We start from the raw sequence: 134,537 nt of genomic DNA, 5'->3' as shown, positions 1-134,537 counted from the left end.
CACCAGAACTGCCTTCCCGAGGCTGCTCTTAGCAGCTCCTGTTAAGAGCAAAACTCGGCCACAGGGACTCGGGACTTCTCTGCCCCCTCCACCCAGGTCCTGCTCAGGCGGCCCCCCTCACGAACACTGAAAAGACGCCCATCACCTGACTTGGTGACTCTAGACCGATTTGTCGGTGCTGGTTTCAGCTCATCTTGGTCTTTTTCTTCCTTTTTAATGTCTTCAGGCTTCTTTTCCTCCTTTTTCTCAACCTTCTCTTCCTTCTTGATTACGGTTCTATTTAAAAACACGGTTATCAACCTTGAGCACCCAGGACTCCAACAGGAGCAGCCCCCCACCCCAGCTTCATCCCCGAGAGCTCGCGCACAGCGGGGAAAGGACTGGAAAACCAGTGCTACCGCTCTTCGGACCCAGCCCCGGGTCCCACGTCCATTACCCGCTGCCTCTAGAGTCGCAAAACAAAAACGGAGACTGTGCTGGTGTCGACGGACGTGCAAGTGCACCTGCGGAACTCTCCAGCTTCCTGAGAACCCTTCGCCCCGACACGAGGCTTTCTTTGCACGTGACGGGACACACGAGGACCCACTGCCTAGGGCCAGAGCCGCTCCCCCACACCAAGACCCAGACGTGTACTTCTGGAGAGTTAAAATGGCACAGCAGGTGTCAATCAATGTGACTGCGCCACATCAGAAGCACCTCGTGCTGTGAAGGAGCCACCTAGCCACCAACCGGTCTCTAGGTTCTCCAGCAGGGGGAGATCTAGCTTGGGGGTTGAAAAGCCCAATACCCAGTGCCAACCACAGGCGGGTCCAGGCAGGAAAGCCAACGGACCCCGCTCCTGCGCCACTGTCTCCTAACTCCTGGAGCACAGAGCGACCTTCTTATAATATTCATTTTGAATCACACTGACACGATGAAAACTGGTGTGTACCAGGACTACTGTAAACGGCCTGCTGACACACTGCTCCTGTTTGGAAAGAATCTCACACAGATTCAGCTGAAGTGACGTGAACTGCTTCATCGTCTCCCTGCCTCCATCCGACTCTACCGTCACCCACCTCGTGTGGGTGTGGGCACAGACGTCCATTAGGTTCTGGGGCCTGGCATAAAGGAGGCTGTGTCCAGCAACCTGGCCCCGGCCTGCTCTGAGGACGGCCTGTGGATGCACAGATCTGTCCAACTGCTGTCAGCACTCCACAGCGGTTTCCTGGGGCCTTCTGACGGACAGAGGTCACTCTACACAATTGCCTGGAAGCCACGGGGAATCCCGAGGGGCCTCCTCTGCTCCCACATTCTTTGCACCTCCAGGGTACTGCCTAGACACCAAGAGACAGGCCGGCCACACCAAGCCAGTCAAGGGACATGCAGCGAACCCGGGTGGAAGGACCCCTCTGAGGTACCCAGGCTCTCAAAACCAACCACACAACACCACGTCCAAGACTGGATGCGTCTTTGCAGAGCCTATTTCCCTGGGTCGACTACTCAACCTCCAGAATCTTAAAGACAAAATGCAAGGTCAACAATGAATCCCTGCTGGCTGTGTGACCCCCTCTCCCAGCCTGCTTCCTCTTCTCTCCAGGGCACCTGCCTCACACAGCTCCTGCACTCCAGCCCAGCACGGGGCCCAAACCTGCGAGCCAGCAGTTTTCACCTTCCTTTCCCCACCAACACGACACCGTGGGACGCAGGTCATGAATGACATGAGCCCGGACACCAAGAACTCTCAACAGTCCCGTCCCACCTCAACCCGTCTCAAGCATTCGATGGAGAACAGGGACACGGTACCTCCACGCATCCTGCCGCTTGAAAAGTGAGATGGGTGGATCTGTAGTAGAGAGCTCCTCGTGAAAAGCAGAGTGGACCTGGCCACAGAAGCAAGTCACCACAAGACAGATGGACACACACTGGGCTTTGGGACGGTGCCACTACCAGACGAGTCACCAAGGCTAACCGACTCCAAAGACAAGCCCTGACCCTGATAGCATAGGAACGGGCCGTGCTTGCTTTCAAAGATTGGGGTCTATTTCCATCTTTATTAAAAATATAAATCACTTCTTTTTATGAAAAGTGCCACAGACCCTTGGCTTCTCCACTGCTGTGCCAAGGTGCTCCAGGGTACCACAGTGCGCTCACAGCACGCTCTGGTATATTTTTGATTCTGACATGAACAGCAATCCCTGGCTTCTGCCAGGCCCAGCACAAACTTCCAGCTCAAGGCCGCTCCCTGCAACGCAGGAGCACGCTGAATTCCTTTGGATGGTGTTTTATCTTGGAAAAACTGGGTTTTAGATAGTTTCCCTGCTTAAAAAAAAAAAGGCTGCATGGAAAATCTACGTTGATGAAAAATGCCTCTAAGCCTGGAGAACCTTAGGAAGGAACAGAGACCAGAGCGCTTCAGTCTATGTGCAAGACTGCTTTCAAAGTCCACAGAGTCGTCGGCACACAGGTGAGGACCACCTGACCCGCGTCTGTAGGCAGCCGGCTCAGGGAGTGCAGCAAGGGCGAGTGCGGGCTGCACTGGGGGCACAAAGGAGACGCTGCTCGCCTCGTGAGGCCCACCCAGGGCCACCCGGCCTCCTCCCAGGAATCCCAAGGGAAAGATGTGTAAAATCACTTCACTTTTCCATCTTGATCTCCACAGAATGGTGCCTGTCGACGCCGGGAGGCTTCTCCTTCTTCACCTCACACTCTCTCCGCTCTGACGGCTTCTTCCCGGCAGGCTCGTTTTTGGCCTAAAACAGAACATGGGCAGAAATGACCCCTAGCAGGTCTCGGCGCCTGTGAGCCTCAGTCAACGCTGAAAAGAAGCCTCACCCTCTCCACGGAGATCATTCTCCCATGCAGTTCGGTTCTGTGCAGATGGCTGATACACTTGGTCGCCTCGTCGGACGTCGACATGGTGACAAATCCATAGCATCGAGCCCCAGGACTGCGGGCATTGGTCACCACTTTGGCCCCCACAACCTTTAAGACAAAGAGCACTCTTGCTCTCAGATCACTGTGCAACTCGCGACATTACCAGCACTTAATAGACAACCAGATCATGGCCCACAAATTATGAGTTCTGCAAAACCGTTACTGGTTCTAATGAATCCTGGTCGACCAAAATACGGCTGTTTTAACAGGAATCAGCTCTCTGAAAGACACAGGCATGCAACACCGTCCACCTTTAGCACTCACTACCTGGTAAGTAATCAGAAACGGGGTCGTTTCATCCACTGCCAAGGAAGGCTGGGGGCAGTGCTGGGCCAGCATGGCTTCACTGCTTGCAGCAAAGTGCTGTGCTGCTGTCTGAAAGGACTGAACACTGGCGGGAAGGTGGACACATTAGTTTTCAGACCCTGGACCCCAGGCTGCCCAGGACAGTGATCCTGAGGATTGTCCTACTATTGCCCTGGTTACTGCCGAGTCTCCAGGTCACAGACAGGGAGGAGAAACTAAGGCAGATGTCAAATGAGTTGAGACCGACCTGAGATGCTGAGATCAAGGCAGAGAGAAATCATTACACAGAGATTACTGGACGGCAGGAGAGCGCAGCACATGAGACCTCCAGAGACCTGCAGAGGCCTTCTTCTGACCAGGGCACACGTGTGAGGACACCAAAGGCTGCGAGAAAACCAGCCACGAGGAGCAGAGGGAATAATTTGTGGGTCACTCAGATCCAAAATGGTTCAGCTCTGCCCAGGAACCCGAGAGGAAAAGCTGCCCACTCGTGGGGCACCAGGTAGAGGCCTCAAGGGACGCTGTGCCAGCAGTGGGACAAATCAGCCCCATGAAAGACCACCCTAGCCCTGGCCAGGTCACCTGCTGTGGCAGACAGGAATAAGCCCACAGGTAAAATGCACACCCATCAGAGACCACGAGGTAGCCAACCGGAAACACAGGTGACCCACCCTGAAGACACGGGTGGCCCACCAGGCCAAGGCCAGACCTGAGAGGCGAGGATCGGTGGACAGGATTAACACAGTTACTTTAGCTCCACCCTAACCTTCAAGAAGGTGGAGGAGGCCAAGCACGTCAGGCACCCACCCACAGAGACCCCAACCAAACTTCTGGAGATGAAAAGCACACGAGAGGGGACCCCAGACAGACACCATGTAAGAAAAAAATCAGGGAACCTGAAGAGACAGAAGAGAAACCACTAAAGATGAAAAAAAAAAAAGATTAGGAGAAAAAACCCAAACTCAAATATCAATGAGCTGACAGCTCAGGAGTCCCCAAAGAAAGGGAGCAGGATGACCAACAACTGAAGCACAACACACCGTCACCAAACTGTCCCAACCAGGCTTAGGTTTAGGTGTCTTTAAAGCTGCGAGCAGGAAAAGACAGACTGTACTTAAGATCACCCCAGACACTGTGGCCTGTCATCCCAGCAGCTCAAAGGTCAGGAGGCTGAAGCAGGAGGATCCCAAGTTCAAGGCAAACCTCAGCAACTTAGCAAGGCCCTAAGCAACTCAGTGAGACCCTGTCTCTAATAAAATATGTTTTTAAAAGGGTTGGGAATGTCGCTCAGTGGTTAAGAGCCCCTTGATTCAATCCCTGGTACAAAAAAAAAGAAAGAAAGAAAAAAGAAAAGAAAGATTAAGAATTCTTACCCAGGAAAATATAATTCAAAATGGAGGTGAACGAAGACTTCACATGTACAAACACTACAGGCGTCCACACCAGAGCCCCACACTGAAAGTGATCTCAACAGGGACCGGACCCAGCAAACAGGAACAAAGGCTTGGCTCAGTAATCATATTCTCTTCTTACTTACAAACCTCTTTAAAATTATGTGTTTAACCCGGGGGAAGCCACAGATCAAAGGAACTTTCCTCAACATCATAAAGGCCATCTATGGGGCCGGGGTCTTAGCTCAGTGGCAGAGCGCTTGTCTAGCACATGAGGCACTGGGTTCCATCCTCAGCACCACAAAAAAGCTTAAAAATTCAAAAATAGGTTGGGGATGTGGCTAAGTGGTGGCGTGCTTGCCTGGCATGCGTGAGGCATTGGGTTTGATCCACATAAAAATACTGTATCCACTTTAAAAAAACTAAAAAATAAATATTTAAAAAATAATCAAAAAACTCAAATAAATACATAAACAATCAAAAAAAATCAAAAATAAATAAATACATAAATAAAGGTATTGTATTCTCCTACTACAACTCCAAAAAATTTCATCTAAAACCAGGACCAAGACGGGGCTGTCCACTCTCATAACTCCTATTCAATGCAGTCCTCAAAACAACAGCCAGAGTGATCAGACAATAAAAGGGTACAAACAGGAAGTCAAACTATCTCTGTTTTCCAACAATAAGATCCTATACCTAGAAGACCCAAGAAACTGCCCCAGAAGACTTCTAGAGCTTATAAAGTAGTTCAGCAAAGTAGAAGACCAATACCCATAAATCAATGGCTTTCCTACACGCCGAAGAAGAAATCAGGAAAACCACAACGTTACAATGGCCATATTACCAAAAGCGCCATACAGATAAAATGCTATCCCCATCAAACCACCAATGACATTCTTCAGAGATTTAGGGAAAACAATTCATTTGTAAGAATTACGGGAGACCCAGAGTAGCCAGCGCAATACTAAGCAAGAAAAGTGAAGCAGGAGACTTACAATACCTGACCTAAAATTATACTGCAGAGCGGTGTCACGGAGACCAACGGCACAGAAGACACAAGAATAAATCCACGAACCTAGAGGCATCTGAGAGGTAACAAACGTTCCAAAAAGATATCTTTAAGATAGTAGCCCTTTTAATAAATGGTGCTATGAAACTGGTTAGCTTTGTGTACAAAAATGAAATTAGATTCCTCTTTTTCACCCTGCACAATGGATAAAAGACAAGAATTAGACCACAAATTTTACAGGTGCTACTCCACCACACAGGTGCGGGAACCAACTTCCTGAACGAGACCCCAAAGCGCATTTAATAAATCACGAATTAATAAGTGGGGCGCCAAACAACTAAAAAGCTTCTGCATAGGGGCTGGGGCTGTAGCTCAGCTGGTAGAGTGCTTGCCTTGCATGCACAAGGCCCTGGGTCTGACCCCCAGCACCAACATAAGACGAAACAAAACAAACACTTCTGCATAGCAAAGGAAAGGGTTAGGACGTGGAGAGAGCTTCAGAATGGGAGAAAAATCTTGGCCAGCTACTCCTCCAATAGGGAATTAGTATCCAGAATATAGAAAGAACTCAAAAAACTTAGCACAAAGTCAAAACCAAAAGCCCCACAAAACACCAACCCAATAAATAAATGGACAAAAGAAACAAACAGAAACTTCTCAAAAGGAGGAAACACAAATGGTTGACAAATTGTCAGCTATCCCGCTCACTCCTTGGAATTTTTCCAAAGATCCCAAAGCAGCATGCTACAGTGATCCAGCCACGTCAAGGTTTATAGAGCACAATTCACGATAGCTAGATTATGGAATCAACCCAGATGCCCATCAGCAGATGAATGGATTAAGAAATTGTGGTGTATATCTACAATGGAGTTCTACTAAGCCATTAAAAAAAAAAATCACAAAATTATGGCATTTGCTGGTAAACGGGTTGAAAATGAAGAATGTCGTGTTAAATGAAATAAGCCAAACTCAAAAACTCAAAGATTTGATGTTAGTTTGTGTGTTTTTTTGTGGTGCTGGGGATTGAAACCAGGGCCTTGTGCATGTGAGGCAAGCCCTCTACCAACAGATCTGCATCCCCAGCCCTCAAAGGTCTAATGTTTCCTCTCATTATATGTAAGCTAGAGTAAGATAAAGAGGGAGGAAGGATAGGACCCAGATTAAAAAATACATTAACAGGAGCGAAAGGAAGTCAGGTGGAGCCCAGAAGGAAGAATGGGAGCGGGGAGAGAGGACAGGAGGGTAAAGGGGGAAGATCTTGATCTGAAATGGATTTCTATGCAGATGAGTTTGTTGGCATGAATACAGCTACTTTGCAAAAAAAAAAAAAAAAAAGGTAACTACAGAAAAAAAGGCAAGGAAAAAAAAAAAACCCAGTAGCGTAGTGCATGGGTTCTTCTTTTTAAAAATATCTTTATTTATTTATTTTTATGTGGTGCTGGGGATCAAACCCAGGGCTTGGCCCGTGCTAGACGGGCGCTCTACCACTGAGCCACAACCCCAGCCCAGTGCGTGATTTCTTAAAGATGTGTGCTATAATCCCTAAACAACAACACAACAGTTGGGAATGGTGGCATACGCCTGTAATCCCAGCAGTTCAGGAGGCTGAGGAAGGAGGATTGCAAATTCAAGGCCAGCCTCAGCAATTTAACGAGACCCTGTCTCAAAATGCAATATAAGGGCTGGGATGTGGCTCAGTGGGAGCGCACCCTTGGGTTCAGCCCCCACAGAGGAATAGCAAACACAGCAAAAGTTATAGACAACAAACCGAAAGTCGCACAAAGACACGGTCCACAAGAAGGCAGACCAACAGGAGAAAGGGATTGGCGCAAAGGGAAACAGCGCAGCAGTGACTGGTGACGCCACGGACTCAGGACGTGGAAAGAGCCCTGGACACGGCAGTCCTGGCCTCAGGCCCACCACTGATCCAGAGGGTCAGCCTGGGTGAGGCATTTTTCCTCCTGACCTCTGGGGTCCCCAAGGAGACACACCGCAGGGCCCTTGTGCCCGGGCTCTGCCGTTAGCCCTCCAGTCAGAGACGGGGCCTCATAGCTTCCCAGCCCCCAGCACCAGGGAGCTGAGCCAAGACGGTCCTTTACTATGTCACTCTGAACGTCCTCACAAGGGCACCACTTCCGATGACAGATGAGACCCAGATGGGAGGAGACACCACGATAAGCTCTGGTGTCCTCATTCCTCGCCACATGCCCCGGTCTCCAGCTCCTCAGAGCCTCCTCTGACCACTTCACCTTGTCCACCACCTTGAGCTTCTGGCCAGAGCCAAGTTCCTGGGGCAGGGCCATCAGCCACTCCAACCCCAGCTGAAGAGTCACCTCCCAGGTGGACACAAGGCCTCGCTGGGGTGCGAGGAGCCTCCCTGAGCCACGTGCACCTGGGCTTTCCAGCAGCACCTGCTGCGATGCCAGCGGCCGCGAGAGCTACCCAAGCCGGCTGTTCAGAAAAGCTCGACATGATGGACGCTTTCTCGGGTGCTGACTGCCTACTGCTCCCTGGATGGCTAATCAGTGACAAGATCAGCGACAGACTCGTGGACGCAGGATGAGGCCATGCTAGAAACCCATAAAATGTTTCTGCCTGAAATCCTGCACCTTTCACACCATGAGGTCCTGAGCCTCCCCTCTCCCTCGGGGGCCAGGGTGGTCCTGAGGGCTTGGCATCAGGCTGTTTCAGGCATTAACTCCAGGACAGTGCAGTCATTTCTAATTGCCCTTCAGGGCCTGTGGGGGGCTTCTGAACTGTGTACTTTCTCTCCTGTGTATTCCAACAGCACTTTAGTGATTTGTTTTTTGGTACCAGGGATTGAACGCAGGGAGCCTAACCACTGAGCCACACCCCCCCACCTTTTATTTCTTGAGACAGGGTCTTGCTAAGTTGCTGAGGGTGAGCCTTGAACTTGGGATCCTGCTCTCTTGGCCTCCCATGCTGCTGGACTACAGGACTGTAGTGTACAGCACTGTGCCCTGCTAGCGACTGATCTTTAAACCATCATCACATTCCACTTTATCAAAGTACACATAAAATGCCAGAAGATAGAAAGGCCGAACCCACACTTACCATTAAGGAAAACACCAGCACGCGGCTGTAAGTTTGCACAGACCAGAAGAGTCTGTGTGTTTATGACAAATCACAAAGACAGAGAGGGTCTTAGGTAATGGCTACCTACACATGGTCCCAAGCAGGGGTAAGAAGGAGCCTTCTGCCTTGCTTCCCAAGGGATCCTGATAGCCCTGAACCAGAAAATAGGGCACACTACTGGGAGCTTGGTGGGTCTCCCCTTTCGGACATTTAAGACCAGAAATGAGAATCAATGAAACCAACAGCAAGCAACAAGCTCTCTAGCTCCTTTTTTAACCCCCAATTTTTTAGGCTGCACATACCTTCCCGTATTTGCTGAAGAGGTTCTTCAGGTCAGTGGCACGGGTGGTGGAGGACAGCCCGCTGACCCACAGATTCCTTCCCGAACTGCTGCCCACACGGCCTGCGGGAGAGGGAGATCATGGCACTCACCTCCAGGCACACTGGGAAGTGTCGCCGCCCTGAGAACTGCAGCCCCTTCTAGCACCCTCACTGTGCCCAGCGTCAATGCCTCTACCTTATGGCACTGCAGTGCCACCAACCCACAAGGCAGACAGGGAAATTCTGCCAGCAGAAGGTGAGACTCTCTGTTTGAGGACTAACAGCAGAGCCATCTCTCATGGTGGAATCCTCTTTGGACGACTGGTTCTCAATCAAGACTGCAGTGTCTGAAAGGGTCACCTCACTATTACTCAACGGGTTGAAGTGTACCCATCTCGGAATGCGAATCGCACTATCCATAAATAAAAACCACGACTGACACAGAGAGCACAGTGCTCCCAACCACCCAACTCATCCCTAGAAACCATCAGCGGCTAACTGTGGCAGCCCAACATGATGGCCCGGACACGGGGACCAGACGCGAGGGCTGCGCGGCCCCTCCCCCAACACCAGCTAGTCCTCGCCCCCGCGACTGGGAACTCCTACCTTTTTCATCTTTAATGACTGGCTTTATATCTTTTTCTTCCTTAAAAGAGCTAGAGACAAAAGTTAATGTTACTCATACAGGAAAAAAACTAAAGAGAACTAAATTAAAGGTATGATATGTGCTAAAACTGAATACCTACCAGAAAATTAGTCTGAAATAAAATTTTAAGACACCTTTGTAAGCTTATTTTGGAAAATCTGACCCCCAAAATACAATGTCAGATTTGTAAAAGTCAATGTCAATTCAATTAAGCTGAAGATAACAATTAACAATTTAAAAACACAACCATGGTAGGTTGATAAGAAATAAAGGAATGGAATCACCCATTAAAAAGACACAGAGAAATAAACACTGTTGGGAGGTAAACTACAATTTCAGCAGTCTGGCTGGCCAATTGCAGAAAAAACAGCTTATGTGTGTCATTAAATGACCAATGAAAAGGAGATAGCGTCTGGTCTAAAACTGAGAAACAACAAACCTCATTTTCTGATCAGCGCCCTCACTGGTTGAGGACTCTTTAGGAGCCGGAGGGACTTCATTACAAGCTTCAAAATCAAACTTCTTCACGTCTTCTTTGCTATCTCTGGGCTCTGGGCTTGGAGCTTCCGTGGGCGCTTCCGCGGCCTCCTGGCTAGAGGCCTCCGTGAGCTCGGAGCCCGCGCTACTCTGCTCAACTGGCTTCTCTAGCCCTACAGGCTCACAGTCCGTCCTCGCGCCTTCGCCTGTCTGCTCCACGGGCTCCCTTTTCACTACCGCTAACAGGGTGTCTGCCTCGCTCCACTGAGCGCGTGTTGACTCGCTGGCCAAATCTAAATCTCCCTCCTCCTCCTCCTCCTCCTGCTCTTCCTCTTCCTCCTCTTCCGGGTGGGCGCTGCCAAAAAGGTCCTCTTCCTCCGCAAGCTTTCTGTCTGGCCCCACGCTACTTGTATCCTGTGCAAATGGCTGCTCCAGCTCGGAACCTTCTTCTTTTACTGGCTCAGATTTACAAGTTTCCCCCAAAATGTCGAGTATTTTCTCATTTTCTACGGATTTAACAGGAATAGAATGGCACAAGGTTTAATTACCAGGGAAATAAAGCAATCACAATGTGGAACTGGCACGGCTGCCACACTAACACGAAGAGAACTGCTAGCTACACAGAGATTGGAAAACCCGCGGGTACACACAGTTACACTGGTTACACTACCTGCGCGCCGCCTACTAGGTAAGCCTCTACGCTACAGGGGAGAGAAAAGCCCCAGATTTAAACACCTACAACCACTGGGCTGTTTCAAGACAGACTTCCAAGTTTTGTAAGATCTGGGTCTTCCAACTTATCTTCCAATGTCCCGGTGCCGAATCAAATGCAATCACCGTGCACTGAACAGTTTAATTTCCAAACTTCTTTGATTTTCAGTTAACAAAACAGTTCAATGTGAAAACCAGAATCTCTTCCGTCAGCAGGAGATAAACACAGTCCAGAAGGGGAATGCGATGTTGGAATTTTCTTGAAGAAACTCTGCCTCCTCTTCTGGAGTCCAGACACTTCTCGGGTTACCGAGCCCTGACACCAGCGTTAGCCTGCCTTACTGCGTTCACCAAATCGACTGCAGCAAAATATCACAAGATCTGTTTCATGTGTAGAAACACATGGAAGAAACCCAGGGGGAATTACTTAAATGCCACTCCATGTGGATAGAGATGAAAATCATCACTACATCTCAACCAAAATGTCTGACCTCAAGAAGCCAGAACAGCACTCTACAGATCTGGTGATACGTACGGGTTTCCAATCTCTGATCCTCGTACGATCTGGATTGTCCACCACTAGGGTAATTTACAAGACCATAACACAGCTTAAGATATACACCGCTTTAAATAAGAGTAGCGCGAAAAATTCCAAACCATACTGTCGTGTTTCTCTTATCAGTACCTGGCTCCAAGAGAGGTTCTTCAATATCCTATTTAAGAAAGACAAGAAAAAGCAGATCCACAGTCACTCTAAAAGCTGCATGGGCACGTTACCCGCAGACTCGGCTTCAGTCTCCAGTAAGGAAAGGCCTGTTTCCAGACTCTCCAAACACCCCATCCTACAGCACCACAGCCACCACACTCTCACACGGCCACTTCCTCTGGGACCAGTGGGATGGCAGTGGCAACTCCAGCCTGCCCTGTTCACCCCCAAATGTGGCCACCATACTCTGTCCCCAAAATGATCAAGGCCACCATAGTTGGCAGGGACTTCTGGGTCAAAGCGGAGGTTCTACAGCCTATCGCTGCACCTCACAACGGATTGAGGTAGAAAAACCATCTCCCCACGGCCAGCTGGTATTTGTAACCAGAACTTTTTATCTTTAACAGACCAGACCTCTCTCTTCCCTGCTGCAAACCTCCCAACTACCCCTCCAGGAAGCAATCATACCCTCCCTGGCTAGGGCAGCTGAGCCCTGCTTCTGTACTCCCACCCTGCCCTCTTAGCCACTGCCCACACCATGGCTCCCATTTCCTATTCCCTGTGCTAACTCCAGGCCTGGATTCAGACAGGACTCCTGAGAAACTTGGAGGCACGTTCATGCCGACCAACTGCTTCCTCGCAGCACTTGCTCCTGGTCACATCCCTGTGGGTTCTGTAAGAGCCCCTCATTCCAAACTCTGAGACTGCATCCATTCTACCAAGTACCCCCAGCCCCGGCTCAGCGTCAACACTTAGTCCACGCCCTTCTCCCACACACACTTTCTCTCACTGAGGAAAACTGTTGTTCGTTTCCAAAATCGCAGACTCAGATGATATCTTACCGGAATCACTTTGAAGTCCAATGATGAAGCTTCCAAAGTGCTCTCGAAGCCTTCCCCATCCACCTGAAAAAGGAGATAGAGCGTTACTTTATGGGCACCAGAGCTGTGAATGCTAAGGCCTGCAATTTGCCACTTGTGTCCCTGTCCTTCAAGTGCCTGTGGCCACATGCAGACCCACTGTGAGATCACTCAGTTTCCCCCTCCCCCTGTCCCTGCACTGCACCACACCTGTGTCCCACAGTGGCTCACAGGTGGTGGGCGCGCTGTCTGCTGGCTGAAGAACAGGAAACCGACTTCCAGGGCAGGTTCTAAGCACCGGTGGTTTACTTCCACTACCCAAGCCCAACTTTTCCAAAGTAGAAATCAAAAGGTGAGCCAAAATTTAAAATCGGAAACTCCTCCAATTTCACTTGATAGCAATACTTTACTAGGCACTTTTTTGTAGGATTTTTTTTTAAGCAGTGCCAGAGATGGAACCCAGGACCTTGTGCATGCTAGGCAAGCAGTCTGCCACTGAGCTACACGCGGGCCTTCAAGCTTTTATGTATAGTGATCCCTCCTTTTTCTAAATCAGAACCTAGGACCTAGATGCCTTCAAGAAGCAGGAAGTAAGAAAGCAAGCACACCCTGGAAATGGCAGAAATGGCACCACAGCAGGGTGCGAAGAAAAGAGGGCAAGCCAGCTGCTCCACGCCACTCGCCAGACGAGTGGATCGCGAGTCTGGAGCTCACAACTTCCGACGTCAGGGTTAAGATTCAGTCCTATAAGGGCCTTTTTCCCCAAAGGTGAAAGCTAAAATGCCTTAAAATAAAATAACCAACTACAATGGCTGGGCACGTGTCACAGTCAGGTTAAGATGACACTCAGTGCTAGGGTGGCGTGAGCCATAAGTGTCTGGTCTGTCATTCTGAGCACCTCCCCAACAGTAGGAGGGCCTGGATGGCGGGTGAGTGACCATTTGTTACCTCTGTATTCACGCTCCATGTTAAACACACACATATAACCTTCTTAAAAGGAGAAGACTCTCACTAACCGTGTCAGCCGTCTGTTTGATGGCTCACAACACCACAACACGCTGAGAAATGGTCTGCCTGCCAAATACTCTCCAATACTCACCATGCTCTACTTCAAAGCCATCTACTGTTTAATTCCTGACCCGCGTGGTGCTTAAATGGAGGTAACTGCTACCAGGGCTGGGCCCCCGCCAGGAGCCCAAGGGATGAGCCCAGGCTCCCCCACACCAACAGCCCGACCGCTGGGTGCCTCGGGCTGCTCGCACGCACCCGCGTCTCCAAGTTACCTACAGCGTGTTCCGTGAGCTGAGCTGGAAGCTGTCCCAGCCGCGCAGCCACGTACTCTTTACTGCGGCAGAAGGAGGCGAGAATGCCGTCGGGGGCGCTGTCCTCCCCAAAGTCTGCAGCGCCACTGCTCTCAGCCTCAGCGCCGTCCAGAAGGCGCATGTCCACCACGCCCATGTCCTGCAAACTCTCCAAACCTGCTTCCACGTCCTCCTGAGAGGAGAGGACGGGCATGAGCAAGGCTGAGCAGAGCGCGCAGGGCTGCTGCGGCCACCTCCCCTTCATCGCCATGTACCTGCCCGTCCCTGGAGTCTTCTTCCAGGCCGTTGTCCTCTGTGCCCTCCTCCTCCACCTTTTGTCCTGAACACAGAATAACAGCCCATCAGCTAGCGCGCAGGCGCTGGACTCAGGAACTCACACAGGACAGACTGCAGTCTTTGGCTAGACTGGGTTACAAAGGAAACTAAAAGTGTCTTTTTCTATCACTGTAATTTTGTCTCCACTGATGTTCTAAGCAAGCCACCAGCTCTCACGGGAACAGCCAAGGTGTCAGTAACCTCTCTAGATATTGACGTTTTTCACAAAGTAACTATAAGGTTCAAAGCATTTCAAAAGCACTCTAATCACCTTCCTTCCCTAAAATAAGAAACCGCAGAAGACAAGGGTCAAAAAGAAAACAAAAACAAAAACAAAAAACATAAAAGAAACTATGATGCCCTCTAGTCATCAAAGAACTGCATCCTAAACCAGGGTAAGGGGTGGGGCAGCCCTACCCCGTAAAGGAACAGGAAACCAACTTACAGGGTCCCATTCTGAGCACACAGGGGCCAAACCAACCACACAGCAACAAACCACCATGCTGGACTGTCAACTTGCTGGACCTCCCTACCCGCCACCCACTGCAAGCAGGTCACCTGTTTTGTCATTTTTTTCAGCTCAGCAACAATTATTTTCTGTAAGGCAAAAAGGCAAAGGTTGCCCTAAAGTCAAGAGCACCCTGGGTCTTCTGAAGGCTGAAGAATTTCACAGTCACTGAGGCACTGCGGGGGGGGGTGGGTGGGGGGGGGTGGTCTGGTCTGGCGGGAGGGGAGGAAACTTCAAGACTTGACAGGAGGACAAGCTCCCTGGGCTGCACACAGCTCCAGTTCTGAAAACTGTGCACGGTCTCCATGTGCAGCACGCAAACACACCTGATGAAAATGCACACGCACTTGTGCACTCCGTCTCAAAAGTGGGTGTGGCCCAGGTACCCAGGGAAAGCAAGTTAGGGTGCATTTTCACTCATAAATGACAGCCAGAGGTTCTAGTGTTTGGGGCGATCTGGCATGCCAGAGATATTTCTGGTTGTCACAACTGGGGGATGCTACCAGCACCTAGTGGGTAGTGCCAATGCTGTTCAACACCATGCCGTGCTCAGGACACAGCCCTGTCACAGAGTCATCTCACCTGTCAACAGTGCTGAGGTAGAAAAGCCTGACAGGGCCTCATGACTTTAAAAACAGACTCTCAAAGAATACTTGACAGCCTCTGCATCTTTATCTTACAGAAAATAATTGCTGCTGAGCTGAAAAGTGACAAAACAGGTGACCTCCTGTAGGTGGCGGGTAGGGAGGACCAGTAAAGTAACAGTCCAGCATGGTGGTTTGTTGGTCTGTAGAGATCCTCAGCCCCCAGCCCCAGCCCCAGCCCCTACACTGGTTTAGGCTGCAGTTTTCTGATTACTGATCACAACTTTTTATGTTCCTTTTTTTTTTTTTGGAAACCCCCCTGTCCTCTGTACTTTCTTCAAAACAAAGACATCAACTTTTATTAAAATGTCTGTACACATGCAGGCTGGATATGTGGCTGCACCTGTAAAACACAGGGGTACCAAACACAAAGCCCCACCACCTGGGAAGGTGAAGCGCTGTTACATGTTAGAGACCTCGTGCCACAGAGTGGAGGTGAGTATACTTCCTCTAAGTATATAAGTATATTTACATGTTCCAGGTTATCTACAAGTACTTTCTCTAGTTCTGAAAATAAACAAACAAGGAAACCTACCTCTGACTGAAGTTCCACCCTGCAGGATCTGCACGCTGCACACTCGCAGCAGCCCATGCCCTGCTCTCATGGCTGGGCACTGGGAGCTTCTTAACACTCGCAGCAGGCTCCCTGGCTTCAATATCCACAAGTGACATGGGAGAGAATCTGGCTCAGCTCCAAAGCTCAGAACCCAAACTCAGCTGTCCTGCCTCCCATCATAAGTGAGCACAGTCTCTCCTTCTGAAATACATGCTTTAATTATGTTTGGTAATCGTTCCTAATTTCTAAGCCCTTAAACATCCACAAAGGATGTAAAGAGGAGGCACACAAACCAGAAGCTTCCCAAACAGGAGGGGGCAAGAGACCAGTGCCGCAGATGGGCAGCTCCCCAACTCCCAGTGGCTGACCTGCACTAACTGAAAGGCAAGAAGTGGGGACATGGGCGGGAAACTAAAGCTTGCTCTGGCCCATTCCAATTTGGAACCCCCCCCAATATTTGCCTTTTAGCTGTAGTTGGACGCAATGTCCTTATTTACTTTCATGTGGTGTTGGGGATCGAACCCAGGGCCTTGCCTGTGTTAGGCATGTGCTCGGCTGCTGAGCCACAACCCCAGCCCTCACTTTGCATCTTAACCTTTCAAAATCCACTGTCAAGTCTTCAACAGTTTTTCCTGTTTAGATGAATGACGGGAGAGGACTCATGTTTAATCCGCACTAAGGACGTGAAGTTCTGGAATCAGTGCAACTCGGCTGCACAATGATCAGAAACGATTGGCTAATTCCTCCCAATCAGACCCTTTCGTGGAAACACAAGGATCTTCTTTTAACCTTCAAGCCATCAGGGTCCAGCACGTCACGTAGGGAACCTCATGCCCAGACCCTCCAGAGGGAGGTAGCTGACTGAGTCTAACTCTGCCCGGGGACCCGGGCCACCGGTTTCTTCTCTCTGGAACTGGCAATTTCCATTTAGAAAGAAGGGGAAGGGACCAGAAGCGCTCTAATCCCTCAAGAGCCAAGGCTATGAAAGTTTTCTCTACACTTATGGAAGTAACCACTGTCTAAGCTTTGTTGACAAAATGCTAATTCCAAGTAGTTTTGAGTTGACCTGCTTTAAACCAGTCTTTCAGACAAGCGTGTGAATGACTAACAGCTAAACTTCTACTAAGGTTGAGTTGGTTTAATGATACAAAGATGCTGATAGAAGCCAAGGACATTTGAATTAATACGCCCTGAATCTGTTTTAAATGAAACACCTACATTAAAAAGTTTTAAACTATTATTTTCACAAATATTCAGAAACATACTTTCAGATCACAAATAACATCTCATCAGAAGCCACCTATATGTTACAGAGAGTCTCAGAGTCTAGTCCATTCAGTGTCCCTAGCTCAAAGACAATCCAGTGTTGAAGTCAGGATCTGAAAGGTTCAAACGTGTTGAAGACCTGGTCCCCAATGAGGTAACGACCAGAGATGAGGCTTTTGGGAACCAACTACACCATGTTGCTCTAACCTCCAGGGTGGACGACAAGTCTGCGGGCTGAGTGATGTATAGGAACCTTAAGAGGTGGGAACTGCAGGCAGGTAGGCATGGCTGGAGGAAGCAAGTCACTGGGGGATTGCCCTGGGAGACCGTGTCCTGTCCCTGGCCCCTTCCCTCCCTCTCTCTGCTTCCTGGACTCATGAGTTGAGGTTTGCTCTGCCATGATGCTCTGCCTGACCTCTGGCCCAAGGCAATGGAGTCAGCGGACAGTGGACTAAAACCTTAAACCAAAATAAACCTTTTCTCCTCTAAGTTGTTTGTGTCCAGTATTTTGGTCACAGCAAAGAAAAGCTAACACAAGAACAAAAAGATACATCAATGTTTCAAAGTTAATTTTAACACCTTAACTAAAACTTTAACCTTTTAAAACATATGGGTTAGTATGTATTAGGAAGAAGTTGTCCTTCTTTGAAAAAGTGCTAAAGAAATACAATGAGGGCTGGGGCTGGGGCTCAGTGGTAGAGCACTCGCCTAGCACATGTGAGGTACTGGGCTCGATCCTCAGGACCACATCAAGATAAATAGATAAATAAACTCATTGTGTCCATCTACAAACTAAAGAAAAACACACACAAAAAAACAAATTGTTAGAAAACATAACGTATACTATATATCATGTAAAAACATGATGCTAACTATGTTCTTACTTTCTAAGCAACCATCCTCCATTGCCTGAATTTAGTACCATCTGGATGAAGCATGTACAGCTGGGAGATTTTTTAGTTATAGGTGGACACAACATCTTTATTTTATTTTTACGTGGTGCTGAGGATAGAACCCAGTGCCTCACGCCTGGTAGGCGAGCGCTTTACCTCTGAGCCACAGCCTAAGCCCAACTGTGAGAATTTTCACATGGCACCTTTCCAGAAACAATTCTAGGAGTTGGGGATGTAGCTCAGTGGGGGAGCACTTGTCTAATATGCACAGGCCCTAAGTTCCATCCCCAGCACCACAAATAAACAATCTGGTCATGATAGCCCATGCCTAAGTGGCTTGGGAGGCTAAGGCAGGAGGAGGGCAGTTCAAAGCCAGCCTCAGCAACTTAGTAAGGCCCTGTCTCAAAATAAAAAAAAGGGTGGGGATGTGTCTCAGTGGTTAAGCGCCCCTGGGATCGATCTCTGGTACCCCACCCCATGATTTTAAAAAACATTTTTAATTGTAGATGGACACAATAAATTTATTTATTCTCTTTTTTTAATGTGGTGCCAAGGATCAAATGCAGTGCCTCACACGTGCTAGGCAAGCGCTCTACCACTGAGCCACAACCCCAGCCCCTTCCCCAAATTTTTATTAAAAAATAAATTAGAAAACATCAAGTGTGGTTGCACACACCTATAATTCCAGCCACTCAGAAGGCTGAGGCGAGACGATCACAAGTTCAAGGCAACTTAGCAAGACTGTCTCTCAAAATAAGATGTAAAAAGAGCTGGAGATGTAGCTCAGTGCCATGAAAAGAAATACACGTCATCACACAGAAGTCTCAGATCATATTGTCCCCATCGCTGTAAAATCTAATGTGAACAATAATTAGAACAACCAAAGTTCTGGAGTTTCAATATTTAAAACTAAGTGCTTTTGAAAATAACCAGTAGCAGCCACAAAATAGAATGAAGTCCTGATGTGTCACATGGCTGGGCCTTAAAAGAAAAAAAGCAGCTAAATGAAGGGGGCTGGCAGGAAAGGCCATTGGAGCCCACTCACATGGAACACCTGCAACAGGTGACTCCAGAGTCAACGGGGCTCCTGGGGGCTGGACACACAGGGACAGGAGAGTGATGGCTAATGGGCTGGGGTCTCCTTTTGGGGGAAGGAAATGTTCTGGAATGAAGACAGTGGTGGTCAGTGCATGTTCTCGTGAACACAATAAAAGCCCCTGAACTGGACACCCTAGGAATTAAGATTTGTGAATTCTATCTCAATTGTTGGAAAAAACATACTGGTAAGACATAAGCTGGGTACAAATACCCTAACAATCTATTTTGGATCCTAGACAGCAGGACGGGCTCTATTTGGTCTCGGGCTGGTTTCATTTTCCTTGGTTTGTTATTTTTTGAACAAGGAAGGGAGCCAAGCAAGTGCCACACTGAGTTGCTCAGAGCAGGAGGGCAGCCCAGGCCGTGCTGCACTGGGCTCTTTTCAAGCCCTGTGTGCCCTGTACTGGGGACTGCAGGGGGGTCGTGGGGGGCTTTACCACCGAGCTACACACAGCCCTTTTCATTGTTTGAGACAGGGTCTCACTCAGTTGACTGGAGCCTCTGAGTGGCTGAGCTTAACCTTGAACTAGTGCTCCTCCTGCCATGGCCTCCCTAGACGCTGGGTTTAATGTGTATTTTAACTTTACCTGGCACTGTGCACCTGGCGCACCTACTTAGCAGGTAGTGAAGAGCAAGCCTGGTTCTTAGAGGGGACGCTGATGGCCAGCAAAGTCCTCCTCCCAGCCTGAGGGGCAGGAAGTGTACAAGAGCGACTCCTGGGCTCCAAGCAGCCAAGGGTCAAGTGGTTACCTTTAACACATCTCTTGGTCGTCCTCCTGCTTGTGGTTTCCAACTCGATGCCAACTTCGTCAGGATCTTGCCCTTCTTCCTTAACCGCCTATTAGGAAGAGATGATGATTTTTTACAAGGTCATTAAGAGCTGGGCAGCAGCACACACTGTTCTTTGTAAGTAGCAACTCCCCAGTAAACAACAGCGAACCCCCTCTTGCAAAGAGCAACTCCACTTCTGTTGTGCGGGTTGCAAGCCTAACACAGGACGATCCCAGAACAAGTGGGTTCTCCTTGGGCCCAAGGCCCAGAAGACAAAGGGGAGGCAGGCTGTGACCCTGGGCTCCAGAACTCATCTCAGAGCCCAACCTTGCACTTTTAAGTTATACCCCGGGACAACAATGAGAGAGACGCGCCGGCCAGGCCAGGGGCTGGGTGGGTGGCCTCACTCAACAGGGCCTTCCCCTCCTGGTCCAGGACCCACAGGCCTCTGTGCCCAAGGAGCTTGTTCCAGTTGGGACCCTCCCCCTACGACTGGGGGATGTGCCTCTAGGGAGGGACACAGGACGCGTGACCCTGGCAGGGAGCTGGAGCAGCAGCACCTCAGTGGAGGTGGCCACGCAGGTGACATCTCAGACAGACCCCAGATGACCCCAGGCTCCAGCCAACCTGGGGGCTGGAGTGGAGGACGGACTAGTGCAAAGGCCTTGGGGCAGGGGCGGGCAGCGCCTCCCCGTGCGTCCAGCTCTTCAGTCCCCCATTCTCCAGAGCAGGAGACCGAGGTGCAGCAGGACAGGCGGGCGCCGCCAAGGTCACAGCGCCCAGCCCCGACCCAGCCCCGCGAGAGGTTCGGGGCCGCACCGGGGCGCAGGCGGGAGGGGGCCGGGAGGCGAGGCACAGAGAGGGACGGAAGCGGGCCAAGGTCACACAGCCGGCCGCGGTGACAGCCCGAGCGGGGCCGTGCCGGGGCCGTGCCCGAGCCGCCCGCGCCACCCCCGGGGCCCGGCCGCCTCACCTTCTTGAGCCGCTCCATCAGGACGCTCTTGTTGCCGCCGGTGTCCAGGTTCCGCTTCTTGAGCTCCGCCCGCAGGTCGATCACCCGCAGCTCGCTGAGTCGCCGCGTCCCAGCCTCCGAGGGGCCCGGGCCGAGAGCCGCAGCGCCAGAGCCCATGTCTCCCGACCCCGCCAGGGCCTCCGCCATCCCCGCTTTGCGGTCGCCGCCACTGACTCTGCCCACACCGCCGGCGGCTGTAGCGGCTCTGAACACAAAATGGCGCCGCCAGAGAGGAAAACGCACTCGCTTCCTCCCGCCCCGCTTTGCGGCCGCGCACGCGCGCCGCTTCCACTAGCGGTCTCCGCGGCACCCGCGCGAGCGCGTCTAGCTGCTTGACTTCCCCCCGCCACATCGCGCCTGCGTTAGTCCTGCAGCACGCATGCGTCGCGGCGGCCGGTCGGCCAGGCGCAACGCGCCTGTGCAGATCTCTCCGAAGTTCTCTGCACGCATGTGCAGATGCGACCCGGAGCGTCGGCCTCGCGCCGGATACGCCTGCGCAGAAGCGAGGCGCGCCGGGGCGGCTGGAGCGGTCCCCTTGCAGGCGGCGCCATTTTGTGCTAGAAGCCGAAATAAAACCGGCCTGGTTCTGTGTGAGGTGGGTGTCGGAGCCAGGGTCCCTGGAATGGCGGAGACTCTGTCTGGGTTAGGGGATTCGGGTGCGGCGGGTGCGGCTGCTCTGAGCTCCGCCTCGTCGGAGACCGGGACGCGGCGCCTCAGCGACCTGCGGGTGATCGACCTGCGGGCGGAGCTGAGGAAACGGAATCTGGACTCGAGCGGCAACAAGAGCGTTTTGATGGAGCGGCTGAGAAAGGTGAGGCGCGGGCGGGCCGCGGGCGGGCGGCCGCCAAGGTCACGGCGCGGGGCTCCGCGCTCCGGCGGGAGGCGCGGGCGGGGGCGGCGCGGGTCGCGGCGCCGGGGCGGGAGAGACCGGCCGCGCCCCCGGGGGCTCTCGGCTTCCTCACGCCGGGCCGGGGGCCGGGAGGGGGCCGCGTCGGCCTTCCCGGCGTGGACAGGCCCGCGAGGCTGCTGCGGTCCTCGAGGCGCGACCCCGGCGCGCACCGCCCGTTACTGCCTCGGCCGTCCCCCGGTGTCCTTGCCTCGGTCGTTTCTGCGGGAAGGGCACTGACCGCGCGCCGGCGGGACTGGCCGAGCCCTGCAGCCTGCCTAGAGCTCGGTTCCCCCGCCGTCACCGGGGTGCGACCTGGGACCCCGCCTGCGGGGGCAGGCCCCGTCTCCGCCGTGAGCCGTGCCCAGTAGGTTTCAGCGGTGGCTGTCCCCGAGGGCAGGGCAGGGGCCGGGGCAGTCGGGGCGGAGTGCCGGAGGCGGCGTGCACCTGCTGCGGTGCAGACCAGGGTGGGCCCCAGCCCCCAGCTCCCAGCTCCCAGCCAGGGAGCTCCTGGGCCTCGCCGAGGCTTCTGGAACCGTCTACAGACAGAACCCAGCAGTTGAAGTGGCTTTGAGCAGAACCCGGTTGGTGCCAGGAGCCGAGGCCCCGGGTGCTCGCCAAGACAAAGCGGCAGCGGCACAGAGAGGGGTCGTCAGGGAGACCCGACTGCAAGCCCAGCTTCTACGGAGGTCACCACTGACATGAACGGTGCCGGTTTGCAGAGTGTCTCATCGGTGCCAGCCACTGTGCTGAGCTGGGGTCTTTCAAGTGAATGGCAAATTCTTGGGGAGAAAGATGGGACCTGCCAAGAAATTCTTATGATTCGTGGTTCTAGGAAGCAGGGCCACCTAGTGATGGAGAGGGAGATCTCTGGGCAGTGTGTTTGAGATGGCCTTGGGGTGCAGCAGGCTCCCTGTCGTTCCTGGTCCCATGCCTAACCCGACTGGAACTCAGGCAATGAGTGGTCGTGCTTACCCACAGGACCAAGGCGGGCATGGCCAGGAAAGGGGTGGCTGGTCACTGCAGGACAAGTAGCGCTGTGCTGGGTCAAGTCAAAGGAAATGAGAATGTACCTTTTCTTTTCTGAGTTTTTTTTGGCCGGGAACAAGATGAACCAGAAGAGCTGGAGATGAGTTTGTTTTTAAGAGTCCTTGCAGCAGCCTGAGGAAAAGACCAGACTCAGTGTTAGATTTAGTGTAAGGTAAATCTGCCTCAAACCACAGTTCAGACCTCCAGCGCCCTGCTCCCACGGAGAGCAAGAGAACAAGTGACCAGCTGTGGTAGATAGGTGTGCACTGGGGAAGAGCATTTTCAGATCTGTGTTAGCTCTGTTCTCAGGATGGGATTCCCATTTCACTTGAATGTTCTGTGAAAGTCTGTGTGTGCTGTGGGTTTGTTTGTTTGTTTTGAGACACTCACTTTTTCGCCCTGCCCAGCCCTGAACTCCTAGGCTCCAATGATCTTCCTTCCTTAGTTTCCTGAGCGGCTGGAATGGTAGGTACATATTGTGGCCAACATTTTTTGGTCAGCTTGTCTTTACTTCCCTTTAGGCAATTGAAGATGAAGGTGGTAATCCTGATGAAATTGAAATTACCTCTGAAGGAAGCAAGAAAACACCAAAAAGATCCAGCAAAGGTACCAAGGACTTATACACGTGTGCTGTTTCTTGCTTATTTGGTTGTGATTTTGGACCTGTGACAATCAAGAATCCTTTGGGGGACCTTTGCCTTGTCATTCAAGTTCTGCTTCCCACAGTACCTGGGAATTCTAGCAGAGGGTTTACCTTGTTTTTGGATTTGTGAGTAGCCCTTGTTTAACCAAACCCTTTTTGTGGGGTGGTGGATACCTTCATGTTGAACCCAGGGAGCTTTACTATTGAAACATATCCTCAACCTTTTTTGTGTTTTAATTTCGAGACAGGGTGTTGCTAGATTGCTTAGGTCCTCGTTAAATTGCTGAGGCTGCTCTCAAACTTGAGATCTTCCTGCCTCAGCCTCCTGAGGTGCTGGGATTATAGGTGTGCCCTATTGTACCTGGCCAAATAGAGTATTTAGGTTGCTTGGTTCTCCTGTTGCTCTAACTTGCTAGAATGTAACGTTTCTTTGAATACCACTTGACCCATAAAGAACGGTCACATTTCTTTCAAAAACTGCCTGTAGGATGAAAGCCAGGTTCACATAACATTAACCTTCATCATCTGGTCCGTTCCCTCCCACTTCCTCTCTCCCTTCTATTCACTCTTGGCCCTCTGGACCGTGGTTTTCATGTCTCACCCGCTCTCTCTGTGTTTAGGGCCTTGTTCATCCAGAGACAGCTTCTGATCTCATTGGTAGCAGCTCACCTCAGGTCCTCTGCACTCCCTTAGCCTAATTCCCTTGAACCTTGTTCAGTGTTTAGCTATCCTGCTTTGTGTCCTGACTAGATTTTTTAGGATGGGAAGATTTTTGCCTTGTCTTCTTTTTTCCCTTGGTAGTTTGTCTTCGTATTTTGAAAGAATCATCTAAAGCTATGCATTTGGGCCTCTTGATAATTGAAGGCCGTGGTGTTCAGACCTCAAACCTAAATACTGCTGTGTACTTGCCAGTCACAAGGAATGGGGTTTGAAGTGTCCCAGAGACAGGCCCAGTGTCCACCATATTTTGGGAGATAGGTCCTGGGAGAGCAGCCCCAGTGACCTCACTTGAAATGAAGTCATTTGAGTACGTTTTGCATTTTTGGCTTTGCTCAGATAAATGTCTGTGTAGAGGAAAAGATTGCTAGAGGGTCGACATGCCTGTGGGCCTCCTTTTTTATTTCTTTTCCATTTAGTTAAAAAAAAAAAAAAATTGGGGGGGGGCTGGGCTGGGGCTCAGTGGTAGAGCACTTGCCTAGCATGTGTAAGACACTGGGTTTGATTTTCAGCACCACATATAAATAAATGAGTAAAATCAAGATCCATCAACATCTAAAAAGATTTAAAAAAAAAGAAATGGTTTTGCTAAAGTTTTATAAAATACATGTATTTATGTCTGGTGCAGTGGCCCACTCCTTTAATCCCAGCAGCTGGGAGGTTGAGGGAGGAGGATCCCGAGTTCAAAGCCAGTCTCTCAAAAGTGAGGCATTAAGCAACTCAGTGAGACTTTATTGCTAAATAAATACAAAAAAGGACTGGGGATGTGGCTCAGTGGTAAGTGCTCCTGAGTTCTGTTTCCTGTGCCCTCCAGCCCCCATTCCCCCCAAAAAACCAAAATATGCATTTAAGTAAAAATGAGAACTTCTTCCCAGTCAGGTAGCCACTCACTGGTAAAAGATGGGGCATGATGTCCAGATATTCTGTGTGTATTCTGTCATTTAAAAGTAGACATACGAATAGACATATACATGTATGAATTATTTCTCTTTAAAAAATTTTAGTCGTGGGGCTGGGGTTGTGGCTCAGCTGTAGAGTGCTCGCCTAGCACTTGCGAGGCACTGAGTTCAATCCTCAGTACCACATAAAAATGAATAAAATAAAGGTATTTAAAACATTTTTTTAGTCTTTTTATTCAAAATTCTCTATAATTTGCTTTTTTCACTCAATATGGTAAGGACAAAAGAAAAATGATTAGGCCTTGTCCTTTTATAACACCCTAACAGTAATTTTCCACATCAATGTATTATGATTTGCCTTATTAACTCTCCTTACTTTTAGTCTGTTGAGGGCTTTCTTTGTTTTCAGTTTTCATTGTTGTCACAAACCAGAAATACCTCTTTGAAGTTAAGATAATTTTTTGTTTTGTTTGTTGAGCTGAGGTCCTGCTGTGTTGCCTAGACTAGTCTTGAACCCCTGGGCTAAAGTGATCCTCTGGACTCAGCCTCCCAAATAGCTGGAACTTCAGGCACGTACCACTGTGCCTGGAAAAGGAAGATATTTTTTGATAAGTAAAAGAAGAAGTTTGAGGTTAAAGGGTATGATGTTTTAGTTTGAAATAGCTATTGGAAAAATAGTTTTCCAGCAGGCTGTACTATTAATGTCCCTACAAATAGTAGATGAGAGTACCTGTTTCTTTCTTTCTTTCTTTTTTCTTAATATGTATTTTATTTCTTAGTTTTAGGTGGACACAATATCTTTATTTTACATGTGTGTGGTTCTGAGGATCGAACCCAGTGCCTCATGCATGCTAGTTGAGCACTCTACCACCGAGCCACAACCCCAGTCCCTCTTTTTTTTTTTTTTAATTTATTTTTTAGGTGTAGATGGACACAACACAATGCCTTTATTTTTATGTGGTGCTGAGGATCAAACCCAGGTCCCACCCGTGCGAGGCGAGCGCTCTACCACTGAGTCACAATCCCAGCCCCAAGAGTACCCCCCCCCTTTTTTTTTTTTTAAGAGAGAGAACTTTTTAATATTTACTTTTTAATTTTCGGTGGACACCACATTTTATTTTTTATGTGGTGCTGAGGATCAAACCCAACGCCCCGCGCATGCTAGGCGGCCGCGCTACTGCTTGAGCCACATCCCTAGCCCGAGTATCTATTTCTTTAAACTACAACCCAATACTGAATATTTGTGCTTTTTTTTTTTTTAAATTGTTGATGGACCTTTATTTTATTCATTTATTGATATGTAGTGCTGAGAATGTAACCTGTATGTGCTAAGCAAGCACTGTACCACTGAGCCACAACCCCAGCCTCTATTTGTTTGTATTTTTAAAAGTTACCTTTTATGCCAGGCACAGTGGTGCATGCCTGTAATCCTAGCAGCTTGGGAGGCTAAGGCTAAAGGATCACAAATTCAGGGCCAGCCTCAGTAACTTAGCAAGGCCCTGTTTATAAATAAAATATAAAAAAGGGCTGAGGATGTGGCTCAGTAGTTGAGCGCCCCGGGTTCTGTCCTTTCCAAAAAAACAAAAAGTTACCTGTTATTAGGATAAATGTATTTTTTATATTCATCTCCTCCTCTCTGCAGATAAAATTTTAATTTGCATTTCTTCTCAGATCAGACAACTTCTGATGATTGGCTATTTGTATTTTTTCAATTGCCTTTCCATGTTCTTTGCCAATTTTTGTACTGGAATGTTTGTCTTTTGAGTACTGAGGACTCTAGGAAACGTCATTTTTTCTATTTGACTTAACTTGTTTGTGGTGTTTTGGTCATTAAAGAGTTAATCTTTCACGTGGACAATGTTGTCAACCTGTGCATATATGGCAGATTTCATTGTGGTTTAAAAGGTTCTACCTGGCTTTAAAGTTATATTTTTAAAAAGTTACCTTATAGAGTAACGTTTATGGTTTCTTTGGGGTATTTAATTCATTTAGAATTTGTTTTTGCATGTGGTGTGAGGTGGTAAGTAGGAATCAAAACATGAAGCATTTCTGGCATCAGAAAGATAGCTCCTTCCCAGTCTCCCACTCCAGCAATAACAGAACATCAATAACAGAATAACCCACCACCCCAGCAATAACAGAACATCATTTTCACCAGATTAGTTTTGCCTATTTTATTTCATGTAAAATGGAACCATGCAGTACTGTTCTCAACCCTGCATCCCCTGGGTGGGGTTTATTCTGGAACTTGACATTTGACAGGGCAGGTCTGAAAGTTTTCATAAAGATTTGAATGGAATATACAGTAATCTGTTTAATGAATTAACTCAAAAAAGTTTGAAATTCTGGGAAGTATATTTCAAGTAATCTCAGCAGTTCTCCAAAATAGTTTTATACCCGTAATATATTTAGCAGAATATTAATTTATTAGTAAATTTCTTTCAGCAGCATTATCACAAAGTTCAAATTAATAATGTCGTGGTGGTTGAGAATATAGCTGGACATGTAAGCTAGATTGTTTGCTTTTTAAGTGTTTCCTAATCCTGTGCTTTGCTGGATTGTTTTTTGTTTGGGTTTGTTTTGACATTTTCATACTCATAGAAAAGTTACAAAAATAGAGGAATTCCCAGTTATCATTCACCCAGGTTCCCTCAAGAGGATGTGTGCATTTAGTACGGTTGCTTTACAGCACCCCTCTTAGGTGTGTGATAACAAGTGGCCCCTTTAACCTGCGTACTACAGTATTTCCTTAAAAAAAGAATGTTGCATAACCATAGTCTTCAGAATGAAGATATTACCATTGGGCTGGGGTGTAGCTCTGTAGTAGTGCACTTGCCTAGGCAGCCAGAATCCCCATATATGTGAATACATATACACACAGCATTTTAAAATAATTAGCAAAAGCACACACCTGTAATCCCAGTGGCTCCGAAGGCTGAGACAGGAGGATCGCAAGTTCAAAGCCAGCTTCACATAAATGAGGCGCTAAGCAATTCAGTGTGACCCTGTCTCTAAATAAAATAAAATATAGGGCTAGGGTGTGGCTAGTTGAGTGCCCCCAAGTTCAATCTTGGGCAACCAAAAAAATAAATAAAAAGAAGCAATCGAGAGATGTGACCTAAATAACTTGAGAAAGATTTCATAGATTAGATGATTTCATATCAAAAAATTGTCATTTTCCCCCAGAGTAACCTTAAAAGGTACAGATTTGTCCTAAAATTAATGTAAAAAGAAAATAGACCAGAATAACTAAAACTCTGGTGGGGGGAACAGTGAAGAGAGCTTGCTTTAACTTTAATGATAGGATTTTGTAAACAGTGGACAGAAAGTTTGAAGATTTGCAGTTTAAAAGCGTTTTTATAGTAAATGATGCTGAAACAATTAGCTGACTGATAGTGGGGAAAATTGCTTTTCTCATATCTTTTCATGCAAAATATGAATTCTAGTTAAGTATGGAAGTCCCAAAATGAGACTAAAACTGGGGAAAATTTGGTTATGTAAAAGTTTTGAATCTTGGGCTGGAGTTGTGGCTCAGTGGCAGAGCACTTACCTAGCATGTGAAAGGCACTGGGTTCCATCCTTAGAACCACATAAAGCTAAACAAATAAAATAAAGGTATTAAAAAAAGTTTTAAGTCTCTGTTAACAGAAAAAAACAACGAATGATATATGAGAGACTGACAAAATATAGTGAGGAATTGTGTTCCTCGAAACTAAAACACTCAGGGTCACTGCAGGTGAACTGGGCAGCACAAAATAACCACACAAGAGACAGAGACCTTTTTCTTTGGGTCCTGTGACGGCTCCTCTGACCTTAAGGGTCCACAGAAAGAGAGCGAGCCAGTGCTTTCTGAACCCTTTTATTGAGAAGCCATTCAAATGAGGCTGGGGTCAGGATTCAGGGGGCTGAGTCTAGCTTCGTGATGTCTGCTGTCAGCAGATTGACTGACATCTAGGAAGGCCACACCCAAGGACAGAGCAAGAGAAGGGGACACACAAAGGGCGTTTCTGTGGAACATTCTATCCCAAACAGGGCAAGGGGGTAACATCACAAAGGAACAGGTGAGCATAGCTCAATCCATGGGGCTGAAGACGGGTCCTCAACCTCTAGGACCTGGGCAGTGTCCAGGTAACTGAGATGTAGCGACGGTCAGAGCCTCTCCGCTCAGGAAGGAGAATGCAAATCATTCAGACTGCTCCCCACAAGGAATACACAAAAGTATGCTGTCCAGAGAACATTAAATATTCTTACAAATCAGTAAGAAAGACAAAACCCAGTTAACAAAGAGCTAAGACTGTATAGGCAGTTCACAGAAAACAAATTGGTGGCACATGCCTTTCATTCCAGCTACTTGAGAGGCTGAGGCAGGAGGATCATAAGTTTGAGGCCAGCCTCGGGAACCCTTCATTTCAAAATAAGATTTAAAAAATATATATATAAAGAATAAGGAGTGGTAGTGTGGCTTAGTGGTAGAATGCTCTTGAGTTTAATCCCCAGTACCACACATGCAAAAAAGAGGAAAGAAAGGAAAAGAAAACATGACTCATGTACAAAGATGAGTGCATCTTTAATAACATTGGAATAGGGATATGGCTTAGTGGTAGAGCACTTGCCTAGCATGTATAAGGACCTGGGTATCATCCTCTGTAAGAGGGGAAGAGGGAAACAGAATCTTTTGTTATTGAAGTGAGTTATGATAATATTCATATAATTGCAAAATGTTTTTGTAATCGGAAACATTTTGTGGGCTAAAGTTCTGGCTCAATGGTTAATGCTCAAGACCCTGTATTGATCAACAGAAAGAGCGAGCGTGTGCTGCACCCTTTTATATAGCTGGACATATAAATACAGCTGGACGTGTAAAGCTAGATTGTTTGCTTTTTAAGTATTTCTTATCCTGTGCTTTGCTGGATTGGTTTTTTTTGGGGGGGGGGGTGGTGGTTTTGACATTTTCATACAGAAAAGTTACAAAAATAGAGGGATCAGCTCGGGGCTGATTCTTTTTGATGAAAATACTGTCTTGTGAAAGAGAAATTCAGCAGGAATGATACCAAGTTTGGAATAATGTATTCACCTATAAGACAGTTCAAAGCACATTTTGCCAAAAAAAAAAAAAAAAAAAAGATCTTAAGATGTGGTTTTTAGTCAGTATCTATTGAATTCCAGTATGTATTTGTACTATGACCCCTGTGTTTCTAAATAAGAGAATCCTGAAATGTGAGTAGAATCAAAATAAAAAATAAAAATCAGGCAATATATACTTATGTTGTAAGTAACAATTTTTTTTTTTTTTTTTTTTTAATAATAGGTCTGGGGCTGGAACCCAGGGCTTTGCATTTGCCAGACAGGCCCCTTACCACTGAGCTACTTCCCCAGCACCAAAGTTTTTTAAAAATAAACTTTTTTAGAAAGGCGGGGAAAAGGGAAAGGGATTTCATCAAATAGAGGAAAGAGGCCTGGGGTTGTGGCTCAGTGGTGGAGCGCTTGCCTAGCACATGTGAGGCTCTGGGTTAGATCCTTAGCACCACATAAAAATAAATAAAGGTATTGTGTCCATCTACAACTAAAAAGAGAAAAGGTAATAGAGTAGATGAAGGAGATCCAGGGCGAGGAAGGAGGGGTGGGATAAGGGAGAACAGTGGAATGAAGCCGACTGAACTTTTGTATATATACACGAGTATACCATAGTGAATGTCAACACCAAGTACATCCGTAAGAAGCTAATTTTTTTTTTTTTTTATAAATTTTTTTTTTTAATATTTATTTTTCAGTTTTCAGCGGACACAACATCTTTGTTTATATGTGGTGCTGAGGATCGAACCTGGGCCGCACGCATGCCAGGCGAGCACGCTACCGCTTGAGCCACATCCCCAGCCCCAGAAGCTAATTTTTAAATAAATTTTAGGAAGGTCAGGTAGAAGGGTAAAGTGCTGGGGTCTGAATCAGAGCAAATTATATTCTGTGTTTTTGTGATTTTGGTCAAAATGTATCCTGGTGTTATTAACTATTAATTTTTTTTTTTTAATAAATCTTGTTTCTTTGAGGTAAGAATTTCCTTACAGCCAGGTGCAGTGGCAGCTGGGGAGGCTGAGGCAGGAGGATTGTGAGTTCAGCAACTTAGCGAGGCTCTAAGCAACTTAGTGAGACCCCATTTCTAAATGAAATATAAAAAAGGCTGGGATGTGGCTCAGTGGTTGAGTACCCTTGGGTTTGGTCTGGTCCCCAGTACTCCCCCCTACCAAAAAAAAAAAAAAAGTTACAGGCATTCTTTTTTAGCCTAGCATAAAAGATTTGCCCTTTAACTTTTTACCCAGCTGTGGGAAGCTGTATGTCAATAGGTCATAACATCAGAGCTAACTGTAGGTGCTGGAGTTGCTAATATTCATCATTTTGTTTATTTGTGTTTTGCTCTGTATCATTGTTTCTCTGAGGAATATGCTGTGTGTTGCTTGACTAAAAAGCAGCACATTTTTACCAGATGCTCTTCCCACAAACAGCCACTTAGGACAGGTCTAATCTGCCTTGGCCTTAGTGAGAACCTATTTCCACACCTCCTGCTCACAGCCAACTAAGAGCAGAGCCTCTGCTCTTACCCTGAAGGTGGCGTGCGGCCCGCCTTTCTCAGAGTGCCCTTCCAGGCCTGCATGTTGCAGTGTTTCTAAACCAGGAAGGGCCGTAGGCGTTGGAGATGGCTACTTCAATGGTGTTCAGGGGCTTATACACATAAAAGTCATGCTTCTGGAAAATGCAGCTCATTGATCTTTTGTAAATGGTTCTCTCATTAGGGCGTAAACCAGAAGAAGAGGGTGTGGAAGATAACGGGCTCGAGGAGAATTCTGGGGACGGACAGGTATGTGCAGCCTTAGGAGCAGATACACTTAGTAGATGAGCTGGGGGGCAGTCACGTAATGGTTTTTATTTTGTTTTGTTACAGGAAGATGTGGAAACCAGTTTGGAGAACTTGCAGGACATAGACATGATGGATATCAGTGTGTTAGATGAAGCAGAAATTGATAATGGAAGTGTTGCAGATTGTGTGGAGGAGGAAGATGCTGACAACCTCCCAGAGTCCCTTTCTGACAGCAGAGAGCTGGTTGAGGGAGAAATGAAAGGGCTTCCGGAGCAGCTTCAAGAACATGCTGTAGGTAACTCGGCAGTGTCCCTGGAATGTACCCTGAATGCCATCCATAGGTACATGGTAGATGATAAACGTTATAATTGGAATGAAGTTCTTATAATACCAGTACTGTAGGATAATGGTTCCGGTAATTCTGAATACACTTTGTTGGAAAGTGGAATCTCATAAAGTACCTAAGTACGTGCTGTCCACTCATGTGGTGCAGCATGAAGCATTGAGGAAGGCTATGCAGGTCTTTCCTATTATAGGAAGTTGCTCTGTGGTGTTAGTATTTTCAAAGCATCCAAGTACTGAAATGAAATATTGGAAGTCCAACAGTTGATCTTTAATACTAACCTCGACATTATGTTTGAAGCCTTAGCTTTTTTCATGTTAGAAACAGTCAACTGTGGTAAGACGTTACTGGTGGTGTTCCTTGAACTCCACCTGCCAGGCAGTAGACATTGTGTCCTGTGAGCCTTCCACAATGTGCTGTGTAGACACTGTTGTCCCTGCTTCTCAGTTGAGGGAATCGGGGCATAAGGAAGTAAGGAATATCACCAGATAGCCCACAGCTCATACTAGAGTAAGAACCGGACCAGGCCAGTCCCAGTGTCCATATAGTTAAGTCAGACACCACCTTGTCTTAGTGTCATCACTTTTTTGTTAATTGGGGGGTGGCTTGGGGCCTTTGGATGTGTGGTTTGTGGGAGGCCTCATCCCTTCAGTGGCCTGCTGACTGTGGCACATGCACCCTATTCTGTGCTGGTCAGTGGGCACGTCCTCCTGGAACCAGTTATCCGTATCTTGAGAGGTAGCATATTATTGTTGAATAGGGGGTTTGATAACAGGGTATAAAATTGTTTTTCTCTGTTTTTTTTTTTTTTTTTTGTGTGTGTGTGTGTGTGTGTGTGTGAGAGAGAGAGAGAGATTCTTCAGCTTCCTAAAAAGGAATAGCAGAAACATTTGCATAGTGGTGAGCAGTAGATACCATTTCTAATTGACTGTATATTCTTAAAGCTCTTTTCTTCCCCTACTAAGTAGAAAATAACACATTGTGTAACAGTCAGTTGGAAACATCCTAAATTTCTGTCAGTAATGGCTAAATAATTTTGATTTAATGGAAACAATATAATTTGAGTTAAGAGCATTTACTTTGAATGTCTTATTGCTGTGTGACCTTGGACAAATTACTTAAAGTCCCTAGGTCTCAACTGCAAAAATAATAAGTTTTGGGAGGATTAAATGGATGAATGTTTACCACAACAGTAGAACAGAAATCATGAGCCTGTCCATCCATGAGTTTTTATAAAGTTTGCTTAGAACACAGTCATATCTGTTATTGCTGTTGTCATAACTGCACACAGTAGGAAAGGTCGGTAGTCACAACAGAGCCCATCAGCCCTGCAAAGCCCTACAAAGCCCTACTTGCTGCGTGGTCCTAACAGAGGTTTGCCTGATCTAGACCAGTGCTTAGTACATAGCAAGCACCATAGGATTATGAAAGTTTTTACAACCAGTAATGTGGTAATTGCTGTTGTGTAACCATTGAAGTGAACTAAAACAACCTCCAGGAGGGAAGGGAGAATTGGTACAGAACACTATACTGCCTTTCTTGCAAACAGAGGAAGGGGTGATCTCTGGTGCACAGGCACTGCGCTCAGTGTGTGTGTCTTGCATTTGGGGCAACAGTGCACCAAGGGAAGGAAGAAATGGACCCTGGGTGGTTTTTGATGTATAGCTTTTGTAGACCATTTGAGGTTTTTGATCATGGGAGAGTGTCTTTCCTAGTCAAACCAAGGTGATGATAACATATGCTCATATTTCAAAAATATCCACCTTAAAAATGAACCAACGTTCAGAGCTTTGGCAGATAGCCAAAATTATCTTCCTTCAAGCTGATCCCCCTTTCTGGGTGTGAGGAGTCCCCTGCCTTGCTGGGCAGAGCCCTCATCTAGAATAGAAACTGTGCTTCCAGTTATTCCCTTGCAGGTGGGCCATAGATCTGGGTCTTGTCTGCCCTGTGCTCCTGTCCCCAGTGCAGCTTGGAAAACCACTGCCTGGAGGTGGAGTAGTCAGAGGTGCTGTTCTATTCTGGGCCGGGGCTTTGACCACTTTTGGATTCTAGACACTCAAAACTTGCTAGTGTGTGTTTTGCCCAGTTTTTTTTTTTTTTTTTTAAGAGAGAGAATTTTTTAATATTTATTTTTTAGTTCTTGGTGGACACAACATCTTTATCTTTTATTTTTATGTGGTGCTGAGGATTGAACCCAGCGCCCCGCGCATGCCAAGCGAGCGTGCTACCACTTGAGCCACATCCCCATCCCCTGTTTTGCCCAGTTTTGATATCTCCTGTGTAGCCCAGGATATTTTCTTAGAGGCTTGCATCTCAAAATCCACGCTCATACTGTTTTAGTGGGTTTCCAGGTCTGTCTGGAGATGGACGTTTATGTCCAGCATTTTTTCTTTCTAGCCAGAATGCTATTATGCTTTTTTAATCCCCTCACAGTTTTTACCATTTTGTAATAAATGATCTTCATGGCTGTTGCTTTTCATTGAACAGATACACTGTTACATCACCTTATTGATGTAATAAATTATGTTCTTCATTTGTTTCACAGGTAGATGACAAAGAAACCATAAACAATTTAGATTCATCATCATCTGACTTCACTATATTACAGGTAAATTGTTACATGTCTCCACTTTAGAATCAAAGATTAGGACACAGTTTCTGGAAACCATCTGAGACATTGCATGGCAGTCCCAGCTAACAGTCATGACAAGGTTTGTTCCCTTTGTCAGGGTCTTCAGCAGGGGTTTTGCTTTCTGTTATCCCCGACATAACAGTGTGCCTGGTGCCAAGGATTTCCCAAGTTTGACTGGTCTCCTTGAAGCAGTAGCTTATCAGCAGATAATTAAATGGCAGATTTTTTGGCATTCTTGTTACAGGTTGAACGTCCCTCGTCTAAAATGTTTGGGACCAGAAGTATTTTGGACCTCAGGCTTTGGAATATTTACAGATGCACAATGAGTTGTCTTGGGAATGGAATCTTAATTCTAAACACAAAATTTGTTGCTGTTGTTGCATCATATATACATGGCCTGAAGGGCACTTATGTACTCTTTGCAGCATGTCTGTATTTAAATTGCAACCTGCCACAAGTCAGGTGTGGTGTGTTCCTCCTGAAGTGTCAGTGTTCGCTGCCCCGAGTTTCAGATTTAGAGCAGTTTGGATTAGAGATGCTCAGCCTGTAATTTCATTGCTCAGGGAAGGGCAGTCTGGCTGAGCCCATCAGGATGCATCCCCTGCAGAAAGATGAGTATTAGGTGAGATAGCAGAGGGTGGAGCTCCTGAGAAATACAAGCAGGGCACTGGTGAGGGTGTGAGGTGTGAGCAGAACTCTATTGCCACAGCTGGGCCTGTCCTTCAGGCATTTTCTTGTAGAAACTGCCCACGTTTCTTTTGACTACTGTGTCAGCATCTGTGTGAGTACTGAATGTTGAACAAATCAGAAGAGAATTAATGGGTGTGACTTTTGTAAATGTGAGTCTTGTTTCCTTGAATGTCTTTGCCAGCCTACCTAGGTGCCTGTCTAGTCTTAATAAAAGTTAGTGTCAGCTTTTGCTGATCCTCCTTTTCCTTAATGTCACCTATGTGTTTAATTAGAAATCACCTTTCAGATGAGATCTCCATGTGCTTCTGCCAGGCAGGGGCGAGGGAAGTGTTGGAAAGCCAGAACTCCAGCCTCAAGGAGGGTGCAGTCCTCAAGGAAATTGGGTGCAGCCCAGCTCATCTTTAGAGCTGATGTCGCTCCAGCTGCGAACTGACACAACCATTCCTGACTCAGGAAGGAGAGGAGGAACCGGATCTTGCCATTTTCTCTAGTGTTTTAGGTCAAAGGTTCCCTTGTTAAAGATGGAAAATATACAGTGTCTCCTAGAGATGAATGCTTATCTCTAAACAATGTTAAGAGGGGAATCATTCGGAGAGTGGTCATTCACTTCTGCTGTAGATAAAGTCTTAATTCTCAATACTGGGTAGGTTACAGAGGCAGGTGAAAGCAAATCAAAAATAAATGAAGCCAGGCTGGGCACAGTGGTGCACGCCTGTAATCCCAGTGGCTCAGGAGGCTGAGGCAAGAAGATCGCAAGTTCAAAGACAGCTTCAGCAACAGAGAGGCCCTAAGCAATTCAGACCTGTCCCTAAATAAAATACAAAATAGGGCTGGGGATGTGGCTCAGTGGTCGAGTGCCCCAAAGTTCAATTCCTGGTATCATCCCTCTGCCAAATGAAACCTGGAAGAAAGTGGACAGTTTCCTAGGCGTCACAGAATGGCGGGGCAGTTCTCAGGGGAAGGTGCAGACCACTCCAGCCACCACTGAGTGCTTGTGAAGCTCCTATGATGTGTCACATGTGGTGTTGGCCACCAGGGATAGGTGTGAATGAGCATAAGGACCATCCTCTGTGTACAGGGCCCAGTCTCCCAGTGTGAAGTCCCCATGGCACCAAGGTTGGGAAGAGGCCTGGACTGAGGGTTGGGAGCACAAATTCATGTTCACATAGGCCTCATTCAGAGTCTGCTCTGTGTCCTTGGACAAATTACTCAGTCCCTCTGGGCTACTGTCTCCTAACCTTTGAAAGGAATGTTAGTGCAAATAGTTCCAACCTCCTAGGGCTGGCTGATGGCCAGCATTTGTGTCTAAGGTGTTCACGATTGTGCCTGGAACCTTGTCAGCGCTCAGTGTGGTCTGGAGCTCCCAAGCAGAGTGTCCTGGGGACATGGGCCCTCAGTGGGCAGCAGCCAGACTCTGAGGTAGTGAGCCCTAAGGGAAACCTTTCTAGAGGAGGTGCCCCTGAGCCAAGCACAAAGGTGGGAGGTTGTGTGGGGAGCCTAAGGTTGGAGTTCACAGAGGGTTGAGAGCATGCCCCTGCTAAGCAGGGTACAGATGGGCAGGGCTTCCCGAAAACAGGAACCATAGACAAGGAGCAGAGCAGCCTGAACAAGCAAGGCTCCCTGGGGAGGGTTGGGATTTTACTGATAGGATAGATGCCCTGGTGGGGAATTGAGGGAAGGAGGAGATAGAGGAGGGGTGAATGCTGGAGGGTGCTTCTGTGCCCCGCCCGGAGGGCAGGGTGGCACCACTACATGATATAACTGATGTCACTAAGGCTTGAGTTTTCTGAAAGCTAGATCTGGGTTAAATGGATGAAGTGGTTACCAGGCTCTCTGTTAGACATGGAAGGAAAATGAAAGCCCTGTTGTCCTTGAACTTAAGAGTTCTCTTCTGAGGGACAGATGGGTGTGTGACTAGTGAGACGGTCCCAGAGGCTGGGGAAACCTTATGAAGAAAATTGGGTCCCCTGAAAAGGAGGCTGGCATGTGGGGCTGGGGACGAGCTGGCGAATGCCAGCTGTGTGGGGTCTTTCCTTAAACAAGCAGATGCTCCACCTGTCTTGTATAAAGTTCCCCTTGGATTTCACATTCCCTTCTTAGGCATTAGAGTCTTGATTTTAATGAAGTTTAGGTGTTGTCTATGGCAGAGTCTTACTTGCTTTTTTTTGTTGCAGGAAATTGAAGAGCCATCTCTGGAGCCAGGTACTGTTCAATGAAAAACTTAGCAGCTGGGGTTTGGAACCATTCTAGTCTTCCACCTTCTTTAATTTGAATACTTTAATTTTTAAAAGTTGCAGTACTATAGTGTACATTGTTCTAAAGGTTTACAATCCAGAACATACCAGGATCATAGAGATTGGAAACCCAGCCGTATCACCAGATCTGTGAAAGTGGCTAATTTCTCATTTTGCAAAATGTTATTGGTAAGATGAAATGCTCTTATGCCTTTTTAAACAAATGGCATTTAAACATTATGGAACAAGTTTGCACGCTCTAAGGAGCTGATGCCTCTGTACCCCACGAAACAGATCTTGTGATATCGGGCAGTACCTTAACTTTGTGGTGTTTGGTTCAGGCAGTGTAGGTAGTGCTAGGGAGACCCATATGAACCATTGGGATGTGCCTGGACTCCAGAAGAGGAAAGAGCTCCTCCATGAGAATTCCAAACAAACACTGTCCCCCTTCTGGACTGCAAATATCTCAGCACCAACGGAAGAGATTCTGATTTTCATGTTGGACTGTTCTATTAAACGAAATTCAAAGAAATTTGGAAATTGAGCTGTTCGGTGAACGGTGATACATTCAGTTAAGCACCTTGGACTTCGGAAGCTAAATTTGGAAGAGTCATATATACACGGCGACAGAATGAAGACTGTCAAGAATTCAGCCAGAAGGTTTTGGGGGTTAAATCTCTGGGATGCTTTTCTCTCCCCTGTAGCGTAGAGGCTTACCTAGTAGGCGGCGCGCAGGTAGTGTAACCAGTGTAACTGTGTGTACCCGCGGGTTTTCCAATCTCTGTGTAGCTAGCAGTTCTCTTCGTGTTAGTGTGGCAGCCGTGCCAGTTCCACATTGTGATTGCTTTATTTCCCTGGTAATTAAACCTTGTGCCATTCTATTCCTGTTAAATCCGTAGAAAATGAGAAAATACTCGACATTTTGGGGGAAACTTGTAAATCTGAGCCAGTAAAAGAAGAAGGTTCCGAGCTGGAGCAGCCATTTGCACAGGATACAAGTAGCGTGGGGCCAGACAGAAAGCTTGCGGAGGAAGAGGACCTTTTTGGCAGCGCCCACCCGGAAGAGGAGGAAGAGGAAGAGCAGGAGGAGGAGGAGGAGGAGGAGGGAGATTTAGATTTGGCCAGCGAGTCAACACGCGCTCAGTGGAGCGAGGCAGACACCCTGTTAGCGGTAGTGAAAAGGGAGCCCGTGGAGCAGACAGGCGAAGGCGCGAGGACGGACTGTGAGCCTGTAGGGCTAGAGAAGCCAGTTGAGCAGAGTAGCGCGGGCTCCGAGCTCGCGGAGGCCTCTAGCCAGGAGGCCGCGGAAGCGCCCACGGAAGCTCCAAGCCCAGAGCCCAGAGATAGCAAAGAAGACGTGAAGAAGTTTGATTTTGAAGCTTGTAATGAAGTCCCTCCGGCTCCTAAAGAGTCCTCAACCAGTGAGGGCGCTGATCAGAAAATGAGGTTTGTTGTTTCTCAGTTTTAGACCAGACGCTATCTCCTTTTCATTGGTCATTTAATGACACACATAAGCTGTTTTTTCTGCAATTGGCCAGCCAGACTGCTGAAATTGTAGTGTACGTCCAAACAGTGTTTTATTTCTCTTTGTTTATTTTACACTGATTACATAATCTTTTTTTCTTTTCTCAACCTATCATGGTTGTTTTCTTTAATTCTTCCTAATTACCTTTAGCCCAGCAGAATTAATTAACTCCTGTGGGTCTGAAATCTTACGGTTAGGTCAGATTTGCAATACAAGTTTGTCGGGGTATCATTTTTTCAGAACTAAATTTCGGGTAGGTATGCAACCTCAGCACGTATTTTATAATTTTGAGTTTTGTCTCCTCAATGCTGCTTCCTCCTGGAGTGACACTGTCTTTTGTCTCTAGTTCTGTTGAAGATGACTCGGACACAAAAAGACTTTCCCGGGAGGAGAAGGGTAGGTCCCCGTGGCAGTGCCATTTTCTTGGAGCATGTTGGACCCCAGGATCAGCAGGCAGGGCATTTAATTCTAATCCCTGGTGTCCTGTGTGCCCACCCAGACGTGCCTAAGTCTTTCAGGAGGTCTTTTCCGCTCCCTCCTGGCTCATAGAGTGCGAACCAGTTCCTAAGAGTGAATGCAGTGTCTTGATGTGGACACGTGATTTTGGGAGTGTTTTGAATTCCTTGATCCTATAACCCTGCCTTAAACCACTCATTGAGGAAACAGCTTCACTGGCCTCTAGTTCCTTCCCCAGTGCTCCGCAGAGAGTGAAAGGGTGGGGTGGGTACACAGTATGTGCCTCGAGATGGAGGCGGTCAGAGTATCTTTGTTGATATGGCTGCTGCTTGTATAAAAGCCATCTCAGGATCCCTGTTTAGCTCAGAGGCAGGCGCTTACTCGAGTGCCTAACGCCCTGGGCTATATCCACCTTACCCTGTGGTTTAGCTACTTGCCATTGTCTAAGGAAACCTGAGCCCTCCCAGCAGCCCTGGTTCCTGTTGTAATCAGCATTCCTGGCAGTGCTGTTGGGTTTGATGGACAGCTGCCGAGTCCTCACCCCAACTGGCGTTACATTGTGTCATGATCCGAGAGCAAATGGGAGTTGTCTCAGCTTTAAACTGACTTTCTTGAAGACTCGGGGTCTTGTGGGTTTTGTGTTCTTGACCAGAACTTTCTTTTGAAATAGGTCGTAGCAGTTGTGGTAGAAATTTCTGGGTTAGTGGACTTTCTTCTACGACCAGAGCTACAGATTTGAAGAACCTTTTCAGCAAATATGGGAAGGTAAGAGCGAGGGGCGTTCTGCCAGTGCAGGTCTCTGTGTGCTGAGTGCTCCAAGGTGTCCTGGGGCTCATGTGCTGATGCTCTGCAGAACCTGGCCCTCCCTAGTCAGGAATGTGGGCGCTCCCAGAGCCCACATCTGGCTTGGGTCCCTCCATCACTGTAAGTTTGCCATCTTCCTATTGATGGCTTTGTGACCCTCAGGTCTTAAAACCCAGAGAGGGCTGCTGTAAGGTTGAATTAAGGTGTGGACAAGAGCTGTGGTCACTGTTTGAGAAATAACAATGACTGGACAAGAACAGGAGTGACACTGTGGCATAGTGCTTCGGAGGAGGGCCTGTGCCATCCTGTTGAGATGGGTGACCCTGACCGCAGCTGTATCACTGCCTGGCCTTGAGGTTGCTACCTTAGCCCACCGGAGGGCAGTTCTGGCTCCTGCTTGTCTGAAACATCTGCCTCTCTTGCACCTATGTAGGCTGGTGGGTGATGGCCATTGCAGGTACGTCGTGCAGTCCCTGTATGGTGACACCGGGGTTGGCTTTCTCACCTGCTCTCCTTGCTCCCTGTCTCCCTGTGCATTCTGGACTTGCCTCCCAAATAAACTTTTAGGGATAATCACAGGTTAACACCAGCCTTGTTCACGGGAAGAGCTAGGTGTATCATGACAGAGAAACTAAGAACGTTCATCCTGATTCTTGATGTCCAAATGCTGAGAGGAGGGGGAGCTGAAGACACCGCGGTCATACAAGTAGCTAATGAAGCCGACAGGGCCTATGGTTCCCCATAACTCAGGAGGCTGAGGCAGGGGGATGGCAGTCCATAGCCAGCCTCAGCTACTGAGTGAAGCCCTAAGCAGTTTATGACCCTGTCTCATCATTTAAAGGGGCAGGAGGTGTGACTGTGGTTAAGAACCCACAAGTTCAATCCCTGGTACCAAAAGAAGAACAAAGCAACCAACCTGGTTTTGTGTGGGTCACATCTGTGACTTTTTGCCCTATTGCCCATGTCCCTCTCCTAATTTGGCTGTACATTTAGGCTCATTTCCTCCCATATTTAAGCCACGTTAAAAGAGCACAGGCAGAATTTTGCTTTTTTTTTCCCCTGGTGGTGCTGGGGGTTGGACCCAGGGCCTCGGGCAAACGGGGCAGGCCCTCCACCAGCTGTGTTCTCAGCCCTCAAGTTGGCACTTTTGTCTCCCCCTCCCTGTCCTCACCCTGCCTTCCTGGCCCTCCCAGGGAGCCCAGAGAACTGTGTGAGGAGGACCAAAGGCCTTTGAGGAACTGCAGGGAGATGGAGCTGCCCCCTCTCCGTGTGCCCGGTTGCTTGTGCTTTTGCTGCTGTGGTGTGGGGCCTGCCCTGCTGCGGTGTGTGCGAGCCATGTTTGCTGCTTTCCTTCAGGTGGTGGGCGCCAAGGTCGTGACGAACGCCCGGAGTCCTGGCGCTCGCTGTTACGGTTTTGTCACCATGTCCACAGCAGAAGAGGCAACAAAGTGCATCAGCCACCTGCACAAGACTGAGCTCCACGGGAAGATGATCTCCGTGGAGAAAGTGAGTGGCCGTTTTCTCCTGGGGTACAGCAGTGTGAGGAGAGGAGGGGGCACTTGCACTTGATTTCTTTTCTTCAGGCAAAAAATGAACCTGCTGGCAAGAAAGCCTCAGAGAAGAGAGACAGCGAAGGGCGGAAGGAGAAGGCGGGCACCAGTGACAGGTGTGCTCTTCCCTGGTAAACCAGCGGGCAGGGGCTGGCGAGGGCACCGCAGCTTGGCAGGTTGAGTATGTGTGGCTCGACCACTGGGACCCGTGCCCCTGCATTTATTTGTTTGGGGCCGGAAAGCTGGTGACACTGTCTACGTTCTAGTCACTTGGTGCTCTTGCGAGGGTGCAGTCACAGCTGCTGTGTTTCCCTAAACACCTGCTTTAACGGTGGCGTGTCTGGGGCTGTCACTTGCAGATCTGCAAACATTAAGAGGGAGGATAAGGCCGACAGAAAAGATGACACCAAAAAGGGTGATGACGGAAGTGGAGAAAAGACTAAAGAGCCCGATGATCAGAAGCCTGGCCCCTCGGAACGCTCTCGAGCCACGAAATCAGGTAGCCAGCCTCCCAGCCATGTAGGAGCTTCCGTCTTTTCTCTGTCACTAGCTGGTATGACTTGTTGATTTGCTGTGATCGAGTGACACCACACACCAAGAGTCCTCCTGCATAGTGTGCAGCGTGGAGCTTCCTTCCTGAGCTGCTGCTTTTCTTTTGTTCTTTCTGTTGTTGTTTTTTTCTTTTTTGTAGTTGTTGATGGACTGCATGCTTTTATTTTATGTATTTTTATGTGGTGCTAAGGATCAAACCCAGGGCGGCACACATGCTGGCAGCCAGCGCTCTGCCCCTGAGCCGCAGCCCAGCCCCTAGGTGTGTTTCTCACCTCAGATGTCCTCCTCTGTTTCTTTAGGAAGCCGAGGCACCGAGCGAACTGTGGTGATGGACAAATCCAAAGGTGTGCCTGTGATTAGTGTGAAGACATCTGGGTCCAAGGAGAGAGTGAGTCGGAATTTCCTCCTACCTGTAGTTGTTCGTGGCGTTTTGTTTTGTTTTACAGTTAACATTATTTCTGGGCGTATTTTAGCAGATTCTTGAACCGTTCAGTTGGAAAATAAGCTTTCTACCTTTACAAAAATATAGAATTTAAAAAAAAATTTTTTTTGTAGTTGTAGATGGACAGATGCCTTTATTTTATTTATTTTTATATGGTCCTGAGGATGGAACCCACTGCCTCATGCATGCTAGGCAAGCGCTCTACCACTGAGCTACAGCCCCAGCCCCCCAAAAATGTAGAATTCATAAAGGAAAAAGGTGGAAAGGTTTTCTTCGTACTCATTCCTGCTCTGACGTCAGTTGTTGGTTTTTATTTACCTCCTAAAGCTGTCTTCAAAAGTGGAATCTGGGAGCGGTGGGCGTGTTTTGCATCGCAGCGGCTCTCCTCTGTGAGCCTGAGCCCTCACACAGACGCCTCTAGGCACAGGCTTATTCTTGGCCTGTCTTTTGGCAGCATGTTCCACAGGAGACAGAAACCAGGGTGTCTGTGTGGGTTCTCGGCCCAGGTACACTCGGGCTGTGTGAGCTGTGAGACCACAGTGGTAAAGGCAGGACCCAGGTCATGAGGGGATGATGGCAACAGAGGCGGGTCCCTGTGCAGGTTGCTTCGGCAATCACGCCTGCCCCTGGGTCTCATGTGGTACAGTGAGTGCAGTGGTGTGTGTGTGGTTCCTACCCAGAGAAGCCCCCTGGAGCAGTGCTGTGCAGGATGTTAGGAGGCTGGTCACGAGGGCCACCCTCTGCCTGGCATGAACCAAAATGACTACATCCCGAAGGGAAAGTAGATCTTTTAACTTAAGCTTTTGTCTGTAGACTTGGAACACTGAGTGACCAGAGACCCTTCTAAAGAGAGCAGCCATGGGCCTGCTCTGTCAGTCTGAGACACACACAGGACGAGCTGGCTACAGTTTTGAGTGGTGCAGATGAGTTTTAAGCTGGCCTTTCAATTATGGAAGCCCATGTTTCTTTTTGTAAATATTGTATATCTTTTTACTTTTGTGTTATGATAATGATTGAAAGATGCAAAAGTAAAACTAATTCCTGCCAGGTACAGCGGCACACACCTGGGGGGGCTGAGACAAGGGGATCACAAATTTGTGATCGGGAAAAATTACTACTCGGGGAAAATTAGATGTAATCTCAAAATAAAATCATTGTTTTAAAAGGCAGGGGATGGCTGGGTGCAGTGGCACACGCCTATAATCCAGGTGGCTTTGGAGGCTGCGGCAGGAGGGTTTCATGTTCAAAGTTCAAAGTCAATTTCAGCAACTTTGCAAGACCCTGTCTCAAAAGATGAAGAAGACTGGGGACGTTGCTTAGTGATGATCGAGTGCCTCTGGGTTCCGGCCTCAGAACCACACACGTACACATTCCAGGGCTCAGATGGGTAGCTCTCATTAAAATGTTACACAGATAAGGAAGTTGTTAGGCATATTAGAATTGGCTGCATTTTTTAATTCACTGAATATTATGAATCTAGTGCAAAATTAAGAGATTTATTTTGGATGCATCAATTCATGTATAAAAATTCATTTTGATCTTAAATTTCTTCTTGAGAAATACTCGTTTTCATTCGGGCTCTGTCGGCTGGAGTCAGTAGATCGTTGTTTGAAGAGTTTATGTCACAGTAGACATAGAGGAAAGCCTGTGACCTTCGAGGCACGAGATTTCTTTAGAGAGAATACTTCCTTCTTACTGCTCATTCCACATGAATTCTTCCCTAGAGTCTGCATTTATTTTTGGACACAGATGCTCCTCCTTTTTTCTATTGTCTTTTCTACCTTAATTTTTGTCCTTTGATAAACTAGGTCTCCAAAAGCCAGGATCGCAAGTCGGCCAGCAGAGAGAAACGGTCCGTTGTGTCCTTTGATAAGGTCAAAGAGCCTCGGAAGTCAAGAGATTCAGAGTCCCGGAGGTGAGTCATGGTCCAGGAACACTCACTGATGTGGCTGTTCCCAGACTGTGGTCATGCCCCTGTCCTGAGCGGACATCCTCAAAGTTCCCAGTGGGTGGAATGTTGTTTTAAGCCTTTTTGTTCTGTGGCTTTCTGTTTGTGGATTTGCCGTGTGCTGGCTTTCAACTTCTGGGATTCCATTCAAATCACCCATTTCTTCCCCAGAATTGTGGAAGGTAACGAGGTGGTTAGGTGGCCTGCCTTCCTGTTGCAGTGAAGCTGTTTTGCCGATAGGGTCACATTTGCCTCAGCAGCTGGGAAGGGAGGATCGACAGTGAGCACATTCTTAACTGCGCCAAGGAAAACTGTGGGATAATGTGAAAAAGTAAACACAGAACTGTTGGCCCCCCAGGGTTGTCGTTCTGTGTTCTATTGAGCAGTTAAAAAATAAATAAAAGGCCGGCAGGGAAAGGAGTGGGCACGAGAGCAGGGAGTTTCTGCCCTGTCCCTGGCAGGACTTCTGGCCTAGAAAGCAAAACGGTGGGCAGTGAAGCAGGTGCCTTTACCTGTTTAACTGGCAAACTAATCAACAGAAGAGACCTTTGTGACCGGAAAGTCACGTGAAAAGAGCAGCATTTCCCACCAGTGAAGGGGAACTCGGTGTTGGGGCCCTTCACCAGCGGGAAGGAGGACTTGCCCCTGTCAGAGTTGTGCATCTGCACCGTGGAGGTCGAGAGCCAGGACGTGCGCGGAGGAGGGACGGCCATGTGAGGAGAATAAGAAGTCAGAACAACGGGGCCACCAGAGAAACGGACAGTCCTCGCAGGGCGGCACGGGTTTCCTGCCTTGAAACGCAGGGAGTGCTGCTCAGCCTCATCAGGGGTCAGAGACGTGGATGGTGGCAGCGCCGGAGACCTTTTGTTGTTTTTTGTCATGTCCTTGGTGTCAGTGTAGGGCTGAGGTGTGAAGAGGCGGTATTTCTGCCAGGGCGAGGATGGGCAGAAACGGGCCACAGAGCCCTCCAGGTCCCCGCAATCCACTGCTCCTTGTCACCTCTAGGGGACCCACGCACAGGGAAGGGTGAACGAGGGGTCAGGGTTGTGCTGTTTGGACCTTGCTTGGGCAGACCACACCTTATTGCACACATGGTGGCCTCCTTCCCCTGAGAGTGTCGTCCATCCATAGAGGCGACCCATGGTGGGGTGAGATGTGTTCAAAGTACACAAAACGAAGTCTGGTGGTATTTTTCCGCCGGTGTAGGTGTGGGTCACCTTTATTGCAGAGACTAGAACCGGAAGGAAGTGCACTAAGGCATCACCATGTCCCTGCCAGAAGCAGACAGTGGGCTGTCCTCCTGGGCAGGCCCCATCCTCGGTTTTGGGTTGCTGCAGAAATAGGAGGTGTGACATGAGAGTCCATTCTGCCTTTAGCCCCATTTCACACGGACTAATCAGGCTGGTGGCAAATGGTGTCACCTGTTGAACTTCAGGAAACATTTAAGAAATGAGGCCGGTTCATAGGAGAGCTGGCCTCTGCTGTCCTACACCTGTGCTCCCTCTTCCCTGGCTGGGGTGGACAGGGCTGGGAGGGGAATCCTTGGGCTCTTGCTGCGCTTCACCAGCCCCCTGTGGCCAGCACCTCTCCCGCTGCTTCTCATGCATCCTGGAGTGGGAGTGGGAGCCATGGCCCTGGGTGAGCCCGGGACCCCTGGGGTGCCGTACACTGCAGCCCTGCTGTCCTGCCGCAGGGAGCGGGAGCGCAGCGAGCGGGAGCAGCGCCTGCAGGCTCAGTGGGAGCGGGAGGAGCGGGAGCGGCTGGAGATTGCCCGCGAGCGGCTGGCCTTCCATCGGCACCGCCTGGAACGGGAGCGCATGGAGCGGGAGCGGCTGGAGCGCGAGCGCATGCACGTGGAGCAGGAGCGCCGCAGGGAGCAGGAGCGCATCCACCGAGAGCGCGAGGAGCTGCGGCGCCAGCAGGAGTTGCGCTATGAGCAGGAGCGGCGGCCGGCCGTGCGGAGGCCCTACGACCTGGACGGCCGGTGAGCTTGGCCACCCCGGAGTCATGGAGGCCCGCAATCTTGCTCCAAAAGGAAGCCCGGGTCTGGGCTTCAACTCAGCTTGCCTCCTGGCTTCAGCAGGGTGCCCTGGTGGTTTGGCTCAGCAGAGATGGCGCTGGGTCCAGGCATCAGGTCCAAGCCCAGGTGCAGGAGGAGGAGCACCGGGAGGCGGCCAGAGACCCAGAAACGCCTCCCTTGGGGTCCACACAGGCCTCTGTCTTCCACTGGATAGGTTAAAGGGAACCCATGTGCCATCCAGTGCCACTCTCATCAAGGGCCTTCTCAGCTGCCATCGGTCTCTGGGCCTTTGTCTGAGAGGGGAGTCTGCTTTAGCCACCGCTGTGTGACTAGGTCGTCAGTGGGGTTTTTGGTGCCTCTTTGAGAGGCAGCAAGTCAGCTTCAGGCTAGAAGCAACGGCAGAGTCTCCTGAAAGGGCTCTGGAGAACAGAGCTCTTCCTGGTTTCCCCACAGTGGCATTGGGTTGGGTTCCCAGGGTCACCTGTGACAGTCCTCCTGATGGCTGCCCTGCTGAGAAAGCGAGCACCCTCTGTATGCAGGCAGCACAGCCCTTCACTCCCAGCCCAGGCAGCCCAGAGTACTGTGTGGGAGACGCTCACGATGTGACGGGGACGGGACCGTGGGGGTTGATCCCAGCTCCACCGGGCTGTCATTGGGAAGGCCTCTTTCCATCCTGTCCTGCACCCCTCACAGGCGGGACGATGCCTATTGGCCAGAAGCCAAGCGGGCCGCTCTGGATGAGCGCTACCACTCTGATTTCAACCGCCAGGACCGTTTCCACGACTTCGACCACAGGGACCGGGGCCGCTACCCCAACCACTCCGTGGACAGGTCAGTGTGGCCCTGTTGCCCCTCCTTGGTGGGTGTGGGTGTTGTCTCCTCTGGTCATTCACTGGCCTTCCTTGACCCAGGTGCCCACATGACCCATCACTCTGCACCCAGAGCAGCTCATGCTCCAGTCACTACACCCGGCCTGGGCACTGCCACTCCACCTGGGCTCTGGGTGGCCCCTTCTGGTTAGCAAGCTTCTTTTCCTCATGGATGGGTCTCTTTCAGGAGAGAAGGTTCCAGGTCGATGATGGGAGAAAGAGAAGGACAGGTAAGTCAGAGTGACAGTGTACCCACATTTCCCATGGAGTCCAGTCCCTTCCCCGCTGCAGAACCCCCCTCCCACTTGAGACCTGGTGTTTGTGGGACAGAGATGTGGACCTGCTGGGCTTAGTCGGGTCGTCTCCAAACCATCACCTCAAGGCCTTTTGCGGCTGTTGTGAGGCTCCCTAGGCTGGAGGCCTGGCAGCCGACCTGAGCTGCTGAAAAGTGCTGAGCCGCGCAGTAGCACTTCCTGTCCTCTGCCCCATGGGCCTGGGGAGGCAGCAGACACTGCATCTCCTCCCAGGGTACACTCGGACAGCTCGGGCTGCCACTAAGCCTTGGAAACAGCCAAGTCTTTGGTCCGTACTTGTTCTTGATGCAGGTTTATCCCATTAGAAAAATAAACTCGGGGCGGGGGTGGGGGCGCTGACTCTAACCCCAGCAACTAGGAGGCTGAGGTAGGAGGACCACAATTTCAAGGCCAGCCTCAGCAACTCAGTAAGGTCCCAAGACCTCAAAAAACATAGGGGTCTGGGGATGTGGCTCTGGGTGAAATCCCCTGGGTTCAATCCCTGGTACAAATACAAAAGGAAAAGAAAAAAATTAATGTGGGATCCTTAAGAGAAGACAAGCTGTGAACCGAAAGAAGTGTTGGCAAAAGACACATCTGGTAAAGGGCTGTTACCAAAACACACAAAGGACTCTTAAAATGCCCAGTCCCAAGAGGAGAGAGCGCAGTCATCTCAGTTCTGTGGGCTTCTAGATGGAGAATTCCCACCAGGGCCCTGCACCCTGGGGCGCTTTACTGGAAGAAATGGGGGGAAGGGGGAGTTCCGGAGGTGCTTGTGGCAGAGGAGATGCCCTGCGAGTTGTGTCTCTTCCCAGAGCATGTTCTTTTTTTTTTTTTTTAAGAGAGAGGAGAGAATTTTAATATTTATTTTTTAGTTTTCGTGGACACAACATCTTTGTTTTGTATGTGGTGCTGAGGATTGAACCCGGGCCACACGCATGCCAGGCGAGCGCGCTACCGCTTGAGCCACATCCCCAGCCCCAGCCCCCAGAGCATGTTCTTGACAGATCTGTGCCTCGCTGTCCCATCTTGTCCCCTCTTTGGTGTCTCGGCGTGACTGGGGACAGCTAGCCTCCTGGCTTAGACTGGGGCGTCCTCACAGGATTACTTCCTCTTGGTTCCTGGGGGTAAACCTTCCGTGCAACAGCACCACGAGCTGGTCTTCTGATTTCCTTGGGACAGCTAGAACACAGTGGCCACACATCCACACTCTGGAATCTAGACAGAACCGGGTCACATTCTGGTGACACCCTATCTGCTGAGTCTGTTCCTCTGGCTACAAAATGGGGGTGATTGTTCCTCCCACATAAGGCAGAGGATTTAGATGAGGTGTTGCGCACACCTTCGTAACGTGTGCACAGTTCCCATTGGTCATGACCAGCTGCCTTCCGTGGGGTTAGTAGACGACGTCCTCCCGAAACTGACAGTGTTTCTCACGTGCCCAGGCCTGCAGAAGGGAGCAGTGCTGCCCCAGCAGCATGTGGTGGCGTTTGGCTCCCAAGAAAAAGTCACAGAAAGAGAAAACTAGTTCAGAACTTGGGCTGTTGTTGAGCTCTTCTTAGTGGGTTTGATTGGACAAAAAAAAATTCTGGTTTGATTTTAAAATTGCAGGAGAAGTGGAAATGGCTAAATAGTAGAGAAGTAGGTCTCAATAGTAAGTCTTTTACTTTGTAGTAAATGGTTTGTCCACTTTCGTGCCTTAAAACTTAAGGTTATTGAGTCAGGTGCAGTGGCCCACATCCGTAATCTCAGCAGCTTGGGAGGCTGAGGCAGGAGGATCCCACATTCAAGACCAGCCTCAGCAACTTTGTGAGACCCTATTTCAAAATGAAAATAAGTGGGGGGTGTGGCTCAGCAGGTACGTGCCCCTGATGTAGGTAGGTGGATAAAGTTGAGAAAACGCCATTCAAATGTTTTCTCAAAAATTCAGTGAAGCTGTCTAAAGCTGTGGGCTGGTGCGTGTGTTGTGATCAGTGTGTCCTGGGGGTCACGTAGGGAGGGAGCAGTGTTTTCTGGAACCCATGGGAGCTGTCCTTGGCTGTGGCAGGACGCACCGTGGGTGTGCCCTGGCCTGTCCACAGTGAAGCCCCTGGTTTTGGCTTGTTGAGGCTCTGGGAGATGAGGCCAGGAGAGTGGCAGGGACTGCCCCTGTGCCTTTGCACACACAGGTTAGGGCCCTCTGGTGCCGCTGTGCGGGTAACATTTTCATGGGTAGCCACCACGATCGTGAAATAAGGAAAGGGGACAGTGCGCTGGGACCGGCACCACATGTAACTCTGTTACTTCCTCCGCTGCAAGGAGGACACTTAGAGAAAGGAAGGTACAGCCACCGTGCCCGGGTGATGAAGGGGGGGGCCTTGGAGAGCTTGTGAGTGTCCTCTTCAACGAGTGGCCCCACCGCCCTCCCACCTTCACGACTGCTCTGGGTGCGGGGCGGTCACCAGGCATCTGCTCAGAGTCCTTGGGAGAACTCTGGCGTCCTGCTTGGGGGACCTCTGCCTGCCTTCACCAGGCGCTGTTTCCTTCAGCCCCAACCCGGGCCACGGCTTTTCTGGCCTGTGGAGATGAGGGGGTGCAGCTGTGTGGAGTGAGTGAGGTGGCCCTGCGCACCTCGAGCCCCCGGCAGGGGTCTGGATACTGCCCTTGTCATCCCCAGCTTTGTCGCCCACAAGGCCTTGGGCGGAGTTGATGACTAAAGCTTTCCTTTCGTCCTCTCTCTCTCATGTCCAGCATTACCCTGAGCGCCACGGAGGTCCGGAGCGCCATGGCCGCGACTCCCGCGATGGGTGGGGCTATGGCTCTGACAAGAGAATGAGCGAAGGCCGAGGGCTGCCCCCTCCCCCCAGGTTTGTGTCCCCTGCTTGCCTGTCCCGGGCCTCTCAGTTGGCAAGACAGACCTGTCTCACCAGGGCCACTCAGTCACTGGGGTGAGCCACCAGGTGGAGAGGGCCAGGCCCAGGCACCTGGCCATAGTTCAGGAGCCCCAGAGCCCACTGAGCCGCTGCCGGCTGAGACCCATGTCCTTCCTGCGGCTCCCGGGGCACAGGGATGGGAACGCCACCGAGCTGAGAAGACAACACTGAACCCACTCTCAGCGTCCACCTCCGCCATCAGGGTGGAAGCCAGAGGAGGGGACACTCCAGATCAGAGATCTCTTTTTCCAAGGGGCAGACGTGACTGGGGGGATCATGGCCGAAGACTAGAGGATGACCGGGCCTGGCAGGGAGCTGCTGACGGGGGCATGATAGACCGGGACCACAAGCGGTGGCAAGGTAAGGAGTGACTTGGTGGGTGGAGACCCCGAGACGGGGAAGAGAGCCCTTTGGCTCCGGCCCCTCAGGCCACCGGGAGCTGGCGGTGGGAGGTACTCTGGGGGTCTGGATAGGCACTGTGCAGAGGGTGTCCGAGGTCCTCCCCACCTGACCCAGTGAGGGCGCGGGGACTGCCAGCTCCTGGCTACACAGGTGCCTCAGTGGTGAGGCCTGGAGGGCGGGGGAAGCGGGAGCGGAGGCCCCGAGTGCTGTGAGCAGCACCGATGTCCGTGTGAGCCTCGCTCGGCCTTTCTTCCAGGTGGTGAGAGGAGCATGTCTGGTCACTCGGGGCCTGGCCACATGATGAACCGGGGCGGCATGTCAGGGTAAGGTGGTGGTCGGTGACACTTGAGACTCTTGCTGGGGTGCTCCACCTGTTCCTTCTCTGCATGGTGGCTTGCCAGGGTGACAATTTAAAATCCCCCGCTAGCCCCCTTGCCTTCCCAGTGGGACTCCAGGTCAGAGGGCTGCGGCTCGGGAGGGGTTGGGCAGTCGCAGGGGGCCTACCCTTCCTGGGCCTGCCAGTCCCAGGACAGAGTGGGGCTTGGGAACGGCCACAGCCTGTGCGAGGGCTTGAGGGCTCCAGACCCGAGAACCTGACTTCTTCCTAGGCGCGGCAGCTTCGCCCCAGGCGGGGCCTCCCGGGGCCACGTGATCCCGCGTGGAGGGATGCAGGGCGGGTTCGGAGGACAGAGCCGGGGCAGCAGGCCCAGCGATGCCCGCTTCACTCGCCGCTACTAAGTAATTTGAATCCTGTGTTCCTGTCACGTGGCCAGAGTATGTTCTGTTAGGAGTTCTCTTAAACCGTGTACAAACCATTTTTTTTTATCTGCTGCCATATTGTAGCTCAATACAATGTGAATTGTTTTTTGTTTTGTTTTTGTAATAAAGGTGTTTCTGTTCACATGCCCTTTACTCATTTATAAAGTGTGGCTTCTGTTTCTGCCAGTGGAGGGAGGTCGTGCTCAGCTGGCTTCAGGGCAGGGGGTGGGGCTGTGGGGCCAAGGGACTTGCCAAAGCCCAGGCAGAGGTGCAGGGCTTACAGGGTGGGCAGGGCCATCCTGTCCCTCCCTCGCCCAGGCTCAGCGGTTTCCGTGACCAAGCTCCATCTCTGGCAGCCATGCCAGGGAGCCTGCCCAGGCTGGTACCTTTGAGTCCCACTGTGTGCATTGCTGGGTTGCGGTGTCCCTGCTGTGTCTACTGACCTTGTTGGCTACTCCGTGGTGCCATGAAGCCCCATCCTGTGGACACGGTACACAGCCACCTCTCTGGTGAGGGAAGGCCTCCTCCTGTGGCTGTGGACACTGGCCCATGAGTTCCCTGCAGGCCACGCCCACGGGGTTTGCAAGCCGCTCTCCAAGCTTGCTGGCCAAAGCCCACGACTAAAACACTCAGGGTCACTCCAGGGGAACTGGGCAGCACGAAACAACCACAGAGACCTTTTCCTTTGGGTCCTGTGAAGGCTCCTCTGACCTTAAAGGTCCGCAGATAGAGCGGGCGAGCCTGCGCTGACCCTTTTATTGAGGAGAAGCCATGCAAATGAGGCCGGGGTCAGGATTCAGGGGGCTGAGTCTGGCTTCCTGATGTCTGCTGTCAGCAGGTTGACTGACATCTAGGAAGGCCACCCCCAAGGGCAGAGCAAGACAAGGGGACACCCAGAGTGTTTCCATGGAACATTCTATCCCAAACAGGGCAAGGGGTAACGTCACCGAGGAACAGGTGGGCGTAGCTCAGTCCATGGGCACACACCTACGTCTGAAGACATGCCCTCAGCTTCCTGAACCGGGGCAACGTCCAGGTCCCTATGTAGCGACTGGTGAAAGCCTCTTGCTCCAGGATGGAAGGCGCGAGTCACCAGAGTGGCCCCACAGCCACCTGGGCATTTCTAGAGGCCAATACGATGTGTCCCGCTGCAGAATGGGGAAGGGGTCAGTGCACGTGAAGGCAGGGGACCCTCTGGACCTGCCTGCTTTGGAAGAGCTCAGACCAGCAGAGGGCCAGCCTGAGTGCACGGGCTGTGGAGAAGGCTACGCCAGCAGCAGGCGGCGACCGTGCGGGACCCACCTGGAACTGCAAGGTGGCGAGCCATTTGGCCCAGCCTGGGCCTGACAGGAAGCAGCAGAGGCAAGGAGGACAGTGGGGCTCGCCTCACTCTGAGTCCCCTCATCTCCAAAGCACTGGTGGCTCTGCCAACAGCCACTGGCTCCAGTGAAGAAGGTGGCCGTGTGGACGTCAACAGGAAGTCGAGGCAGGCAGCTCCGTGAAGACTGTCCCACTTTCTATTTATTTTGGTGCCAAAGATCAAACACAGGGGCACTCGACCACTGAGCACGCATCCCCAGCCCTGTTTGTCCTTTACTTAGAGACAGATCTCACTGAGTTGCTTAGCGCCTCACTTTTTGCTGAGGCTGGCTTTGATCCTCCTGCCTCAGCCTCCCAAGCCGCAGGGATGACAGGCATGCGCCACCCTCTCCCTTGCACCAGGTCCTATCCATTTTTTTATCTTGAGACAGGGTCTTGCTAAATTGCTTAGGGCTTCACTAAATTGCTGAAACTAGCCTCAAATCTGCAATCCTCCTGTCTCACCTTCCAGGTCACTGAGACTACAGGCGTGCGCCATTCCCAGACCCACTTCTGAGATTGCTTCAGCTCCTGGGTGCCCTTCTATTCAGGCTCCAAAACTCCTGTCCACCCACAGGGGATGACACAGAGCCTGCCCACCCAGAAAGGCCAGGCCAGAATGGGAGTCAGACCACAGCTGCCAGCACCTGGCCTGAAACCTCAGCGGTAATTCAGCCCACGCCCACCTGCTTGGGCACCAGCGGCTAGTTCTGAACTGGCCTTTCTAGTCTAGGAAGGGTGCGGTTACCAAGGAGAGCGCCCGCCACCTGGCTCTGCCGTCCCCTCACGCCCTTCCTTTGAATACCCAGGCAGTGTGCATTTGCTGGAAGCAGAACTCAGCTATGATTTTTTGGTGGGCGGGAACACAAGGACAACGGGCCCACCTGCGGGGCGAGGACCCAGCACACCCTCAGCCTCCAGTTTAAACGTGTGCTGCTTAAGTGCCTGTACCTGGCTCTGTGCCAGGAGCCACCCCACCCCTCCCAGGATGGCGCCTCCCTTTATGGGGGGGAGCAGAATGCACCTGGAGTCTGAACTGCCAGGGGGCCACTGCAGACCAGCTGAAACCCGGCGCCCTTGATTACAGGCGGCCCCTCCTGGTGCCTGTGCTGGCGGTCCCCCACCCCGCTGCCTCTCACCTTCTCAGGATAAGGGGAGCCCCGAGGACCCCAGCGTACAGCCTTCGGCAAGGGCTCCAGCCCTGCCTAGCTGGCGGGCCTCCACGCCTGCCCTCTGGAACCCCAGCCTGCACGCGCGGCCCAGGGCACACTCTACCACCAGAGTGCCCCAGCTGCTGGACTCAGCAGCTTAGATGGGGGTGAAGGGCCCACAGGGGCCATCAGCGGCCTCCAAAGGCTGGTCAGCTTTCCCATCAGCTCTGCTGGGGACTCGCATCACGGGCGGGGGCGGGGGTGGGCGGGAAGGGAAAAAACAGAGGAATGACATTGGCCAGATTACTGTTCTATTGCGTGCAGGCACAAATACGTAACAAATGCCACCAGTATGTCCAACTATGGCGCACCAATAAAAAAATACGGGGTGGGGGGTCAGCACTGGACCCTTAACAGCTGTGACGCAGAGTAGGAGCTTGGCAAGTCCCCTCCTGGCCAGGCTTCCTCCCCCTTTGTGATAGTCACTGAACTCTGGGGCCACCTGAAGCAATGGCTGCCACCTGGCACAACCCAGGCATCTTGAGCACCAAGCCAAGCCCCAGCAGATCCTGGTCAAACACCAGGGCACCTTGGGTGTGAGGTATCCGATGCGGCTCACCGCCTGGGCTGCAAGTGACAGGTTTTGCATTTGGCCAAGCAGGTCCCGTCATTGGTAGAACAGGCCTGGGAGCCTGTGCTTCCCAGGGCTGCTGGAAGGGCTTGGTAGACAGGCCCGGCAGGGCATGGGTTTCTTCCTCCACAGCACCAGGGGACAGGGATCCTCGCCAGTCCCCCTCATTCCACCCTCACCAAGGGCTATCAAGGGCAAGAGGGGCACAAGGAGCCATGTGGCTTCCCAATGATGAAGTGAGGGAGTCCCCATTTCTGGGTCTCAGTGGCACAGGACCTATGGGCTGCGCGTCCCCTGCCCAGGCATTCCCAGCCACACCCTGCCCTGTTCCCCACTCAGGCCAATGGATGCCTGCTGGCTCCTCTCGGGGACAGACAAGTTCAAGTCAGACAGCCTGGATAGCCGCCCAGTCCTCTGCTCCCTTCACCTCTAATATCTGTCCCCTGCTGAGCTCTCTCGCCTGATCCCCAAAACTCCTAGGAATGGGGATCCTGCTCCCTGATCCCTGGCCTGGCACAGCATCCTGGGAAGGCACCCGACTCCCACCCAGGCTGATCTCCTTCCCGGGAGACTGCCCTCTGGTTTCCTGACACTGATTTCTTGCTATCACCAGCCATGGGGACACACTCTGTGGCTGGGTACCAGGGGCTTCCCAGGAACCTTAGACAGACCCACCGTGCTGGAGCTTCCGTCCAGTGGGGACACACAGTGTCCCTGGGAACAAGGGAGACTTGGGAGATGAGGCAGGGCCTGGGTTCTGGTGGACGTCCCTCAGGCCCAGGGCCCCCAGGCCTGGGCGCTCCAGGGATCACCAGGTTGTCAGAGAGAGAGTGGCTGAAGGTGGTGGCCAGGAGACCAGGACTGGCCTAAGACCCAAGGGGCTCAGCAAGCGAATCAGTGGCCTTGGGGCTCCTGTGGGTGCTCACTGCACTGAGCCCCTCAGACTGACTCCCCTAGGCTCGGTCAGCCGGGGATCATGAAGCCCCTGCACAGGCTCCACTTTCCTGGGAGCCTGAGCACTCTGGGGACCAGGACCAGCTGTCCACCATGACGCCCCGCATCAGGCTGACAGTCCGTGACAGCAAAGGAGCAAACCAGCTGGAGAACCGGTCCAGCCTCAAGGAACCGCTAGGAGGAGCCAGAAGCTCAGGCCCAACTGTGACCCCCGGCAGCACACAGGTGGCAGAACAGTTCTGAAGTCCTTTATTGGGCCAGCAAGGCTGGGAGCTGCCCTTGGCGTGGGGTCCCAGTCTGGAGTCGGGAGCCCGCGGCACCCTGCCCAGGTCCGCAGGTGGACAGCCTCTGCAACTCCTACTTGGTGTGCTCCTTCACGTACTGCCAGCCCTCCCTGGAGTACTCCTGGGCCTTGGAGGGAACCGCAGACAGGGCGGACATCACCTTGATGATGCCTGCGGGGCGGGCGGGGAGGGAGGCCCCTGTGAGGCTCCAGCCGGCTACAGGCCCCCCTGGCCTCAGCCAAGCCCCAGGGAAGCCCCGGGGGCAAGTCTGTTTTAGAGACCAAACTTCCAACCGGCAACTGAAGCGGACGCAGGGCAGGGTCTTGCTCATAGGCCCAAGCACCCGGGCCAAGCTCCAGGGTGGCCCTGGCCACCTGCCCCCATTCTACCAGGCAACAACAGCCCCGCCCTCCCGGGAAGCTCTACCCCCCTCCATTTCCCCCGAATCTCCACCCCTTTGCCTCTTTTAGATCCATGGGAGACAGGAGGAGGGATGACAGGAAAGAAGGGCCAGGAAGCCAGGAGGGGAGCCATGTTGGGGTGCCTTGGGCCACCACTCTGCAGAGGCACAGGGCCTACCTGAATTCCAGGACTCGCGGATGGGAAAGTTGATCTTTGGAGGGGCTGGGAGCTGGGGGAAAAAGGAGCAGAGGCTGGGGAACAGGGAAGGGCTCTGCCTCCCAGCAGCCCCAGGCATGCAGAGGACACCAAGCCAGGCTGGAGGACTGAGGCCACCCCAGAGCCACACGCACTCCCAGCCGTACCTGTGGTATCTGCAGGCCTGTCTGCTGGGACACGTACTGGCTGAACTGGTGCACGGCAGGGGGCACCACCTCCTGGGCCTTCCGCAGGGCGGCCTCACTCTTGTCACTGGGCCCCAGCAGGTCCTGGTCATACACCAGGTAGGTGGCACCACCAGCCACACTGCCTTTGAGGAGGAACCTGCCGCAGGGAAAGGAGCTCACTGTGTACTGCTGGCCACCCACGAGGAATGTGACCCTCCTTGGGGGTTCCCAGTCCAGATGACACGCATGTGGCCTGACAGCTAGCTGGGGAAACGAAGGGCACCCTGAGAGCCAAAGGTGCTACAGCACTCAGCTCTCACTGCACAAAGCAGAGCCACTCAGGGCCACTGCAACTGCAAAATGGACACTGGGGTTATTCAAGGTCCCTCAGAGTGCAAGGGACAATGAAGACTTGAGACACCTAACCTGTCGGGAGCCTTCCTGCCCAGGGTGGGCTCTCGGCGGGCAAGCCGCTGGTTTTTTCTAAGTGTCGCAGGGCGCTTCCCGTATGTCACTCGCTGCTTTGGGAGCATTAACCTCGGGACAAACGCGAACGGTAGGATTCCCTGGGCACTCCCGTTTCACAGACGCGGCAGCTGAAGCTCGGAGGGCTTTCGGGCAAGTGAGCCGAGCGACCAGGGAGGAAGCGGGAGGCGACCGCGACCCGGCGAGGCCCGTCCCAAAGAGTCCGATTCCCTACGTCGGCCAGGGAGAGGGGACTGACACCTCGGGGAACCGGCCGAGTAGGTACCCGCAGGAAGGGGCCCGCCCGAAGCCCCACGCACCTCATCACCGACCACACTCGCGACACCATGGTCGCTCCGTTCCGCGCGCAAGGACACGGCACTCACCCGCCGCTTCCGGTCTCGGCGACGCACAGTCCTCTGGGAAGTGTAGTCCTCCTCGTCTGCCGCAAAAGCTTCTGGAAGTGGTGTCTTGTTTCGCCTCCGGCTCCTCCGCAGGGGCCTCTGGGAAATGTAGTCCGGCCCGGCCCAGGCGGCCGAGGGGTAAGAGGCCTCAGGGGTCTGGAGTGAAGCCTGAGGTGACCCAGAAAGATGCCGAATCACGAGGGATCCCGAGCCGGCGCAAGTGACTGGAAGAGCACGTCTAGAAAGCGGTCGTCACGGCAACGCGAGGCTAGTTCGAGAGAGGCGGGCCCGTAGCACGTGACCGGGCTCGGGGCGTCAGACCTGGGGGCGTGGCGGGGCGGCGGCGAGCGGGAGAGCCCGGCGGAGGCCGTTGCCTGGCAACGCCGCACCGCGGAGTCCCGCTTACGTCCGCTCCCCATAGGAGGTGGGCTCCAAGTCACGTGACCCCGCCCTACGGGAGGGGGCGCGGTCGGGGTCCGGCCGAGCGCCGCCGGGAAGGTGGGCCCGAGCGTCGTTCACGCCCGGACCCCGGCCCCGCTGGACGGCGGGGAAACTGAGGCCCGAGTGGGTGAGTGCGCGGCTGGGGACACGCAGGGGTCTCACGCCCCCCTGTCCCGGCGGGAAGCCACCCGCCCGTCCCTCTGCACCCGCCTCCTTTGCTGGACCAGGGGTGGGAGGAGCCCCCCGGGGCGCTTCGTGCCCCGTCCCTGGGAGTGAGGAGAGGTGGGAGCGCGTGTCGGCCTTGGTGGCCCTGGCTGGGACGGCTCGGGGATCCGCTCTCTGAGCACCCAAAGGTGCAGAGATAGGCGGTGGGGTGATGGGTGGGCAGCGCCAGACCCGCGTGGCCGGTGGTGAGGGCTTCCGGCCCTCCGGGGCAGGGAGGAGCCGTGGACAGGCTTGCAGGTGCAAGGGGCTCGGCCAGGGTGCCTTCCAGAGACCCCTCTGGCTGGCTCCAGGGGGCGGGAAAGTCAGGGAGAGAGGAGCGGAGATCCGGTTCCCCCAGCCCATCATCCCGCGGCTCCCGGCCCTGGCAGCTTCTGGATTTGTGAAGACCCCCATCCTTGTCCCGTGGACTTCAGAGGATAGCAACCCCAAGGTTGGATGGGCTTGTGGGAGACCCGTGGTCCCCAGAACTTGAGGAATCTGGCTTGTTGCCCTCCTCCTCCTTCTCCCCCACACTGAAGGCATGTCTTCACCCCATGACAGGGCACTTCTGTGTCCAGCCCTCTGGTGTCTCCAGACAGACCTGTCTCTCTGGTCTCCTCCGGCTCTTGCCTATCCATTCCCCATAGCACTCCGTGTCAACCTAGGGTCTACTGAGCACCTGTTGAATACCTGGCATGGCTTTGGGTTCTGAAGACCAACAGCCAGGTGCAGTGGACCACACCTCTAATCCAGTGGCTCAGGACCCCGAGGCAGGAGGCTGGCGAGCTCAAAGCCAGCCCAGGAATTATCGAGGCCCTGAGCAATGCAGTGAGCCCCTGGCTCAAAGAAGAGAACATCAAAGGGCTGGGGCTGGGGCTGGGGCTCAGGGGCTGTGCCCCTGGGTTTAACTTCCTGGTACCAAAAACCAAACAGCCCTACAGTGAGGAAAACAGAAGCAGTTTTCTGTCTTCTTCCTGCCCTCAAGGTGCTGACCGTCTGGGGGAGAGAGGGGGCAGTGAACACTAAGGAATTAATGGTGCTTCCAGGCCAGGACAAGTGCGGAGATGGGGAGGAAGACGGGTCAGGGAGAGGGCCGCGGTGCAGCAGCTCTAGGGAGGCGGCTCAGGGTATGGCATCTCTACAGGAGGTCACTCTTGTGCTGAGACTTGAAAGAAGCAAGAGGCCGATGGCAGTGCCAGCGCAGGGGTCCTGAGGCAGGGTGACGGCTGGCTGTGGCCGGTTTGGGGAACAGAGAAGAGGCTAGTGGAGTGGAGCAGAGGGGAGAACGGTCCTGTCCACACAGCTTTTTGGTCATCAAGATTCTGGCTTCTGTCCTAAATGAGTTCATCAAAGGGGAGGGAAGCTGCGATTTGCCTGTTGGGTGGAGGGAGAAGGCTTTGAGAAGTGGGGTCACTGAAAAGTGGTCCCTAGTTCAGGTGGAGGATAGTGGGGGGCTGGACCAAGTGGTCGCCATGGAGGGGGAGAGGAGGGGCAGGGCCAGGGCCACACTGTTACCAGATGCTCATCAAATGGAGGCCCACCAAACAGGTGTGGCTGCGGCCTGCCCCTCCCCGCTGAGGCCCCCAGGCCATGAAGGTGCTGCTCCTCACGGGGCTGGGGGCCCTGTTCTCCGCCTACTACTGGGCCGACAACTTTGAGCCAGGTGAGCACCCAGGGTGTGGGGCGGGAGGAATCCCGCCGGCTCTGCCTGACCCCCCTGCTCACTGCAGCCCGTCTCCAGGGAGCCCGCGTGCTGCTGACCGGGGCTGCGGGCGGCGAGGGTGTTGGTGAGGAGCTGGCCTATCACTACGCCCGCCTGGGCTCCCACCTGGTGCTCACTGCTCAGGCCGAGGCCCTCCTGCAGAAGGTGAGCCACCCCATTTCCAGATGGATGGCTGGGGGCTTGTGAGTAGAAAGAAGACCTAAGTTTGAACTTCTGTAATGGGATTCCTATGTGACCTTGGGAAAGTCGCCTAACCTCTCTGAGCCAGTTTCCTTATTTGCAAAATGGAGACACAGACCTTCCCTTGGGTTCTGGTTGCGCTGAGCACAGTGAAGGAGTGGAAAGCAGGAAGTGCCCTTCAGGAAGGGGAGTACTGAGTGTTCCCCCCGTGCTGATGGCCTGGGGCCCTCCTTAGCAACAGCTGTTAGTGCTTGGGGGAATGCCCGAGAGAAGCCAGAAATCAGAACACTTGTGTGGAGTCCCGGGGACCTGGGTGTTGGTGAGTGGCTCTTTTTGGCCCGCGGCAGGTTTCGAACCTGTGTGAAGCATTGAGAAGGATGCCCTTGGGACCTGAGCTCAGAATAGAGGCGGGGCTTCAGGTGGGATCCTCTGTGTGGCCGGCAGGGGGCGCGGCTGGGGAGGAGAGGCCCACCGGCAGCTCTGGCCTCCTAGGTGGTGGGGAACTGCAGGAAGCTGGGCGCCCCCAACGTCTTCTACATCGCCGCGGACATGGCCTCCCCCGAGGCGCCCGAGCGCGTGGTGCAGTTTGCGCTGGACAAGCTGGGTGAGGGCGGGGCCTGGAGTCTGGAGCAGAGTACCCTGGCCTGAGCCTTAGGGTCGGCGGAACTGGGGTGGGGTGCATTGGGGCGGGTGTCTGGGGGCGGAGACTCACGGGGCCTGGGGCGCGGCCAGGGATGGAGGCTTACCACTAGGGGGCGAGGCTCACTACCAGGGGTGGAGGCTTACCACCAGGGGCGAAAACTTGCAGGACGCCAGGAGAGAAACGCTTTGATCTCCCGGGTGGGGGGGTGCTACCTGCCGCGAGGACCTCGGCGCTCCGGACCGAACCCCACCCGTGGCGGGGCAGGGCCTCGGGCCAGCCCTGCGCTGACCGGCATTTCTGGGCCAGGGGGTCTGGACTACCTCGTGCTGAACCACCTCGGCGGCGTTCCGACCGGCATGCGGGCCCGCAGCGCCCAGGCCACGCGCTGGCTCATGCAGGTGCTCCCCGAAGCCTGCGGCCCTGGCCCTTCTCCCCCTGCCCTCCGCCCGAGCGCGCCTATCCCAGCCCAGGGCTCTGCCCCGCGTGCAAAGGCGCTCCTCCCTCCTCGGCTCCTCCCGGGGGACGTCCGGGCCCCGCCCCTTTGGGTCATAGGCTCCGCCCCTCCCGGCCTTGGCTCCGCCCTAGTATGGAGCCCGTACCCCTCCACCTGTATCCTCGGGCCCCGCCCGTCTGGCCGGGCCCCGCCTCTGCCCTGTGACTCGCCGTCGCCCCCTGCAGGTGAACTTCCTGAGTTATGTGCAACTGACTAAGTTGGCGCTGCCCAGCCTGACTGACAGCAAGGGCTCCCTGGTGGTGGTGTCCACGTTGCTCGGTGCGTGCATGTGGCTCTAGCTCTTGGGGGAGGGGTTTGGAGAGGACGGGCTTCGTGCGGGATAAGCGGAGGGGTGGGAAGGCTCCCTGGAAGAAAAGGAGCATCTTGTGGCCCCTCAGCAGCTGCCCTCCTGCGCCCCTAGGCCGTGTGCCCGTGTCCTTCTCCACCCCCTATTCAGCGGCCAAGTTCGCGTTGGACAGCTTCTTCTGCTCCCTGCGGAGGGAGCTGGATGTTCAGGACGTGAATGTGGCCATCACCATGTGCGTCCTGGGCCTCTGGGATCCGGCCTCCACTGTGGAGGGAGTCAGGTGAGGCCTGGGTGCGAGCAGGGAACCATCGGTTGCATACCGTGGGAACCCACCGCAGTCCCTACCATCTCCCTCCCTAGGGGCGTCATGAGAGCCAAGGCGTCCCCGGGACCCAAGGCGGCCCTGGCTGTGATCCGAGGTGGTGCTACACGAGCCTCCTGTGTCTTCTACCCGTGGCGCTTGCACCTGCTCTGTCTGCTGCGAGGCTGGCTGCCGCACCCGAGGGCCTGGTTCATTCGCCAGGACCTCAACATCTCCGCAGTTGCAGCCTGAGTCCCCGGGGGCTCCTGTCTTCCCAGACGGGAGGTACCATCCAGCTGTTCCTGGAGTCGGGACACTAACAAAGACACCTCCGAGAGGGTGGCCTGAGTCCAAGATGGAGTCATCAGGGCAAAAGCCAAACAGAAGAATATCTGCGGGCACCTGGAAACAAACTGCAGGTGTTCGGCACCCCTCAGTCTTGGAAGGCAGCAGCCCAGACGTGGGCTTCTTGGAGGTCACTGGTGACATGATCATTGCTTCCATTGTGCAAACAAGAAACAGTCTCCAGAAAAGTGATGCTCCCTCCCCAGGTCGCCTGAGGTGGATGCCCTGAGTCACCTCTGGGAGCCTCTAAGTCTCAGGTGATTCTTTCCACTGATTCCAACTGGGAGCATTTCCCACCCCCAGTAGGGTCTCTGGTACTCTTGACGCCTGCTGTCCACCTGATGGCCAGGTGGGAAGAAGAGGAGAAGAGCATATTCTGGGCTAGACTCAGCCTCCCGTTTCATAATAAAAGGTCTTCCCTTGCATATGTATATATATATATATATACATATATATATATATATATTATTCAAATTCCTTTTGCCTTCCAATTTCTAGGAGCCGGGAGAGGGGCTAGAACTATCAACCTGTTTTGTAGGTGGAGAAATGGAGACAGACAGGATGGGCTCCCCTCAGGAAGTCAGTGGGAGAGGCAGGGGCACTGATTGACCTGTAGGACTTGGTTGCAGCAATAGTGTACCCACGCCCCAGGCCCTTGAGGTCAAGGATCTTAGGCCTCACTGTTGGAGTTGGGTCTTACAGTTGTTCCCATTCTGAGGATGACGCTGTAGCTTAGGGAGGTTGGGCTAATGAGGGCCATAGCTGCACATCTGTCAATTAAAAACGGACGCTCCTTGTCGAAATGGAAAGCCAGTGCTGCTGGTATAAAGCAATTGTAAAAAATAACTGGCATGGATACAATGTTGCAAAAAGCTGCTACTGTGAGCTGTCCAGGGCTCTGTCCAAGAAAGACTGTCCTCGTCACACCAGTCCCAAACGGAGGCTGTCTCTTAGAGACAAGTAAGATTGACAGAAGAAGGGGTAAAGGGGGCGCGGAAATCTAGAACTCCTAGATTTTGTTGTTTCCACCTCCTGATTCAAGGTTGTTCAGCAGGCATCCCTCCGCCTGGCATCCCGGCACGACCTTACGACACGTCAAATGCCACCAGGAGGCACTATGACCACTCCCTTCGTGAAATCAACCCGTTGATGGAGGTTTTTTCGTGCCACCTGACATATGGAAAAACTGGGGGGCCTGGGAGGTGAAGTTGCTGTTTCCGGGTTAACCAACAAGCTGCAGCTTCGAACACAGCGGCCTTTGAGGCACCACAACCACGTCCGCTGGTCCTGGGGTCAACGCGCATGCTCAGGGAGCCTCCGGACGCCAGGGGGCGCGCGCGTTCTTCTTGCCTCTCTAGTCCGCGCCTCCAGCAGCGAGTAGATATCCCAGAGTTCCGTGTGGCGCCGGCCCTTCCGCTCCGGGAGCCATTGGAGAGCAGCAGGTGAGTTCGTTAGCGCCTGACTCTTCATCCTTCGCCATCCGGGCCCGCAGGCCCGCTGGGCGGGTTGGAGGGTGGCTGGGCCCGGCGAGCGTGCCCGAGGAAGCCGCGGCGCGGGGTGGCGGGCGCCTTGCCGGGACTCACCCCAGCCCTTCTCCCCACCGCCTCCCTCAGCCATGGCTCTGCGCTACCCCATGGCCGTAGGCCTCAACAAGGGCCACAAGGTGACCAAGAACGTGAGCAAGCCGAGGCACAGCCGCCGCCGCGGGGTGAGTGCTGGGAGCGGCGGGGCCTTCCGGGCAGAGGCGCGAGCCCTGGCGGACCGCGTCGGCGCGAGGCTCGGGTGTGTGCCACGGGCATGGGCCCTGGGCCGGGGAGCGCCGTCCCGTGTCGCGATACTGCGGACGGCAGCCGGGGGCAGGCAGGCTGGGGGCTGGAGTGCAGGGGGCCGGGTGCGTCCCGGCCCGGACCCGCCCTGACGGCCGCCCCTGCCCCCAGCGCCTGACCAAGCACACCAAGTTCGTGCGGGACATGATCCGGGAGGTGTGTGGCTTTGCCCCCTACGAGCGTCGTGCCATGGAGCTGCTCAAGGTCTCCAAGGACAAACGGGCCCTCAAGTTCATCAAGAAAAGGGTAGGTGGGCTGCTAACGGGGGTGCGCCGCGAGGGGACCCGGGGCGCAGGCTGATGGGTGGCCTTCTTGCCGCACAGGTGGGAACACACATCCGGGCCAAGAGGAAGCGAGAGGAGCTGAGCAACGTCCTGGCCGCCATGAGAAAGGCAGCTGCCAAGAAGGACTGAGCCCCCTTTCCTCAATAAACCATCCCAGAAAACCATGGCTCCTGCGTCCTGGTGTCGGGGGTCATCTGCTGGGGACAGACATGCCCGGGGGCAGGCAGCTGACACAGAAGCAGGCAGCCAAGTGGTCCTGGAAATGCTCTTTAATCATGATCGCACCCGTCTCCATGATCGAGCTATAACTGAGGACCTGGGACCCAGGTCACCTGGCCAAGCCAATGGGTGGGTGGCTTTGCTGCCAGGCCCGCCGTCCTTCCCCAAGCGTACAGTTCAGTCCAGGCTGGGCCTGCTGCCCGCAGCCATCACCGCTCCACAGCCAGGGCCTCTGCCTGCTGCCCAGGGCAGGAGAAGGCGATGTCAAAGACCTCCCGGTAGTGCTCCACGAAGTGCACCTCCAGGCCCTCGGTGATGAAGGCCGCCAGGTCGTGAAAGTCCTTCCTGTTCTCCGAGGGCAGGATGATGCACGTCACCCCAGCACGCTTGGCCTGGAAACAAGGATGCTGAGTGCCAGATCCAGGACCCTGGGCCCCCCACAGCCTAGGGAGGTGGTGGTCCCTCATTTCTGGGTCATCTGGGACACACCCATACCCCCCTGCTCCACACCAGCCCCACCTCATGATACCTGGGGCAGGGGTGCCAATGGGAGACCCCACACCAATAGGGACTGTCCACTGTCTAAAAAAGGGCTGAAGGAGCAGCTGGGACAGCCAGCTCAAGTTGGGCTCTGGGCCCAGGAGGCCAGCCTGCCCAATAGGTGTGATGGGAGTGGTGGCCACGGCCTGTCCCGTGGAGGGTCTGGAAACTCACTGCAATGGTCTTCTCCTTAATGCCACCAACGGGCAGGATCTTCCCTGTGAGGGAAACTTCACCCGTCATGGCGAGGTTCTGCCGGACGGGCTGATCCATGGCCAAGGACAGTAGGGCCGTGACGATGGTGCAGCCAGCACTAGGACCGTCCTTGGGGGTGGCACCCTGGTGGGAGACATAGGTGGGCAGGTGGCCACTGTTGGGGGCGGCAGGAAGGATCTTGGGGGGTGGCAGAGGGGAGAGCTCACCTCAGGCACGTGCAGGTGGATGTGGGAGGTGACCAGGTACCCATTGCTGGGGTCCTGCTGCATCAGGAAGGCCCTGGCGAAGGTGTAGGCAATGCGTGCGCTCTCCTTCATCACCTCCCCCAGCTGGCCTGTCACCTCCAGACTGCCGTCCTGGTCCTCCTTGTTGCCCTTGAATGGTGGCCTCCTCAGGGACGTTTCAATAAACATGGTGGATCCTCCTGGAGGAGGGTGTGGAGCCTGTGACCACCAGTGGGTCCTGAAAACCTGCCTCTGCCGCCTACTGCTTCCAGGGAGGCAGGTCATGGATGGCCCAGAGCCCACCCCCCTCTGCAGAGCACTAACTTGGTGGACACAGCCTGAGCAAGCAGGGTCCTAGTCACTTGGAACCTCCTTTGCGCAGCCTAGAACCTGCACCCACCCGTGGCCAACCACCGGCCCTCTCTGCCCAGGGTCATGAAGACACCCCCCCACACACAGTAACCAATGCTGCCCTCAGCTGGGACCCACAGGCTGCCCTGCTGCCAAGTATAGCCCACTCCCCAGCTCCCTGCCCTTAGGTCAGGGTGGGCTCAGACTGGGGGCCGCCCCACCCTCCCAGGTGTCACAACACTGCTGGCTGCCCCACCTTTTTTCTTGCTTAGCTCCAAATCCCTGGGCTTCATTCCACATGGTCCCTCAGGGGGAAGGTGTTCAGTACGACAACCAAAGGGATGGTGAGCTACAGACCCTTGCAGCCCTGGGGTCCAGCTCACCCATGGCGGTCCAGGCCAGGCCCATGACCACACCCGGCGGCGTCACGTCATACATGCGCTCCACTGTGAACACGGGCTTCCCCACAAAGTCCTGCAAGTTCTCGGGGGTCACCTCCACAGACTCGGCCTCACCGCTGACAATCTTGTAGGCCGACTTCCGCAGCACCTGGGTGGACAGCGGGGTGCAGGTGGGCGACGCGGGGTGGAGGGGGCAGATCGGGGCAGGAGCAGGGCCAGTGGGCAGAGTCGCCGCTCACCTTTTCTACCTGCTTCTGCAGGTTGCGGACGCCACTCTCCCGGCAGTACTGTTTGATGAGCAGGGTCAGCACATCTGAGGACAGCTTGGCCTTGCTCTCGTCCAGGCCACACAGGGTGCGGGCCTGAGGCACCAGGTACCTCTACAGGAGGAGTGCTGTCAGGGCCCAGAGTGGCCCAGGACCTCAGGCCCCACCTACCCACCTGGGGCCTGGCTGGCAGATGAGACCAGCAGGCACTAAGCAAGCGGGGTTGCAGGTGCCTGGCCCTGCAGAGGTCACATGCCCCTGTCCTGCTCTTCTTATGCTACTGCATCAACAGACCCTCTTGCTGTCCCAGTCACCCTGTGTGCCACTCCCTACAGGAAAGCCCCCGGGTCCCCTGGGCTCACCCCACCACTAGACTGAGTGTGTGAGGCTGCTGACTGCCCGCCTCAGCTAACAGGAAGATGGGGTCACAGGTTCCAAGGTCACCCAGAGCCCAGCACGGCTCCCATCACACAGTGGCCCTAAGCTCTGGCAGTGTGGCCTAAGACATCTGAGACACAGGGCCAGAGCCACGTTCATCCTACCCTGGGGTTGGTCCCTAGACTCCTGAGGGGTCCTGTGCTCCTGTCCTCCAGCCCCAGACACTGAAGGCTCAGCAGGGCAGGGCGAGGACACTGGGGCTGGGGGAGGGGAGAGGCCCCCGCAGCCTTTCCAGAAAGCAGCCGGAGATCCTGCTCCAGGTGCAACCAGGCACCTCAGAGGCCACTGTGCCGCTGGGGACCACCCAATCTAGGCTACCAAAGCACCCAGGCCTGGGCCAGAACTCCCAGTGTGACACCAAGAGCAGGTGAGCACACTTCCTGCACCCAGTGCAGCGTCTCTGGCAGGCAGGCATCTCAGTGTGACCTCAAGAAGGGGATGCTAGAGTGGCTCCCGCCACCGCACAGCGTGACCCCGAGGCAGGAGAGTGCTCCAAGGACACCTGTGCCTGAATTCCTTTCTTGCCTCATCTACCTACCGCTGCGCAGTCCACAGTGCCCCTACCCAGGGCCACCCGTGAGTGGACTTCTGCAAAGCGGAGACCCAAGCAAGGCAGCTCCCGCCTCTGGGCCGGAGGCAGCAGGGACGGCTGGCCCTCACCTCCGCAATGGCCAGCTTCTCCTGGGCCACGTAGCCAGACACATTGATCATCTCCATGCGGTCCCTCAGTGGCTCGGGGATGGTCTCAGTGACGTTGGCCGTGCAGATGAACAGCACCTGGGGAAGGTGGTCAGGTGCTGCCACCCCAGGGGGCCTGGCCAGCCCCTGCCCCGCGAGCCCCAGGCAGTAGGACACGCACCTTGGACAGGTCCACGGGCACGTCCAGGTAGTGGTCCAGGAAGTTGGCATTCTGCTCCGGGTCCAGCAGCTCCAGCAGTGCTGAAGAGGGGTCCCCCTGGTAACCCCGGCCTATCTTATCCACCTGGAGTGGCAGAAGGCAGGTGGCACTGGCACTTTGCCCCACTCCTGTGCCACTCAGGACAGCAAGGGGCGAGAGGGACACCTTCCCCCTATTGGAGCCAGTGCCACTGAGACGGCCCCAGTAGGGTGGACCCCCACAGTGACAGCACTCCCTGGTCTGGGCACCCTTGCACCCTGCGGCGTGTGTGCCGGGGAGTGAAGGGTGGGCCGCAGCACGACCGGGGCGGCTGGAGGACAAAGCCCGGCACACACCTCGTCTATCAGGACCAGGGGGTTCTCCGTCTTGGTCTTCTTCAAGCACTGGATGATCTTCCCGGGCATGGCCCCCACGTAGGTCCGCCTACAGCGGGGGGCACAGCTGGGTCAGGAGCCCAGGAAGGCCCCAGGGCCTCAGCACACCCTGCACTCAAGCAATGAGGAAACCACCAGCCGCTGGTAGCAAGAACACGCAGTCACCCTGACCTGCCTCGCACCCGAGCCGGAGACGCAGGGTCTCCAGCCAGACACGAGTGGCCTGGACCACGGGGCTCCCTGGGTCCCCCCAGCAGCTCACAACTCCTACCCAGATGCCGAAACTCGGCCTCATCCCTGGCATGGCAGACCAGCCCCGTCCGAGTCTTCCTAAGGGACAGCTGCAAGGCCAGCTCTCCAGGGCCTGCACTACAGGCACACGAGGCGCGTCCCCAGGCCTGGCCACAGCCCGGTGCCTTCCCTCCAGGGGCTTCCTGATAAGCTAGCTACTTGCTCTGCCCAGGGACACCTGAGACAGGAGTCCTGCGCCGAGGCCCAGCAGGGCAGAGCCCAGGGAGGCAGAGGGGGATCATGGGGCACAGAGACCCCACCTGCTGGAAGGGGAAAGCGGGCTGGGGCGCCGGGAAGGCCTCGCGGGATATGCAAGAAACACTCAGGGAGAGGCTCTGAGCAAAGGTGGAGAGGGAGCCAGTGGGTGTCTGGAGGAGCAGCTCTCCAGCTGAGGGCCCGGCTCACGCAAAGGCCCTGAGGCAGGACCAGGCCTGGCGTGTTGGAGTGAGGACTGCTGGGGCAGGGGGAGGGGGCAGGGAAGGCAGGGAGGGGACCGGAGGGGACAGGCCTGTGGTCTCCAGGAAGACTTGCGCTTTGATCCAGAGGGAGGTGGGAGCTGTGGAGGGCTGTGGGCCTGCTGCTATGATGACGTATTTTAGCCCAGCTATCAGTGTCCTGTCCTTGTCCTTGCCTTGGAACCCAGACTGACGTCGTCACAGAAAGCCTGCCCTTCTACCCTCAGCCCCTCTTGTGTCCTCCCCTCCACCTCAGAGGACGCCTACTGGCTCCTCTGCTCCGCCAAGGTCTCCTCACCCCCAGGGAGTGGCCTCTGCCTTGCAGGGCACACCCAGGAAGGGCACACTCGGCCTCGGTACCGGCTCCCGCAGCCTGCTGTGGCTCCTGTCCCCTGCTTTCCTAGAGCCCCTTGCCCCGCAGGGAGGCTGCCAGGCCTGCCCATGAGCCTCGGCAGCCAGACATGTCAGCACTGGGAAAAAAGATGTCACCTCCTCAACAGACTTGACTCTCTTCCTTGCTGTGGTGCTGGGGATGGGGCCCCAGGCCTCGCGGCCACCCAGCTCTGTAAGCAGCGAGGCCAACCTGGAGCACACGCTTGGCTCGCACCAAAGCTACAGCCGAGCTTTTCCACAACCACCGCCTAGGGGCTGGGGTGGCCGGAGGCCCTCGGAGAAAGCAGCACCCTCACTGCGCACCCAAGGCCACAGCATGCAGTCACTGGACACGGTTCCAGCCCCAGCCCTGGGCCTGAACGCAGGAGAGAACAGGCAGGTGCTGTCCCTGGCACCTGCGACTCCGCCCCAGCTCCCAGGGAGGAGCAGCTGGGCAGGGCGCCAGGCCACCCAGGGACTCTGCCTAGAGCACCAGGGCACCAGGGAGTGGGATGCCAGGACACCAGATGCCACTGCGGGGCCTCCGACGAGCCTGGCCAAGAGCCTCCCAAAGAGCCTGAGGGGGGGTGGGTGTGGGGCCAAGGCCGCCAGCTGGACTTGTGGGACCCGCCCACTTCCAGACACACTCTGGCGGCCACCCAACAGGCAGCCAGGGGCAGAAGCGAGAGGGGAGTGCAGGGGAGGTGCACCAGGCCCACCTGTGCCCCTTGATCTCGGCCACGTCGGTCATACCCCCGACACTGAAGCGGAAGTACTCGCGGTTCAGGGCGCGGGCGATGGAGCGGGCAATGCTGGTCTTGCCCACGCCGGGGGGGCCATAGAAGCAGAGGATCTTGCCCTGGGTGGAGCCGCGGAGCTGGCTGACGGCAATGAACTCCTGCAGGCAGAGGGGGGCTCAGCAGGGCTTGGCCTCTCCCCGGGAGCGGAGCGGGTGAGCAGCTCTCCCTCCCCGTCTCCCCAGCGCCTGGGCTTCAGGAGGGCGCTGGGCTTGTGCCAAGGGCTGGCTGGAGCTGCCATCAGCCCCAGGAAGGACAGCACATCCAACTGGACGACCAGGTGCCAGACAACAGGTGCCCAGTGGCTGCACCCACCCTTGTCAACGCCCCCACACACCCACCTCCCTCCGGCTCCTGTTCTGTCACCCATCCTGTCCAGTTTCTGTTGCCCCCAGTACAACTTTTATCCCTGTGGCAAATCCATGAGCCCTCCACGGTGGCGGGGCCAGTGGCCCAGGCCCCCGCCCCTCAACATCACTAGCCCCCACCAGCACCTTCAAACCCTTACCAGGTGGCCCTCATAGCACAGGGCCACGAGACCATGGCAATCCTCGATCCCCAACGTGCCCTGGGCACCCCAACCAGGCACCCAGAATGTGGGCCAAAGGTGCTTGGCAGGGGCAAGGGCCAGGAGTGCTGGTGTGACGTGTCCTCTAGAGCCCACCACTGGACACACGAGCTCTGTGGTCACATGGCAGCAGGTTTGGGGTGGGGCCTGGCGAGGGCAGTACTGGCCCAGGAGAGGCAGAGGTCCCAGCTGGCCACCTCCCACCACAGCACAGAGGCCAGCACCACGCTCAGGGCCCTCCCAGCCTCCAGAACTGAGCCAAGTCAAGTCCTGTCCCTTATAAGTCCCCGTTCCCGGAACTCAGCCTTGGCATCAGACCAGGAGAGCAGTGGGGCCCCTGTGCCCGGCCTCACCAGGATGCGCTTCTTGACGTCCTCCATGCCGTAGTGGTCCTCCTCCAGCACCGCCTGGGCGCGGGCCAGGTCCAGGTTCTCCTTGCTGCACTTGCCCCAGGGGATGGACGTCAGCCAGTCGAGGTAGTTTCGGGTGACACTGCCACAACAGAGCCTGGTGAGTGGGGTCCCAGTGCCCCGGCCTCTGCCGCAGCAACCGCACGGCTGTGCGGGTCCTTCATACCATATGCCGTGCCCACCATGGGCGATGTGGGCCCACACAGGGCAGCGCCCCTGGGCGGTCAATGCCTTGGAAAGCCATCGTGGTGGGGACTTACGGGTCTCTCTGCCCCTGGGACAGGGGCCCTGCCTGCTCTACTTCTCAGCCAAACACCGGATGCGCAGCAGAAGGGCCTGAGATCTAATGTGCATCACAACCACGTTGACCTTCTTGTGCCCTCGAGGCCAAGACTGAGGGAGATGCACAGAGGGGACAAGGCTTAGGACGGGGGAGAAACTGGACCCAAAGCTTTGGGTGGAGGAGAAGGCCAGGGTTACTGCAGGCTGGGAGGGCCACCCAGACTGACCCGGAGCCGGGGCTGTGCATCTCTGGATGGCAGCTGCCCTGGGCCATGAGCGCGTGGGCTGGGGGGAGGTGGAGACCTCTTAACTTTGGGGAAGAACTGCCACCAAGGAATGAAAGGTATTGGGTAACTTAGGGACGTGCTGCCATGAAGTCCACCCTCTGGGGCACGGCTTGCCCAGATCAATGGCCCACTGGGCCCCATGCCCGGGGGATTCACATAAGGACACATCAAGCCCAGTGGGAGGACGTCACCAGGCAGTGCCACAGCCAGACTCGGGCTGAAGGAGCCTCAGGCAGCTGCAGGTGTCCAGGCTGAACAGCAGCCGGAGGCCTGCTGCAGCCACCCTGTGGGACGGAGTGCCAGGGCCTGGCGGACGGTGCCTCAGGAAGGGCGCAGCCAGGTCAGCAAACAGAGCCCCAGAGCCCCGCACAGAGTCTGCCACGCACACTGGCGCACATCCGGAAGGGAAGGGAGCTCCAGGCCTGGAGGGCTGGTCCCCAAGTTTCCAAAGCCCCTAGGAGGACACAGCACTTGCAGGGGGACAAATGGCTTCCAAAACATCCACCCCGCCCCCCCCACCTGTGAAACATGCCGCCTCCCAGGAGTCCTGCAGAAGGGCCCCAGAGTGGACACTCTGGGTCATCTGAGACCCAGTGTCACCAGGGGTCCTTAGGAGTGAGGGAGCAGGAGGTCAGAGCCTAGAGGACACTGTGCTGCTGGCTCTGCAGATGGAGACGGGCCCAGGAGCTCCTAGAAGGCTGGGGGACTCTAGGAGCAAGAAGAGGCAGGATGCAACTCTCCCAGGGCCTCAGGAGGGACCAGCCTGAGAGACCTCCACTGGACTCCCGCCCCAGAACTCAGATGGTGTGCTAGATCTTCTTAAGGCATTGTCGTCTTAAGGGACTGTCACAGCAGCAGTGGGACACTTAGATGCCACCCCAGAAGCAGGAGTTCGGTGCTAAAGCTCCAATGCCTTCCCAAGTGTTCCGGGCCAGGAGATCTGGCCCAGTAGCCAAGACACCCAGGACTGGGTGCCTGCCTGGGTCAGGCCGCCCCTGAAGAGCTGTCCCAGAGCCTCCTGTGATCCCAGAGCCTTGGGAGGCCGAGGCAGGACTGCCAGGTTCAAGGCCAGCAACAACTTAGGGAGACTGTCTCCAAAAAATAAAAAGGTCTGGGAGAGAACTCAGCTGTACAATGACCGTGGGCCCAATCCCCAGTACCACCGATGAGAGCTGTCCCAGGGCCTCAGCCCGGCCACCAAGCCCACTGACACGTCCTTGAGGCCAGCCTCTCCCCTCCTGGGGGCAGCCTGCTGGGAAGCTCGGTTCCTGGGCCCCAGGCAGAGTGAGCTGTGCAGGGAGGGGCCAGGCAGCACGGCTGTGCGTGGCAGGCGTGGGTACAGCGTGGGCTCCTCCAGCCCCATAGGCTTTCCCCACTTGCGACAGTATTCGAGGAAACAGGCCCGGCAAGGCCAGGGCCACAGGAAGACCTGGCCATTTCCTGGCTGCTCTCAGGGGACAGAAGCAGAGGTGGTCTTGGGGTAATGGCTCTAAGCCAGGCACCCCTGCCCTCAATCCTGTGGTCACCTCCCAGCCCAGGGCCCTGATCACCAGGCCCCAATCTGCTCATCTGTACAATCAGGGAGACGGTGGCAGTTCCAACCGGGACAAGGAGAGCGACACAACTGGAGCCTCTCCACACCCTCTGTGACAATCTACCCGCAGACACAGCTCCCGGCCCACCCACTGCTGGGGATCGAGGTCCCGCGTGGAGGCGGCGCTCACTTGAACTCCGACGAGTGGTTGTCCAGCAGGCCCAGCTTGCTCAGCTCCTCGGCCACCACATCCATGACGTGCTTGGGCACCACCAGCTCCTTCAGCCGCTCACGGAACTTCTCTTCGATGGCGTCCTTGTCCTCCTTCTCCAGGCCCAGCTCCTTCTTGATGATCTTCAGCTGCTCCTGCAGGAGGTACTTGCGGTGGGTCTGCTTGATCTTCTCCTCCACCTGCGAAGACACGGGGGGGGGGGGGACGGGGGCTCAGGGCGGCGGCAGGCGGTCCGCCCACGCTCTGGACTCAAGAGCCCGAGTGCCAGCCCCATGCCATCTCTCCTCTGTGCACGTGGTGCTGGGGTGGGACCCAGGCCTGGCATGTGGCAAGCGAATCCTACACTGAGCTGCACTTGTCAAGACTTGGGGTCTCGCTACAGCGCAGCTGCTGATGAGCACTGGTGCCCCAGGAAGGCTGGCTGGCCTCCCCGCTTCTCAGACAGGGCAGAGGCCCGCAGCTCAGCCCACCACCTACTGCCCTGCTTCCTGTGAGAGCTGCCCAATATTCTAGGCTTCCCAGATCTAGGCGGGCGTGAATTCTACCTAAAACTAAGTGGGAAAAGCGGGTCACACCAAAATACCACCGGGGCTCCAAGAGCAACGTCCAGGCCGGCCAAGGATAGGCTCCAGGGCCTCCGAGGACCCAGCACAGGTGCAGTCTGGCCCCTCCCAGCCTGGCTCCCACGGGCAGCCAGCATTGGGGGAGGGGCGTACAGAAACTCTCACCAGGACCTGGGACAGACCTGGGACAGACCTGGGACAGCTCTCATTCTCTTGGGCTCATGACTCTGGGATGGTTTCACAGCCCAGAATAATAAAAGGCCCGAGAGCTTATGGACCTTGAGTCAGAGTTGGCCAGGTGCAGTGGCACCTGAGTTCCTAGAGACTTGGGAGGCTGAGGCAGGAAGATCAACTGAGCCCAGGAGTTTGAGACCAGCCTGGTGACTCCCTCTGTGACCCGGCCGCCCGTCTTCCCCGGGGCAGCCAAGTCGCTGGCTCACCTCCCGCCCGAGGCGCTGCTGCAGCTTGCTCAGCTCGAACTCCTTCTTCAGGAGGGACAGGGCCTTGTACAGCCGCCTGGGGATCTGCCGAGAGAGGGAGGACAACCTCATGGTCAGGAGTTGGCCTGCGCACGTGCAGGGTGGCCACAGCAACACCCCAGAGCTGCCAAGAGAGGGAGGAAGCTGCCCACGCCTCCCCGACACACAGCAGGCTTGAAAACGCCTTCCCGACAAGGCCCGGGGGTCTGCGGCCACATGCCCAAGACGTCCACAAGTGTGCACGTCCACAGAATGGCAAAGGCAGGTGACACCTGAGGACCTGACTGAAGGCAGACTGACTCGCCAGTGGCCCACACAGACCCACAGAGCCTGCTGACCGCAGTCACCTCACAGTGCTGAGCCCGGAGGCTGCCCGGTGCCCAGTACCGCACGGGCACAGCCAGGCAGGAGGTCACTCACGTTGGTCTCCTCCAGGACATCCTGCAGCTCATGGGACTCGGCCCCAGTCAGCGCAGCACCCATGTCGCTCAGGTAGATGGGGTTGTCCACCACCCTCTGGCCTGCCTGCATCATCTGCAGCACTGACTCCCTGCAAGGGACGAGGGGGGTCACTGCCACAGCAGCCAGGCCTTCACCCTCACTGCACTGTTGTCCCCAAAGAGGCCTAGGCCTTCCCGTCCTACTGCCTAGTGCTGCCCTTCCACAGCCAGAGCCAAGAGGGCCTGCTGTGCCCCAGCCTAGACCTCCTGCGGCCCCCTGCAGCAGGTGGTGATCCGCCCCCACAAGACTCCGGCCCTCTCCTCCAGACGATGAGAGCACAGGCTCCAGGACACACCAGGAAGGGCAGGAAGGGGAAACACCCCAGGTCTCGGGTGTAGGGTGTCCCCTGCACAGAGCAGTCCCTGTGTTCTGCAGGATGGCCCTCTTGGAACGCCCCTGCCACCCGCTGCATAAAGGGCCTCAGGCTGGCCCAGCGTGACCCAAGGGCATGCCAGCCACTCACGTGGGGGACAGACCTGTAGAGGGGGTTCAAAGCGATGATGTCACGGATGGTCTTCACAATCTCAGCGGTCAGGGCCTGGTGAGTAGGGAGACGGGGCAGTTGCATGGGCCTGGAAGCCAAGGCCAGCAGGGGGTGTGGCCCAGGAGCCCCGCCCACCCGCCACTCCATCAGCTCCCTGTCCACTGAGGCTAGACCTGGGCTTGGAAACCAAGGAGACCCACATCTTCAGTGAAAGACGTTCACTTTCAAGGAGTGAAAGCTAAAACCAAAGCCTGTCTCCTCAGACCCCCTGAGCCTGGTCCTCAGAATAGACCATCTTGGGAGGAAAGGGTAGGGCCCACCTTGGCCTCCTCCTGCACCTGAAGCTCTGTGCTCCTCACCCTCACCCACACTACAGCCTATACGCCACCAGGGCTCTCAGCCCACCACACCCTGGAACCTCGCACCAGGCTCTCTCCAGAGACAGGGGCCCTCCGCTGTGGGCGTGACAGAAGCCTGTTTTCCTTCTTGCCAACTCTGGAAGCCATGGGGAGGCCAGTGTCACTGCTGGAGCATGAACCACACCTCACTTGTTCCCACAAGGCCACCAGCTCTGAGCAGGGCATAGCCCATGAGCACACAAGTGGCCTGCAGGGGCTGCCAGTCACGCTGAATGACGTCCAGCCCGGCCTCTAGTCACTGGTGTGGCCCTGAACTGACTTCACCTCTGCAGGCTCACTGGAGGCCTCCTACCCATCACCCAGCACTGTGAGGCCCGCCCGCCCGCCCGGCTGCAGATTCCCAGGGGACACCAACACCACGCTCTCCACTGCAGCAGAGCCACTGGCCAAGCTTTTTTTTTTTTGTTACCAAGGACTGAACTGGGCTCCAGCAGCCCAGGGGTGCTTAGCCACTGAGCCACATCCCCAGACCTTTTTTATATTTTAATTAGAGACAGGGTCTCACTGAGTTGCTTAGGGCCTTGCTGAGTTGCTGAGGCTGACCCTGAACTTGTGATCCTCCTGCCTTAGCCTCCCGAGCTGCTGGGATTACACCATGGGCAGCTCTTTAAGTTAAAATGAGTGTAGGTAAGTCTTCACCTCCTGTCCTCAGCCACACCAGGTCACTGAAAGCCCGTGTGCACCCAGCACGGGTCTCAAGGGCTTCACATGGCCCTGTGCATGGGACTGCCTACCCAGGCCAGCACAAGTGCAGCACCCACAGCCAACAGCACCCGTTGCCCGCACTGCTAGGAGGAGCCCCCGCATCCGCAGCAGAGCCCCAGGGGACACAACCACAAAGGGCCCAGACCATCCCTTGTGGCCCCACCTGGCTCATGCTGTCCTTAGGGAGGCGGCCAGTGACATGAGGCACACCCTGAGAGTCACATACACCCCAGGCCTTTGATTAGCTTGCTAAATGGCCCTGTCCCAAGGGACATCGAAGGCTGGCTCTTGGCTCAAAGAAGGCGGCAGGACTGTCAAGGTCTGAGGCCTGGGGGCCAAAGGCTGATTCTTTCCTGTGGAGCAGCCAGGGGTCCCCTGCTTGGAGGGTGGAGCGGGGACGGAGGTGCTCTGGTGGAAGCTGGAGACTCCTGCAGGGTCAAAACCTGCCCCCCATAAGAGGAAGGTCTGGCTCGGCCTTCACCCTCTGGCCCAGTTCCACCGGAGGCTGCTGGGAGGAGCTGTGCTGCTCACTCCAGGGCAGGCCTCCTGCGGGCCTGGCCCAGGGGCAGGCAGCAAGTCCTGCCCAGGCCACGGGGCCACTAGAGGGAGACCTGCACGACAAGACTCACTTTGACTTCTTCAGTGACCTGGAAGTCCTCGTGGACGACGTTCTCAACCTCCACCATGAGCACCCCACTGGAGGAGTCCGAGGTGGGCTCCGGCGCCACCTCCAGCTGGGGCTTGGTGCCCAGGTCATCCTCCGCCTCCTTCTTGCCCCGCTTGGGCTTCCGCCGCGGCTTCTGCTTGCTCTCCACCTCCGGCTCCTCTGGCTCCACCTCCAGCTGCCTGTTGATATGAATCCTGGGAAGGGAACGAGGTGGAGGTGAGGCTGAGGCAGTGAGCCCAGCACCTCAGTCACAGAGGCAGAGGGGACACAAGCTCCTTGTGCTAGAGGCTGAGCTGCTTTCTCAGAGGCCCAGAGACGGCCCAGGACATTCCGAGGGAGTCAAGCCCCTGGGTCTTTGGGAGGAGATGCCAGCTAGCAGGGCACAGGCCCCTCCCCAAGGCCATGCACCGTGACCACACCCCCGCCCAGGGGTTTCTTCATTCCCTTCCGACTCAGTTTCAAGAACATCTCTGCAGCCACCCCCCAACACCCCCTTCCGTATGAATGCACTGTGATCTCAGAGCTTCCGTCTGTCCTCCCTCCTGTGCCCATTTTCTGCATGCAGCCTAGCACCCGAGACAGGCCCTCAGTGTGAGATAAACGGAAATAAGCCTTTGGCCTCGAGGGTCTCTCCTCCGCCACACTGGGTAGTAGCAGTACCTTCCTCAGAGGGTGGCCTGAGAGCCTCCTGGGATGTAGTCAGAGCCTGGCTGACACTGGGCCCCTGACACCCAGCCTCTGATGTGCCCAGGACAGGCACCAGGGTGCTGGGCAAACCTCAAGCCTCAGGGGCTGGCAGGCCTGCTTCTGTTGGGTTCCCTGCTGCCCCTCGGTGTCCCCAGGCAGCTGGTCCCACCCCCACACGGATTTATCCCTTGCATAAAAGAGTGCAGCCGCGCACATCCTCCCGCCTCAAGTCATCGCCAGAGACTGAGAACACCCAGCAAAATAAACCCTGACAGCCTGTGGGGTCGCAGGCGGTTTCCTCTGCTTTCATTCATTTCCACTGCATCTTACTCCTTCCCCTGGCCCAGGAATCCTTCCAGGGGACAGAGGCGGCAGCTCATCCCTACCCCAGGAGCAGAGGACAAGGGCCTGGAAGCCTGTGGCAGTGGGACACCTCCAGCATGTCTCAGAACCAATGCCTAGTCCTGCCGCTGACACAAGAAAAGCCTCTGTAAGAACAGGGAGGGCCCCAGGGCTGGAGAGGCAGCTCAGCTGGCAGAGGGCCCGCCCCACACGCACAAGGCCCTGGGTCCAACCCCAGCGCCACGAAAAAAGAGAGACACACACACACACACAGAGAATAAAGAGAACAGGGAGGACTCCAGACTCAACAGACTCCAAGAGGGGCCCAACGGGTGGCTTTTTAGAAACTCACTCACTGAGACCTTTCCTGCAGGGACCCGGGTGCAGGGCTCTGAGGAGACGCATGCTTCAGAAGGATGCTCCTGGAGCACACCAGCCTTTTTTTTTTTTTTGGTAGGTACCTGGGATGGAACCCAGGGACGCTCAACCACTGATGCCAGGCTAGCATCTTTTATTTTTTAGTTGTACGCAATACCTTTATTTTGTTTTGATGTGGTGCCGAGGATCTAACCCAAGGTCTCGCACGTGCTGGGCAAGCGCTCTACCTAGCTGAGCCACCACCCCAGCGCCACCCCTCAGCATCTTCTGACCTCTTGATTGATCAGCCAAACTTGCAATCCTCCTGCCTCAGCCTCTCAAGTTGCTGGGATTACAGATGTTCTAGAGTGACTGGTAATAACCAAAAGGCTAAGCAGATTATGAAGGTTTTACGTGCTCCTCAGCAGGATACAGGCAGGTGCTCCTACTGAAAACCCATTGCTGCAAACGTTAAGCAGGGGCTGGGTGTGCTCAGTGGTGAAGCACTTGCCCAGATGTGCGAGGCCCTTGTTCCACCTTCAGCAGAACCACACACTCTCACACTCACACAACCACTGACAGAGGCACTTTAAGCTGGGGGCCATGTGTATGTCCGGTCAGAGAAGTGGTGGAACTTGCCAGCTGTGTGCACTTGCTGGTAGGCACAGGCCTAGGCACCTGGAGGAAAGGCTCTCCCACCTGCCAGTATCTGAGACAGCTTGCTACTCTCTGTGGTGACAAACCTCAGCCTTTGTCCACTGCTTTGCTCTTAGTGCTTATAATGAATCTGCATAAGGCTGATTGACAGGGTGGACCCATGCAGGGACGGGGCACTCCAGGGCTGCTCTTTGTACCTGCCTCATGTGCAAGGGTCCCACATGACAAAGCCCTTTGCTGGTCAGCTCACACACCTTCTGTGTCCTGTGACGATCATGCGCAGCTTATCTCCAAGGTCCTGCATCTCGTGGATCTGGGCAAACGTCCCCGTGTGGTAGATCTCCTCCAAGCTCTCGACCACATCGGCCTCATTGCTGAGGGACAGCAGAAAGGTGCATGAGCCGAGCTGCAGAGCGCACAGCGTCAGGGGCATGTGGGATAGAAGGGCCCTGCCGGCACTTTACAAACAGTGGCCTGGGGCTAGGGCACGGCTCAGTGGCACAGCACTTGCCCAACACACGGGAGCACTGGATTGGAGCCTCAGCACCACATACTAAATAAAATAAAGGCATTCTGTCCATCTACAGCTAGAAGAAAAAAAATTAAAGCAAAAAGCAGAGTGGCGCCCTGGGCTCCCACAGGGTGACCTCCACAGGGCAGCTCCTCGCCAGGTCAAAGCTGAGGAAGGGTTCTCTTCCACTCTCCTTTAACTTGGAAGAGACCTCGGGCTGGCTCGGCACTCGAGCAGCCTCCCAGGTGCCTTTTAATACTACAGGTTCTTGAAGCTAGATCCCTCATCTTGACAGTTTGCAGAGATTCCCTGCTCGGTGCTAGGGTGGAGCCAGGCGCGGCCAGCACTCTACACAGAGCCCGGGAGCTCAGTGCAGGAGCCACCAGCGGAGTCCTCAGCTGCGACTAGAGAGGCATTCTGCCCAGCCCTTAGCCGGGGCTCCTCTTAGGTCAAGGGGAAAGGTCCACGCTACTCTACACAGCAGGACTGCAGGGAGCCAGGCGCCAAGGCCCCTTCAACAAAAGAATGAAGGAAAAATGCCACTTACTTGTCATCTCTCTTTAGAAAGACGCCGACATATGGCTGGGCAAGACGGACTTTCCTTCTCAACAGCTCAACCAACTTCTTATTTTTAACCTAGCATGACAACAACCCGAGTGAAATGCAGGGCAGGTCTTCTACTGACACTCGACAGTTTTACTCTCTACGGACATGCTAACCTGATTCAGGACACTAATCAACATGGTCCAGGAATCTGGACCAAAAGGACAGGGGTGGGGTTACTGGAAGGGGATGGGGCAGAACAGTATTACCTAGTGTAGTGGCCCCTCCCACGTTTCCAAAGAAAATTCAGGGGCTGGGACTCAGTGGTAGAGTGCTTGCCTAGCATGTGTGAGGCACTGGGTTTAATTCTCAGCACCACATATAAATAAATAAAATAAAGGTTCACTGACAACTAAAGAATATTTTTTAAAAAAAATTCAAAGTAGACAATGACCGGAACCAAGAAATTGCTTTAACATCCCGCTCAAAAAGCTGTTTCAGGGCTGGGATTGTGGCTTAGTGGTAGAGCGCTCGCCTAGCACATGTGAGGCCCTGGGTTCAATCCTCAGTACCACATATAAAATAAAGTATTATGTCAATTACAACTAAAAAATATTAAAAAAAAAAAAAAGCTGTTTCAGTGGCAAAACGTCTGAGTTTGAAAATCATAACCATTCTGCTTTTCTTAATGTCAGGACAACATATGTGGAGGTCAAACGTGGCCTCTGCACAGGCCACACTCTCACAGGAACTATCTCCTCATCCACTTGTGCTGGTCATGTTCACACCCCAGAACCACAGCACTCTTGGTGTCATCCCAGGGGCGGGCCAGAGCTCCATTGACCTCCAGGAAGCATCTGGCTGGCAGGGTGCAGCCATCTGAGACTCAGCTGATTCCCTCCACTCGTTCCTGGCCAGATCTTAGTTAATGAACCTTAAGCTTTAACAGGCACCAGAATCAGTTGCAGGACTGCTTAAACTGTCGGCGGGGCCCCACCCATGCAATTTCTGATCCAGGAGGCCTGGGGTGGGCCCCAGAAACAGCGTTTCAAACTGACTGCCAGGTGACACTGAAGCTGCTGGCCCAGGGACCACACCAAGGATCAACAGAGGCTCTTGTCTTGTGGTGGGAACACCTGACGCTGTAGATTTATTTTTTTATTTTATTTATTTTTTATTTTTTTGCAGTACTGGGGATTGAACCCACTGGTCCTCTACCAGTGAGTTACATTCCCAGTCCTTACTATTTTCTAGGGCAGGATCACACTAAGTTGCTGACGCTGGCCTCAAACTTGCAATTCTTTTGCCTAAGCCTCTGAGTAGCTGGGATTTCAGGCAAGACTACCACATCCAGCTTAGACATACTTTTTCTGGGAAGAAAGTGTGTAGTATCCAGTAAGAGGATGCAAGACCCCAAAATTAAGAAAGGCTGCTCCACATTCAAAGGCCACCAATTAGGAGAGAAGCTATTAGAGCAAGAAGTATTAACTACAAAATCAAGCATAAACAGAGATTTGCTAACAGGTTCAGAAATGTTTATTGGGTCCCAAAGAAGCCACCCCCACTTCTCCCCTGCCATCAGCTGACTGTTACACCCTCCACACCTCTCTCTCCATCCCCGTGGCAGAATCCTTGTTATTTCCAGGGTAACACTGACAGAAACACTGACGACCAGGTCTCCTAATGCAGTCCACAGTGACTTGTTTGGCCCTCCTGGCTAACTCCAGATGGGCACAGGACTTTCTTGAGGAGTCATCTCTCTGCTGGGGTACTGGGGCAAAGGGCATCTGTCATTATGGGGTGGGAGGCAAGCCTGGTGAACAGTCCTGGCCCCAGAAGCCTGGGAAGATAAGGAGGACAGCTGGGGGTGGGGTCAAAGCTGGGCCGGAGGCCTTCAGGGAGGAGTTCTGAAATGTCACCAACATCTTCCATGTGCACCTGCCACAGCACTCGTAGGAGGAGTTGCCACATAACTTCTAACTTCCTCTGGGTAGCAAATTGCAGCAGCAGCATCTCACTACTGAGGCAAACTAAGTGCCAGACACAGATCCAAAGCCTTGACACAGAACTTCATGTAAGTCCCACAACAGCTCCTACCAGTAAGATGCTACTCTGATGTCCATTTCACAGACAAGAAAATCAAGGCCTTGAGGAGTAACTTGAAGAGTAGTGGGGCCGAATGACTCCTTGGGGTCTTGCTCTGGTGTGTGCCCCAGAAACCATTACCCAACATCAAGGAAAGGTCTTGAAAAGGGAGCTCAGACACACAGAATTGGAGAGGGGCTTCGTCTGTCCCTCCCCACTCGTGGGCTGCTGCCTCTGCACTGCCCTTTCCCCTTCCAAGCGATCCTTGGGATTTATTTATTTATCCAGACTCTGGAATGTGAACGCAGAGGCTGACTCACTGTGTGACCCTGCTTACAGGAATAACTGATAACCTTTCTCCTCCCTGGACTTGAGCTCCCACTGATTTTAAAGGGGAGGGGGTGGTAGGTGGGGGAGAGGCATTTGGGTTCTTCTCACTCTAAAAGCTGAATGACAAGGGCCTCCTGCAGTCACTGCTTTCTCCCTCTTACATCACCCTGCTCCTTCCCGCCCCCCTCATGGCTCTTCCTCTGAAAGGACCTGGTTTACTGCCTCTTCCACCTCCACATCTGCTCCTCAGGCCAGATGTTCACCACTGCCTTCCTCTGCCTGCCCCGTGGCAGTCATCAAGAACACTGCTGAATGAATAACTCAGTCCTCCTTCCCCTCCCTCAAGCCTCTTTACCATTCCTCGCTCTATTATTCCTGGCGGTCACTGCTGCTTATTTCATCCTCACAGAAGGTCAACTCCAAAGGCCGGGAATCTAAAACTACCTGACAGAGCACAAGCAACCAAGAAATGGTTGTTTAACGAGGAAATGAATCCTGATCCCAAAGAGGTTCCTAAACTGTCACCCGAGGGAGTTACAGAAGAGTACGCGGGCTGCAATACTGCCTCTGGTCCGCCCGGCCTTCCATCACCAGGGCTCGAAGGGGGTCCTAAGCTCACGGAGCCCAACTCCTCTAACAAACCCAAGGAACTCAAAAGGGTGAGGCATTTGCTCAGGAGCACCCCACCAGTGCCGCGCGGATGAGACTCCAACTGCAAACTCTGAGAAACTTCGGAGAAAGTTCTGCGGCCTGAGGGCGCTACGCGATCCCTCGGTCCAACCTGTCACTTGCAGAGGTGGGGAAACCAAGGCCGAGGCGGGGGCTCCCATTACCTCGATGATCTTGATAAAGCGCGGGAACACGGGGTTGCGGGTGATGGCGATGAGCGGCAGGTGCGGGAACACGTCCGGGATCGTCATGGGCGTGAGCGCCGTTATGACCGGGCCTTCCCCGGCGCCCGCACCGCCCCCTGCGCCTTCCTCCCCGCCCCCGTCGGCGGCATCCTCGCCGCCCGAGAATGCCCCGCTGCCGCGGCTGTTCGCTTCCCAAAGCCCTCGCCACTGACCGGCGGCTGCCGGGCTTCGGCCCCAAAGCGCCCAAGGAGGCGAAGCGTCGCAGGCCCTCCGGCCTCTGGGCAGCCACGCGCCGGCCGCGGTCGGGCCCCTCCCCCCGGCGGCGGCCAGCAGCGGCCGGCGCAGAGCCCAGCACCGCGCCGCGCGCCACAGCCGCACGTAGCCTGTGCTCGCCGCCATGGCCCGGCCATACTGGGGGCGCGCGGGAGTCACGTCATTTCCGCTCTCCGGGCCGGGGCGCACGTGACGCCTGGCGCGTGCCGCGGCCCCGAGGAGGGCGTGGCGCTAGAAGCCACGCCTCTAGGAGGGGCTTGCGGTGGGCGGGGTAACTCCCTCGGCCTCCGACCTCACGCGCTGTAGAGCTTTCGGGTCACCGGGAAAGAACTGATGCTGCAAGCCTTTGAGAACTTATGGGCTCCCTGTGCACGCGCTTAGGGGAGCGGGTGACATGCGCATGTCCAAGCTCTGGGCCGTGAAGTTGCATTCGAGCTTCCCAGGAGACAGGACGCGCATGCCCACACTGACGGGCCCTGCGGGCCCAGGATCCAGTCGCGCATGCTCAGAATCCAGGCCGCGCAGCGTGCTGCCATGTGCGCATGCCCAGGCACGGGAGCGCCCAGGCTCGTCTGCGCACGCCCTGCCTGTGGAGCTAGTGCCCGAGGCGGTTGTAGGGCGGTGGTAGCAGTGTCCAGCGAGATGCTGGTGTTGATGCTGGTGGTGGCGGCGACCGCGCGGCTCTGGGCGCCGGTCGGAGCTAGTCAGCTGTGCCGGTGGGACTGCCCTCCGGGGACTGGGTGCTGCTAGCGGTGGGGAGGGCGCCGTCCATCTACGTCCTTGAGGCCGCCGACTCTGTAGGAGTCAGGCTTGGTACTGCCCTTTCTCCCACCTTCCCAGCCCATCTCCGCGTCCGCCAGTTTTACCCCGGGACTCCTCGGCCGCCTCCACCCTAGGCTTTGTCCTCCTGTCCGTTGACCAACCCCTGAGCGGCTCTTTGTGGGCATTCCCCTGCCTTGGTTCTCCGCCGAAACCCGGGACAACGCACGTCCCTCGCGCAGCCTGCAGTCCCCTTGCACAGTCGGCCGGATGAGTTTCCTCCTGGAGCTGTCCTGTGCCTCCTTCCACGTTTAGCTGGACCACGTCCCTGGTCTCCGCTCACTGGGGGCCGGTAGTAGTACGTCCTCTCCCAGACTTCACAATCACCCGAGAGGTTCCTGGGGTTCCGAGAGCTCCTGGCCTGACCCCTGGGTCACAGGACTGCAGCCAAGACGTCCGCGTCCTCGGTCCAGGCTTAGGGCTTTCTGTTCCCTCTGCCTGGCATGTTTGGCTTCCAGATTTCTCCATGACCAGTTCTTCATTCCCCCTTTTAAGCCCTTCTCCACTGTTACTTTCTGTCCCCTGATTCTTGTATTTCCTGTCACTACTTGCTGTTATTTAATTTTTTGACCAATTCGCACCGTGAGCCTGTGGGCTCTGGGCTGCCCATTTCATTCACTCCTTACCCAGTACACTTCTAGACTCCAGTAGGCGGGTGGATAGTGTGCAAGGGCCACGGGCCACGCAGATGCCAAAGCTCAGTTGGCACCCTCGGGCACAGGAGTGAGCTGTCACACAGCAGGGACCTGCTTACTGTGAGATAGTCAGCGTGTGCCTAAGGCACAGGGACCCTTTGGGTCTTTATGACAAGCTTCACAAATTAGTGATTCCTTCATCTCATTTAATAGATGTGAAAACAGACCCAGTTGCTGAAAGACATATAGCTAAGTGGGGAGTAAGGTTTTCCTGTAAGGCTTCCTAGGAGGACTTATCTCAAGGCGTATAAGGATCAGTTATGTCTACTTCTCCCATTTCCCCCATGCTGCTGGTCCCCGGCCAAGCAGCGCAGCACCTAGGAATTGGTTAGAATTGGGTAGAAACACAATTCCCCAAACTTACTGGGTCAAAGGTTCCCAGTCATGCGGGCGCTCACTCAAGGTTCAAGACTGAATCTCTGCTACAAACTATGCCACCATTCCCACCATCGCGTAAGGAAAGAAGCAAGAAAGCTAACAGCTTGGAGCAGGAGTTTTATCTTCCTCATCTGGGCTCTGTGAATGAGCTTTTGGGAACTGATAGGCTCCATCTCTGTGTAGGCCTGTACATAAATCTGCTTCACAGAGCCGAGGGCCCACAGTTTCAGGTCACCCACAACCCTCAAAAAATCAAGGGCAGTAACTAACATAGTCTGAATATTGACTGCAAATGTATCTGTTACCTCCAGGATTCGCACGGTGAGGACAGGAAAAGTGTTTAACGTCATTCAGCAAGTCCAAGGGGTACGTGGCTCCCCCCTACGTTCTGCCTTGAGTTTTTATCTAATGGCTGGTGGGGGAGGAACATTTCCTCATATCTCTTGAGGGGCAGCAGTACATCAGGTCTCTAAGGAGATTGCTTTATTTAATCCTTAATTAATTTTCCATAGCAGTAGGGAATAATCACTCCCATTTCCCTAAAATCTAGTTGAGAGCTTTGATCAAGGAACCTACCAAGAGTAGGAGTGGGGCTAGGACTCAGGTCACCTGACCCTCCACCCACAGCTAGGTCTGCTATCACATCTGATAGATTTTGAAATGCAGTCACGTGGAGGTGCTCTACGTGGCCGTGGTGCAGCATGGCGGGTAGCACCACATTACCCAACACGTGCTTAAGATGCTTAAAAAGCAAATTCCCCTCCAAGGAAGCTTCCTGTTGACGCTGTGCAATTTCAAAGGTAGTCTTTCTAAATCATCAAAATCTCTGGATTCTCACATTCTGGCATAAGATTCTCCATCCTTAGGCCTCTCTTCCAAGTAATCATCTGGGTGTTCTGTTTGTTTAGAGAAGGGCTCTTTTTTTAAAAAAATATTTATTTAGTTGTAGATGAACACACTATTTTTAGTGGTGCTGAGGATCGAACCCAGTGCCTCACACGTGTGAGACAAGCACTTTACCACTGAGCTACAGCCTCAGCCCCTGGAGAATGGCTCTTGCCATGGTGCTCAGCCTGGCTTTGAACTCCTGGGCTCAAATGATCCTCCCGCCCCATCCTCCCAAAATAGCTGGGACAACAGGCGTGGGCCACGGTACCCAGCTACTATCCGTCAGTAGACAACACCTACAGGAATGAGGTGTGATACGAATCCCACCTTTTATTTCATTGTGATTATAGATTGACATCAAACTGCAAAAATAGTCCAGAGAGGCTCTAGGGACCCCTCCCCAGCTTTCCTCCGTGGTAACACCTGACATGGCCACGCTCTAAAACCAAAAGAGGAAAATGAAGCTGGGCATGGTGGCATACACCTGTCGTCGCAGGTAACTTGGAAGGCTGAGGCAGGAGAATCACTTCAGCCCAGGAGTTCAAGGCCAGCTTGGGGGACATAATGAGATGCCATTAAATAAAAAAGAGGAAATGACATTGCCACAAGCCACCTAACTAATGGATATTTCACCCTTTACATTTGTAATGTTGACATTGGGTTGTTGTTGTATTACCTGGTTATCAGCATTGATCTCATTGACTGTGTGATTCTCTCTAGGATGTGCTGTATTTTCAGTCTGGGACCAGGTTGATTAAACATGCTTGTGATAAAAACATAGCACTGTATCTAGGGTAAGTGGCCATTTTATTCACTGTCTCCTTCCTTTACATTAAACTTACTCATCCCACAAACATGAGCAGAGATGGTTTTGCCCTCATTGCTCCTAGCTGGCTGCAGGGAGTCCACGCTTAGGTCTAGGCTTGGAGAAAGGGGAGCAGAGAGCAGCAAGTAACTAAAACAGTCACAGCAGAGCGTCCACTTCCTGCATCTGTGGATTCCACCGACCACTGAAAAGATTTTCTTAAAAAATCGCATCCCTGTTGGGGCGTAGTGGCACACACCTACAATTCCAGCTGCTACGGAGGCTGAGGCAGGAAGATCGAAAGTTCCAGGCCAGCCTCAGCAACTTAGTGAGACCCTGTCTCTAAATGAAATACAAAAAAAGGCTGGGGATGTGGCTCAGTGGTTAAGCGCCATTGGGTTCAATCCCCAGTAGCAAAACCAAACAACAAAACCAAATACCGGAGCTATAAAGAGGTGCTCCTGCAAAATCAGTAATGGATGTTACCTGGATGGTTCCTGGCTAAACAGGAATTTCCCTTGAACAGAACATTTTTAGAGTAACTTCATGGTCTTTTTAAATTTTCTTGTGTGAAATCGTCCTAATTTGACTCTTTTATGGTTTATTTCAGAAAACACGTTTTTCTCACGAGAGACAACTTTGAGAGTAGTCTCCTTCCACTCGCCATCCCTACATCCATGACGGTAGTTACTTTACCAGATGGTTTGAAGGATCTTTGAGATACGCGATATTCAGGGGAAGACAGAGTTCAGAAGCATCAGAGTGGCCTGCTTTCCTTAGTTTCAGGTTTCTTTGGCAATGTGCCCTTTGAGGCCAAGAGCAGTTTCTAAGCTAAAACCGGGTTGGTCCTGTTCTCTTCCTACTACCAAAGTGGGCTTTTCTTTGAGAGAAAGGAAACACAGTAGTGGCCCAGGGTCTTCCTTCCACTGTGTGCCCCTGAGATTGGGTGGTATCCTCATTTCCTGAGGTCATTTCAAGTCCTCCCTAAATGGTCCTCAGCCAAAGCAGAAGCACCCTCACAGTCACTGTCTCAGGAAGTTCTGCCGCTGGCCCCTGTGCTCCTGGCCCGAGATCAGCCCTCGTCACTCATGCTGCTGGCCTGTCCCGCAGACATCTAGCTGTGTCCTGGAGACAGAGACGAGGACAGACGGGGGGTCGGGGGACAGTTTAGCAGATCCGCGTCCCACACAGCGCAGTGACTGCCCCCCCATCCTTCTTTCTAGGTGGGCGTGCCAGAAGTGACATCAGCACATTTTGCCAACGCGTTCCTGCTGTTGGTAGTGAATGGGAAAGTCTATACTTATGCCTACAAGGAGGATGTCTGGCAGATAGCGACAGGTACGTGGGTTTTGTGTTTTTGAACTTGGTTGGAGTTTAGCCAACATCGGAGAAGAGAGGATCAATTTCAGAAACATACATGGCCCCCCTACTTGGGAGTCAGCCCCTGGACGTCACCTTGTCTCCTCCCCCCGACCCCCAGGTGCTGGGAATTGAACCCAAGGGTGCGCGCCCCAAATAAAACGGTCTGGGGAACCGCACTTGAGTCAGGGTCTTGCTGAGTTGCTGAGGCTGGTTTGGAACTTGAAGTCCTCTTGCCGAGGCCTCCGGGTGGTGGATGCCAGGTGTGCATCCCCAGGTGTGGCTCAGGGGAGGAGCACTTGCCTGGGTGTGTGAGGCCCTGGGTTCCGGCCCCAGTACTGGAAAAAGGAAAAGAAGGAAGGGAGGGGGTGGGGAAGGACCCAAGTGAAAATTGGCCCGAAGCCTCGTCCCAGAGGGTGGGAACCCAGTGTTTCTGCCCCAGCCACAAAAACCTGCTCAGCCTGATTGAATCAGAAGACACCCCCAGGACTCGGCAACGGAGTGGGTTTGGGGAAAGGACCCAGGAGGACCCAGGAGGGCCAAGAGTGACTCCCTGATGGGGATGCTCAGTCCCACATGCTACTCGTTAGGGGCCCGGTGAGCTTCCTGAAGAGGAGAGCAGGGAACCCCAGAGCAGGCGGCAAGGAGGTGGCCGGGGGAGCCTTCAGGGCAGCTCCCCGCCAGGTTCCCACATTCTGTCCTGTCTCCATGATCATGTCGACTCCGGGACCTGACGCAGGTGCGGTCCTGCCCTCTGTGTCCTCCTACTCCGGCGTCTTTACTGACCTAAAGCCTTTGAGGTCATCCACGTGGTGACCGTGCCTACTCCCACGTGGGTACCGTGACCCCAGTGGGCAGACACTGGGGTCCTTTCCACCTCTGGCACAGCCTGCTGCTGGGAACACAGGTGCCAGGCCTCCCCAGTCCCTGCTGTCAGTGATTCTGGGTGTGTCCCCAGGGGCGGAACAGCATCCTCGAGTGACTGTCGGTTTCTGGGAACTGCGAGCGTTGCAGCCCCACGCAGTGCACCATCGCCCCTTCCCCACGTCCTCGGCACACTTGGGCCTCTGCTGCTTTGATCAGCCATCCCCGTGGGGTGCGGGCCACCTCCTCGTGGCTTTGATCTGCGTTTCCCTAACGGTCAGGGACTGTGTGGCTCTGGAGGAGAAGCCTCTGCTTTTAAATAGAATGAAAGGAAGCCTTGAGAAGAGAAGGGAGCCCCACCTGGGATTCTGCAGCCCTGGAAGTCCCCCCCAAGCCAGCAGGTCTCACTGGAATCCTGCGGTGTTCAGAGACACTTTCCATTTCCAAAGCCAGGGGAAGAGGCTACGGCATTGAGGGTAGACGAGGACCTGTTGAGCCTCCTGTGGTGCCTAGAGAGGGCCTGCAGCTGAGGGTGACCGCCCCACGTCCCTAGTGTCGAGGTCGACACACTCCACTCTAGAACGTTCTCTGATTGTGTGTACAACGGTATGTAAGGTTCACCGGTTCTTTTCAGGTATCCAGCATCCCGTTTCACACATCTCTGGTGACAATTGTTGTTTTGTTGGAAACACCTTTTGCACGGTAAGCACGGTTTACGATTTTCCCTTCTTCACTCTGTCCCGAACACAAGTCATCATGAATGGGCCCCATGCGGGGCTCGGGGGAGGTCACCTCCGTGGAGCTGGGAAGAGGGCCTGAGAGCTGGCAGGGGCCCTGGAGAGACTTCAGATCAAAGAGCTGCCACCCTGTGGGCCTGTCTATCTTGTTTTAACAAACGTACCATTTCGGAATAATTGTAGACACTGTAGGGATTTGCTAAAAGAACAGAGTCCCAGGTGCCCTTCCGCCAGTTCCCCAGTGGTCACGTCTCACACAGTCGTGAAACGGTAGCAAACAGGACATGGATATGGAAGCCACGCACATTCCCAGTTCTAGGCCATTTTACCCCGTGACCTCCACTGCCACGGAGACAGCCTTGTTCTCTCTGCAAGGCACGTGTCTCGAGACCAGGGTGCCGGGCACTGAGGACAGCAAGAGGCCACACTTGTGTGTGTGTGTGTGCGTGTGCACACAGGTGCACACTAAGTACACAGGTGTCTATGTGAACTATTTTTCACATACGTTGAGACCCATGGTGAAGTCCAACTTGTGATTCAGGTAGCGATCAGCAATGATAAGGAATAACAGAACAGTGATGGTCACCTTGTGTGACCAGAGTCCTGCCAGGGTGCGCGGCTCTCCCTCCCAGCAGGGCCCACTGTGTTTTGCCTTTTCCTTAAAGGAGGCACTTTGGACCCCTCTGTGGTGGGTCCAGTGGCCCACATGGCCACTCCCATGCTTGGGGCCTTGTTCCACGAGGTCGGGGCTGTGCTCTGGGAAGCTGTGGCATTCAGTGCATGGCCAAGGGGCAGGTGGCACACACAGCACGGAGGCACCCAGGTAGGGTGGGGGCTCCGATTCGCGTCCAGCCGGTGGGAGAAGGTGCAAGGCCAGTTAGGGGAGCACACATGCTTTGTTCAGAGGTGACCACAGCCATCGGCCAGCCCCAGCTTCGCTTCCGTCCCGACCAGTTCTGCTCAGCGCCCCCCAGTCTTTCCTTTAGGCCCTTTTCCGTGGAGCCAAACAGAGGAGGCACTGCCACCAGGCTGCAGGGGCCAGGCTCACAGGCTGACGTTCAGGACTCGGGTGGGTCCCTCCACGCAGCTGGTGGTCCCGGCCCTGGCCACACCACAGACCACACAGCCCCCGAGGCCTCGGCCGGGGCCTGACTCAGCCATTGCTGGGCCTCCCCCCACAGCTGAACTAGGGGATGCTTCTCCCCGGGCCAGGGGAGCGTGGGGACGGAGACTGCGTCACGCTGTGCAGAAAAGCTTGTTATTTACAATTTATGAGTCACCCATTTCTGGAATTTTCCGTTTAGTACTTTTGGACCATGCTTGAGTGAGGGTGTTAAGACCGAGGAGAGGAAGGCTGTGGGCAGGGGTTATTGTCCTGAAGAGCAGCAGCCCCTATTTTGGACGCCCAGTTGGTGAGGGGTTGGAAGTCCTGTGACGGAAGCCGGTTCCCAGGACTGATTGGTTAGAGATCCTCTGAGTCTGGTCTTGAATCAATCTAAGGAGGCAGGGGCCAGCTTAGCAGAAGGCTATGACAAGGAGGGGGTCAGGAAAGGAAGTGCCCCTGGAGAGGGCGGTTCTTAGCTGCCATCCTCCAGTTCCAGTGGCAGAGGGAAGCCTTGGGACCTGAAGGAGCTCGGAGATAAAGGGGACATGAGTAATGAAGTCCCTTGGTGGCAAGGAATCCCGCTCCTTCCCGAGAGCAGAGTGGGAGAGAAGAATGTGGGCAGCATATTTGGAGTCAGTGTGGACGTGGGGGAGGCCCCCTGTGCCCCAGGGAAGGCTCTGAGGAGGCGCCAAGCTCGGCCCGCCGACTGGACGTGTTGTTGGGGAGGGGAGCGGCTTCCACAGCCGATGTTCGAGAGACTGCAGCAGACCCTGCCTGGCAGACCCCCGAGGGAAGGAGCCATGTGTGGGCCACGGGCATGTTCCCTGGAGCAGGGGCCTTCCTGTGGGGGGGTGTGGAAGGAGCTCCTGCAGAGTTTAGTGCAGGAAAGGGTGAGAGGAGGACAGGGGGAGAGTCCTGAGGGCAGGGGAGCAGCGGGGTTTAAAGGCGAGCACGTGTGGCCAGTAGGACTGGCTCGTCCACCAGGGGAACCTGTGGAGACAAAGGTTGACGGGGGTAAGGAAGGTAGCCCTGGTGGGAGGGGAGTTCCTTTCGGGATGGGGAGCCAGGATGGTGAGTGGGGCCCCAAAGGTGGGTTTCTTTGACTCATTAATGAGTAGAGAGGCTGTGGCCAGTGTTCTCAGGCAAGGGGCCACCCCTAGATAGATAAGTCACGGGGCAAAGGTTGATCCCACATCATGGGTCCGAGAGCAAATCCCTGCTTTTTAGCCCCCTGAAGGTGAAACGGGCGTGGGAGGTCAGGGAGGTGGAGAGACAGAGAAAGTTTTGTTGTTCACTTAGTTGCAGTTGGACACATCACCTTTATTTTATTTATTTTTATGTGGTGCTGAGGATCGAACCCAGGGCCTCACATGCGCTAGGTGAGGGCTCCACCACTGAGCCCCAGCCCCCCACCCCTGCCCCAGAGAGAAAGTTTTGAAGTCCTCCTTCTGTGTTGTTACCAAGGGAAAAGTTAAATTGACACCCCCCGGGCCCCTGATCAAGCCTGCTGGCCCCGAGCTTTGTGTCTCATGTTAGCTTCCGCGTGGCCGTGGCCAGGGAGATGCTGCCCAGGGCTTTACAATGCAGGAGAGTTCTGGGTCCCTTGTTTGTCTAGAAGGAGGGTCTCTGGAGGAATCCGGCCATTAGTGGAAGTAGGAGCTGGGCGGGGGGAGGTGGGGGCAGGAGGAGCCGGGGAAGGCTCAGCGTGGAGAAAGGAGAGAGGCTGCTTGTGAGGGATCTCCTTCCACTTTCCTGAGCACTCGCAAAGTTATGAAGATGGGGAGGCGGAGAGGAGAGGCGTAGATGTGGGAGGGTGTCGCCGCTGTTTACCGGTGACGAGTCCTTGCTTCCCCTGGAAGGGGATGTGTTGGGTCTTCTTTAGTCCCCCCAGGTTCCTGTCGGGTTCCCTCTATCCTGCAGTGATGGGGTTCTGGGGGGGAGGCCCAAGCGGGAGACAGGTGGACCGATGGGGCGGAGGAGTAGTCTGGGCAGGACGGCTGGGGGTTTGATGAGCACTGTCCTGTTGCTGGGAGCTGCTTCATGAACAGTTCTCTAGGATGGCTTGGGGCCTTGGGGACACTAACATTTCGAATTCCCAGGTGTGGTTCTGGTTTCCTGGATTTTCTTTGTCCTACTCCGGTTAGACCCTGCTGATGCTCACTACCTACCTGTCTTTAAGTCTGGCTTCAAGGAGGAGGGAGGGGAGGGCGAAGTCACCTACCCAAAGGAGGCCAGAGTGAGGATGAAGAAGGAGCCCCAGGTGAATGGAGGAGGGTGTGTGCTAACTGCCCTGGGCCCGAGGCCAGGGTGGCGCAGGCCTGGTCACACACACACCTGGGACAAGAAGGGAGCTGAGGAGGCTGCCCTGCAGAAGGTGGGGGCAGCAAGGGGGAGAGCGGGGATTGTGACTGGGCAGAAAATGGAGGGCTTTGGAGACGATGTGAACGGGCTCATGGTGTGCTGTAAAGAATCTCAGGGAAAGAGGACACAGAGACAAGGTGCACAGGCAGGAGAGGTGGCAGTGGGGCTCTCTGTCCAGGCGGCCACCTTAGTCATTAGTACCGCAACCACTTCATTGCTCAGAGCACCAGGAAGGCTGCTTATGCCGAGTTACGCGTCACAGTTACCGTACGCAGGGCCAGGAGCTTTGCGCAGTCTCAGGGAGGTCACTGTGTGAAGTCACTGCTAGGCGGGCAGCTCCAGGAGCACCGGAGCCTGGGGAAGCCTTGTGGTTATCGATCAAGCAAGCTCCTCTGTTCCCAGGGCTGTGTGCCTAAGGTTAAGGTGGAAGCTGAGGAGACTCCAGCACGGAGGGCGTTGCCATAGCAACCGGGCATCCTGTGCCTTTGCACAGAAGCTTCCCCGGGCACCAGCAGGTCACAGCCGTGGAGTCATCAGGGACCCCATCCCGAACACAGAACCCCTACAGTGTGAGGCGAAAGAAGGGCTTGAAACATCCCAGACAGTAGGGTCCACCTTGGGCAGGGTAATGGGAGGCCCTGGCAGATGGACTAGGGGGTGGTCCTAAGGTGAGGGTGAGGATCAGGGGCGCGGCAGGTGAGTCTGGATGGAAGCGAATATGAGGGAGGAGGAAAGCGCAGCCCCCACCTTTGTGAGAATGTCTCTTCCCACAAGGGAACGGGCTGCTGTGGAGTGACCAAACAGGAGTGGGTGAAAATTGGACAGTCAAAGCCCAAACAAGGCTGGGTGTCTGTCAGGGCTGGTAAGGTTTGCCTTCCACCCCACAACAGAGGTCACAGAGGTCACAGTCTTTAAGGACTGAATATGTGGCCCCGGGGTCTAGGAGGAAGGGGACAGGTCCACCTGAACTAGGCAGAGTTACCCTGGGTTCCCATGGAGTGACGGCAGTGGTCGGCCATGGGACCTGGGCCTCGTCAGTCCACCAGGTGTCCGAGGAGGGACCAACCGGCCCAGGAGGGAAACAAAACAGGCCAGGCCTCCGGGCTGCTGGGGCTGCCACCGGGCAGCAGAGTCCTGAGCACAGGCCCAGCCTGCGCAGCCCTGGTTCCTTTTCCAGCCCCAAACACGACCGAGTGCTGGTCAGCGGCCAGACATGTCGCGAAGGGCCACTGCCCTCCAGCCTGGGGTCAGCGAGACCCAGTCTCTAAAATGAGGGTGGCACAAGCACAGGTGGGGGCAGCTGTCCCTGCTGTCTTCTTCTGAGGGGTTGTTTTCTGTGTGTTGTTTTCCCAGGAGATAAATAATTCCATTTTTGCATATTCGCGTGGAGAACAGGTATCACAGACTACTATTTATTCCTCCGAAAATGGAGGAATAAGTTTCACCAATTTTACCTTCAAAAACCAGGTATGTTCAATTGGGTAAGAAAGTGAAAATGATATATGTCTTACCTGTTGTCCCCGTTGCTCCAGAGACTGAGGCAGGAGGATGCTTGGCCAGCCTGGGGGACATGGTCACCAAAACATAAGCAAATAGATACTCACACTCAGGCACCTGCCTGCGTGATGGGCCGTGGGCTGGCAGAGGACGAGCAGCAGTCTCCTCTCTGCAGGATCTAGCTGGCTTGGGGGTGAGGGGACACTCCCAGGAAGTCGCACTGGGAAGGAAGGGGGTACGAACATGGCGCCCATGGTAGAGTACCTCAGAGAGCTGCACCACGTCCGCCCACCTCCACCCAGACAGTGCCCTCAGCCACCACCGTGGCACCCACTTCACAGGTGGGAGAACTAGAGTGGGTAGGATCGTGTCCCCTGAAGATGCACGTCCCTCCGGACTTCAGAAGTAACAGCCTTAGGCCATCTGTGTCCTGTGCAGTTACCCCAGACTGGGTGACTGGCCAGGAAGAGAAGCTGCTCCCAGCCCTGGGGGCCGGGCCGCCAGGCAAAGGCTCTGGGGGGACTGGCCTCTGGCCAGGCTGCTCTCTGCTTCACAGAGGGCGCCATGGTGCCCCTGTGCTGCTTCAGCCCCGGGACCGACCCTGTGTCCTCACGTGGCAGGAAGAGCAGGGAGGGAGGGCAGGCAGGAAGGGCAGGGAGGGAGGGCAGGCAGGAAGGGCAGGGAGGGAGGGCAGGGAGGGAGGGCAGGGAGGGAGGGCAGGCAGGAAGGGCAGGGAGGGAGGGCAGGGAGGAAGGGGAGGGAGGGAGGGCAGGGAGGAAGGGGAGGGAGGGAGGGCAGGGAGGGAGGGCAGGGAGGGAGGGAGGGCAGGAAGGGCAGGGAGGGAGGGCAGGGAGGGAGGGCAGGAAGGGAGGGCAGGAAGGGCAGGGAGGGAGGGCAGGGAGGGAGGGCATGAAGGGCAGGGAGGGAGGGAGGGCAGGCAGGGAGGGCAGGGAGGGAGGGCAGGGAGGGAGGGCAGGCAGGGAGGGAGGGCAGGCAGGGAGGGCAGGCAGGGAGGGCAGGCAGGGAGGGCAGGGAGGAAGGGGAGGGAGGGAGGGCAGGCAGGGAGGGCAGGGAGGGAGGGCAGGGAGGGAGGGAGGGCAGGCAGGGAGGGCAGGGAGGGAGGGCAGGGAGGGAGGGCAGGCAGGGAGGGAGGGAGGGCAGGCAGGGAGGGCAGGGAGGGAGGGCAGGCAGGGAGGGAGGGCAGGGAGGGCAGGGCAGGGAGGGAGGGCAGGGCAGGGAGGGAGGGCAGGGAGGGAGGGCAGGAAGGGCAGGGCAGGGAGGGAGGGAGGGCAGGAAGGGCAGGGAGGGAGGGCAGGGAGGGAGGGCAGGCAGGAAGGGCAGGGAGGGCAGGGAGGGAGGGCAGGCAGGGAGGGCAGGGAGGGAGGGCAGGGAGGGAGGGCAGGGAGGCAGACCTGTCGCCCCTGCGGCAGGCGAGCAGGAGAGGGGAGGGCGACTTCTTCAACCCGAGCCCTGGCAGGAGGATGGAGCCCCTGCCGCCACCTCACAGAGCCCGCTCCTCACGGTCCTTGCCGAGGAGGAAGATTCAACTTGAATCTCAGAGGACACTGGCGGGCGTTCGTGCCCAGTGGTCATCCGACTGGGAAATGGGGTGTTGGCCCTGAGACGAGTCCAGGTGGTGTGCGCAGCCGGATGGAGTAGGTCGCGCCCCAAGTCCAGGCTGGTGTCCTGGTAGAGGAGAGGACCTGGGAGGATCCACAGAAGGCCCTGGGACAAGGGGCCGGTTTCTGGTGTCAGAGCCTGGGGACACAGGACGCAGCTTCTTCCTCGGAGGCTCTGGGTGCTCCTGATTAGCTGGCACCTTGATTTCAGACTCTGAGCATCCGGAACTGTGCCAACAGATTTCTGTTGTCTTCATGTCTGCTGTTCTGAATGCGGTCTTCTGCCGTGGCAGCCATTGGAAATGAACCCAGGGGCTAAGGCTCAGAGAAGGGCACTGCCCTTCCTAAGGTCACACAGCATGGCAGAGCAGTTCAGAGGACAAGAGCCCCTCAGGCCACCAAGGGCGTGGGAAGTTCTGGTGTGACTCAGAAGGCACACTTGGGGGTGTGTCCAGAGGAGTCTGGCCCGCTGCTGCGCTCCCCAACATCCCAAATCTGTTTTCTCTGCCCTACCAAGAAGCCCCGCAAAACCCAGAACTGAGCTGGCCACACATTTTCATTCAAAATGAGTCCTGGAAGGACCTGGTCACAAGATAAGAATGAACCTTGGGTTTGGTCGCAAATGCGCATCACTGAGGTCCCTGATTATTAACCAAACGGTTTCCCTCTTCCCTCCCCATGCCTCGGTATTGTTTTTCCATGGACTTCTCGACAGGAAGGTACCTCCGCTCAGGGACTATCTGGGCTCAGGGCCACTGAAGCCAGGACAAGAGCCGACCTCTGTTTCTGTTGACAAGTGTACGCGTGGGTCTCCTGACTCTCCTTCGCGGTCTGATTGCCCCTTGTCCCCCTTCCCCAAAGCCAACAACGGGCCTATCCTGCATCCACACTGGCATGGTGGCCTGTGGGTCACTGAGGGTGACGTCTGGGCTCTGATCCTCCCTCTCTCGTCCCAGACTGTGGCCCTGATGACATTAGCACACATGGCAAGGTGAGCCGTCCTTGCCCTGCGGGAGGAAGGTGGCAGACGTACTCTGTGGACTCACTTCTGGAGACGGGCCCACCCACCCGTTAGCCAGGGCGGTCACATGCCCCCCAGCCCGGGCAGTGCCCCTGGAGCTGAGCTCTCAGGCTGATCTGCTCCCCGAGATGAGGTTCCTGGAGGTTCCGCTGCCAGAGAAGAGGGGGCGGTGCAGCTGGTGGGAGGCGCTGCTCCGAAGAGGTCGGCCCAGGAGCTCCAGGGTCCCAGAGGCCTCGCTCCCACACAGGACGGCCCGGACCTTGGTCTCCTGCTCCGGTGGCTGCTGGACGCTTCTCTGGACAGCCAGAAGCTGGGAAGGAGGATCCACCCGGCGTGGAAGCCCAGGCAGCTCCTGGGGCCGGGGCCGCGTGGGGTCCTCCAAACGCCCACACCAGAGCCGCCTTCCTCCAGGACCTGCTCCTCTGTCACAGACAGGAAGTGGGTCTAGAAAGAGAGGCTTTCATTATAGCTTCTAAGATAACGTGCACTTAAAATGAGAACGAAGCACGCATCGTCACAGCAATGGCTGTGTGCGCTCACGGGGACTGTCTTGTGCTTCACAGGCGGGACTGGCCGGGTCTCTAGGGGGAGTCTTCTACTTCCATTCCTTGTCACAGATCGGGCTGCTGCTCGTGAACAGTGGGAAGGTAGGCGACTTGGCCCTCCTCCCCCCGGTGCTGGGCCTGGTGCCTGCCGAGCACCAGGGCTGAAGGGCGAATGTGGCGCCTGTGGCGCTGGAAACTCTTAACGTGGATTCAGAAAGTCCGTGCATGAAACCTGTGGTGGATTCACAGGCGCCATCCCGGGTGAGACTGAGTTGGGACGATGGTTCTGCCTGTGCAAAATGAAGCTCAGACTCAGATTTAGTGGGTTAACCCCAGGTTTTGCCAGGCAGTGAAGGGGGTGCGCAGCCCTGGAGTTCTGGGAGAGCCAGTCCCCAGGAGCTGCTGGTAGGGAGATGAAGGAATAAACAGCCCTTGTCCCCATCGGGAGGCTTCCCACAGGGAGCAGGTGGCGAGGGGAGGGGCATCCTCTGAAAGGTCTCCAGGCTTGAGCAGAGGTCTCAAGGTGGCCCATCCCAGAGAGGAGTCGACCAGGAAGCTTGGAACAGCCCCCGTGTAAGGGACCAGCCCCCAGCCCCCCGCCCTGTGCTCTGTCTCCTTTGGCGCCATCACACTGCGGTTAGGTGGTGTTTCTCGTCCTCTCTTCCTTGCTCCTGGTCTGGGAGCTCAGACTCCTGTGATCAGGATCAGTGGAGAGGTCAGGAGATGGTGCTGTGGCTCAGTGGTGAGGTGCCCTGGGTTCAGTCCCCAGTACTGAAAACGAAACAAACAGAAAAGAGCAGGAAAGAAGGTGCCCGACCCGATGGCACACTCCTGCGATCCCAGGGACCTGGGAGGCTCAGGCAGGAAGATTGCAAGTTCAAGGCCAGCCTTAGCAACTTCGCGAGACCCTGACTCAAAATGAAGACTGCAAAGGGCTGGGGTGTGGCTCTGGGGTGGAGAGTCCCCAGGTCCAGCCCCCAGTTCTGAAAACCAAAGAACTGTGGTGCCTTCAAGCCAGGCCGCAGGTGTCCAGGGCTTTTCCAGGCCAGACCCCCTGGGGGAGTCGAGCCTCAGAGACGCTGGGAGGCGCTGAGTCGAGGCCTCGGCCTCCTGGCTGCCCGCGCTCTCATGGGACTCGGTTCCTTTGTCTGAAGACTCTTTCGCGTGCCTGTGCCAGGTCCCCAGTGGGGCAGGAGGCAGAACCTGGCTGACCCAGGGCTTTCCATTCCCAGCCCTCTACCCTGCCCTTGGCCTCTGGGTCCAGAAGGCCACAGCGCCCTTCTTTGCAGTGCTCCCTACAGGGACATGACCGGGGGCCACTGGGCCAGTCCTCTTGGCTCCCGCCTGTGCGCCCCTGTGGGGAAAGTGCCATGGGTCATGCGTTCCCGTGTGGGAGGGCCCAGCAAGCGCAGACTGAGTCTCGCCTTTTGGCTTGGTGCTTGGTGCTTCCCTGGCTCCTCTGACCACCGTCTGGCAGTGCCAGCCACAGTCCCTCGAGGCACCGTGGGGGTGAGTGAGGGCTGCAGACCCACTCTGTCTCTCAAGCACCCTGCAGGCCCTGGAACGCAGCACTTCTCCTGCCCAGGGCTGGTCTGTGTCCTCCAGCGGCTGGGTGGGGGTGGCAGGCCGGGGTGGGCAGACCCAGAGCAGGGTCGGCAGTCCCCTGGGATCTCTGCACTGTGCGTCTCCTGGGGGACGGCGTATGTGTCGGTGGGGCCACACGGCAGGATGCTGTGTGTTTGCTTGTTGGGGTGATGGGTGGTGGCAGTGCTGGGGATGTGCCCCGGCCTCATGCTGTGTGGGCGCTGCACCTGGACCACTCCCCTGCCCTTTCCATTTCCATGCTTTCTCTGTTTTGGGGAGCCCCATCCCCAGGCCTTTTCATTTTTTAATTCGAGACAGGGTCTTGCTAAACCACTCAGGGCCTTCCTGAGTTGCTGAGACTGGCCTCAAGCTTGCAGTCCTCCTGTCTCAGCCTCCAGAGTCACTGGGATGCCAGGCGTGGTCAGGCTGACATTGTGCAATAGGGACTCTGACCCTGTCCTGGGAACTCTGTGACGGGCAGATAGGAAGCGACTTTGGAAACCGCACAGTGGAAGAGCCAGCCCCTCACAGGGATTTTAGGAATAGAAGCTAAATTGCATGTGCCAGCGATTTGGAGGAGAGAGGGACCAGCTAGGGAAACCGTCTGGATGCCAGTCCATGTGGCCCAAACGTGCAGCTTCTCGGGCTGCCCTGCCATGGCAGAGCCTGTGAGCAGGCCGAACACCGGGACAGCCTCGCCCTGTAACACCCCGCCTCGCAGTGACCAGTCCAGTCCTCGAGGCCTCGATGTAGGCATTTGTCCCTTCCCAGGTGGCCTGGTTACCTCCCCGTCTCCCCCATCTCTGCCTCAAAGGCTGCAGCCTCCCGAGGGCAGAGCGCAAGCCCAGCACAGCAGGGACCACAGGGCCCGCCCAGCAGGCAGGGGGAGGTTCCTGCCCTGGTGTGGTGGGCATGGGCCAGGCCCATCTCTGGGTGGGCGTCCTGGGTGCCCGGGTGTTGCACCGCACACAGGAGCCCCCCAGTCCCCACAGACCCCCAGACGTGGCCCAGTGTTGCCTGGGAGGAAGAGTCTTCCCCGGTGGAGATCCCGGGCCGAGACCTGCTGGCCTTCACGAGGAGGCCGAGGTTGGAGGGACAAGTTCCACTGACCACAGGTGGTGTGTGCGTGTGGTAGGGGGTCAGGGCCTCCCGCGTGCTGCTGGGCACTGCGTGTGCGACCCGCGGCTTGCCCACACGTGGCTTCTGTCCCCGCGACGGGACTCTCTAGGGAGTGTTCGTGTACTCGGAGCAGCCTCTCGACCGGAACCTGGGGCTGGCTTTCAACTACGACACGACCCTGGACGTCTTCCTCTGCCCCGGCCTGAGAGGCTTTCTGGTCCTCTGGTCTGAGAAGACCCTCTTGGTTTCCCCCAACTCAGGTGAGCGGGCTGCGCTCTCGGCCTGCAGGATGCGGGGCCCGGACGGGGAACAGAGCCAGGTCCCCTCGGCAGGACCCAGGTGGACGCCGCAGGTTCTTGCTGCACTGAAACCCACCCGTCCTCCCCAGTTCCCTGGCCGGCTCTGGAGGGCAGGTGGGCAGGTTCTGAAAGCCCCAGACTCTGCAGGCACAGGGTCTGAACTTCGACCAGGAAACCTCAGATCTTGTCTTGGGGCCACAGTCAGTGATTCCACGAGGTCGGCGGGGCTGTCGCCCTTGTTATAGCATCCAGGATGGACGAGGGACCTCCCCAGCAGAGGGACAGTGGGGGTTGGCCAGCACCTGCAGCGCCGTGGTTGTGGCTCAGCCCTCCACCGCCAGGGATCCGAGGGGAGGGCCTCTGGATCACTTGGGCTGGGGGCACACAGCCACATCCTAAGGCACAGAGCAGCTGGGGACGTGGGCTCAGGCTGGCCACCCATTTTGGAAGCCCACCACAGGAAGAAGGCACTGCTTTGAGGTTTTGTTGGTGCTGGGGGGGGGGGGAACCTGGGCCTCTGGCATGGTGGACACACACCCAGCTGAAAAGCTCTGTTTCGTCCCTTATTGACACTGTCTCTATTAAAAGGCCTAAGCTGAGTGCAGAGGCCACACCTGTCATTCCAACATCTCAGGAGGCTGAGGCAGAAGGATCAAGGTTCAAGGCCAGCCTCTGTGATTTAGCAAGGCCCTGCCTCAAAATATGAAGGGTGGGGGCCTAGAGCACCGGTGGGCTCCATCCCTGGAACTTCAGAGGAGTAAAACAGAAAAAGAGCAAGGTCACCACTGGAGGGCAGGAGGGTGGTGGCAGGGGTGGCCCTGGTCTCAGCACTGGGGATGCTCACGGGTCCTCATGACTCTCCCCTGTCCCCTCCTAGGTCAGCTCTTCCAAACTGTCCAGGTGCACAAGGGATCCCAGGTTCTGTCCACTTCCATCTCCAAACTCAACATCTCCATCCACAGCATCACTGCCAGTGCGTGCCTGCCCTACCGGTACCTTCTAGAAAGCTCCATGCCCGGCCATTAGCCAGTGACCTGCCTGACGCAGCCCAGCCACAAAGCAGACACACACGGGGAAGACACAGCTTGTGCCTCAGCGACGGCACGGGGTCAGCTGGGCACCACCCTGGGGCTGCCAGAACCAAGAGCCACAGACTGGGCGGCTCTGACCCCCGAAGTCTGTCCCCCGCTCTGCCGCCCAGGGCCTGCTGGGCCAGCCCTCTCGGCAGCCTCCAGGCAGGTCTCCACTCCCAGCTCCGGTAGCCTTGGCTGAGCCTGTACCTGCAGGTGGCCATCCTCCCTCTGTCCCTTCTGTCTCTGGATCCAGAGTTCCCCTTTTCACAAGGTCCCTGGTGATATGGGACCAGGGCACCCCCACGACCTCATTTTACCAAGGTCACCTCTGCAAAGACCCGATTTCCAAATGCAGATGTTTCTCAGGTTGTGGTGGGGTCCAGCGAGCCGGCCCTAAGCCCACCCACTGAAGCTGCGGCCACCGTAGCCCCAGAGGCTCCCTGTGCCCCTACCACCCCTGGGGAAAATGGGAAAGATCACGGGTGAAGCCATCGCAGGTCCAGGGCGTCTGCAAAGCCACACTTGGCTCCTGGGTTAGGACCCAAACATCTGTCTCTGAAGACACAGATCACGGGCTGGGGTTGTGCTCAGTGGCAGAGGCTCGCCCAGCAAGCACGAGGCATGGGGTTCGATCCTCGGCCCCACATACGTGTAGAATAAAGATACTGTGTCCACAAAAAAAAAAAAAAAAAAAAAAAAAAAAAAAAAAATATATATATATATATATATATATATATATATATATATATCAAGCAACTCGCCCCGACTCCAGCGTCCTTGGGCATGCTGGCTGGGCCACTGCTGTCCTGGGGCTGTCCTGTGCTCCATCTTTGGAGGAACCGGTTCTGTCCAATAAGTGAGATTTGCCAGGACAATTTTCCCCTGAGACAGTTATCAGCTCAGAGACTCTGAGGCAATCAGTGAGAAAATTTGCAGGACCACTTGACTTTTTAAGAAAAGCCAGTGCTTCCCGTTTGCTAATTATGCATTGCATCCTATCCTCTGTGTCCATTTATCTGTTTAAAATTAATTTATAATTAGAGAAATTAGTTATATAAGAAATCCAGGGGGGCTGGGGGTGTGGCTCAAGCGGTAGCGCGCTCGCCTGGCGTGCGTGCGGCCCGGGTTCTATCCTCAGCACCACATACAAACAAGGATGTTGTGTCTGCCAAAAACTAAAAAATAAATATTAAAAAAATTCTCTCTCTCTCTCTCTCTCTCTCTCTCTCTCTCTCTCTCTCTCTCTCTCTAAAAAAAAAGAAAGAAATCCAGGGCTGGGGTTGGGCTCAGCGGTAGAGTGCCCGCCTAGCATGTGTGAGGCCCTAGGCTCGATCCTCAGCACCACATAAAAAAATAAATAAATAAAATAAAGGTCTATCAACAACTAAAAACATATTTATTTTTTAAAAAACTAACGGTGCATGGTGCTTTTCTTTCTTTTTGTTTTTGTTTTTTTTTGTTTTTCCCTAGGACTGGAAAAAATGGAACCCCGGCTTTGCACGTGCTAGACATAGAGCCCCATCAGCCCTGGTCAGCTGTTACTCAAGATAGGGTTTTGCAAGGTTGCCAAGGCTGGTCTCCAATGTGCCATCCTCCTGCCTTGGTCTCCCAAGGACCTGGGATTACACCCACACCATCCAATTTCCTTCCTTTTTTTTTTTTAAGAGAGAGAGAGAGAATTTTAATATTTATTTTTTTAGTTTTCGGCGGACACAACATCTTTGTTTGTATGTGGTGCTGAGGATCGAACCCGGGCCGCACGCAGGCCAGGCGAGCGTGCTACCGCTTGAGCCACATCCCCAGCCCCTCCTTCCTTTTTTCAATACTTATTTTTTAGGTGTAGATGGACACAACACAATGTCTTTATTTTTATGTGATGCCGAGGATGGAACCCAGGTCCTGCCCATGCTAGGCGAGCGCTCTACCGATGAGCCACAATCCCAGTCCCCAATTTCCTTCCTTTGTAAGGCCAAATAATATTCCATTGTATGGCTGGACCACATTTCCTTCATTTTTTTGTCAATAGACTTTGGGTTGTTCCACATCTTGGGTTTGTAAATCATGCTGCAGCGGATGTGAAAGTAGGGAAAGGCCAGTCGAAGCTAAGGAGGGCTGTGGCTGGCGGAGAGCGCTTGTCTAGCCTGCAGGAGGCCTGGGTTCCATCCCCAGCACCGCAAAAAAGAAAACAAAAAACCACCCTAGTGAGACACAGCCCACTTATTTGATGGCTGTGATCAGGAAAAAGGACAGAAGGAAAAAGGCAGGAGCCCAGCTTGTGCCTGTTACCTAAAGCCACGTGCGGGCTCCAGAGGTGTCTGTGGGGTGGCTGCCGTGGGTCATCGGGAGGGCGCTCGCTGCAGCACTCAGAGCAAAGCTACGAGGCTTCTTCTGTTCACGGAGAGGCCACCACCCGGGTCTGCCTGTCTGTCCTAGATGAGCACACGCTGGCCGTGCTGACCAAGGAGGATGCTCTGTACTTCGGGAGTCTGGAATTCCTGTCCAACTCTATCATCCAGGTGGGTGACAGTCGAGTGGCCACAGCCCCCTCCCCTCCTCTGCTTGCTCTCCGGTCGGGGAGGCCAGAGGCCAGCTCCTCGGGACTATTAAAATAGCAGCAGCGGGAGGCGAGACCCCGAGCACCTAGGGAGGAGCAGAGCCGGCCCCCTGCGTCTGTGGGTGTGGGAGACGCTGGACTTGGGTTTAAAGTCAGCCGATGCACGTTGATGCACACGTGCGTGTATGGAAAGACACGTGTGCAGGGGATGTGTGTGCACTTCGGCTTGTTTATTTATATGTGTGCTGAGCCGCATGCTCCAATGTGTGTATTCAGTGGGCGACAGGCCAGCGTCATTGGCTGTCCATCACCTCGGCCATCCATTTTTCCTTTGTGTCAGAAACACTCAAAATCCTCCTTACTGGACTGTGTGTGTGCGTGCGCGTGTGTGTATGTGTGTGCATGTGCGTGTGTGCGCGTGTGTGTGTGTGTGTGTGTGGTGCTGGGGCGGACCCAGGGCCTTGTGCCTGCTGGGCGAGCCCCCTGCCCACTGAGCCCCAGCCCCTCCCTGCTCGCACTTTTGAACCCTCCTCCCACCCACCTGCACTCCCCGGCCCCTGCCCAGGCTCTGTCCCCTGTCCCCTGTCCCCCTGTGAGGTCCCCTTCAGTCCCGGCTGTCACCTTGCCCAGAGTCCTCGGTGAGCCCTGTGGGGAAGTCACTTCTGCTGCCCCATCTGACAGGTGGAGAAGCAGGGTCCACGGCCCGGCCAGCCCGGCCACCAGGCCACAGGGGCGCTGCGTGGGGCCTCCCAGTGTCTTGCCCGGCAGGCCCTCCTCCACTGCCGTGTTTCCCATGCTCCCCTCTGTCCCCCCCAGGCTTCCCAGAAGTTCCTGGTGGTGACTACAGAGAGTTAATTGGGTTGAAGCACAAATGTGAGGACCATTTCTTTGAGGTCCCCATGGTGGCATCCAGGGCTATGGTGTCCTGGGGACAAATTCTGTAGCTGCCTTTGACTCTCCCAAGAGGCTGGTGCCCTGTGGCCAGGCGAGACTCCTGGCCACCTCCCACAAGGCCCCCCAGGCTGGGAGCCCCAGAGAGCAGCTCCCGTGGGACCCAAGGCTTTGCCTTTCGGGGAGGGGGGCATCTCTAATTCCAAGCCACAGGATAAAACCGCGTCTTACCTCAGACCTGCCTCCCCTAGCTGGCCGAGGGGTCCGTCTGGTTCCCAGAGGCAGTGCTGATGTTCTCCGGGGTGGGGATGCTGGACATCCTGACGCCGCTTCCCGACGCCGCCTTCCCCACCTTCGACATGCAGAAGTGCCCGATCAACATCCAGGCCATCCTCATGGGCCCCGGCCTCCAGGTGAAACAGTGCAAGGTGCACGGCCCGACGCCGAGCTGTGGGCCTGGGGAGGGGGCCGGGCTCAGCCCCAGCACTGGGAAAAGATCCAGAGGTGGAGGCCACGGCCAGCAGGCCCGGGAAGTCCCCGAGAGGGTTCCAGGAGGGACGGGAGCACACGTGACAGGCGGGCTTCTGGTCAGCTGAGTCTGCCAGCCCTGCACCCCAAGTCTCCTCAGGAGCACCTCCATGTCCCTGTCGCAGAAAGGAACAGATGTTACTCTCATGTTTTCCTCTCATTCTTTATTTTTTATTTTTGCAGCGCTATCCCTATGTTAAGTTTTTTAAATTAATTTTTTAAAATTAATATTTTTTTAAAAGAGAAAATTTTTTCATATTTATTTTTAGTTTTCTGTGGACACAACATCTTTATTTTATTTGTATGTGGTGCTGAGGATCGAACCCAGCGCCCCGCACATGCCAGGCGGGTGCGCTACCGCTTGAGCCACATCCCCAGCCCCCCAAATTAGTATTTTTGATAATATTTTTTGTGGGATCCAGGATTGAACCCAGGGGTGAGCGACACCCCCAGACCTTTTTGTGTTTATTTTAAGGCAGAGCCTCACTAAGTGCTGAGGCTGGCCTTGAAGTTGTGGTCCTCCTGCCTCAGCCTCCTACTTGCTGGCCCGCAGGCCATGTCCTTCCCCAGACCTCCTGCACCTTTCCACTGGGTGAGCAACTGGTCTCCTGACAAAATGATCCTGTCTAAAAGCATGAAGCAGTCCTTCTGGCCACCCAGCGAGGGAACAGAGAGGCTCGGAGGACAACAGTGGTTTACGTTAGAGAGCAGGCGCCACACTGGGCGCTCACATCACCCACCACGTCCCACCAGCGCCATCAAACCCAAGTCCACTGGGTCGCCTGGATCCTGCCATCGAGTTTCCCAGAAACGCCGAGGGCAAAGGAACATGTTCAGCCATCCCAGAGAGCTCTAGGCTCACCCCAACAGCCAGGGTTCCCCAGAGATATGCAGAAAGGGAACTAAAGAAATAAAGGGGACCTGTTGGTGGCAGGCGTATTAGCTGGCTTTTCGTTACCATAATGAAATACTAGAGGCAGGTTATGTTTTGGAAAAAAAAAAAGAACTGGTTTATTTTTTTGGCTTCTGGTTTGGAGGTTGGACTCCAAGTGTAGCTTGGATTCTGGGAAGGGCCTCCCTAGCTGCATCAGATGGTGGCAGAGGTGTGTGGTCTCCATTTCTGTCCTGATAAAGCCACCAGGCCTCCGGTCATGGGGCTCCATCCTAGTGACCTGTCCCATCTAGTCACTTCCCAGAGGCCCCACCTCTGTGCCTCGTGGGATCAGGCTTCCACCTCCTCAATACCATCGGCATTGAACTTTGGGGATTAAGCTCTGCCGGATTTCCGGGAGACAAATCATATTTGGATCATAGCAGACAGAGACCTCAAAGAGATGACCATGTCCAGCAGAGCCAGGAGGCGCAGGAACGCACATCCAGGCAGCAGCACGCTGGAGATGCACAGGAAGCGGCTGGGGGGCAGGGAGGGTTCCCGGGGCTGGCGGGGAGGACAGCGGCACAAGTGGAAGTCCAGGTGACCCGCCCAGCCAGACCTGGGCTCCATCCCCAGGGCCCCTGCGTCAATTACCACTCACCGCCCCTTCTTTTTGGAAGTAGGGGCTGACCCTTTCATCCTGTCTTCCTGACCAGATAGAACTTCTGGAAAGCAGATTAGAATCTGAGATGTACACCATTGACATGAACAGCAAACTGAACTTGTCCTTCACATTGATACCCCGGCTGGGCATGTCCCCCATTCCACTGGTGAGTGAGTCTCTGATGCCCCTGACGGTCAGCGCTAGGCCACTGCCTTGGCAGCGCCCAGGCTGTGCCCAGACTCTGGACGCTCCTGGCGTCACCCGGGGACAGAGGCCTCTTCAGGTGACTGTGAGACCCTCTGCAGGTGACTCCACAGCCAGCCTCTGTGCTGAGTTTGTGGCTGACCAGGCCCTTCCCCACCCTTCACCGAGCAGCCCCAGGCGAGTCCCACCCAGGGGAGGTGCTGGGCAAGGCAGGAGGGTTCCAGGACCCACGCCCAGGCCCTGCACCTGGACCTGGATGCAGGACATCAAGCTGAGGGTGGGGACCGCGTGCCTGAGGTGGCGGGAAGGTAGTGGGCCGCCTGCAGGACCCCTCTTAGCTCTGTGCGGGCTCTTCGGCTGGATCCAGGCATCCAGCATCTGAGGGATGAACGGAGAAGAGCGCGAGCTGGGAATTTTCCCTGTAGTTGGGATCTTCAGAAGTCAGCGAGCTCTGAGCAGTGAGGGGAGTGCCACGCTTTGCTTTCAGGCGTCCTCTGTGACCTAGGGAGGACTAGCCGGGGATGGACCTCTGCCTCAGGGGAGTGAAATCGGGGTGTTAGGACATGGGGCGAGGGGCTGTGGAAGCTTGTGGACGTCAAGCTTACATCAAAGAGTTTGTGCAGCTTCGCGGCAACCCGGCCACCAGTCCAGTGGTCAAGGCGGCCTCCTGGCCTTAGTCTGTCAAGGACGCCCCTCCCCAGAGTTCTTCTTTTTTTCTTTTGGAGACAAGGTCTCACTAAGTCGCGCAGGCTGGCCTCAAGCTTGTGATCCTCCTGCCTCAGCCTCCCGAGTAAGCTGGGATGGCAGACGAGGCTGCCTCTTTGAGATGGCAGGCGCATGACCCCTCCCAACCCAGGCCTGGGACCAGGGCTGCCTCTGCTCTCCCCAGGGGTCCCTCCCCCCACCTCCTCTACAGGAAAGGCCTGGGTCGCCCAGCTGCAGCCACCTGCAGAGTGGCACTGAGGTCCAGCAGAGGGTGGGTGGACGAGGGCACGTGGCAGGGCATGGGACCAGCAACCGCAGTTCAGGGCGAGGCTGGTCTTCACCTGAGGAGGACGGGTCCCCTGCGCTGGCCTGCTCGGGCTGCTGGCTCTAACAGCCGCCCCCACCGTCTCGCTCCCCAGGTGATGGTGAGTAACCCCTACTCCCTGGGGCTGCAGGCCTCCATCTACGAGGAGGCTGACAACACCTTCGACGGCAACATCGTGTACAAACTGGTAAGTCCCAGCAGTCAGGCTGGGGGACCTCGGGCCTTCATGGAGGGAACCTCCCTCCTGCTTCCCTTGCTTGCACATACAGAGGGTGAAGCATCGGGGAATTGGGTGGATGCACCCCTGCCCCTTGTTGGCAGGGGACAGGCAGCTGTCACCCACACGTGACCTCATCACAACCTCACATGGGAGCCTGGCAGGACAGCCTGGCAGGGAGCCTGGCCAGCCCAGGCAGGGCGCGAGCCCCGGGCAAGGTGGGTCAACTGAGGCATCAGGATTGGGCCACACCAGGGAGGGACTCAGCCCAGCAGTCTGGGACCCGTTGTGCGTGTGCACCCGTCAGGCCTCGCGGTCACCCCCTGCAGTGTGGACTGGACCCAGCGCTAGGGAAGCAGAGGGCAGATTGCACGGGGCCTGCCAGTGTGACTGGCTGCAGGGAAGTCCGGTCCAGCCGGCCCCATCACACCTAGGGGACTGGGACCTGGCTGCTCCAGGGACAGACACCGCCAGGGAGTGGGTGCTCTCAGTTCGGGCAGCACCCTGGAGCTTCCAGGAGCCGGGCCCCCAAGGGCAGCCTGGCCAGGGGGCTGCGGGGCTCTGGGGTCCTCCCAGAACCCCCTCTCCTCAGCTCTCCTCCTTCTGATCGGGGGACATCCGGGAGCCCTGCTCCAGGTGGGGCCTTTTCCTTGGTTCCTAGGACATTGACCTCAAGCAGCAGCACCACTGGGGCAGGGCCTCCCCCAACTTCACCTCCAGGTATGTGGCCGTCTGGAAGAGGAGGGGCTCCTGCTGGCTGCCGGGGTTCCCTGGGAGAGAGACAAGGCTGAGCTGGACCCCAGCTCAGGACACCGGGATGAGAACAATTGCAAACGCTTTGCAAAGTAAACAGAATTAGCACACGCGGGGGCCGCCGTCCCGCTGAGGGTTCTCCCCAAAGAACTGAGAGCAGGTCTCAAAAGGACGTGTGTGGCCAGCGTGGGCAGCGGCAGCTCCCCGAGCCCAGGTCCGCGCTCAGAAAGTGGGAAACCCGGAGCGCAGCAGTGGTGCTTGGTGACATGAGCCGGGCACAGAGGGCATGCAGCGGGGTCCACTCCCGGGTCCACCACGGGCAGCGTGGGGAGCAGGCGGGGGGGGGGGGGGGGGGGGCCGCGGCCCAGGCACCGAGTCGGGCCAGGGTGGGGACGGGGGTGGCCGCGCCCCTGAGCTGCGCCCGCAGACGCGGCTGGTGTGTCCAGCCTTGAGCTATCTGGATTTTACCCCCGTGAAAAACGAATAACTAAATATTAAATGAGCACATCACAAAGAAGGGCTGGGGGCGGGGCCGAGCTGGCGGGGGCGGGGCCGAGCAACAGAAAGGAGGGGCCAAATAAAGGACCCTCAGAATTCCTGAGCTGCAGGGCGAGTGGGGAGCCTCAGGGATGCCAGTTATAGAGGTTCACAAATTCATTCATCCATTAAACATTTACATCTCAGGAAATGTGCACCCCAGGCACTTCTACCCTTAGGGGACCTGAATGACAGGGAGATGAAGGCATAGTTACCAGGGAGCCCGAGGAATAATAAGAAAGAGTCACGAGCAGGAGCCCGTACACCTGGAGCTTATTGGATAGAAGGGAAGGGTATAAAGATGCAGATGCGGCGGCTGTTCAGAGACGGATTTGACAGGAACACCCCGCAGTCCCGATTGAGGGTCCCACAGGGGGCGCAGAAGCTGGTGGCAGAGCCGCGAGTCCGAGTCCGGGCTGGCTCAGCGGTGACACGCTGACGTCAGGGGTGGTTTTAACAAGTAATGGCCCTGCCGGGTGTCTGCGGCCATGGTGGACTGCCCAGGGCTGGGCGACTGCAAAGAGCAGACGACTCCTCCTGGTTCTGGAGGCCGGAAGCCCCAGGCCAGGGTGCTGGTGTCTGGTGATGACCTTCTCACTGTGTCACCCCACGGTGGGAGGGGGCAGGCTGGAGAGCCCGAGCCCCAGCCAGTGACGGGGCAGGCTCACGGTGGTTCCCAGTCCCTGCGCGAGCGGACCCCCCTCCCCCGGAAGCAGTCACTCATCCTGCTGAGCTAGTGGCTTCTCCTCGGCCCCCACCTGGCGAAAGTGTTGCCTTGGGGACTAGGTTTCCAACACCTGAGCGTTGGGGGCACATTCAATCCACAGCAGCTAGGCGACAACCAACAAAACTGACACAGGAAGAGGTGGAAACTTGAGAGAAATTAGGCCTCCACCTGAGCAGAGGTTCTCAGCATTTAGGGATGGGTGGATGGGTGGGTGGATGGTGGATGGGTGCATGGGTGGGTGGATGGGTGCATGGGTGGGTGGGTGGGTAGATGGTGGATGGATGGATCCGTGGATGATGGGTGGGTGGGTGGGTGAGTAGGTTGATGAATTAGGTGGATGGGTGGGTGGGAGGATGGATGAGTGGATGGGTGGGAGGGTGGGTGGGTGAGTGGGTGGATGGATTGGGAGATGGATGGTGGGTGAGTGGGTGGATGGATGGTGGACGGGTGGGTGGATGGGTGGGTGGGTTGATGGATGGGTGGGTGGGTGGGTGAGTGGGTGGATGGATTGGGAGATGGATGGTGGGTGGATGGATGGTGGACGGGTGGGTGGGTTGATGGATGGGTGGGTGGGTGGGTGAGTGGGTGGATGGATTGGGAGATGGGTGGTGGGTGGGAGGATAGTGGATGGTGGACGGTGGTGGATTGGTAGATGACTGGTGAGGGTAGAGGATGCCTCCGTGCCCACTGACAACGCACACCCCTGCTCTACAGCATAAAGCGCCCCACGATCTCTACTTTGACTGTGGACATAGCCAACAGGGAGATTTCGTGTGTGGACATGAAGCCACTGGTAGGCCCTGACCCTTTGCCTCCGCCTCCCTGTGTGAGCATGTGCCTGGGCTGTGCTCTCTGGCGGCTGCAGCCCTCCCTCCCTGACCTGCGTGTCCCTCTCTGTCCTCTGCAGTCGATGCTCATTTCGGTGGGTTGTGATCTGGAAAAGAAGATCGTTGTGCAGAAGTAAGTGTGTCAATACGCGGGTGGGGTGGCACACAGCTGGGTGGCCACAAGGGACAGCTGCTGAAGTGGGTGTCGTCGTGTGTTCGGCTATTTCCTGTTCGTCTCACATTCCCACAGTGAAATGTCAAATAATCTGCTGGCAGAGCGCTTGCCTAGCATGCCTGGGGCCCGGGTCCGCCCCAGTACCAACCCCAAAAAGTCAGTTAAATAACCACCGTGGACAGGCTGAGCCGGCTTCTGCCGCGTCCCTCCGGCACTGGACAGGGCTCACTGCCTCCTCTTCCTTCTCACCCGCGTGTTCTGTTTCCTCCTTTCAGCCCCCTATTGATCAGAATTGCGCAGGGTCTTCGGCTTTGATCTCTTGCTAAGAATAATTTAGAAAATTTGTCTCCAGTATCATGATCGCCCCCCGGGAAACAGAGTCCTGGGAACCCAAGGAAAACAGCACAGAAACCGAGCGGGGCTCCTGGCCTCCCTGTCCCCGCAGACGCTGCTGTGCTGGTGGGCAGGCCACAGCCGCTCTGGGTGGACACCTGACGCGTGGCACCTGCCCATTCCTGTGGTGTAAACGCCCCAAGGTGGCCGCTGATCTCAGGCTCATGAATCCCCGAGGGTCAGGTGGCGCAGGGTAATGTCAGGCTGGATGGCAGTTTCCCCAGGTCTCCCCGCAACATGGAAGGGTCTGCGCAATTGATGGATCATACACCCTGATCCTTATCTGCAGGAAATGTTGTAAAATAATACACAGTTTGTTCCCAAAAAGTTGGGCAAAGGCTTGAACCAGCACTTTCCAAACAAGGAAGGGAAAAGAGGCGCCAGTGGCTGTAGAACACACCGGACGCTGCTGCGGGGAAGGCGCCAGCTCACCGAGCGGGGGACGCACATTAGAGCTTAGCTCTCGGGAGAGCTGATGGGGTCGCCACGCCCGCCACCCAGCTTTGCCGGAGGCTGAGGCAAGAGGATTGAAAATTGGAGGCCGGCCTGGGCAACTTGGTGAGACCCTGTTTCCAAATAACAAGGCCGAGGTGGAGCTCAGTGGTGGAGACTTCCGGGCTGATCCCCAGTTTGACGAGACCCGGTAACGCGCACCTGAGGACGGCCAGGCTCCGGAGTCTGGCAGCGGGGAGTCCCGTGAGGTTGGGGTCCCATAGCTCCAGGCTCAGAGCCGCTTTTGGGGTGTACGTCTTCCGGCCACTTGCAAGCCCCCGAGGACCCAGCGGCCCAGAGTGGTCACAGTGGCTTATCCTGACAGCTTCCAAGAGGAGCCAGGCCGAGTGCCCCAGAGGGAGTGAAGCACCCCAGTGTGGCGTTCTGACGCAGCAGAATGTCACAGTGAAGAGAAGGAGCCAGGCCACGTCCCCTGACGCTTGGCACAAACGCCAGTGTGCAGTGAGAGCCACGGACAGGAGGCCAGGCGGGCCACTGCAGCCCTGCCCGTCTGCGCTGCACCTGCACCTGAGGGCTTCTCCTGCCCCCGAAGTGCAGCTGCCCGCGCCAAGGCCGGCCTCTGCTGGCTCTGCTGTGCCTTGACCTGAGGAGATGGCCCCGCCCCTCCGTGGTCCCCCAGCCCCCTCGGCGGAGACCTCAGACAGACCCCCAGGATGGACACGCTGCCGAAGCCCGGCCAGTCCTGCCCAGCTGCCACGGCCTCGAGGAGCCCAAGGAGACTGAGGCCAAGATGTCGCGTGGGACCCCGTGGGGCTGCAGGATGGGAGGGTGCTGGGGAAGCCACGGCAGCAGAAGAGCCCAGTGACAGCAGTGTTTCACTGGGTCCCCGAGCCACGGCAAGTGTGAGTGCATGAGCGATGAGCAAGTGCTCTGCAAACGTAGAACCGACCTAAAATAAAACCACCCAGGGCCACCCGGCTCGGTGACGCATGCCTGTGATCCCACACTGGAAGGCAGGAGGAGGCCAGGTCAAGGACAGCCTGTCTCAAAATGAGGAGGGTGCCGTGGCCAGGCACCCTGGGTCAGTCCCCAGGCGCAAAAGAGAAAAGTCAGGGCCATGGCGGCCTCCGTCAGGGTCCAGGACTGGCCCTGGTCTTCTGAGGTCAGCTCTGAAAACCTGCTTCCCAAGAGCCCGCGGGGCCTGCACAGGACAGAGCAGGGCGCTACTGCAGGGGAGGAGGGCTGCCTGGGGCGCTGGAGGGTCCCAACAGAACCGCTGGGAACAATCTGTGGGGGCAGGTACGGGTGCACTGTGCCCGGGGCGGGAGACATGGGGGTCCGACAGATGAGACAGAGAAATGGGTCACACAGGGAAGGGCGGATGGATAGATAGAGATGTGGGTTTTGGGGGGAAGGGTGCTGGGAATTGAGCCCAGGGGTGCTCTACCACTGAGCCGTAGCCCCAGCCCCAGCCCTTTTCAATTTTTATTTTGACAAAGTATCTCGCTAAGTCGCTGAGGCTGACCTCAAATTTGAAATCCTCCTGCCTCAGACTCCTGAGCTCCTGGGATTACACCCAACCTAGAGGTGGATTTTTGAGACTTTGTGTCACCCAGGCCAACTGACAAACATACGCGCACACACATGCACACACACACATGCACACACACGCACACACTTTTTCTTTCTAAGTGTGTGTGACTGTGCCTCGTGCTCTTGCCTGGTTACTCTGGAAAGACTCGTCCTGCTCTGGTCAGTTTAGAGCACACAGCTACCTCTCCACGTCCACCCCCGAGGCCACCCTGCGTATTCTGATGTGTCCATCCTCGCCCGTTGCTGTTGCTATGATAGAATACTTGAGACTCAGTAATTTGCAAAGATAAGGGGTTAGTTTAACTCAAGAGCACTAAGCAGGCCCTGCTCTGCACCTGGTGTGGCCTCGTGCTGTGCCGTGTCAGGTGGCTTGATCCGAGGCCCCGTCGTGCCCCGTCGTCACCGTGACTCACCCCTCCCAGGAGCCACACTGGTCATCAGCTCTTCCACCAGGGCAGGTCCCTGGTGACCCCAAGGCCACACTGTGCCCCCCCACTCTCTACCTTCACTGGAGGTTCGGTGGGGACAAAGCCCATCCCAACGCAGCAGTACCCAGCCTGCCCCGATGGACCGCCTGTCCTGGCCACAGGCTGGTGGTGCACCTGCCAGCCAGGGGAGTGCAGACCCCAGAATCAGACCCAGGACGGAGGCCTGTGCACCGAGGCCCTCGCCCTCCGGGATCCAGCGGCCGTGCTGTCGTCTCCTTCGGCGTCTCCGACTGCCCCCACTCATGGCGGCCTCTCGCTCTGCTCTCCTCTTCCGCCAGCCAGCCTGGACGGATGGAGACCAGCTCTCCAAGGCAGACGGCCAGGTGCGCGGCCGAGGCCTTGGGGCCAGGGAGGCCGTAAAGGCAAGAAACCCACAGGAGAGGGTCGAAATCAACACTCTGGCCGCAGGAGCCCGTCACAGGGGCTGGTGAGGGATTGGGTGGGGAGCAGAGGACCCCCGCAGCAAGGCCATATGTACTCATCCAGACTGTTCCGCAGCACGTCATTGTCACTCCTGATGTCCTGCATACCTCTGTTCTCCTTAGGGGCCGCGTAGCAGCTCCATCCACTGAACCCCCTTCCCTGACACTCCATCTGGGACGTCTTTCCTACATCAGGCTGCACAGCTAGGCCTCACCTTTTTATCAGCTGCAGAGTGTTCCTGCATGTGGCCAGTAAGCTGTCCCTGTCTTTAGGGACATCTGAGGCTGCACGTGAAGCTACAGAGCCCCCAGCCTTGTGTGCCCATCTTCGCGGACCACCAGGGCATGGGCTCTTCAAGACAAACTTTGTGGAGACTTGCTGGGTCCAGGCTTCTGTCTCGAAAAGCTGTTTCAGGGCTGGGCTGGGGCTCAGTGGCAGAGCGCTCGTCTGGCACGTGTGAGGCCCTGGGTCCCATCCTCAGCACCACATGAAAAGGTGGTGTGTCAACTACAGCTGAAACATATTAAGAAAAATAAGGCTGGACCAAAAACACTTGAGTAGACGTTCCTCTAAGGAAGACAGACGGGGCCAGCGAGCCCTCCAAAGAGTGCTCCGCGCCACTCGGGAGGAAGGGGCAGGTCGCACCCACGAGGAGCGGCTGCCTCGCACCCAGCGAGACGCTGCTGGGCTTGACTGGTGCATGAGAGGCGCTGGGAGGACAAGGCCAGGTCAGACCCTGCGCATGGTGGGCATGAGGGGACAACGGGAAGCCACTGTGGGGAGCTGGCGGCCCTCGGAGAAGGGAGACACAGGATCTGCACACCCTGGGGCCGTCCCATTGCTGGGAGCAAACCCAGAAGAGCCATGTCCTCAGCAGCACGACCCACGAGAGCCGAGGCGTGGGGCACCGTGGGTCACGAGGGGCGAGGGGCCCTCACGCCATGCACACCACAGCACCCTGACTCCTGCTCTAACGTGGGCGCACCCCAGGGACACTGTGCTCAGAGACACAGCCCCAGACGCAGCAGGACATGCGGCAGCCTCACCCCCAGGAGCTGGTGTGGCAGGGGCCGAGCTTCAGTGTGGGGAGATGGAATGTTCTGGAGAGGGTGGTGGGGACGGCTGCACAGCCCTGTGTCTGCCCCAGGACCCTGGACTGTGCACTGGAGTCTGATCAAGACGGTAGCTCCTGTTACATGTAGGGCAGCACACATTCTAAGTGACTTTTTTTTTTTTTTTTTGTGCCAGGGATTGAACTCAGGGACACTCAGCCACGGAGCCCCACCCCGCAGCCCTGTTTCGTATTTTATTTAGAGTCAGGGTCTCACTGAGTTGCTTAGGGCTTCACGGTAGCTGAGGCTGGCTTTGAACTCATGATCCTCCTTCCTCAGCCTCCTGAACCGCTGGGATGACAGGTGTGGCCACCGCGCCCGGCCTCTAGGTGACATTTTTATGTTTTTGATTTTTGTCGATGTGGAGGACAGCGTGCCTTTATTTTATTTGTTTTTCTGCGGTGCTAAGGATGGAACCCTGTGCCTCCCACGTGCTGGGCAAGCGCTCTGCCACTGAGCCCCAGGCCAGCTGCACCCTCTAGGTGGCGAGCCGCCCCCTCGCCACGTCAGCCCCACTGCCTGCATCCTTGCCCCCAGCTCCTCCCCTCTGTCCCTGGCTGCGGAGGTCCCCTCCAGGCCAGGCGGCTCTCACCATCTTATCTTGCTCACAGCAAAATCTCAGCCTGCTCCAAGGGCATCCTGGACCCCGTGGAGCTCCAGAAAAACTACTCCTACGTCATCGAGAAGTAAGGCTGCCCCCGCCAGCACGGCAGGGCAGGTCAGGAGTGAGGGGGGCTGACATCTGGCCAGAGAGAGTCCATGCAGGGTGAGGACCAGAGCCAGGAGGCCGCCGCCCACAGGGCAAAGCCACCCAGAAAGAGCCACCGTGCCAGGCCCCGGGCGCCTCTGGACACCGCCCCAGCTGCCCCGGCTCTGGGTCCCCCCCGAGGTAGCGGGACCGCTGGGCATTCCCAGCCTGGATGGGAGGGTGCAGCGGACCAGGGCCTGGTGGCCGCACGTGTCGTCCCTGACCCTGGGGCTGAGGCAGGACTGTCACCTGAGCTCACGAGCCAGAGGCCAGCCGTGGCGGCAGAGTCAGGCAACAGGACTGTCTGTGCCGAGCGTGTGGCCCGCCACTGCCCCTCGACACCACAGCACCAGAGCCATCACCGACACCTACAAGTGTGTTCGAAGGCCACCCACAGGTGACACACAGGTTCTGCGAAATACCACACCTTACCATTTATTTTCCAGCACCGGAGATTGGACCCAGGGGCACTTAGCCACTGAGCCCCAGCCCCAGCCCTTTTTTTAAATATATATATATTTTTTAGTTGTAGATGGACACAATATCTTTGTTTTTGTTTATTTTTATTTTTTTTTAATGTGGTGCTGAGGATCAGACCCAGGGCCTCACGTGTGCAAGGTGAGCGCTCTATCATTGAGCCACATCCCCAGTCCCCTTCCCAGCCCTTTTTAAAAAGTATTTTATTTAGAGACAGGGTCTCTCCAAGTTGCCTAGGGCCTCGCTGAATTGCTGAGGCTGGTTTTGAACTCGCCATCCTCCTGCCTTAGCCTCTCGAGCTGCTGGGATGCAGGCGTGGCCACCAGCCTGGCATATTGCACTTTTTTACATAAGGGACTCAAGCATCTGTGGATTTGGGAGTCCTCAGGGAATCCCAGAACCCATCCCCGTAGGACTAATCCCCTTCGGATCCTGAGGGATGCCTGTAGCTGTAGATACGGAGGGAGGGGAGGAGAAAGACTGATTGTAAGGAATTGGCTGAGGCCTGGAACTTAGGACATCTGCAGGGTAGTGGAAACTGGAGCCCAGAAAAGAGCTGCAGTTTGAGCCACATGGCCATCCGCTACGGCACAAGGGTTGGGATTGGGGGCAGGTAGGTGTTTGTTCTGTTCTGGCCTTTGCCTGATTTGGGCAAGCCCACCCAACATGGTGGGGCCCCCACAGCACTCAGAAAGCCCTGATGTAAACATCAGTCTCATTCAGAAACCAGAAAAGACGCCTTCACAGAAATAGATCATGTTCCACCAAATGCCTGGACCCAGTGATCCAGCCACGTTGATACACAAAATTAACAGGAAATCCCAGTGTCTTTGGGTCTTGACTGTGAAGCTTGTCCCCTAGATGTCACCTCCATTCTGGTGAAAGTCCCTGTTGCAGAGGGAAAACAGGCTGCAAAGGGCCCGGCAGTGGGCAGGAGCTGACCCCACTGCCCGTCGCTGCTTCCTGCTCTCTTAAAGGGAATCCTACGACTCCAGCTACCAGGGGCAGCGGTCCGACGAGGACCTGGTGGTGCAGTACTCGTACAAGGACCTGGGCTGCCCGCGTCTCGTCTACTACGACACCCCCTGGAAGCCCGTGATCGAGCTGTAAGAGCCCCGTGGGTGCCCAGCATGGGGACACCTCTGGGCCCTCGCCTCGGGCCCACCTGGTCTGGGGGCCTCCTCAGGGCGGTGGTCACTCTGCCCTCTGGGATCACAGGCGTGTGCCACTGCGCCAGGCCCAGCTTGCTTTTCAAACATTTGTCACTTGCCTCTGGTTGGTTGGACCCACGGTGCAGCTGCCGCGTGAGGGGAGCCAACTAAGCTGCAGATGTCACCAGAAACCTCTGGGGACAGGGAAGAGTCCTGTTTGCTTGGGCAGGGTGCCGCTTGGTGATGGCATGCTTAGCGTGTGCAAGGCCCGGGGCCTCACACATGCTCAGTGTGCGTGGGATCTGTCCCTGTGCTTATCATGACGTTACTTGGTTCCGACACATGGCATCAGCTTCTTCCAGTCCCTACTCATCGGGTCCCTCTCAGAGGCTGCTGCCCGGTGCCTGGCCCCCACTCTGTCCCCTCTCCCTGCACTTGGCGCGGCCCCCCACCCCCAGGACAGGTCCACGCAGTGGGCAGCTGTGGCAGAGGTCTTCTCAGGTCCTTGGAGCCGCCCTGCCCTGCGCTGTGTCCCAGGTGGCGGAAGTCGGACTTCCAGGAGATCGTGAGCGCGGAGTACGTGCTGCTGGAAGTGAACGGGGTGTTCACCTACTCCTACGCCATGACAGCTGGCTCCGCCTCGTGCATCAACCAGCCCCAGAACTGGACCAGCATCCTGGAGACGTCCTCCAAGAAGGGACCCTTCTCCTGGAACAGAGAGGTAGTGCTGACCCTCTGGCCTGCACAGATCAAGCCTGGATGAGGGGGAGGGTCGCAGCCCCGGTGGGATGGGAGAGCGTGGCCCAGGGCCGTCCTTTGGAAATCCGCAAGGGAACTGACCACGGTCCACTGGGCCCTGCTGAGGGGGTGAGCCCGCCGTCCGCCGGACGCCATCTCCGCGGACTGACTCAGCTCGGGGTCTGAGCTCTCCGTGAGCGTTTCCACAGTGCGGGGTGGTCTGTGGTCAGCTGGGAAACAGACCTGGTTAAAGGCCGAGCGCAGAGCGGTGCCGCCAGCAGGGGGCGCGCGCTTCCCGCGCCTCCGCCCGAGCGCTGTCCAGCGAGGTGACCGGCTCTCGGTCTCGTGGCCTTGATCCTGTGGGTTCTCCTTTAGGTGCTGAGGATGCACCCAGGGCCGGACACGTGCGCGGCGAGCGCTCTGCGGCGGAGCCCCAGCCCCAGCCCGTCAAGGGCTCTGGCTATCGCCGCGTTATTGTCGCTTCCCCTGTTTTTAAAGATGAAACTCGCTTCACATTCCATGAACTTTGGGGGTTCTGGAGTCAGACCCAGGGGGGCGCCATCGCTGAGCCCCAGCCCTTTCTCATTTTTATTTTGAGAAGGTCTTGCCAAGTTGCCGAGGCTGGCCTTGAACTTGCAGCCTCCTGCCCAGCGTCCACTCCGTGGCGGGACAGGCGTGTGCCACCGTGCCCAGCACTTTGACGACCTTTTTTCTTTTTTTTAATAGTTATTTTTTTAGTTGTAGTGGGACGCAACACCTTTAATTTATTTATTTACTTTCACGTGGTGCTGAGGACGGAACCCAGGGCCTAGCTGGCGTGCCCCGCGAGCGCTGTCCCGCTGAGCCCCGGCCCAGCCCCGGCTTTGGTGACTTTTTAAGGGAGAATGTGTCAGAGTTCCGCACCACATAGTATTCGGTCACCGACAGACAGCATGTGTGGCCATGCTCCTGTGAGACCAGGACAGGGCTGAGGACGCCCTGTCACCTGGGGCCTCGTGTGCTGTGGCCGTGCAGCTCTGGACACACCACTGAGCGGCCAGTCGCCCAGTAGCACAGCGCAGGCAGCTGTGCTGGGCCGTGCGGCCGTGGGGCTGATGACAAGGCGCCTGGTTCCTGTGTTCCCTGAGGTTGGGACCCAGGGCCTCACGCAGGCCAGGCACACTGCCCTGCTCTGCAGTGCGCCGTGGCTGTCAGACACGCCCGAGACGGGCACTGTCCCGGAACCCTGTCCTGTGGAGCTGCGTCTCTGATGGCTGGAGACTAAATGGTGTGCAGCTCCGCAGGGTCCCCAGGCCTCCCCACTGCAGGCTTGTCCCAAGGTGCCCGGAGACGCGCGCTCTGGAGTGTGCTCGCGTGTCCTGCAGCGAGGACCCTGGTGCCTCTCTCTGGGTGGAGGGACACCGTCACACCTTTGTGCTGGGTCCTGTGTCCATGGCAGTGCCAGTTTTCTTGTGGGCTGGGGTCTTCTCTTGGTTTTCAAGAGCTCGTGGCTGATGGCAGGCCCCGTGCCATCCCCCGGGTGGTCTCTCTGCCTCTGGTCTTCACTCAGCACCACACCGACTACCTCTGGACCCCCGTCGCTCTCCTTTATTGCTTCTGGACTTTCCCTCTCTGCTCACCTGCCTCCTTTCTGGGAGGCCCCGGCCAGGCGGGGCAGAGGACCCAAGCGCAGGGCCGGGAGGTGGCCTGGGTCCTGGCTGAGGGCAGCCAGCATTCTGGGCCAGCCGCGGGCTTCCTGGGTGAGGGCGGGCTGGTGCGGGTGGACAGTCTGACACCCCTGGGGAAGGCCAGCTTGCCAAGCCGTCACTGGACAGGCCAGGGGCCAGCTGGAGTCATCCGCAGACCCCTCAGGCTGACTGCCAGGGAGCCTCCGCCTCCACAGAGCAGTGGTGCACCCTGCTCCCAGAGGCCGAGCGGGAGGCTGCAAGTTCAAGGTCAGCCCCAGAACTCAGCAAGGCCCCTCTCCAGCATAACAGGGCTGGGGTGTGGCTCAGAGGTAGAGAGGCTGGGCGAGGTGCAAGCCCGTACCTGACAACAATCCCAGGACTCTCAGGAGTCCGCAGCAGGGCACTGGTTCATTTTCCTCTAAGTGACACCCTAGAATCTGGAGACAGGACAGAAAGCTGCCACCTCGACTGGCCTCAGTCCCCCTGACCTGGCCTTCATCAAGCCAACAACAGCCCCCGGAGGGAAGTCCGGGCTCCACCTTCCTGGTTCCCAAGCATGGAGTCCAACTGGGCGGCTCCACCCGGGCGGCTCCTCCCAGGCTGTGAGGAGAGCCGGTCCCTGGCCCTCTTGGCCGGCCTTGGCCTTCTTGGCCTGTAGACGTGCCACCCCACCTCTTCCCTCACCCACATGTGGGGTCCCCTGTGCCTGTGAGGGTGCAGTGGAGGGTGGCAGGAAGCTCCCAGGAGGACAGGCCAGGGCCAGTGGCGTGCTTCTGTCCCCTCCCTAGAACTACATAAGCTGCCGCGACAGCAGCAGCAACCTCACTGCCTTGGAGTGGCCCGATGCTCAGTACCAGGTCCTGGGGGGCCTAACAGACAACGAGATCATCTTCGACCAAAGGAACGGGTTCTACGTCTTCCACCTGTCCATCGTGGACCCCTACTACAGGTCAGCTGGTCTGCCCTGCACCAGGGCCACCTGGCAAACTGGGGGCAGGCTCTGTGGGGCGGACGACACCTGTGCAGGGTACCCTTTATGCCCCTCCCTCACCGGCTGGTAGATTCTGGCTGAACTGAGTTCCCATGGGGCACTGGGGCCACAACTGTCATCCCAGTGACTCTGGAGGCCGAGGCAGGAGGATGGCAAGTTGGAGGCCAGCCTTAGCAACTTAGCAAGATCCTGTCTCAAAATAAAAGTTAAAAGGCTGGGGTGTGGCTCAGTGGTAGGGCGCTTGCCTGCCTCCCACACGTGAGGCCCTGTCTCTGTCCCAGCTCACACTGTCCTACAGAGTGACGATTTTAAGTTCTAGTTGACATTTGTTCATTCCGGAAGTCCTGGCCCTCTGTGGATTTTGCATCTGCAAGTTAAACCAACCACTGGTCAAAATGTTTAAAGAATCCTGTCTGCACTGGACACGTACAAGGTTTTTTATGGCCACCATTCCCTAAGTAACAACCATCGCTACACGGCCCGGTGCCAGGGGTCCGCCCCTCAGAGGCGACTTCCGGCCCGGGGAGGACACAGGTTCTGTGCCCAGACTGCCCGTTTCACACAGGGGACTGGAACCCCTGGGGTCCTGGAACTTGGCCCCGTGGATTCCGGGGACGGCCGGATTTCAGAGTTCACAGTCAGTGCTGGGGAAGGAGGGCGGCCCGCAGCCACGCCCTCCTGCCACCTCCAGTGGGGGACACCCCACGGGGGCAGGCCGCAGGCAGCTCAGCCACTCAGGGCCACCGGCCTCGGGGGAAGGGGGTCTGTGAGCCGGCCACCATGGGACTTACGACTTGCATGGGGGGGGGGGGGCTCCACGCAGCCTGTCCCCGCCGAGGGGCGTCAGGAGCACCTGGAGCCAGCCCAGTACTGTTGGCCAGTGTCCCCCTGGGGACAACATGGGCGACTTCCTCGCCCTGCTTGAGTCCTCTCAGCCATGACTGTGGAGGAAGGTCCACCTAGATGTCCATGGGGCCTCCTGGGCCCAGTGCTGGCGCCCACTGTGCTGCCCCCTCAGTCCGCAGCCCGCTGTCCTGCCTCGGGTCTGACGTGTGGGCGGGGGACCCGCGGCTGTCCCAGCGCCTACCCTCCTGCCCCCGCAGCTACTGCCAGCTGGAGACCACCTTCAGCATCTACGTGTACGGGGCCTACCCGCGCAGAGCCATCCCGCCCGAGGCCGCCATCGTCCTGCTCGTGAGCGGCCTCCTGCTGGCCGTATGGCTGGCCTACCTCGTCCTGCACACCGCGGAGGGCCACAGGTGCCAACAGTGCTGTGCCAGCCTGTGCTGCTGCGGCTGTGCCAGGGCCAGGCACTGAAGCCCCGGCCTCGCCAGGGCTGAGCACTGGGGCCTTGGAGTAAAGTGTCCCGACTGAGCAGGCAGCAGGCGCCTTCTTCCCACTCCCGCCGCGCAGGAGACTCGTCTGTCCTGCTGGGGGTAGAACCCAGCCTGGGACAGGCGGGAGGGTGCTCTGCATTGGGAGACACACCTCGGTCCTTTTTTTTTTTTTTTCTTTTGGTACCGGGGATTGAACTCAGGGACACTTGACCACACCCCAGCCCTGTTTTGTATTCTATTTAGAGACAGGGTCTCCCTGAGTTGCTTAGCGCCTCGCTTTTGTTGAGGCTGGCTTTGAACATGTGATCCTCCTGCCTCAGCCTCCTGAGCAGCTGGGATGATAGGTGTGGCCAATGCACTCAATTTTCACTGATTCTGTGACACTGTGGCATCCCGAGGCCAAGCCCATAGGACCACGGTTTCCTAGAGATGACACTTAGTGCCCTCTCCACCAACCTCACGTCTGTAACATGCAAACCAAGCAGTGCCCAGCGCAGGCTCCCAGCCTCCCGTCACTGGGATCCTGCAGTCCAGGGCCAGCCCCAGGGCCCAGAGCCTACCACACAGAGTCTGCCCACCCTTTGCCTTTTGTGCAAAAACCACAGCAGGGACCCTGCCTTGTGTTCCCAGCTCTCTTTGCGCCCGGCCAGCCCTGTCTCCTCCCCTCCGCTCACTTGGCTGGACCTGATTACGAGGGTCCACGCCGTGTCAGACCTCAGCTCACAAAGCTGAGCACAGTGGCGCACCCCGCCACGTCCCAGGCCCCCTGGGCTTCCCCAGCACAGACCTCGGGTCCCCCGGATGAAGGTCCCAGCACCAGGGGACAGCCCAGGGTGGGCAGGACTCCCAGCCCATCCTGGGAGGAGCAAGCCAGGCGAGCCATCTCACGGGGCGTCCCAGGATGGGCGGCCTGCCACCTGCTGTTTGGTCACAGGTTCCTGGGGGTGGCACCCCTCAGGGTCACCTTGGGCACAGCAGAAAGGCAGGTGAAGGCCTGTGCATGGGCAGTCCCATGGGATAAGGGGGGAGGCTGAGGACACTGGCGCTTGGGGTCACCCTGCCCTTCCTGGGCTGGGCTGTCTCTGGCTTCTCAGATCACACCTAGGCAGTCCCCACTAGAGCCCTGATGGACACCCTCACCTGGGCTCAGGGGCCACGTGCCACACGTGTCCCCACCCTCCTTACTGGGCCTCCCTCCTGCACCCACCTCGCCCACATTGAGCCAGCACTGCCCCCACCACAGAGGGGTCTGCTGGTGCCCAACCCTCACCACCCGGCCAGTCGGCAGCACAAGCCCAGCCCCTGGCCTGCCTCCCCTCGCCCACCACTGGCCCAGGGCTGCGGCAGGGCCTGGCCCATGGCCCCAGGCTCCACAGAGGCCCCACAGAGTCAGGGCCTCTCCCACCCGTGCAGCTTCCTGGGGCACAGGACAGACAGCAGGGTACGGACCGAGCCACTCTCCAAGACTTGCCCTGTGTGCTGTGGCCACTCTCTGGGAAACCTTGATTTTCACCACCAAACACAGAAGTCAAGTCCTCGTGCTGGCTGGACGCAGTGCCGCGCACCCGTGATCCCGGCTACTCAGAGCTCCTGAGGACTTAGCAAGACTGTTTCAAAATGAAAAACGGCTGGGGATGGGGCTCAGTGGAAGAGCACCCCCAGGGTTCCATCCAGAACCAGAAAAAACAAGTTCCCCACTTCCTGAGGACCCCTGCTCGGGCCCTCTGGCGCAGGGACCGGACTGTCTCCTGTGACTAGCCCTGGAGGCCAGCGTCAGAAGTGCTGGGTCCTGCCCCACCTCAGCACGCAGCAGGGCACAGCCTTGCCTTCCCTCAGACGCGGGCCAGGGCACAGGTGTCCGCACGCAGCCTCCTGCCCCTGGAGGCCAAGGGATGCCAATCTGAGAGATCAAAACTTTTAATGGGGGGAGACTCCCAGGTCCTGCCGTGGCCCCACGGGGGCTGCCACCTGCCTGCCCTTGCCACCCAGCTTCCTCTTCCTGACGGCAGAGGCAGCCTTCTTCTTCCCCGGGGGGTCAGACCTCAGGACAGGGGCCGCAGGGTCAGCAGCAGGGGGCCCCAGGCGGAGCGGCGGGGCCTCGTCAAGCGCCTTGAAGTTGAAAAAGCAGTCCACGTTGGACACGGTGTCCAGGATCTCGGGCACGCTGTAGTCGAAGGACAGCAGCTCGTCGGGCAGGTGCAGGGAGCGGATGTCACTGGAGGAGTCGCCGCCGCCGCCCCCGCAGTCGGGCAGGGCGGTCCTGGGCACCTTGCGCGGGGTGGCCTCGGGCTCCGCGCCGGTGGGCAGGCAGTCGAAGAGCTTCATGGCGTCCTCCAGCAGCACCTTGTCGGGCAGCACAAAGGCCCGCGCGGCCTCCGGGGCCTTGGCCTCCCCGGGACCTGTGGCGTGCGGCAGGCTGGGCACGGCCCCACTGCCACCCTGCGGCTCCTTGGTGGGGAGAGCCAGGGGCTCGCTGGGCCGTGCGGCCCCCTCAGACCCGTGGACTTGGCTGAGGTGGCCCTTGAGGGGGCCGTAGGTGCTGGGGGGCAGGGTGGCCTCGGTGGACAGCGTGACGAGCAGCAGGGGCAGCCTGCTCTCCTTGGGGGGCGCCAGGCTCTCCTGGCGCAGCGGCGGGGGCAGGTCCACAAAGGCGGGGGGCCCCCCATCGCCCACCAAGCCCAGGGCCTCGGGCCCAGGTCCCTCTGGGGGGAAGTAGGGCATGAGGTACTGGGGTCCCCCGGGCGCCGGCTGGTAGTGGGGATACGGTGGCGGGGCTGGCCCGGGGCCCTTGAGGTAGTGCTGGGGCTCCAGGAGGTAGCTGCCTGGCGAGGCGGGGCCCCCAGCCACGGCCAGCTTGTACAGGGACGACTGGCCAAAGTCGGTGGTGGCCCACTCGATTCGGTAGATGCGGGGGTCAAAGAAGCAGCCGCACGGCGCCATCTGGAAGCCTGCAGGCAGCGGGCGTGGGCACCCACGGGGTTGGGACAGGGGCCTCCCGACTAAGGGCCCCTCTGGGACGCAGCCTCGTCTCGGGCCTCGCTCTGAACTGTCTGGGGGGTCTGTCTAGGTGAGGACATGGCTTTCTCCGCAGCTTCCTGAGGGATGGTGTCCCCAGGCTTTGCTTCGGGGACCCACTGGGATCGGGCCTCACTCTGGGTCCCCACGGGCAGGGCCCAGGGCGTGCTTTGAAGGCTGGGCAAGGGGGGGAGAGCTCGCCTCTGGGGAACCTGGGGAGCAAGGCAAGCGGACCTGCCTTGTGGCACAGAGGACCTGGCCCCTCCTCTAGGGCACCCGTCTGAGGTTCGGGGACGCAGGCCCACCTGCAGGGTCCCATGGGGGCAGAGAAGGGAGATGAGCCCTGCCCACTCTTAAGTGCTCCGGCCCTCGTTGAGCTGGGGTGGCCGGTACCTGCTGGAGGGGCGGGAAACGCCTCTTTCTCCGAGCTTAGGGGCTGATACAGGAGGTTCGAGGCTGTGGACAAAGGGGCCCGGTGGGTGGGGCCTGAGCTGCGGAGGCGCCCTGGGCACCACCTCCACGAGGCCGCCCCCACCCCGCCAGGCGTACCCACGGCAGCAGCAGGCTCAGGGCAGGCGGGCGCTGGCTGGCTGCCCAGCCCCTCGGCGCTCTCCAGGCCCCTGGGGCTGAAGCCTTCCTGGGGGGCTGCGGTGGGGTAGAAGGGCTTGGGGTGCTGCATGGGCAGGCAGGGCCTGGCAGGTGGGAGTGGAGGTGCCCACCGGAGAGCAGGCTCAGAGTCCTGCGGGGTTCTACGCCCCTGGTTACTGGGGCAGTGGGTTCCAGGCCCAGGCCTGCCCACCAGGTGGGGTTCCGGGGGTGGGAGGGTGGGGTTCCGGGGGTGGGAGGGTGGATAGGAGGCAGAGGGGACACCCAGAGGTGAGAGCCAGGTGTCCCCTGGGGTGGGCAGACCCTGGCCTGTCCTCTCCTCTCTGGCAACACTGTCCACTGCTCAGAGCCATGGCCCCTGACCTCACCCCGAGGCCCACTCCACCACCCGCTGGCAACCTGGTGGTTGGTCCTGGCCTCTGGGCAGCACAAAGCACAGCCCCACCGGGCCCTCGGGTGGCCAGAGGCCTGGTGCATGAGCGCGTCGGCTGGGAAGGGCTGCCGGCCAGGAGGGAGGCGGGGGCGACCGGGACGGCAGGCGGGGCTGGCGAGGAGCGGCCGAGCGGCGGAGAGGCCTGGACTCCCAGAGTGAGCCGTGTTTATTGTCTTGTCCACGCGGGGGCCGGGGCCTGTGGGCCGCTACTTGTACGCATTGGCCTTGTGCTTGGGCAGGAAGACGAAGCCGGGCGGCACAGGTCCCAGGAGCATCTCGCTGTGGGGAGGGCGGGGATCAGACCTGGGGCTTGGCCACCCCGGCAGCCCGCCCCAGCCCCACCACCTGGGCACCTGATGCGGATCCAGTCGGCCGCCTGCTGGCTAGCCATCAGCGTCTCCAGGTAGTCGCGGCCCAGGTAGTAGGGTGGCCGCTCGTTGACCCTCTGCGGCAGCCGCTCCAGCAGGCCCACGGGCACGTACCTGCAGGGACGCAGGTCAAGAGGAGCCTCCAGCCCGGGCCGCCCCCCACCAGGGGCCACCCACCTGCACAGGAAGGACAGCCACTCCAGCAGGAAGCGACGGGTCTTCTCCACGCCCTGCGTGTCTGAGCCCCAGTGCTCCAGCCCGTAGCTGGTGAAGTCCCTCAGGATGTCCAGGCGCTCGGAGGACGAGATGTCCCAGTGCCGCTGCTCCTTGATCTCCGTGAACAGCCACGGCTTCAGCAGGGCCCCGCTACGGGGTGGGGGCGTCACCTGCGGCTGCCTGGGCCCTAAGCCACAGCCACCAGGAGCCCTCCCTGCTGCGACTCCCCTCGCTCCCTGCCTGTCCTGGTCCCACAGGACCACAGTGGGCCCCTCACTCCCACGCAGCTGCCACTGGCCTTGGGCCCTGCAGGGAACTCACCGGGCAATCATGACCCCGGCCACTCCCGTCTTCAGGGCGTGGTTGGCATCCTCGTATGACAAGATGTCCCCATTTCCTGACAGGGCAGAGAAGGTACCTCGGGAGCTGCTCTGGGTGATCCCCACCATTGGGTGGCCCCCGTCAGGGCAAAAGAGGTGCAGGTGGGTGAGTCTGGTGAAGGGGGTGGCCTCAAGTGGCAAGGGGACAGAAATGGCTTCGGGGCACCCACCGAACAGCGGCATGGGGCTGGCGGCCTTGGCGCACTGGGCGATGTACTCCCAGTCGGCCAGCTTGGTGTACCGCTGCTCCCGAGAGCGGCCGTGGAGCTGAGGAGGCAGAGGTGGAGATGCAGAGATCAGGCACACAGGTGGCCGTGGGGACAGGGGCCGTGGGGACAGGGGCCGTGGGGACGGCGGCCGCAGCCCAGGCCAGGACCCACCGTGACGAGGGCCGCACCCCAGTCCCGCAGCTCCGGCAGCAGGCGGTGCGCCAGCTGCACACGCTCCTGGACGCCCGTGCGCAGCTTCACTGTCAGCGGCACGTCCAGCACCTGGGGACAGGAGGGAGTTGGCGGGGCTGGGGAGGGGCCGGGGAGGGGCCAGGGCAGGGCCAACCATCACGCACCTGGCTCATGCCGCGGACGATCTGCTGGAACTTGGCCGAACGGTTCATGAGTGCGCAGCCCCCGCCCTGGGGAGAGGGAAGGTTGGCCCTGCCCATGGCACAGGCACCGCGACCACCCAGCCCTGCCAGGACTCGCGCCACAGCGACGTCTGCGGCCACGCCCCCCAGTCTCCAGCTGGCCCGGCACCTTCATGACCAGGCAAGCGAGGTGGGCTCCCGGCCCGGCCACCTTACCTTCTTATACACCAAGTCGATGGGACAGCCGACGTTGATGTCCACAAAGTCCACCTCGATGGTGCGGCCCAGCAGCTCTGCACACCTGGTCATGGTGTCGGGGAAGGCGCCCTCCAGCTGTGGCACAGCAGGAAGACCCCAGGGCCTCGCACCCGGGGACTGCCACACGGCCATGGCCACCCGCCCTGGCCTCCCAGGGGGTGGCCAACCAACCACCCTGCTGGCATCGTCTCTGAGGCACCAGCCCTGCACCAGGGCCACTGGGCTGTCACCCAGGCAGATCCTGAACGTGGCTCTGAAACCTGGCAGCCAAGGGGCCCACCCCGCCTCCTGGCAGACGCTGACCTGGACACCGAAGATGTCCTCGCACTGGTGGCGTTTGAGCAGGGCCCACTCAGACATCTGGCCCTGCAGCAGGTTGGTGCACACAGCCATCTCCCCACATGTCACATCCGCCCCAAAGCGCTTGCAGATCCGCCGGAAGGGCAGGTTCCCGCACTGGGCCACCAGGACACAAGACATGTGAGGCCAAAGCGGGCAGGGACCCTGGGGCCCGGGCCAACCAGCCCCCTCCTCTGCCAGGCCCTACCGTGGTGAGGGGGGCCAGGTACAGCTTGCCGCTGATGTCCAGCTGGAAGGAAGAGACCACGTGAAGGCAGACTCCCCCACAGCCCAGGACGCTCCCCTCTGTCCTGCCTGGCTCCTTTCCACCCGGGGCTCCTGCAGGTGACGACCCACCCTTCGTAAGACTCCTTCTTTGCCCCACACTCCCTGTGCTGGAGAGCTCATCTCCGACCACCAAACCCCAGCCATGATGCCCCTGCTCTCAGAAGCCTTCTGCGTTGCCCCCCTGCCCGGCCCAGGCGCTCCAGGGCGGCGCTGTGTGGCCAGCTCTGCTGCCCGCCACGCTGAGGCTAACTGAGGGCTGGGCCCAGGCTGGAGATCAGAGGGGAAGGTCAGTGGAGCTCCTCCAGGCACCTGGCTGTAGGCGTCTAGCACAGGAGTGACACAGCTGGTGCCTGGCAGGCACGTGCTGGGAGGCCAGCCCTGCCGCCACACCGGCTGCAGTGGGGCCTGGGACACACACCCGCTTCTTCTCACAGGGCCGCAGCCTGACCACGTCCTCGTCCGTCAGGGGGCCACAGGTCTGCACAGGGCGGCTGGGAGAGCAGCCAGCGTCTGGCCCAGCGGGGGCCTGCTGGGCGCCACAGTCGCTCTGCCCTGGGGTGCCCTCAGCTGTGGTGGCCTCGAGGACGGCACCAGCCAACGAAGGGCCTGGCAGCTGGCCTTGGCTCAGCTGGCGCAGGGCGAGCTCAGCTCGCTCGAAGCGGATCTTGCGCTTGCGCAATTGCTGCTGCAGGGCCTTGTTCAGGCTGTTGCGCACTGGCTGGCGGTGGGCCCAGTCCGAGGCCAGCTCCTCCTGCACCAGGTTCTGGCCCTCGGGCCCCAGGTGGGCCCCAGCGAAGCGACAGGTCACACCATAGGGGCACCTGCCGAAGGTCTCAAAGAGCACACAGCGGGGGCCCAGGTCGGCCGGCTTGGTCTCCAGGTAGCGGCTCACGTCATGCAGGAAGCGGCAGCGGTCACCAAAGACACACTTTGCAGCAGACTCCTGTGGAGCGGAGGGAGGACGTGATAGGACCGGGAAGGCTGCTTGTGCGTCCCAGATCCCTGTCTTGCCTGTGTCCTCAGGCACGGCGGCAACCTCCCCAGGCCTCAGGCTCTCCATCTGTGACTGGGGACCAAGAGCAACACAGTCGGTCCTCGACCTGCCAGGAGGTCACCTGCAGACACCCACAGTAGGTTAAAGATGCCCCACGTCCAAAACATGACCTCACCACCAGACCTCCTGGGTGGCTATGGGGACCATGGAGCATTGGCCTTCACCTTTCCAGTCTCGGGCTGATGGGACCCAGCATCATGTGACTGTCACACCACTCACAAGAGTGTCTCATGTTACAAATCAGGAAAAGATCAAAATTCAAGTTTCAAAGTGCGGTTCCTGCGGAATGTGTGTGGCTTTCTCTTCATCAAAACGTCAGATCAGAGGCTGAGTCACCCCAAGCTGCCGGCTGTACTTACGTTGTGACGGGATCCTGAGGATCAAATAGGGACTGAAGCCCCCAGAACCTGCTCATGGGGTCATGCTCACCTGAATCAGTGAGGGGCAGAGCCTGGTCTTGTCATAGTGTGTGGGCTTCAAGTGGGGCCGGCTCTTGTTCTGGCCCCGGGCCCTTTTTTGGGCCTGTGGCTGCTGCCCGGGCTCAGCTGCCTGCCCATCCTCGGCCTGCCCATCCTCCAGTCGGATCCTCTTGGCCCTAGGCTCAGCCAGGTCATTGCCATCAGGGTCTCCTGCCTCTGATTCCTGCTGGAGCTTCTCCCCTTTGGCTTCCAGGAATTGGTGAAACTGTTCCTTGGTGGTGAGGTATCTGCCAGCAGAGAGGGAGAAGAAAGGGGGACTCTTCCAGGAGGTCCTCCTGTGAGCGCAGACCCAAGGAACACTGGGGTGAGGAGGCTGAGCACTACCCCTGCTTAAATGCTTCAGTTGACAGAGAGCTCACTACTGAGAAGCAGCCAGCTCCCATCCAGGGCTAACCTCAAGGCCAGAGGGAGAACCTACTCTGTTCCTGGTTCCCCACTCCCCTGAGCATCAGGCCTAAACATAAGCTTTATCAAGCCGGAACATCCCTGGCCTAACGTGGGAAACTACAAGTCCCAGCATGCCTTGCAACCCGCCACACTCCCCGGCTTGCCTTTCAGCCCCACAGACACTGCAATCCCCAGCATGCCCTGCGGCATTCGCGGCGACGCCAAACCCCCTCCAGCAACAGCGGCTGTTAGGTGCACACGCGCCGTTCCCACCATACGGAAGGACTACAGTCCCCAGCACACATTGCGGGTCTCGCCCTGAACCCCGCCTATCCAGCACGCACGTGGCCGCCTCTCACACAAGTGACAGCCTCCGACGCATACCTCTACGGGTGTTAGCCTGACCACTCTGCGGGCTCTGGGCGGAGGAATAGCCCAGACTGAAGACTCTGCAAGTTCCCTGCTCTGGACCGTGCCCCACATCCGGGCATGCGCCGCTCGGGCCGCACTACGGGTACCGGGAAGACTACATACGGTGCCCCCTGCTGCTCTGCAGACTCACTGAGATTTAATGGGCGCCACTCCCCGTTCCGACGCGCTGACTGCTGAGTTGCTGTCACCTCCACTCTCTGCTGGGGCCTTCTTCGCTCCCTCCGCCATCGACAACTCAAGGCCGTTGTGGAATGTGGCAGACAGGCCTTCCGGGTCGCGCATGTGCTCCATGGCCGTACAGGGCGAGTGCGCATGCGCGCAGCGCTCCAATGACGCTGTTATGCGCGCCTGGCGTCACGGGGCGGAGCCAAACGTGGGTGGGGCCTCGGACGGGCTTGTAGGTCAGAGGGAAACCAAAAAGGGTCCTCAAGGGCTTCAAACCTGACACTTGCGGGCCACAGGGAGTGTTCTGCTCTGCTTTAAAAAATATAAGTTCTATGGGGGGAGTGGGGGGAGGAAAGTAGTTCCCAGTAACCTTTTATATGTTTTTATAATAACCGGAAGGCAGGAGCGCAAGGCTTGTAAGAACAAGGAGTTGGCAACACGGTGCCCCTGATGGCAGGTCGCACGTCGTAGGCGCGTATTGAGGTCTCTTACTGTGTCCTGTAAGTCTGTACAGTTAGCGCACGTTAATCAAAAGTTTAA

General features: G+C 56.2%; 9 protein-coding genes across 25 annotated transcripts in view; 4 read left to right on the top strand and 5 right to left on the bottom strand.

Annotated features, from left to right (window-relative positions):
* Safb2 (scaffold attachment factor B2) overlaps positions 1-21,070 on the bottom strand; it is a 31,992-nt gene extending 10,922 nt beyond the window's left edge. The window contains exons 1-12 of one of the 2 annotated variants that reach the window (XR_006851601.2): positions 20,789-21,070; positions 19,795-19,882; positions 14,019-14,083; positions 13,730-13,936; positions 12,425-12,487; positions 11,562-11,589; positions 10,128-10,671; positions 9,649-9,698; positions 9,024-9,124; positions 2,815-2,964; positions 2,620-2,732; positions 146-276 (exon numbers count right to left, since the gene is read on the bottom strand). Coding sequence is in view for 1 of the 2 variants with exons in the window: in XM_046443995.2 (XP_046299951.1) it covers positions 146-276; positions 2,620-2,732; positions 2,815-2,964; positions 9,024-9,124; positions 9,649-9,698; positions 10,128-10,671; positions 11,562-11,589; positions 12,425-12,487; positions 13,730-13,936; positions 14,019-14,083; positions 19,795-19,882; positions 20,789-20,974 (1,726 nt within the window). In the remaining variant the exon portion in view is untranslated. The remainder of the gene's footprint in view (positions 1-145; positions 277-2,619; positions 2,733-2,814; positions 2,965-9,023; positions 9,125-9,648; positions 9,699-10,127; positions 10,672-11,561; positions 11,590-12,424; positions 12,488-13,729; positions 13,937-14,018; positions 14,084-19,794; positions 19,883-20,788) is intronic. The other variant, XM_046443995.2, reaches the window with a different exon arrangement.
* Positions 21,071-21,191: 121 nt separating this feature from the next.
* On the top strand, positions 21,192-52,435 carry Safb (scaffold attachment factor B). Of its 3 annotated transcripts, none has more exons than XM_058579189.1 (21): positions 21,192-21,422; positions 23,264-23,348; positions 31,787-31,851; positions 31,936-32,146; positions 34,744-34,802; positions 37,691-37,718; positions 38,650-39,196; positions 39,622-39,671; positions 40,402-40,496; positions 41,892-42,041; positions 42,119-42,201; positions 42,445-42,584; positions 42,937-43,025; positions 44,888-44,994; positions 46,721-47,011; positions 47,741-47,878; positions 48,104-48,146; positions 50,940-51,055; positions 51,375-51,481; positions 51,780-51,846; positions 52,132-52,435. In XM_058579189.1, exons 1-21 carry the CDS (start codon positions 21,207-21,209, stop codon positions 52,259-52,261), a joined length of 2,817 nt encoding a protein of 938 aa, XP_058435172.1. In that variant the 5' UTR covers positions 21,192-21,206; the 3' UTR covers positions 52,262-52,435. The 3 variants fall into 3 exon arrangements, with proteins under 3 accessions (XP_058435172.1, XP_058435171.1, XP_058435170.1); XM_058579188.1 differs by having other exon boundaries at positions 21,326-21,638; positions 51,381-51,481; XM_058579187.1 differs by having other exon boundaries at positions 21,326-21,638.
* Positions 52,436-56,609: 4,174 nt separating this feature from the next.
* On the bottom strand, positions 56,610-58,346 carry Micos13 (mitochondrial contact site and cristae organizing system subunit 13). The gene is made up of 4 exons (XM_046443990.2): positions 58,232-58,346; positions 57,426-57,603; positions 57,241-57,292; positions 56,610-56,832 (listed from the first exon to the last, which is right to left on the bottom strand). Exons 1-4 carry the CDS (start codon positions 58,258-58,260, stop codon positions 56,735-56,737), a joined length of 357 nt encoding a protein of 118 aa, XP_046299946.1. The 5' UTR covers positions 58,261-58,346; the 3' UTR covers positions 56,610-56,734.
* Positions 57,603-64,110, top strand: Hsd11b1l (hydroxysteroid 11-beta dehydrogenase 1 like). 12 transcript variants are annotated; one of them, XM_046443967.2, is made up of 8 exons: positions 57,603-58,739; positions 60,509-60,623; positions 60,691-60,827; positions 61,356-61,467; positions 61,672-61,904; positions 62,185-62,278; positions 62,421-62,586; positions 62,667-63,377. In XM_046443967.2, exons 2-8 carry the CDS (start codon positions 60,551-60,553, stop codon positions 62,857-62,859), a joined length of 1,008 nt encoding a protein of 335 aa, XP_046299923.1. In that variant the 5' UTR covers positions 57,603-58,739; positions 60,509-60,550; the 3' UTR covers positions 62,860-63,377. The 12 variants fall into 12 exon arrangements, 10 of the variants coding, with proteins under 10 accessions (XP_046299923.1, XP_058435174.1, XP_046299919.1 ...); XM_058579191.1 differs by having other exon boundaries at positions 57,603-58,883; positions 60,702-60,827; XM_046443963.2 differs by having other exon boundaries at positions 57,603-58,883.
* A 151-nt stretch (positions 64,111-64,261) lies between these two features.
* On the top strand, positions 64,262-65,226 carry Rpl36 (ribosomal protein L36). The gene is made up of 4 exons (XM_046443991.2): positions 64,262-64,394; positions 64,566-64,660; positions 64,890-65,024; positions 65,102-65,226. Exons 2-4 carry the CDS (start codon positions 64,568-64,570, stop codon positions 65,189-65,191), a joined length of 318 nt encoding a protein of 105 aa, XP_046299947.1. The 5' UTR covers positions 64,262-64,394; positions 64,566-64,567; the 3' UTR covers positions 65,192-65,226.
* Positions 65,227-65,316: 90 nt separating this feature from the next.
* On the bottom strand, positions 65,317-84,815 carry Lonp1 (lon peptidase 1, mitochondrial). The gene is made up of 18 exons (XM_046443933.1): positions 84,381-84,815; positions 81,137-81,225; positions 80,333-80,452; positions 77,998-78,229; positions 76,237-76,298; positions 75,680-75,809; positions 75,221-75,304; positions 74,176-74,396; positions 71,826-71,964; positions 70,827-71,005; positions 68,951-69,038; positions 68,577-68,699; positions 68,378-68,494; positions 67,253-67,393; positions 66,996-67,161; positions 66,244-66,461; positions 65,996-66,160; positions 65,317-65,673 (listed from the first exon to the last, which is right to left on the bottom strand). Exons 1-18 carry the CDS (start codon positions 84,798-84,800, stop codon positions 65,491-65,493), a joined length of 2,877 nt encoding a protein of 958 aa, XP_046299889.1. The 5' UTR covers positions 84,801-84,815; the 3' UTR covers positions 65,317-65,490.
* Positions 84,816-84,931: 116 nt separating this feature from the next.
* On the top strand, positions 84,932-124,995 carry Catsperd (cation channel sperm associated auxiliary subunit delta). Its single transcript, XM_058579302.1, has 23 exons — positions 84,932-85,390; positions 86,878-86,932; positions 88,175-88,248; positions 88,870-88,942; positions 89,483-89,597; positions 91,117-91,184; positions 96,039-96,152; positions 99,386-99,469; positions 102,180-102,330; positions 103,247-103,394; positions 103,623-103,627; positions 105,876-105,958; positions 107,139-107,315; positions 109,006-109,119; positions 110,282-110,374; positions 111,066-111,124; positions 113,136-113,214; positions 113,329-113,381; positions 118,497-118,571; positions 120,088-120,216; positions 120,799-120,982; positions 123,455-123,615; positions 124,761-124,995. Exons 1-23 carry the CDS (start codon positions 85,176-85,178, stop codon positions 124,972-124,974), a joined length of 2,523 nt encoding a protein of 840 aa, XP_058435285.1. The 5' UTR covers positions 84,932-85,175; the 3' UTR covers positions 124,975-124,995.
* A 1,900-nt stretch (positions 124,996-126,895) lies between these two features.
* Prr22 (proline rich 22) lies at positions 126,896-129,082 on the bottom strand. 3 transcript variants are annotated; one of them, XM_046443960.2, is made up of 3 exons: positions 128,403-129,082; positions 127,263-127,942; positions 126,896-127,158 (listed from the first exon to the last, which is right to left on the bottom strand). In XM_046443960.2, exons 1-3 carry the CDS (start codon positions 128,686-128,688, stop codon positions 127,096-127,098), a joined length of 1,029 nt encoding a protein of 342 aa, XP_046299916.1. In that variant the 5' UTR covers positions 128,689-129,082; the 3' UTR covers positions 126,896-127,095. The 3 variants fall into 3 exon arrangements, with proteins under 3 accessions (XP_046299916.1, XP_046299915.1, XP_046299914.1); XM_046443959.2 differs by having other exon boundaries at positions 126,896-127,942; positions 128,403-128,465; positions 128,559-129,082; XM_046443958.2 differs by having other exon boundaries at positions 126,896-127,942.
* A 114-nt stretch (positions 129,083-129,196) lies between these two features.
* Positions 129,197-134,159, bottom strand: Dus3l (dihydrouridine synthase 3 like). The gene is made up of 13 exons (XM_046443942.2): positions 133,963-134,159; positions 132,964-133,240; positions 131,899-132,423; positions 131,401-131,442; positions 131,157-131,309; positions 130,812-130,928; positions 130,578-130,643; positions 130,393-130,503; positions 130,183-130,279; positions 129,954-130,029; positions 129,594-129,782; positions 129,402-129,530; positions 129,197-129,327 (listed from the first exon to the last, which is right to left on the bottom strand). Exons 1-13 carry the CDS (start codon positions 134,121-134,123, stop codon positions 129,255-129,257), a joined length of 2,016 nt encoding a protein of 671 aa, XP_046299898.1. The 5' UTR covers positions 134,124-134,159; the 3' UTR covers positions 129,197-129,254.
* Positions 134,160-134,537: the final 378 nt, after the last annotated feature.

Source organism: Marmota monax, unplaced genomic scaffold, assembly GCF_021218885.2.
Source record: "Marmota monax isolate L192 unplaced genomic scaffold, Marmota_monax_Labrador192_F-V1.1 WCK01_AAM20220418_F8-fsc00102, whole genome shotgun sequence".
In the NCBI taxonomy this organism is placed as follows: domain Eukaryota; kingdom Metazoa; phylum Chordata; class Mammalia; order Rodentia; family Sciuridae; genus Marmota; species Marmota monax.
This window is presented reverse-complemented; position numbering and strand designations above follow the sequence as displayed.

Coding starts and splice junctions, on each gene's coding strand:
- Safb (XM_058579189.1), top strand. CDS start 21,207: ATGCGTCGCGGCGGCCGGTCGGCCAGGCGCAACGCGCCTGTGCAGATC. Junction 21,423..23,263: donor CCGGCCTGGTTCTGTGTGAG/GTGGGTGTCGGA, acceptor ACTTCCCTTTAG/GCAATTGAAGATGAAGGTGG. Junction 47,879..48,103: donor CCCAACCACTCCGTGGACAG/GTCAGTGTGGCC, acceptor GGTCTCTTTCAG/GAGAGAAGGTTCCAGGTCGA.
- Micos13 (XM_046443990.2), bottom strand. CDS start 58,260: ATGGTGTCGCGAGTGTGGTCGGTGATGAG. Junction 57,604..58,231: donor CGAGTGTGGTCGGTGATGAG/GTGCGTGGGGCT, acceptor TCCCTGCGGCAG/GTTCCTCCTCAAAGGCAGTG. Junction 56,833..57,240: donor CCGCGAGTCCTGGAATTCAG/GTAGGCCCTGTG, acceptor CCCGCCCCGCAG/GCATCATCAAGGTGATGTCC.
- Hsd11b1l (XM_046443967.2), top strand. CDS start 60,551: ATGAAGGTGCTGCTCCTCACGGGGCTGGGGGCCCTGTTCTCCGCCTAC. Junction 61,468..61,671: donor GTTTGCGCTGGACAAGCTGG/GTGAGGGCGGGG, acceptor GAAAACTTGCAG/GACGCCAGGAGAGAAACGCT. Junction 62,279..62,420: donor GGTGGTGTCCACGTTGCTCG/GTGCGTGCATGT, acceptor CTGCGCCCCTAG/GCCGTGTGCCCGTGTCCTTC.
- Rpl36 (XM_046443991.2), top strand. CDS start 64,568: ATGGCTCTGCGCTACCCCATGGCCGTAGGCCTCAACAAGGGCCACAAG. Junction 64,661..64,889: donor GGCACAGCCGCCGCCGCGGG/GTGAGTGCTGGG, acceptor CCCTGCCCCCAG/CGCCTGACCAAGCACACCAA. Junction 65,025..65,101: donor TCAAGTTCATCAAGAAAAGG/GTAGGTGGGCTG, acceptor CTTGCCGCACAG/GTGGGAACACACATCCGGGC.
- Lonp1 (XM_046443933.1), bottom strand. CDS start 84,800: ATGGCGGCGAGCACAGGCTACGTGCGGCTGTGGCGCGCGGCGCGGTGC. Junction 81,226..84,380: donor GCTTTATCAAGATCATCGAG/GTAATGGGAGCC, acceptor TTGTCATGCTAG/GTTAAAAATAAGAAGTTGGT. Junction 78,230..80,332: donor ATCGTCACAGGACACAGAAG/GTGTGTGAGCTG, acceptor TTCCCTTCCCAG/GATTCATATCAACAGGCAGC.
- Catsperd (XM_058579302.1), top strand. CDS start 85,176: ATGCTCAGAATCCAGGCCGCGCAGCGTGCTGCCATGTGCGCATGCCCA. Junction 111,125..113,135: donor TCCCCCAACTTCACCTCCAG/GTATGTGGCCGT, acceptor CCTGCTCTACAG/CATAAAGCGCCCCACGATCT. Junction 118,572..120,087: donor TACTCCTACGTCATCGAGAA/GTAAGGCTGCCC, acceptor GCTCTCTTAAAG/GGAATCCTACGACTCCAGCT.
- Prr22 (XM_046443958.2), bottom strand. CDS start 128,688: ATGCAGCACCCCAAGCCCTTCTACCCCACCGCAGCCCCCCAGGAAGGC. Junction 127,943..128,402: donor GTTTCCCGCCCCTCCAGCAG/GTACCGGCCACC, acceptor CGCTGCCTGCAG/GCTTCCAGATGGCGCCGTGC.
- Dus3l (XM_046443942.2), bottom strand. CDS start 134,123: ATGGAGCACATGCGCGACCCGGAAGGCCTGTCTGCCACATTCCACAAC. Junction 133,241..133,962: donor GTGGCGCCCATTAAATCTCA/GTGAGTCTGCAG, acceptor CTCTGCTGGCAG/ATACCTCACCACCAAGGAAC. Junction 129,328..129,401: donor GCCGACTGGATCCGCATCAG/GTGCCCAGGTGG, acceptor CCCTCCCCACAG/CGAGATGCTCCTGGGACCTG.